Consider the following 144179-nt stretch of genomic DNA (forward strand, 5'->3'; position numbering starts at 1 on the left):
GTCATCTTGCTGTCTCAATGGGACCGTATAAGTAGAAAACCATGTACTACACTGTACACATAATTAAAACCATTTAAGTGAAACCCACTTGTGTTCACTGAAAAGATAGGCTGGCAAGCTGGCCTAAATTATCAGTGTTTCCATATACATGAATCTGTTTTGTACATGCAATGAGCAGCTGAAAGAAAAACATGATTGATATCTGGCAGGTGCTGAAAAGCAGCACTTGCTATAATTTAAATTAAGCACCATCATCGTTCACAGATTTATGTTGTTTTAAATGAACATAAAAGGGCTTCCAAGCTGTCAGCTAACACTAATCATTTTTAGTTCAGTCACTTCTTGTCATTTTGTACTTTCCCCGAGTTATGTCTTAGGTAGCAAAATATTTTTAAAAAATCTTTAAATAATTTACATGTTCTTTCTCTACTCACTTCTTCAAGTTCAGCAGCTACAAATGTGTTATGACAGAAGACTTTGAAAAAGTTTGTCAAAAGTGCAAGGGAAAGATGAACTAAGAGATCAAGAGGACCAAAAACCACACATACCTGATTTCAGACAGTAACTGCTTTCTGTGTTCCTACTGCAGAGATTCACTATTTCCATGTACTGAATTGTATTTTACTCGTCTCAGGGTTCTACCTCAGTCTGGCATCAAGTCTTGGTTATTTCACTTTGAGAGGTTCTCTTCATCTTCCTCCTCACTTTTTAAAAATCAAATTCTCAATATGTAACCCTGACTTTTAACGCACAGAAGTCTGCCTGCCTTTGCCTACTGAGTGCTGGGATTAAAGGTATTCATCATCCCTGGTCTTTCTTTCTTCCTTTTTTTGAAATAGGATATTGACATACAGGCTTTGTTTGCCCAGAACATACTATATAGACCACACTGGTCTTGAACTTAAGTGATCTTCCTACTTCTGACTAAAAAATGTTAGGATCATGGATATATGCCACCCTGCCTGACCTCTTCTCTTCTTTCTGTGTCATTTATCTCAAACCAGATTAGTAGCCTATTTCCAACTGTACTCTGTATTTTCCCTTATGCTCACCATCACTATTAACCTCTGTGAAGAGATCTTAACATATTACAAATTCTTTAATTAACTAATTATTTCTAATGAACAAATTAGAAATCTCTCCTCTTTCGAAACTCTTAATTGAAATACAATTTAGAAAGAAATGCTTAATTCCCAGGGCCTTTATGGATAGCCTACAAATGCTTTACCACTGAACTACATCCCCAACACTCAGTCTGTAAGCTTTTTATCATCATGAACCATTTGCTTTATCTCTGATTCAAGCAAATGCCATGATTTAGTATGCATCAATGAAAAACTAATGTGAACCAGGTATGCAAAATTCACTAGTAATCACAATTTTAGAAACTAAAGATAAAATTACACAACTCTATTTTTTAATTATCAAAATATCATGAAAAGCATATAGTAAAATCTTTTTACTTATTTATTTATTATATATACAATGTTCTGTCTGCATGTATGCCTGCAGGCCGGAAGAGGGCACCAGATCTCATTATAGATGGTTGTGAGTCACCATGTGGTTGCTGGGAATTGAACTCAGGACCTCTGGAAGAGCAGTCAGTGCTCTTAACCTCTGAGCCATCTCTCCAGCCCCCAAAATCTTTTTACTTTAAAAAATTGTTTTGTTTGCATTTATATGTGTTTACCACATTCATGCCTGGTGCCCATGGAGGCATGTGTTGGATAGGGTCTCACAAGGCCTCACACTTGGCTGAGTAACTATTTGCAATTGGTAGAGGGAGCATTAGTTTTCTTTGTATGTGGCCCTGCCATGTTCCATTGTAGGTAAGAGTCCACAAAGCTGAGAGGAAAAATTGGTTGGGTGAGCTACAGGAGTTGGGGAGGAGGAAGAAGAGATGGATTTGATGAAAACACATTGTTTTCATGTATGAAAATCTCAAACGATAAGTTTTTTAAATGCAAACATCATCAATTATTGAGAAGAATGAAATGATGAAAACAGTATTCAACAAAGTTTATCCCAAAAGAGCAAACTAGACTAAAATTTGGTCACAGTCCTTAAGTACATGCAGTCCTCAAATAATCCTTGTGTGGAAAACACAACCTACCACAAAAAAAGTTTTACCCTTTATATCCCTCTATTTCCTCTTCTGTTAAACAGGAAGTTCAAGCCATATTACCAATGACAATGGCACCTTTAGGATTTTATTACCATGCAATGAGCCACACAAAAAGTGAATGAAAGAAAAAGGAGAAGAGGCCACGAATTTTAAAGAGCGCATGAAGGGTATTTGGAGGGAAGGGATAAACAATGCAATTATATTATAACCTCAAAATAAAAGAAATAATTATAAATGTCACGAGGGAAATATTATGATTGGTACTGTTCTACAGAAGAAGAAATGGTGTGTCAGGGAGGAAGTGACAGAATTTGAATCCCTTAACCCTGTCTGTAACAGAAGTTTCCAAAATAAAATCCCATTTGTAGCAGGAGAAGGTTTCACCTTAAAAGAGGTAAAATCAGTCAGGTGTGGTGGTGCATATATCACTTAGAAAAGTGGACCTAGGAGAATGGAGGTCTGCCTCGATTACATAGTGAGTTTGAGACCAGCTTGGGCTACATGAGACTATCATTTAAAAGAGGGGGGTGGGGCATAAAATCAGATTAGAATAGGACATTTCTAGGCACCAAGGCATCAGATGAAAATGCTGTCATTGTACTCTGGACTGACTGTAGGCAACCTGATTGTTTTGAGACACTGTGGTGACATATCACGAGCAAAGGTTGGTTGTTGTTGTTGTTTTTTTTTTTTTTTTTTTTTTTTTTTTTTTTTTTTTTTTTTTTTTTTTTTTTTTTTTTAGACAGGGTTTCTCTGTGGAGCCCTGGCTGTCCTGGAAGTAGCTCTGTAGACCCGGCTGACCTCGAATTTAAAGGCAGACCAAAGGTTTTAAGAATGAAATAAAATGGACTTTGAATCACAGAGCAACTAGTTTCAGGTAGTATGATGTGATCAGGTTACAGAATCTCTCCGAGCCTCCACTGCCACATCCAGTGAGTAGATATGACTGGTGTAACTTTTGAGTGTGGGGGTTTTCTGTTTGTTTGGTTGGTTGGTTAGTTGGTTTTTCGAGGCAGGGTTTCTCTGTGGCTTTGGAGCCTGTCCTGGAACTCTCTCTGTAAACCAGGCTGGCCTCGAACTCACAGAGATCTGCCTGCCTCTGCCTCCCGAATGCTGGGATTAAAGACCACCACCCGGCTGTGTGTATGAGGTTATTGGGGAGGGGAGGTGAGACGGGGCCTTTGCCCGTAATGGTGCCTTCATGGACCCTGTAGTCGCCAGATCTGGTGACTCACAGTGGACGGCAGCTGGAAGCTTGCTCCTCCCTCCCTCCCTTCCTCCCATCAGGTCTGCAGCTACACCACAGCCCGCAGGTGTCCCTCTTTCCAGTCTGTCCGGCCTTGCCACTGTGTTTAAAAATAGAGGTGGCGCCTGTTCGTTCGCCGCCGCAGGGGAAGACGAAAGGCAAAGTCCCGCCGCCCCTCCCCCCATGGCTATGGCTTCTTGGTGGTGTCTTGTGGGAGTGCGCGCGATGGGTGTTGTCGCGGAGGGATCCTTTCTCCGCCTCCCAGGGTCCATTACTCCGCCCTTGTCCGGATACCTAGCTATCAAGTTCTGGGGTATAGGTTTAAAGATGGGGGTGGGAGTTGGGGGGCTCCCTTCTGTCCCCTGGGTCACGGGGGTGGTGGTGGTGGAAGGTGTAGGGTTCCTGGGGAGTGCCTCAGTCCTCACCTGCAGGCTCCCCCGGACTCCCATCCCCTCTGAGGACCGCCTTCCCCTAGGCTTGCCGCGGTCAGGCCCGGGCGAAAAAGGAATACAAATAAAAAAATAAAAAATAATAGTAACTCGACATCTTGAAGCCGTGAAGTTTAAATAAGCTATTATGGGAAGCTGCCAATGTAGAAGACAAAACATCAATTTTAGAGCCAGATTGATACAGCTTCAAATTTAGATGAGCAATTTACTAGCTGTGTGACTGTTGGTGTGATATTTTCCCTTCCTGAATACTGTTTATTTTTTAGGCTTTATCTTAATCGTGTGTGTGTGTGTGTGTGTGTGTGTGTGTGTGTGTGTGTGTGTGTGTGTGTGTGTGTGTAAGTCTGTGTGGGGGTCTGAATATGAGAATGCAGGTGCCCTGAGGCCAGACGTGTCAAATCTTCCTGGAGCCTCCTGGAGCCGGAATTACAGACTGCAGTGAGCCACTTGACAGACAGGCAGGGAACTAAACTCAGGGCCTACTCATTCTTGTGTCTCTGAACTGCTGAGTCATCTCTCTAGCCCCAATACTGGTTTCTTTATAATGTGCAAAAACGTGAGAAATAATACAGTCCATTCTCTTGATAAACATTTGTTAAATGCTAAGCACTGTACTCCATTTTCAGGTGAAAAGCTAAATAATCATTGTTCTTAAGCATTTTATATCCAGCTGAGCTGTGGATTAATTCCAGGCCTTAATCCCAGGAATTGGGAAGCAGAGGCAGAATTAGATCTTTGTGAGTTTGGGGCCAGCCTGGTCTACAGAGTGAGTTCTAGGACAGCCAGGTCTGTCACACAGAGAAACTCCCATCTTGAGAAAAAAAAAAAAAGAATCTTATATCCAGTGTCAGTGCCATATGCCTGAAATCCCAGCAACTGATAGGCTGAGGCAAGAGGGTTGATAAAAAGTTTGAGTCTAACGAGGGCTACTGAATAAGTTCTAGGCTCACCTTAGCTACAGGATGAGACTCTTTCTCAAAGAAGAAGAGAGGGAGAAAGAGGAGAGAGGGAGGTAGAAAAGGAGACTTACATTTTTCTACTGTGAGATAACAGACACAGACATTCGTGCAAGTACTATGCTACAACAGGAGACGAAAGGATAATGTAATGTAATGTGATTGATAATGTAATGTGAGGGCAACGCTGAAAAGTGGGCGCAGGGAACCAGGAGACTCAAGGTGGATATTTTAGGCATCATTTGAAAAGTGGATTAAAGTAGGTTAAAAATGCTAAATGATGTATAGATTGTTAGTACTGGCCTGCCCTTGGGGTTCCCCTAAGAGCACCACCTGTGCACATTCACTATGTTCCCTTTTGCCTCTCCTCTCTCTCTCTCCCACCTGTGCACATTCACTATGTTCCCTTTTGCCTCTCCTCTCTCTCTCTCCCACCTGTGCACATTCACTATGTTCCCTTTTGCCTCTCCTCTCTCTCTCTCCCACCTGTGCACATTCACTATGTTCCCTTTTGTCTCTCCTCTCTCTCTCCCTCCCTCCTTCTCTCTGTTTCTTTCTCTGCTTCTCTGTCCCAGCACGCCCCCACCCCCCCTGCTCCTGTCCCCAGAGGCCAGTCTCCTTCCTCTCCTACCCCTTTCATGTTCCATTTCCCCTAATTAAAAAAAAAAAACTCTCCACATGAACTCTGTTGCATGGCGTCTTTCTCTGGAGTGGTACTTTTTAAATTACAACATTGGTTCTCTAACTGGGAAAGGCTCTCCTGGCATTTCCTCCTGCCTGAAGGCATGCTGGGACCCTGGAACCCAGTCCACATAAGACAGCCTTGCTTATCAGTATCTCTGGGTCCCTCCATCCAAAACCCATCCAAAATGGTGAGTCATTCCCTCTTCCCTACCTCTGGCTATTTCCCAAGTGAGGACTCATTTCTGGAGAGTGGTTTTTCATCTTTTGGCCTTATTGAACCCTGGTGCCATGCAACTACAGCTCAGTCAAGGGATCAAAGCCCTTGGTCCTCTCCCTTTGCATGAGGATTCTCTGGGCAGCCTGTGCCTGTCTTGTTCCTCAGACCCCGGGTCCTTTGGCCCCCACCCCTTGATTGACTGAATCACCACGTGGCTTGTTACTTTCTCTCAATACTTGCTTGGAAAAAAAAAAACATTGGATTTCATTTTGCCTCACTCATGGAGAATAAGGCTACCAAAAATCCACTTCCTGGCAGTTTATACCTTGATATTTTATGGGACCTTTGCAACATTCTGCCAGTGATCCTGATAGATGGAAGGAGGTATCACCCTTTCACCCTTCTGCTTTCCCCCTCCCCCAATAAACCTTTTACATTAACTCTGTTTGCATGCAGAATGTTTGCTTAGTGACACAACTCACCAAAAGGTAATCACTTCACCCTGGGACCCTACCCACGTGCTCCACCCTCAATAGATCTGCTCTTTTCCACCTGCAACAAATCTGCTTTCTCTTTCAAACTGGTGGCTTTGCCTTCCACTCAATATTGGCAATTGGGTCCTGGATGTGAGGCTTCATTTCTCCAGCACAGTCTTCTCACTTTCTGGCTTTTCTTGAAGTCCTGGTACAAGGCAACTTTATGTCCCTCGGGCTGGGAGCCCTTGCTCTCCCCGCCCCGCCCCCTTTGCATGCTGACTTACTGGGCTACCTGTGTCTGTTTCAAAATCCATCCTCTGCAAATTCCTGCAATGCTAGGAATTGCAGACCCGTGGGTCTTACTTCTCTGCCTCACTCATGGGATCTGTGTCATCATCTATACCTCCTTGCTCCCATTGGGATTTTTTTTGAGACCCACTGATTAGCTATTGTTTCAGGACAACCAGCTGTTGGCCACAGAGCTGGAGGCACAAGACTATCAAACACATCTGGGTGATGCTGTGGGGATGGGAAAGGATCAGACACTTTAAGCCCTAGGGAGTGGACTTGGATCCACCTCAAACAGCATTTTGCCAGGTCCAGGTGGCACCTGATGGTTCCACAGAGCCTGGGCAGTGAGGTGAAACATCTATCTACTCGAGGATCTGGCCAGCACCCCACCTTTCCAAGATCCCCCAAAGATGAACAATACCCTCCAAGTCAGCAAGAAGTAGTCTTGAGAATACAGTGTCCTCATCCCAGCCTCACCTACTACCCCTTTTCTAACTCCTCACCTTTTTATAATAAATAAAAAGGTGAGGAATTACAAAGCTGTAATTTAAAAAGTGTCAGGAAAGAAAGACCCCCCATGAGACAGAGGTCACATGGAGGGGCTTTTTATTAAGGGAACGTGAATAGGAAACGGAGAATGAAGAGGGGAGAGACTGGCCTCTGGTGGCAGGAGCAGCAGAAGAGAAGAGAGTGTGTGTGTGTGTGTGTGTGTGTGTGTGTGTGTGTGTGTGTGTGTGTGTGCGAGAGAGAGAGAGAGAGAGAGAGAGAGAGACAGACAGACAGACAGACAGACAGACAGACAGACAGACAGACACAGAGAGGCAGGCAGAAAAGCAGAGAGAAAGAGAGACAGAGGCAGAGACAGAGACAGAGACAGGCAGAGAAGCAGAGAGAGAATGGGACAGAGAGACAGGCAGAGAAGCAGAGAAAAAGAGGAACAGACACAGAGAGATGGGAGTTGGGCAGGGCCTTTTTAAAAGGGAACATACTGAATGTGCACAGGTGCTGCTCTTAGTGGTTGCAGCTGAGGAGGTATCCTGCCAGAATGCTAAGGGAAGTCCAGTATCGATGCCTGAATGCTAACAGATGATATTTCATTTTTGTTTGCTTTCTTTACTGTGGTGCTTGGAATTGAAACTAGGGCCTAGCACATGCTAAGCAGCAGTCTACCAGTGAGCTATATCCATAGTCCTCTTTTTACTTATCAAGGCAGGAGTTTACCACTCCACCCAAGCTAGATTTGAACTTATTTTGTAGGCTCCTCAGTCCTTGAAATTGAAATCCTCCTGTCTCAGCCTTTGAAGCAGCTGGGATCACACGTCTGGGACACCATGTCCAACTGAGATTTAGAATTTCTCAAATTCTTGGACTTGATCAATCAATCCTCCAGCCTCAACTTCTCAACTGCCTGAGAATCCTGAGCAGGGGCATGTGCTACCACACCTAGCTATTTTATACAAGTATAACACATACAGAAAGGTACAGAGGGAAAAATACACATTTGAATGTATTGTCACAGATTACAAATGTATAAAACACTATGAAGTCCTCAACAGCACCCAAGATGTTTCCCCAGTACCCACCCTCATTACTATTCCTTTCTTCTCCAAAGGCTAGCACCATCTTCACCTTTCAAAAGAGTGGCCAGGAACTCAGAGATGGCTCAGTGGTTAAAAGCATGTGTTGCTCTTCCCAAGGACCTAGGCTCGATTCCCAGCACTTATATGTGGGCTCATAACTGTCTGTAACTCCAGTTGTGGGCACTGGGCACAAACGTGGTGCACAGACATATGTGCAGGCAAACACCCATAGATGCACAACACTAAAATAAAAGTAAGAAAGATAATAAGAAAAACCACAGAAAATAAATGCCATGGTTTTGCTCCTATGTGGAACTTCAATTTAAAATCACATAGACACATAATTACATATGTAATTTTAAAATTACAGAATTTTAATTTTAGTTTCTCTCTCTCTCTCTCTCTCTCTCTCTCTGTGTGTGTGTGTGTGTGTGTGTGTGTGTGTGTGTGTGTCTGTCTGTCTGTCTGTCTGTCTCTTTGTAGGTAACAAAGCTGGTAAGGACATCATGAGAGGGAAGGATTAGGTGAGAGTGAAAAATATACAATAGGAAACACAAGTTGCCCTGACTAGGAGAGGAAGGACGTCAGCATCAGTGGTGGAAGGAGTCAGAGGAAGGAAGAGAGCGAAAACGCAGTAAAAGCCATGGCACTGCATATGCAGAAGTCATAATGGAACCCAGTCTTTTATATGCTAACTTAGAAAATTATTTTTTTAAAAAAGCAGAGACTACTTGTGCATATCCTTGAAACTAACATATTACACATGGAATTGTACACCACATACTCTACTTATCTATTTTGTTCCCATTCTAATTGTGAGATTAATCCATGTGGTCATTTGCATTCTCCTAGGCATAATATGTGGCTGTTCTGAAGATGACTGTTTTGTAACTTTGCCTGGGTAGATGTGAACAAAGCAGGGTGACAACAGACTGTAAATATTCCAAGTCCAGGTTGATAAACCAAGGAATTTATTGGGCTTACTTCTGAAACAACTGCATCGAAGAAAAGTCCCACTGTAGCACGGGTGACAATCTCCCCAAAGGCTAAGAATCCAATATTAAGATATGAATGTCAGTGGCAAGGGGCTTCGGCATGCGGAGCCGGAGGGGGTGGGGACGTGGAGAGATGGTTCGCGCTGGCCGCTGGGGCAGATGAGACCCTGTTGCGCCGGGGATGTGGGCCAGATGGAGGAGAACTTGCCCGAACGCCACAGGAGTGTGACGGGGCTGAACGAGCTGGTTTGGCCAAGCTGCACTCGCTGCTCACCTGCTGGCTCCGAGTCAGCTTTGGGCCGTGGAACTGGATCTGGCCGCACTGCCTTCGCTCCGCCTCCACCGCGGTCCTAGCGCCGCTCGGCAGGCAGCGTCTGGCTCCGCAAGCCCCTGGCGGTACGCAGAAACCTGAGTCATCATCCTCACAGTCACGCGGACCCAGGCCAGCTGCCACCCACCCTCGACCGCGCTGGCGCGTGGGCCGCTGATCCGTGAACAAGCTGCCAGTGCACATGGATCTGGTGATCACCAAGATTAGGTGCAGCAGCCCAGCTTCTCAGACATCGAGAGCCTCGTGGTGTGGATATCTGTGGGAGATCTCCTACATTAGCTTGTACGACCATCAAGGTATTTTCAAGAGAAATAATTTCAGATTGAAAGATGAAATTTTAAAACAACAGCAGAAACTTTTGGGTCTAGATCGTTCCAGATACCACAGTTTGAAAATAGTAACGACAAAGATGATCAAATTTTAAATTGTCCTTCAGCTCTGAAGATGGAAAAGCAGGTATTGTGAGAGCTGCCCAGGACTTCTGCCAGTCAGTAGCTCAGCAGCAGAAGACCCACAGATTTGGATGTAGATCTGCTAGATGGCTTACTTTAGTTCACATGGTTTCCCTGATGCTGATTTAGTGTTGAAGTTTGGCCCTGCGGACATTAGGCTTTCTTCCCTAGCAAACCAGATTGAGTGAGATGGTCTCTTTGCCTTCTCACCTAAATAAACATTAGCTGTGAGGACTTTTTCTCTTCCGCCCTTCGTCAGTATGCAGCTTGTGAACAGCGTCTGGGAAAGTAGCTGCTCCTGGTTGCATACTATGATTTCAGGCTTTTGGAGAAAAGGACCCAATTGCCTGCGATGTTCACAAAGTACATACAAAACCTTGTGCACACCTAGTTTATACTCCTCATAATTTATCAGGAAACACAAAAAGTGTCTTACTTGAGAGTGGATCAGTGTGTGTGTATGTGTGTGTGTGTGTGTGTGTGTGTGTGTGTGTATGGAAATAAATTTATAAATGGGGCACATTGGAGAATGGAGTACAGCTTTATTCATCAACCAATAAGAGAAACATATATTCACAGCATACAAAAGGAACTCCCCCATCATAGACCTACAGTTGAAGCAAGTAGGCCATGTCTTAGGAACTGAGAATTCAGATGGAAAGGCTTCAGTTTTTATGGAGAGTGGCGGGGATGGCTAGAGAGAGCTGGTGTAGTTGTTTGTGGTGGTGGGGATCATTTTTGTTCAGTCTTTCTTAGTAACCAAACTTTAATTTTTAAGAATATTATATTGATTTATTAGTGAAAGTATTCTCATTGTGAGGGACAATCGAAGATTCTGGATTGTTCACATGTTGAAAATTTGCTCACCTGCGGTGCAAAGGCAGCCACCTCAGTTTTTCGTCCATTTCATTTCTGCATTAAATAGTGGGACTTGAGAGTGCTAGTCTGGTGTCTGGTCTAGGTTGTAAAGATCATTTGAAAAAAAAAAAAAACATCTTACAGCATTGAAGTACAGAATACAAAATATTTAAATTTTGAATTAGGCGGTTGCAAACCAAAAAAGTGAATAAATGATAATCTTAAAGATGGAAAATTTCCTAAGAGGACAATTTTGATTTCCTTGTGTGACGAGTAGTATGCTATATAGTACCCAAACCATTTTTTAAAAAAAATACAGTGGTTTTTTAAATATTTGTTTATTTTATGTATATGGATGTTTTGTTTTTCAGAAGAGGGCACCAACTCTCTTTACGGATGGTTGTGAGCCACTATGTAGTTGCTGGGGATTGAACTCAGGACCTCTGGAAGAACTGTCAGTGGTCTTAACCGCTGAGCCATCTCTCTGGTCCCCAAACCATTTTTGTAAAAATGTTTTCATTAGCTTTGTATTTAAAATAAACATTTGAGAGAAGTTAATCAAGGCAGCTTTTTTCCCTCAGAAGTAACCTGCTCCTCTGAGTGTTCCTATAAATCTCAACGATGGCTTTGCATAATGATTAAGTAGGATGGAGGCCTGTATTACCAAAGTCTTTGAGCATAGTTTAAGTTGATCTTCTGTGTTCTCTTGTGTTCTAGAGAACTGCACTGTGTCTGACAGAACTGAGTTCTTGATAATGTTTAATGTTTTTCCACTGATAATCTTTGGATGAAAACCATTCTTTATATTTGATGGAGAGTTTTCAGAAAACTTTTATTAAAAAGTATACAAAAGTAGTGCATATTTAGAATTGAGCAGTTTAAATGCTAGGCCTCTGAAAAATAGCAAAGAATCTGAGTTTGGAAAGTATGTCTGGAGTTGCTTGTCAGACTCTGAAGAATATTTGTTTCAACTTTGGATTACAAACCCCATTTATGATTTTTAAAATATACTTGAAATAAAATGATTAAAATGAAGAATAGATATGCATATCTTCACGGATAGTCAATGTTGTTAAACAATATTGCACATCGTTCACCCCAACTGGATCTGTGCTATTTTTAAGCTATGTAAATTATTGCTTGCTTTTTTTGAGACAAGGTCTCATTAGTGGAACCAGTAATTATCCCTAGTGCATGAACTGACTTTTGAAGCCCATTGCCTGTGGAGGGATACCTTGCTCAGCCTGGATTCATGGGGAGGGCCTTGTTCCTGCCCCAAATGTTATGACAGACTTTGATGATCACCCATGGGAGGCTCCACCTTCTAAGAGGAGTAGATGGGGGTGAGGTGTCTTGAGGATAGGGGGAGTGGGAGGACAGGAGGGGGAACTGGGAATGGAATGTAAAATAAGATTGTTTTAAATATAAAAAAATTTTAAAAGGCAGATTTTGAACTCACAGACATCTGTTTGTCTCTGTCTCCTGAGTGCTGGGATTGAAGGCCTGCGCCATTACACTAGGGCTTTTCTTTTCTTTCTTTCTTTTTTTTTTTTTTTTGAAATAATTCCACAAAGTAGATACTTTAAAAACTCTGTATATTTTAGATTCCACCCATATTTTCCTTTTGGAACTTGCCACTATGCTTATTTTCCACATTTTTGAATGTATTTAACATACAATTAAGTACATAACTCTTTTGTTTAAGAGAAAAAAAACAATTTTTTCCAAACAAGCAGACAGGATTTTTCACATGTTAATAAAAAAGAATCAAGATCAGATTAGAAAGAAGTGATGACTAAAAAGTATGCTGCACATAAGCTTATAGAAATGGTCCATCTACTGCCCTCACCCACCCCCATAATCAAAAACTGCTCCAATGCAAGGACATATATCCATCAAAATGCTTGCCCTTAAAATGTCAAAATCGCTGGGGGCATTGGTGGCCTTTAATCCCAGCACTCGGGAGGCAGAGGCTGGTGGATCTCTGTGAGTTCAAGGCCAACCTGGTCTCCAGAGCTAGTGCCAGGATAAGCTCCAAAGCTACACAGAGAAACCCTGTCTGGAAAAAAAAAAGTCAAAATCCCGGAAGGTTCAGTTTACAAATACATTATCAACTGTATTGTTAGAATGAAATTAGTTCAATAAACATTAAAACATCAAACAGCATCAATACCATAGGTTGAGGTAAATATACTGTTATTTAAAATAATGTATAATTACTCATTGGGATAGAAATAAACTCTAGCTCCCAGCAAAATTATTTAAAATAACTGTTTGACAGAAAAGGCACTGTTCCCACTGACAGGTCTGTGGCTAAATGTCCCAGCAGTGGGTCACAAGGAAAATATCAAGACACATCTTTAAAATGTTCAACCTGCACCATGATGCTAAATACTACAAATCTTGCCAGTGCGAGCCAGCCAATGGCAGCGTTTTGGTATTCTGACTAACCTTACCTGTCCCAATCAAATCAAAACGAGTCTCTTATCGAGCACCAGATGAAGTGCATCTGTTCTGAAAAAGCAATGGCATTTACAGATGCTACAATTGACAATAAAGCTACCCAGGAAATACAGCAGCAAATACTCCAGTAAGAGTGCACTATTCCACATGGAACCACAAGTAACTCTTTTCTCTAGTCCCCGAAATTTCTGGAAGACTAGAGATTTAACGAGTGCATGAATACATGGGGTCAGTAAGAATCTCTAAACAGGATAATGTTCATATTTGAAATTACCAAGATAATTTGACACAGAGAAATCCAACAACACATAAATTTTTTAGGCATACAGAACTAAGATGTTAGTAAAACTTTTGTGTTTATCCCACAAAACAGCTTGGGAACTTGAGGTGCAAATGAAATAGACTTGGTTTGGGAAGCTGCTTGAAGTTAGTTCATACCACTCTCTCCCTGTTTCCTGCTCCTTTCCTTAGGACTACCTGGCTTAAAATATTTGGTAATTCAGTGCAGAAAATTAAGGTCACAGACAAAGTACAAGAACTTTTAATACACCATTAATACTAATGATTAAAAATTATTGCATAGTCTTATGCATTTACCTTAAAACATTTTCTGAAAGTAAACCAGTTATATAAAAGACAAACAACCCTTTTAAAACACGGATCACTACCTGGATCTTCTCTCCTTTTTTGTCTTTTCAGTACTTTTGTCCATTGTTTTCTCATTGTCTCCCCTGCACTTTGGGCAGTACCACTTCCCCTTTGGTTTGTAGGTGAATGAAATACATGCAAAGTGAAACCATTCAATGGGACACTGTTCATTGTCACAGCCTATCATTTCCTCCATAAGACAGAAGGTTGGTTCATTGGGATCTATTGCAAACTCAACAGGAGAGGCTTCCCTTTCCTGCTAGGCCTTAGAGCGTTTCTTTTTTTTCTTAGCGGATTTGGACTTCTTTTCTTTTGGTGGCTGATCATCACAGTCTTCAATTTTATTTGTCATGTGATATAAATCACAGCTCTCACTGGTTCGCTGTCTTCGAGGTTTTCTAGAAAATCTGTCTCGGGTTGACTAGAATCCATCTTTTGTCTGAGGCTCGGTCGCTTTCAGCAGGATCTTGGAAACACTGTGCGTGCAGCTCCATTTGTCTTGCCCGATTTTCCACCAATTGGAGCATTTGCGTGACAATCTGAATTTTTTTCATTTCCCAATTTGTAGCTATTGATTAACGCTCTCTGCAGATGTTGCTGTAGGCGTTTTTTTTTTTTTTTTCTGGTTTGAATCCTCTTCTTTCTTATATTTCTGGTTGTGAGCCTAGCCTTTAACGGCTGAGCCATCTCTCCAGCCCTCTTTCTTAGATTTTTTTTCATAAACATCAGTTTCCTTTAAAGTTTCTTGGTATTTGTTGTCCAGCTCCCGCAGCACCGGCACGTTCCTCTGCATGCCGTGGGGCAGCGACTCCACACACTCCAGGTAGTCCTGCACGTAGCAAGTGAGCAGCCGGCTCCGCTCTCCGGTCAGTACTGCTGCCGCTGCTGCTGCCCTAACATCCTGCCGCCGCTGCCGCCGCTCCTCGCCGCCGCTCGCCGCCGCCGCGCTCGCCGCCGCCTCGCCGCCGCTCCTCGCCGCCGCTCCTCGCCGCCGCTCGCCGCCGCTCTCCTCGCCGCCGCTCGCCTCGCTCGCCGCCGCTCGCCGCCGCCGCTCCTCGCCGCTGCTCGCCTCTCCTCGCCCCGCCGCCGCCGCCGCTCCTCGCCGCTGCTCGCCGCCTCTCCTCGCCGCCGCCGCGCCGCCGCTCCTCGCCGCTGCTCCGCCGCCGCTCCTCGCCACCGCCGCCGCTCCTCGCCACCGCCGCCGCTGCTCTGCCGCTGCTCCTTGCCGCTGCTTCCGCATCCAGCAGCCACACAGGCAACAGCCACGGTCGCCGCTCCTCCGCTCGGCAGCCTGGCGCCGCGGGGACACGGTTGCCGCTCGAGACAGCACCGCAGACGCCCGCGATCTCCACTTCCCCAAGAAGAAGCCCTCTTTCGCCGCCCCCGCGTTAACAAGCCCAAGGGTGAGGCGAGACCCGGGCTCCGTCCGCCCCCTGGGAGAGAGCAGCCGGGAGAGAGCAGCCGGGTTGCCCTGGCTTCCCAGCGCGGTGACACTGGCTGTCTCTCCCAGCTCCCCCCCCCCGCCCCCCCAAAAAACAACCAGGGCTGCCTGTTCGCCCAGATCCCCGTGACAAGTCCCTCGCTGCCCTCAATCCTCAAGTAACCAAATCTTAAACTGTAATTTTCTTCCTTTTTAGTAGTGCTAAGGATTGAAGCCAGGGCCTTGCATATGCTAGGCAAACACTCATTCGTTCTTCTTCAGTGTCGGATATCCTTCTGGAATTCTATTTTTTTCTTCCTTAAATGTGTTATTTAGAAATTTATTTAGCAAGAGTATCTTGTAGTAATCTCTATTTTTGATTGTGAAAATGCTTTTTATTTTGTTCTCATCATTAAAATTTCAAACCCAATCAAGAAAACATCAGCTTTAACAAATTATTTACATGAATCTAATTTTTATTATATTTTAGTGTATAAAACAATGGACTTAATTTTGCCATTTCCTTTTTTAAATTTACTAACGTTTTTTTTATTTTTGGGTGTTTTGCCCCCTCGATATTTATGTTAGAAATACAAACTCTTGAGGCTGGAGAGATGCATACCTAGGTAGTTAAGAGTGATGGCTGCTTTTCCAGAAGACCCAAGTTCAGTTCTGAGCACAGCATAGGGTGGCTTACAATCACTTGTAGCTCCAACTCCAGGGGAATGCAACAGCTTTTTCTGACCTCTTTGGGCACCTTCACATGTGTGTCAGACACCACATATACACATATGAATTTTTACATCTTTAAAAAATATTCTTTAAAAATTTAATGATCATCACGATACCATTACTACACCAGAAAAACTAATAGTTCTTTAATATTTAAGATCATTGAATGTCTACCCAGTCATTGTGTACAAATGCTAATTGCTTAAAACACAACACAACACACACCCCAAAAATATGAATCTCATAAAAACGTATACTTCTTTCACCATTGGAAAAAGTAATCATTTTATATTAGTGCCAACATTGACAACTGATGGCTACTGGGAGAGGGAGAGTCAATTTTCTTCAGGGATAAGCACCCTGAGAGGCTACCCAGGCTCCAAAAGATAGTCCTACAAGCATGCAAAAACAGGCAGCATTAAGTAGATTCTGATTTTTTTTAATTTATTGTTTTTATTTACAGGAGAAGTTGAAAGAAAAAATAAGGATTTTTCTTTTTCTCTTCTATGGGTTCTAAAAAAGAACACATGAAATTGAAAAGGAAAAGTGGTGGGGCATATATGGGAAAATTAGAGGGAAGGGAATGGATGGGTAGATTTTATCAAAGCACATTATATGCAAGTATGAAATTATCAAACAAACATTAAAATGGATATGTTAATGCATGCCTATAATACAAATATATAGGAAGTAGAGATAGGAAGAGCAGAATTTCAAGGTTACCCTCAGCTATATAGTGAATTTGAAGCAAGCCTGAGATACATGAGATGTGTCAAACAGACACAAAAGAAAAAGACTCCAACAACATATATAATATAGAACAAGCAGAGAATTTTAAACTGTGGATAAGCTAGGTCTGGCACAGGCTGGCAACATCAGACACTCAGGAAGCTAAAGGCAGAAGGACTGCAAATCCAAGAGCTAACTAAATATTTTTAAGAAATATTATCCAGCTGTTGGTGGCACATGCCTTTCATCCTACCTCTCAGGAGGCAAAGGCAGCAGACCTTTATGATTTTCAGCCAGCCTTGTCTACAAAATGAGTTTCAGTGAAACCCTGTCTTGAAAAACCAAAGAAAAAAGTAAATATATGCATTAACATAGGGAAAATACATTATTTATTTGAATTTTTAGCTGAAAAAATATTTCTTTCAGAAATGAAGGAAATCAGTTTGTCTATGTCTGGTTACACCTTTTTTTGTTATACGTATTATAGCATCAATCTTAATTTTCCTAGCTTTTTTAATGACTGTATTTCCAGAGGGGGAGAAATATGTTGAGGTCCGTCCCCTCTGGGTTATTCTCATAGTAAATGCTGAAAAGGCAACTTTGTGAATGCACATGAAATAAACTGAATTAACACTGATGGACAAACTTGATCAAGGATGAGTCACCAAGAAAACCGACTAATCACAAATTAATGCCAACATTATGAGAACATTCTGCCCTTGCCCGGCACATAGCCAGCTGTAAATTATAAGTTAATATGTTCATTCTTGCCATAAGCAATAATTTTTATGATATTTTATGTTCCGTTTATCATGCCTTTCTATATGTTTTGCCACATTAATAAAATACAAACATAAAATAACAGAGTACTTTGCATAAATTTTGAAAAATATTTTTACCAAGAAAACTAGTGGAGACTGTCAATGACATGTTTATTACTTTATCTTGTGATGACTAGGACTTAGAACCTGATTAGGTAACATTATTATAATCTGAATACTTTAGAAAGAAACAGAGATCTAAAAAGTAAACCTGTTGATGGCTTTAAAAATACTTCCCCCAAACAAGGGAAAATAGTGACAGCACTCAGATTATCAAAGCCATAATTAATATCAAATCACTATCATTTTTCAGACATTCGAGACACGGTTGTGGATGAAGAAGGAAAAAAGTGAAGACAGGAAAAGAAGCCTAACTGTAAGGCAGAATGGCATAAAAGGTAAATAAACAAAGCAAATGTTTTAGTAGAAAAAAACACATCCTCAGGTAAGTTAGGGTTGCCTGATAATGAACTAGACAAGAACTTCAGAAGTCACTTTATGTGAGCTATGGCCAGACCAGAATGAAGTCTTCACTGATTTTTAAAAATATGACCAAAATGACAGCATGGAAAGGTTTTCCTGTTAATGAAATGTGTCTCTTGTGAGACTCTGAAAATGAGTGCAAAAGTCAGACTGTGTGTTTTTGTTTACCACTTGTCCACTGGAGCTTAACATGATGCCTAGCAATTAGTAGGGAATCCACAAGCATTGCTCAATAAATGAACAAGGAAGCAACATCTGTTTGCCCTTGGAGAATGAGAAAGATCTAACAGAAAGTTGTTTCAGTTCTGTTCCATAAATGATGTATCAGTTACCTACTGCCAAATAACAAATTACCCCCCACCCATTCAGCACAACTTATTATATTATAACGGAGTCCTGGGAACCACATATGCTGAGATGGGTACTCTGTCTCAGGTCTTCTCACAAGATTGCCATCATCTCAAGGCCTCACGGGCAAGGATCCATTTTGTAGCTTACTCACCTGACTGCTTTTTCCACAAGATATTGCCACATGTCTCCTTCAGCTCTCTGTCATGTAGTCTTCTCCCCAGGGTATCACAAAGCATAGGAGATTGCTTTGTCACTAAGCAATGGAGAGGATGGGCCAAAGTGCTATCCATAACAGAATAAGGGATTCAACCGTTGTGTTTTTTCTCCCATAATCTAATCACAGAAGTCACAGCCAAAAAGGGATGACTTTAGCTGTTTTGTTTGTTTGGGGATATAGGGTCCTATGTTCTCTCTATGCCTGTTATAGCAATATTTGCAAGGCCCAAGAAATGAAAACAGTTTAACTGTCTCTTAATGAATGAATCAAGACAATGTAGTATACATATGTGATAGGGTACTATATAGCCATAAAAGAATGACATCCTGTCATTTGTAGCAACATATATACAGAACACTACATCAAATGAAATAGATCAGGCACAGAAAGACAATATGGGATCTAATGTTTACCAGGATGATTGTTACTAGAAAGGAGAGAGTTGGAGGCAGGGAATGCCAAAGGTTGATCAAAGAACAACTTTTAATTAGATAAGAATAAATTCTGGCTAGGCAGTAGTGGCAAATGCCTTTAATCCCAGCACTCAGGCAACAGAGGAAGGTGGATCGCTGAGTTTGAGGCCAGCCTGATATAAAGAGTGAGTTCCAGGACAGTCAGGGCTACAAAGAGAAACCTTGTCTAAAAAAAAAATTAAAAAAAATTAAAAAGCCAAAAATCAAAAGAGAATAAATTCTGGTATTTTATTGCTCAGTAGGATGACTATAGATAATAATGTACATTTTAGAAAGGAAGGTGAAAAAGGACTTTGAATGTATTCACGATAAGGAAATAGTTAATTCATACATATTCACCCTAATTTAAATATTTAATAATATATACAGGTATCAAACCATTACAATCTATTCCATAAATATGTACAATTTTATGTGTTAGTTAAAAGTAAGTTTCAGGCTTCGGGGCGGTCGCCGCCAGTGGGCCGCAGATGAGGAGGAGGCGGCGGCCGCGGTGTCAGAAAAGGCGGCGACAGCGGGGATAAGGAGCCTGGAAACGCAAGCGGGAATGGTAGATGGTTTGGGCCCGCCGGGCCGCCGTCGTTTCCAGAAAGGGTTTGACTGGAGGAACCTCTGGAGCAGCTGTTGGCTGGCTCCTGTAACTGATGGCATGTTGAAGTACATGGGCCAGAAGCAACGAGGGCATCTGATCCAGAGGGGGCCACTCTAGAGGCCAGGCCACCACCACCATGGGCCAGTTTGTCACCAAGTGCAAGAATCCTTCATCAACCTTGGGCAGCAAGAATGGAGACTGGCACCCTAGCAGCGAGTCACACAGCAGGCGGGGAGCTGGCCACCGGGAGGAACAGGTGCCACCTTGACGCAAACCAGCTGGGGATATCCTTGTCAATGGGACCAAGAAAGCAGAGGCTACCACTGAGGCCTGCCAGCTGCCAACATCTTCTGGAGATGCTGGGAGGGAGTCCAAGACCAATGCTGAGGAGTCTTCCTTGCAGAGGTTGGAAGAACTGTTCAGGCGTTACAAGGACGAGCGGGAGGATGCAATCTTGGAGGAAGGCATGGAGCGCTTTTGCAATGACCTGTGTGTTGATCCTACGGAATTTCGAGTGCTGCTCTTGGCCTGGAAGTTCCAGGCTGCTACCATGTGCAAATTCACCAGGAAGGAGTTTTTTGGTGGCTGTAAAGCAATAAGTGCAGATAGCATTGATGGGATTTGTGCACGGTTCCCTAGCCTCTTAATAGAAGCCAAACAAGAAGAGAAATTCAAGGATCTCTACCGGTTTACATTTCAGTTTGGCCTGGACTCTGAAGAAGGGCAGCGGTCACTGCATCGTGAAATAGCCATTGCCCTATGGAAACTAGTATTTACCCAGAACAATCCTCCTGTATTGGACCAATGGCTAAATTTACTAACAGAGAACCCTTCGGGAATCAAGGGCATCTCCCGGGACACTTGGAACATGTTTCTTAACTTCACTCAGGTGATTGGCCTCGACCTCAGCAACTACAGTGAAGATGAGCCCTGGCCGAGTCTCTTTGATACCTTTGTGGAGTGGGAAATGGAAAGAAGGAAAAGAGAAGCAGAAGGGAGAGGTGCACTCAGCTCAGGGCCCGAGGGCTTGTGTCCAGAGGAGCAGCACTGAGGATCTGCCTGCTGCCCTGCAGCCAAGCGAGGAATTGGACCTTTCTGGAAATTACTGAAGATCCGGATATTTTCTACTTTACACCTTTCTCTGCCTTGTATTTGAAAGGGCTCTAAAATGCTGTATCATGTTTTAGGCACTTTCTTCATTTTTTTTTTGGTTATTTTGGTTATTTCTTTTTGGGGGGGGTGGGAAATCCCCCCAAATATTTGAACCTGGCTACATGTTGTGTACCTTTTTTTTTTGAAGCCTTCAGATAGAATAAGCCTGCCATTTCTTGCACAAATTTATTAGATTTGTTTTGTTTTTGTGGGGGAGGGTGTAGGCCCAAGTGGGGAAATGGGACTGTTAGGTTGAATTAACATTACAAAATGATACAGGGCCAGATCTCAGTTTTGCATATTATTTTTCAGGGCAGGTCTGTACTGTGTGTAGTGCTGTTTACATGGCTAAATTTAGGTTGTAATGATTATTTTAAAAATTTACACAGATATGAATAGCAGTGTTAACTGTTAGCCATATTGCATTAATTTCCAGACAGTTTGGAGCTCTTGGAGAGCCAGGGCCAAGGCCAGTCAAGAGCATTTGCAGTCTGACACACCACCCCATCCCTTTAAGGTAATTTATCCAAAGCCCTTACCTCCATTACTTTTTGCTCATTCCTTCTTTGACCCATTGCATTTTATGTTTAATTTACCCATCACCATGCTGTACCTGTCGGTCAAGTGAGCAATTTTGTTTTGTTAGAACACATTGTACTGAAAGCCACTTAGGCGTTGAATGCAGAGAAAACAGTTCTACCTCAGTTTTGCTGAAGTAGACTTCGATAGTTTTCTTTGATGTTTTTGTATTTTCATGTCATAAGAGGAAATACTTTTTTTTTCTTTTTCATTTGCCTTGGAGCCAAAGTTTCTGTTCCAGATGGTAAGAAAAGTGTACCTGCCTGCCAGCTGACCTAAAAGAAAGCTATGGCGTGGAACTCTGCTTCAAACTGTTTTTTTCTTTAAGTTTTTGTTGAGTATCATCAGCTTACTTGTCTGGCAAGTGCAGAAGCCTGAGGCTGGCCTGAACTCTGCCAAACAAATTATCCAAGTGTATTGAATCATTAAATGTGTGGCCCCTCCCTCTTTGCTGCGCCCATGTTGTCACTTAACCCCTAGGAGTTATTTATTATCTTTTTGTTAATGTCAAGCTCATTTGGGGTAATGTGATGACTTTTTAGGTTTACATGACCCTCTTTTCCTTCCCTTATCCCCAGATATGTATATGTACATATATAAGATATGTATATATTTTACCCTTATAATATATATATACACATATATGTATCTATATTCCTTTATTTGTCTGCTAAAACTGGCCATAAAAGAGGGAGCTGCCTTTGATCTGTAGTTTAAGAAAATGCCAGGGAGTGTCATAAATGGAAGCTTTTGTATTATGAATGTGGACTTTTTGACTAAAACGAACTTGAATGAATTTGCTTGTAGGAAGGAGAAACCAGTTCTCTAGACTCCACATGTTCACTCTGCAAGGCCAGCTTTGGTCAAGCTGCCACCAGGGCCTGAGGAGCTGACTCTGTCCTACCTAGTTCCACTAGAGGACCCTTTTGGTAATTTCCCATTAAAAAATATCCTCAAAAAGTTGTACTGCAAGGTGGGTGGCAGGAGCTTGTACAGTTCAGCTGCCAACACTTCGGAACAGATTTAAAAGGGAATGTTTTAATAAAAGTTACAAAAAAAGTAAGTTTCAGTTAAGCCTGGGGATGGGATGTAGCTCATTTGGTAGAGTACTTGTATAGCATGCATGAGGTCCTGAGTTTAATAAGCCCAGCATATCAGAAAAATAGCATTTAGGAGGTAGGAGCAGGAGATCAAGACCAGCTGTGGCTTTCTCAAAAATAAAGCAAAACAAAATATGGTGTTCAAAGCCAGAAAATGTTTGAATAACAAAGTAAACAACATAGTACTTAATCACAACCCAAAGTATTAAAGGAACCAGAAGCTAGGGAGATGGCTCAGTGGGTAAAGTGTTTTCTGGGTGAGCATTAAGACCTGAGTTCAGCATGTTCCTAGTCATTCTGACTGCTTTTCCGTTTACCACATTGAGATATTACTAGAATGTTAGTAAGGCATTTGTGTTGAGTTTTCAAGACAGGGATTCTCTGTGTAACATTCAGTTCTGCCTGTCCTGGAATTTGCTTTGTAGACCATACTGTCTTCAAACTCACTGAAATTGTCCTTCCTCTGCCTCCCAAATGCTGGGATTAAAGGCATGCACCCCCCATCAGTGGCAGTCATTGATATTGAGTAAGATAGGAATTTGATATTTTACCAGAATGCTGAGAATGAATTCAGAGAGGTTAGTCTTATCCTCACAATTCTGTGACTGCTGATCTGAGTGTGAGTAATTATTTTGTTCTGCAACAAAATAATTCCTATTTTGGGACAATTGGTTTGACAGAGTCTGGATGACTATCTCTGTACTAGTTTCTTTGACATGTGAGTGTCCTTGAGATTTTCTGTTTGTATATCAGTTACTCCTGCCATTGTAAGACTTGCCGTTGAATTTTTGCATATCTCCTTATATACAACAAGTAGATTGATTTGCTCCTGCAATTGTAAAAAAAAAAACTCTAAATATTCAAGTTATGGTAAATTTTAAAACTGATATAACATGATGTTAAACATTCTAATTCATTGGCATAATTTAGCTAACACTGAAATAGATGCAAGATGATTGTTGATAAAGTATTATGTTTTACTTCAAACCAGAACATACTTTTATTGTACTTCAATTTTGGTTTATTTAGTAAAAATACCTAGATAAAATGTATGTGTTAAAGTTTTTCTTTTATGTTCACATTTGGGTAGGTTAGAAACAAGGGGCTATTATTTCAAAAAAATAAAAGTAGAATTTGTGTAGTATAGAGCATAATTTTATTGAATTAATGTGCCTGTCCTTTCGATGAGTACTTTCTGTGTACCATAATCACTATGGAATTTTTTTTCTTTTTTCTTTTATATGGTAGTCATAGTTAAATGTTTGTCAGAGAAGCTTATGTTAACCTGCATAACTGAAAATTTCTTTGTCATGATGGATTCCGGAAAAACATCACTTTGTTATCTAGGATAGAATATTCTTTTACATTGATCTACATGTAATAGAATAATGGAACATATTAATTTAATCTTACAGAGATTGCATTTCAAAATCATTAAATTACTAAGATGATTTTCATTGCTTGTCCAGGAATTTCTAGACTTGTTTTTATGACAAGTTGAAAAGGATTTAATAGATGAGAGGGTACCATTTTTAGAGTGTCCTATGTGATGCATTTCACATGGCTTGACCCCATTAAAAAGGTATTAGGTATGATTTGTGGATGAATCAGATGCAAAAGAATATTTTTGCCTTCATGATAGTAGAGATTTCTATGAACATAAATCACCCCCATGAGTTTTTTAGCATTTTAAAAAGTATTCTTATAGAGCCCACCCCCCACAAGCACAATGTACTAGTGTGTCATTGTGTACCTAAAAGATCCAACAGGGTAGAAATTTAATGGGCAATTTCTGTTCAACTTTTATGATTTTTGATTGTGTTTTATGTATAAATGCAGAGTTCTTTGTATCACAAAAATCCCCATGTATAAAAATAGGATTGGACAGAAAAATCAGCGTGAATCAATGAAATATAACATCAAGTAATTTTTAGTTATTTTGTCCATATTAGTCCCCAAATACCATTTTTAATCCAAAGCCATGTGGCATTCTATATTTGTATATATCAAATTATTTTTCATTAATATTTGTATCACATGTTTATAAATAACATTTATATGGGTTTTGATATGTTATAAATAAAATGTATAATTTCTGTTTTTTTTTAAAAAAAGACCTGAGTTCAGGTTCCCAGTGCCCACAGAAAAGTTGGGTCTGGTAACATATGCATGTAATACTATCACTGGAGAAGGCAGAAATAGGCAAATTCCTGGAGCTTGCTGGCCAGTTGTTCTAGCTATAATACTGTGCTCAGGGTTCAGTGAAAGGCTCTGCCTCTAAAAATAAGGTGGATCCCAGTACTGAGGAAGCAGAGACAAGCAGATCTCTGTGTTTGAGGCCAGCCTGGTCTACATAGGGGATTCCAGGTCAATTAGGGTTACACGGTGAGTCACTCAAAATATATAAAACAAGTTGGAAACAAACCCAGCATCCACTTCTAGCATCGACACGTGAATGCATTAACATGTGTATCTCAGACATATGAACACACATGCATATCACACACACATACACACACACACTGGGAAGGGGAGGAAGCAGTATTTTCTAACAGATCTATACATGATTCTGGTATTCAGAGGAAGAGGAAAATATTATTCTAGTTCTCAAATTGAAATATTCCTCAGAATCATCTAAATGGCTTATTAACATACAGATTATTGGGCTGGGGATGTAGTTCAACTGGGAGAACACCAGCCTATCATGGAGCAGAACAAGGGTTCGATTCCCAACACCAGATTAAAAGGGAAAAGCTTGCTGAACCCCACTCCAAGAATTTATTACTCAATAGGTTTGGAACAAAGCCTGAGAATTTGCATCTCTTACAAGTTTTTAAGTGATTCTGATTTTGCCAGTGCATTTACTTGTGTGTGTGGGTGTATCTTAGTGTGGAGGTATGTACATATGTATTTACATGCCTGTGAAGAGGACAGAAGTTGATGTTGAGCATCTTCCTCAATCACTCTCTACCTTATTTTCTGAAGACAGAATCTGCAATTCATTGATTCAGTTAGACTGTTTGGCCAGAAAATCCCCAGGGTCCAGTTGTCTTTCCCTCCCAGTTGTGGGATTACAGTTCTGTACAGTTGAGCTGTTTTTTTTCTTAAATTTCATTTTAGAAGACTGAATTTAAATCCTCACAAGTGCATGACAAGCACTTTACTGTGCTACCCTTTTAACCGCAACAATTGGTTCCTATAGTAGAATCTTGTGTTCTAGGCAGACAAAAAGTGACCACCATACAAAAACAAAAAACCCTCAAATATGCAGAGGAGCCTGAGAATAAAGCTTTTGGGGCCAACTATTCCAAAGAAGGTAAATTTATAAGAAAAACTTTGGGCTGAGGGTTTAAAAAGGCACTTTGACTTTTGGATTCTGAACTTGCTATCTGTATGTCACTAAACAGTTTGCAGCAGATAATACCTTTCAACTTAGTTGTAAATTCTCATTTTTTTTACAATGGGAGGGAGAAAAAGGACTGTGCTGTATCCACAGCTGTTCACTGGACAAAGAGCACCAGCATCACACAAGAGCTTTTGACCCGAGTGGAGGGGACCAACACCTAAGATGTCTGCTTCAATGAACTGACAGAGCATGAAACACTCTCACAAACATCTGTTTATATATCCAGGGGAAAGGCTACATTCAGCCTTAAAAAGAGAAGCCTCTCCTTGAAGTGAATGAAGGTAAAGGCAAAGACTCATGGCTGCACAACATGCTGAGAATAAAGGACTGTTGAGAACTCAGACAAAACATTGATACCACTTTCTTAAAGCTCAGTAAACACTGTGAGAGGAGGAGGAATCTAAGAGCTGGAGGATGGGGGAGGGGAGCTGCAAAATACCATTCTCTAAGTGGGATACATACATGAGAACCACAAACTCACAGTAGCTGAGCATCTGGCACAGGGTCCACAAAACTTGGACCCTCCTAATGGTCAGCTATGAAGGTAGAAGGGACACGCTGCTGATCTCTTGGCAAACAATAGAGTCTGGGAGGAGGGGAGAAGCATGCTATCAAATTGTGTACCAACTTGGAGTCCAGAAGGCTCTGATGGATGGTTGGCTCTAAACTCAGGATTACACAGACAGTCCTGATTAAACTTTTCAGGAGACACAAAACAGCAAAACAAAATAAATAATAAATAGGGAAAAGAGATTTATAGAGGGGTGCTGGTAAGACCCAGAGGAAAATGGGAGAATGTGGGAGTGGGAAGAGGGACCAAAAATAGAATGTACATGTATGAGGTATGAAAGTGTAAACCAGCCCTAAACCTACTGGCAACTTCAAGGCTGGCTACCATTATTGCTGTAATAAGCCTCCTGGGAATTATGATACACTACTTAAGTTTGCAAACCACCACAGTGAATGACCTACAAAATCCCTGTAAACTCTCAAGTTGTATCATTTAACTGGTAATGATACAGTCTTGATATCAAAATATAAAGAAAATCCAAGCAACTCAAAAACGTATTTTAAGAGTTCTTAAACACAAGGAGGAAAAGCTGAAAACCTCTTTTTCCTTATATCTTCCACATGATCCTAATCTGTACTACTTGGGCTAATTTTGACTAAGGAGATTTTATTCTGTGTGTGTGATGTGCATACATGTCTGTGTATGGGTACAAGTGTAAATGAGTGTACTTGTGAGTGCATGTATGAAGGCACTCACACGTGTCTTCCTTGAGTGCTCTCTACTTCCTCTACTGAGTCAGGCTTTCTTGCTGAACTCACTGGGTCCAGCTAGTCTAGTGAGCCAACTTGCTCCACAGATCCCATCTCCCATCTTGGCTTCCCAAGTGTTAGGATTACCGGCAGCTGCTAAGCTGATAAAACTTGTATGGCTTTCACCTGGGCTCTGGAGATCTGTTATGGTCCTTAAGCTTTCATGCCAAGCACTTTATCCACTGGTCCATTTCCTCAGCCCATGAAAAGAAAACTCTTGGATACAGAGGCACATTGAAAAGCAAAGACAAACTTCAAGTTACTGTGAACTATTATTCCCTTCCTCCAACCTGGGAAGTTGAATCAGTCTAGGACTTAAAACAACATATGGAGGAAAACAACTGGGAATTTGTTTCTATATAAAAGCAGTAGATATCGTACTTCAGTACACATGGGGCTCAAGGTCTGGGGAAGTAGCTCAGTTGCTAGAGTGCTTGCCTAGCATGCACGAAGTTCTGGGTTCCATTCCTATCCCTGCATAAAACAGGTGTGTTGGTGCATGACGGTAATCCGCATCCTCAGGAGGTGAGGTGGAGGCAGGAAGATCGGAAGCTCAAGGGCAATGTTCATTCCGTCAAACCCAGTCTTGAATAGTGAGAGAAAAAGGTGAGAGAGGACAGATGCCAAGATACCACCAGAACTCCTCAAGCAATAATAAGAAAAGTAATCATTTTATATTAGTGTCAACAACATGCAGAATTATTTTTGAAATAAGTAACAATAATGGTTATGGTTTTTATTGCAAATAAATATAATGCTTGACATTAGGAAGTATTTTTAAAGATATGATTACATACATATGAGTATATATATATATATATGTATATATATATATACATATAATGCATATACACAGATGTAACAGACATACATGAATTCAGTCACCCAGATTTTGCTTTTATAGCATTAGAGGAGCTGTTTTCAACCTGTAGGTCTCAACCCTTTCACAGTGGTTACCTGAGACCATCAAAAAAACACAGAGATTTACATCACAGCTCCTAACAATAGCAAAATCACAGTTATGAAGTAGCAAAAAAATAATTTTATAGTTAGGGGTCACCACAACATGAGGAACTGCATTAAAGGGTCGAAGTATTAGGAAGGTTAAGAACTACTGCTTTAGAGGGTAGAATGATTGCATCAGTGAAGGCAAGGCTAAAACAAATAACTGGCTGGGATGACAGGGCTGAAATAGGTGTGACTATGTGGGGATTAATTGTTCTGTTTTTATCTACTTGAAGTTTTTTTTTTTAATTTTTTAAAAGATTTTATTATACTGTGATCTGCCTGCATGTGTGCTTGCTGCCAGAAGAGGACATCAGATCTCATTACAGATGCTTGTGAGCCATGACATGGTTGCTGGGAATTGAACTCAGGACCTCTGGGAGACCAGCCAGTGCTTTTAATCTCTAAGCCATCTCTAAGCCATCTTTCCAGTTCAACTTGAAGATTTTTTTTTATAGTAAAAAGTTGAGATCACATAAACCCAGTCATCTGATAATTTTGAGATAAAAGAATATATAGTGATTATAACATCCTAGTGAATGTCATGCTAAAAACATCACTACTCTTTATAAAGTGAGTGACATTGGACCTAAATCTAGTAAGTGGCAGCCTATAACCAAGAAACCCAGATAATACAACATTCCACTTACCATGAGATGCAAATTAATAGAAGAGGGTAGAATATTGTCAGGATCAAGAAGCAGTGACTCTATTAGAATCTATTACAACAATTAATAAAGAAACACTTATTCTGTAACTTATTACTTCTTTATATTTATAAAAATAGATTTATTAAATTAAAATGTAATTATATCTTTCTCCCTCCTCTCTCCATCTCCCATGTCTGACCCCACTCCTCCCTCCCAGATTCATGGCTTCTTCTTTAAACAGTGTTGTTACATATACTTATACACAAATCAACATATAATGCATCCTGTTGAGTCTGGTCAGTGTTGCCTTTATGTGTATGTGTCCAGGGCTCAGCAGTCAGTATTAGATTGTCTTTTAAATGTCTGTACTTGGTTCTGTGTCCTAACCACTGTCATTTACAGATTTATGTCCAAGGAAGAACTCAGAGAAAACTGCATGACAGTCTCTTTGTAACAATAAAACTAAGAAATCGTGGGGCCAAGGGTACACCGTGAGTAAGAGCACTGGTTTAATATGTTCTAGAGCTCATGTTCAAACCTTACCGCAAAAACCAATCAACCATAGTTAAATGAAACGGTATCAGAGGAATTCTTCTACTAAATCATCAGCTTCCCAACTGTAGCAGTGGTTTTAATGAAACAAAAAACAAAATGCATTTCACTTTCCCTCTCACACCAATCGTTATCACCTTTGTGGGCAGCAGTTCTTAGGCACTAATTATTGTTAAGTGGTAGAATGAGAATGACCACTAGAAAAATCTCTGTAGCAGCACTCTCCATAAGAATTCTCTGTGATTGTGGAACATTTAATTTTTTTTCTGGACAGGGTTTCTCTGTATAGCCCTGGCTGTACTGGAACTCACTCTGTAGACCCGGCTGTCCTTGAACTCAAAGAGATCTGCCTGCCTCTGTCACCCAAATGCTTGGATTAAAGGCATGTACCACCATCCCCAACATTGTGGAACATTTTTTAGTTTCTGTGTTTTCCCAAACAAAAATTAGCATAAAGCCACTCGTGCCTATTGGGAACTGAAGTATTGCTGCTTGACTAAAGGACAAATTTTGAACTTTAGTTAATTTCAATTCATTTACACAGTCACCTATGTCTAGTAACTACCATAAGGACTGTAAAGTTATGGAGTACCTTAGAAAAAGAAACACACACACACATACTGGTTTTACTTAGTATCTAACATTTATTAAAAATGAAAGACTACATAGACAGCATGACTAAGACTGCCTTTTTCATTAAAGAAGCTTAATTAATCTACCTTTGACTAATAAATGAATATAGTTACTAACACAAAACATTCTGACAATAAGTCTATGCCAATCTGTGAAATTAAGAAAAAAGCTAAGATTTTTTCCAAAAAAGAAAAGAATCATAGAAGTCCCTCTAGTGGCAAGAAATAATATTGTTGATTAAAAACAGAAAACAAACCACAAAACCTACACACAGAAAACAAAAACAGAAACAAATCAGAATGGCATATGAATCTATACATACAACTGATCGTAGACATTTTTTCCGGAAACTTAACTTTAAAAGATTCTACAACAATATATAAAGAAAATAGATAGTTTCTGTCAACAACAACAACAACGAAAAATCGACCTACTTTTCACTTAGTGTGTGAATGATAATCTCTCTAGAAATCTGATCTCTTCAGAAAAAAAATGGTTTGCTCCTGACTTTTTGGAGACTGGGACTCTCACAAAATAAGTTTATGGACTCTAATAAAACGATGAACAACGGTAAGGACAATTCTCTGTTAGTGGCAAATGTTCAGGGATGGGTCTTTGAGAGGAGCTGATTTAGAGTATAAAGTGGTAAGTTAGCAGCAGTGGGATTTTTAACAGAAGATAGAACGATTACCACAAGTCTTACTGAACAAAATGACTCCTTTCATTCTGATATTGGGTTCAAAAGACAATTCTGCCACATGGCCAGCTTCAGTTACAATCATACTCGCTTAGACATAACGGCTAAAATATATTCATGTGCAAGAAGGAACTCAAAAGAGAACCCAAATATGTTCTAACTATTGTTATCCCCTTACATGGCTTTGAGAAAAGCAAACAGGTTCTATATACACTGTAGTAAGTACAGAACATTGTATATACAAAAGTGCATTAATATAGAATATACTTTGCAGGAATACAGAAAAAGTCCTGGTTAACAATCTGATATTGTATTTAAGACTACTTGAAGATTCTCCAAACAGTCAACTTCCTACTTTGGTTATGATATTGATGCTACACGACTAATTTTTGACAAGTGGGGGGGAGTCCCACAATTTGCAACTCTTAATGATCTGTGAAATGTTTTAATGTACTTGTGTTTATCGTTAACTTTTTTTTGGTAAGAGTCCTATTAAATTGCCAACACAAAGATTTATGGATAATACTTTTTATCTAAACTAGAGTACTCCAACAGGAAATTAAATTCACCCACTACAGGAAGAGACAGTATCAGCTCCATACTCTAAAAGCCGAGAAACCTCAATGTAAACCCAAGAGGTCAGCTTCAGTTTAAGGACAAGCAACTTCCCAGAACAAGCCATGGCTGTTCTGAACAATTCAGCATCTTAAGTGTGTACCTGTCATCTGTACACATTAATTCTACAATTACCTTGACATAGTCAAAACAGATATGCATTAATTAAGCAATTCTTCCCTTTTCTACCCCATCCATCACCACAAAAAAGAACACAGATTTCCACAGGTTCCATTTACCACAATGATGTAACAGAAGAAACATGACAATAAAGAAAAACTACTACTACATATTGAAATCAGCAAAGACCACACTGTTTTTTTTTTCCAAGTTTGGCATGAGTGTCAAATTAAAATGCAATTTTTGCCATTGTCTGGTCTAGGTTAAAACACCAATAACCTCAATTCAGAAAATCATTGGGCAGGGAGCCACAAAAAAATTCAGTACTTAAGAAATGGAAATTTAATTGTAGTGAGCCAACTTAATTGTAGTGAGCCAACTTGGATCTTGAACTATGCCATTCAATTGCTTCACTCTTAATGTCCAGTTAGAGAAATTGTCAGAGTTCCTTCTAAGCCTCATAGAGAATGTACATGATTTTTCAAAGACCAAATTTAAATATTATAAGAATTGTGTTCCAAATACTTTCCTGACAGAAATGCCTAAGTCAAAGTACCTGAGAGGCTTCTTACACATTTAATAATGTTCAATTTTAAGATAAAATTTATCTCATTTCATCAAGTTTAAATCTACTGCAGTTACCATACTAGATTTTTTACTCAAATATGGATTTCCTAATAGACCCTTTCAAGATGGAATTCATCTCTAACTTAAATATGTTGAATGTCAGTGCATTCAACACCCACCTTACTATTGAACACAAAAGAACTATACTATCAGCTAAGCCAAACTGATTTCACCCTCCATCAATTCCAAAGAAGAATTCTTGAAGACAGTGCTAAGAGGTAATTTGTTAAAGGAGAGATAGGGTACCCTGACAAATACACAAATGAATACAAAGAATCCCTAAAACTAACAGAAGAAACACCAAGCTATATGATCTTGGTTCTAGTGTTTTTGTCTAGACCCTAAAAATTCTGTTCTATGATAAATGTGACCTAGTTTTAAAAAGTATACTCCCAAGACCTGTCTAGGAACCCAAACACCAGGGAAGCTAAGGGGAAAGAATCACAAGTCCCAGACCAGCCTGGACAACACAACAAGTTCAAGGCTAGCCTGAAGTATACAGGGAGACTGTCTCAGAAAAAAGGAAATAAAAAGTATCCTGGCCTCAGACTTTTTTTCCAGTGGAAAAAAATAATACATTAACCAAAAACTTTACATGAATGCAAGGCTCTTCAATAATCTGGTGGATCAAAACTAATTTTAGGCAAATGAGTCTAAGATCTGAAGGTTTTTATTTCATTTTATATTCTATTACTACTGATTGGTAAGTTTTGTTTACTAATATCCAAACACCATGAGCATTATATGAACCAAATTATAACATTCTAATTTTGAGTTTAGAAAAGCCTGATAGTGATGAAAATTACAAAGTTCACCACCTTTAAGGCACATGAGGCTACAGAGAAGCCATGGAAAAAGTCTGCTAAGAGAACAAAAACAAACAAGACTTCTATAGAGTTTATGTAATAACATTTTTGGCTTAAATATGAAGATATACAATAAATTTTACATTTTTAAAGCTCATCAGAATCTGGATACCTTTATACAATAATTTCTTATATTTTTTCCTTTTAAGGGAATTTACCACTTTTAAAAGATAAAAAATGAGATGTCTATGCACACTATAGGTCACTATTTATAAGTTGGCTTCTAGGATTTGATTCAGCAATATCTAACTTACCCCAAAACAGAGGAACTCAACAAAACTGCCACTATCTACCAAAGAATGAAGAAAAAGTATTACTTTACTCTAAGTTCTTGGTAAGACAGAATGAACTAGCCCTTTACAACCTACTACATTCTAGGACACTGCCTTCCTTTAATCATTTGCAAAACTGTATAAAAATACATGCCATTTTGCTTAAGTCATTGCTCACACTTTTAAAAGCTGTAATAAGGACTGACATACTCCTCCAAGATCTCTAATAAAAAGTCTCTGGATAAATCTGTGAAGAGGAGACTTACTCCACTGTCAGTTTTGCACCAATACGGGAGAAAATGTCTGGACTTCTCATGCATTCACTTATTTATCCATACATATTTATAATCTACTTTGATCATATTTACCCACCATCATTTGTCCCCCCTTTCCTTCTTCACTAGAGCCTTTCCTCTTCTCAAATAGCACCCCCTTCCAATCACATGGGATGCATTTTTAAAAAAAGATTTATTTATTTATTCTGTATATAAATTCTGTCTCCATGTGTTTCTGCAGGCCAGAAGAGGGCACCAGTTCTCGTTATGGATGGCTGTGAGCCACCAGCTGGTTGCTGGGAATTGAACTCAGGACCTCTGGAAGAGCACGAGACGCATTTTATTAAATCTAGATTCCAAATGTAAAAGAAAACCACAATGTTTGTCTGAGTCTGGTTTGCTTTGTTTAGCATGATGATCTCTATCTAGTTCCATCCATTTTCTTGCAGATGACATAATTCCAGTCTTCTTTATGGCTGAATACAACTATATTCTGTGCATATGTCACATTTTCTTTATTCATCTGCTATTGGAAACACTACTGTGATAAACATGGAAATACAAGTATTCCTGTCATATACTGAGTTCACTTATTTTGAGAATATACCCAGGTATCTGGGTAGCTGGATGACAATTAGTTCCACTTCTAGTTTTATAAAAAAAACTTCCATACTGATTTATACTGGTACACTCAGTTTATATTATTAGCAGCAGTATATACAGATTCCTTCCCACCCCCTATTCTTAACAATATTTGCTTTTGGTTTCCTTGATGCTAGCCATTGTGACTGGAGTAAGATAGAATCTTAACAGTTTTGATTTGCATGTCCCTGGTTTTCCTTTAAATTGACTGATTAAGTAGGCTTTCCAGTGAAAAGGAAAAAAGGTAACTGACTTGAGTTTGTTTTTAATATGCCTCACAGAGATACGAGATTTAATAAATTACCATCTATTTCAACAATTCTCTCTGAAATTATCTACATAACATCCTAACAGATAACAGATTAACACATTAACAAAGACAGAAGAGACTTTTGCCTTTTTGTTGTTGTTTCTATTTTTGGAGGGATAGAGATTTTAATCTCTATCTCTTAGATCATAAACAAGTCCAGTAGTTCCATTTTTTTCTTTTAAATCAAAGTAGTATTTTTGATCTCCTCCAAATAAACTTTATATTCTGGTTCTAAGGTACAGAATGAATCTGTACTTACATAAAATTTCAGGACACATCTCTATAAATACTCAAATCTTTATAGACATTAAAAATCTGCCAATGGCACTTTGGTAAGCTTATTCAATAGTGACTTCAGTTAAATCTAAGTTAAGAAGACTACATAATTTGGGGAAGCATAGAGGAATTGGTCTTAAATTATATCCTGAACTAGTTTTGGATTTTCTTCTACAGAGCATCAACAAATTGTGTGACAGAAAAAAAACGTTGCTCTGTATCTCAATGCTACCCATATTCCTTGGAGAACAGGAAGAGCATGCGGATAGTTCCTCTGTGGGATTTTGCTATCGCTTAGAGAAGGCAGAGAGTTTTGATGTATTTGCTTCTCTTCCTTGTTCTATTTCTGTGTTTGGAAGGGAAAACAAAAGTATACCTTTCATCAAGTATTCTGGGGTCTGACCTCGGGATCTCTTTGGTCCCTCTAAACCAGACTGGAGTACCAAAGGAGGTAGGAGGAAAATCAGAAATACTACTTGAACTGAAAGCACACTTCGTCATGCTTTTACTTTAGTAGCATTTTAAATTCTGACCTTAGTAGGCATTCAAAAGTTACAGCCAGACCACAGACCTCAGCAACGCTGCAAGTTACTAATTTTTACTCTCAGTTTCAATTCTTTAGCCTTCAAAGAAGCAAAATAAAATAAAAATTTTCAATGTATACAAAATATTAGTAGCACTATGTAGCCCAAGCTAGCTTTGAACTTACAATCCCCACTTCAGCTTCCTGAATACTAGGATTAATGGCATGTACCATCATATCAGGATTAAATTTTCACTTTTAATTTAGTAAAATTTAAGCCTTTATACCAACTGAGCGTGAAGGAAATTAAGTTGCTAATCTTTTTGAAGAACTAAAGTTAAATACTGTTGAAAACCTATTAACCTCTGAACTCCATAGTCTTTCCAAAATATTGATTACACAATCAGTTTGCCTTCTAAATGCTATGATAAAATGAAAGTCAGAAAGCAAGTTGATTGTCAGTAGTCCCAGTTTCTGTTTTCTCAAGCTCATGTGAATGCTCAAAGACATATAGAAGAAAAGGAATCAGACTATTTCTAAGTTCATGATAATGAATTCTTCGAAAACATTCAGGAAACTCCATGATTTCATATTTAGACTTCAAGTCCTATTGGGAACCCACAAAGGTGTTTTCTATACTCCACTGCTTTGTTTACTCAAAGCAGTTTCTGAAGTTTGGTAGAACGCTAAGCAGTCTCTGTCACTTAATTTGGAACATGAACCTGTTCCCATGCCTATAAGCTGTTAAACCAAATATATAAAATTGAAGATGTGCTGCATTGAAAGTTTTTTTGATAGAGAGAAACAGATAAATTATCTAGCCTGGAGATTATCTGACAGCCTAACATGTAAGGATGCAATGGGTAAGTTTGATTGGTACCAATGCTTAGTTGGAATCTCCATTTGAAAATTAATCATCAGCACAGCACTAAGTCTAAAATTTTGCTAGTGTAGCATTATTTTTTCAGTAGTTATTACTTCCAGAAATGATTCTCACTTGACAGAAAGTATAGAAAGAAAAAAAAAACACATCTAATTTGAAAAGATTAGGGCCTTTTCTTATACCTTTGCATTAATACTTAATGAAAACGGAACTAAACCTAATGAAGGCACTATTGTAAACAGCAATGCATACCTTATGTGCACCCTCACCTCAAAAAAGATTTGCCCCTAGCTACTAATAATTGGCCCTTTTGAAAAAGTAAACTAAGAAATCTTATCATTAAGAAGGGAACTGAATTACAGACCCTACGCATATAGTGATAAAATAAACTACTTGTCATTAGTAGTTTGAAATCCCCCCAATTGTATATGTACTAGTCTTTGAAAAGCTCAGTTAATCATCATAAAGTTAAAATAGTTAAGACATTTACCAGTGGTTCTTAAATCAGAATATGCATGAGAATAACCTGGCGTTGGTTAAAACACAGTGCTGCCCCAAATCCATATTGCCTGTGGGTCTGCAAAGGGGCTCAAATGCAATTATAACATCTTTTCAGGTGATGCTGAAGCTTCAGGTACTAGAACTATGTCTGAGAACCACTGGCCTAAATTATGAATGGTAGGTACATCAGCACAGCCCTAACCAAACTTTTGGTCAAGATGCATGTAAACCAATGAGGACAGAATAATGCTTAGAAAGGATGCCGATAAATCCACCCTATTACATTAAAACATCAACATCTGCTTCATGGTCTTCCTCAGTCACTTTCAATGACAGCACCTCTTCATTAAGGAAGAGCCCACTGAGCCTCTCCTTCCGGGCCTGCCTCTGCTCCTTCAGCTGCCTCTTTCGGAAGGCCTTCTGCTGTAACTTTCGCTGCTTGGATCGCTTCTGTCAAAGTGAAAAAGTGTAAAGTCAGTAAGGTTTAGACGTTGCTATAGGCAGCTCAGGGTTTTATGGCTCAAATTCCCTATTTTCTAAATTTTAGGAGTTGTTCAAGTTTCTCTGCAGAGTGATTCTTACACCAATAAATAATCCTTTGGCTTAGATATAAAAAAAATAAGATTCTACTTTTATGACATTTGACTAGTAACTCTTTGGCTAGCAAGGGTTGATACTTGATCATTTAGGCTAGGTATGAATAATAAAATACTGTGAAGAATTCCATTTTTAAAAATCAAATTAAGGTATACTGGTATCAACACAGGGAAAATAAAATACTAGAGCACAAAACTGAATATAAAATGCAGAAAACATTGCCAAATCCCTAATGCTTATGCTTTCAAGGTACATTTTACATCAGAGTACTAACAACCTTCCAATGGTTATGAAACAATCACACCTTCCTAATATCAGACAAATGCTATCTTTAAAAGGCTGTAGGAACCCAGTGGATACTTCAGCCTCATCACTGGTAAACTAGTACCAAGAGAATCACCACATATCCAGTGAAATCCCTTGGTAACCATCAAAGTTGGCCGTTTTTTCTACTTTGACAAAAACAGACCAAAACAAACAAATAAAACAATACAAAATGGGGAAGGAGTCACTGTATATCTTCTGATCACCACCACTGGGTTTCCAAAGAGTTAAAGAGATTCTCTTTTCATCTTTAAATTGGCTCTAGTCTGTGCCACTGCAAGGAACCATTCATACGCCCATGCTGAGCCACACAGCCATTCCGTGTGCACTTCTACTGTCTTTCACAAGTGCCCAACAAGTTTCAACAATGAAAAATAAAGCTAGATTACGAAAAGCGTTATTATAATTTTTAATTAGTCAAGGTACGGTTAAGGTTAAAATATCAAGGAAATAATGAAAACACACACATGACACACACACACACACACACACACCACACACACACACACACACACACACACACACGCACACACTCGTACTAAAGACGTACAAAACAGTTTTAGGAGCTAATGGACAGCAACATTAGCAACATAGTGAGAGCCGCTCAGTAGTGAGTTGCAATCTTGAGAATTAGCTATTATTTTCTTCGTTCTGATTATTTCTTACTGAAAATGAACATAAGAATCAGAGAAGATTGCAAAGTGGCATGGCTGTGGGTTAAGAGTATTTGAAAGCACTCGGTCTAGACTGCTTTCCTCAAAGGCAGAACATTCTGCTTCTTCAATCAAAACCAAAAGCCACAGGCATCCAGACAGTGGAGCAATTGTTTAGTTTGCAAGAGATTGAAATGAAAGCGTACTAATGTTAATATTGAGAGGGAAAGTTTTGTATTGATTAGACATTTTACTTTTGAATCCCGAATCCGCTCTGCTGCACTTGCAGACAGGTTGCTGTCACTGTGTGCTCGACTCATGTTGGCACTGGAGTTTGAAGCAGAGTTTCCAACACTGGACCCACTGCTGCTTGCAGAACTGACCATGCTGGCACTGCTGCTGCTGGCGCTGGCACTGGCACCGCTCACTCCACTGGTGCTTGCACAGCTAAAGTTGCTTCTCTTCCAGGCCTCCCTTGTAGGCCGCTGACGAGGGCTATGCTCCTTGATATAGTTTCTGACCTTAGGACACATGGACAAGCACTGGTAAGTAGCGAACCTTGATATTCCACCCTCAAGATGCCTGAGGAAAAAAATCATAGCATGTTTAACCTGAAAGACGCCCAAAGTGCTTCAGATGTATAAAAGAGCTGGAATAGAAGGTCATAAGAAATATCTAAGCATAGAAATAATTACCAAATCAGGTGCATTAATTCTAGCACTTAGAAGGCTAAGGCGGGAGGGTTGCAACTAGTTTCTGCCCAGCTTGAGCTTCATATTACATTCTAGGCCAGTCTGGACTATAAATTGAAACGGTTTCCAAACAATAATCAAGAGAGGGGCAGGAGAGGAATAGCACCAAGGAAAGGAAGGGGAGACGAAAGGAGGGGAAGGGGGACCAAAAGTCTAGCAAACACATAGACCTATATTTTTAAAATATAAAAATTACTTAGCAAATCCTATTGGCCTTCAGAATTTGAATTTTAAGAAAACACAGAAACAGAAACAACAAAATAAAGAAAAGATGTGGTTATACATTTTAAAAGATTTCCACTAAAGATGAGTTAAGTATATTAAGGATTCCATTTCTGACTAGTATGCATTTCCCCCTATATTTTAGTGAGGGGGACAATGGTATCTGATTTTAAATGCAACACATCAACTTACCATACTAGAGAAACTAGCTGAAATGTGGAAAAAAATATTCCCTGTTGTGAGAAATGAGACATTTTTCACCAATACTAAATGCAAGACACCAGAAATGGAGAAGTAGGGACCTTTCTAATAAAGCATACACCAGAGAAAAAGTACAGAAAATCGTTATTTGGAAGGGATCGGTCCTTAAATTTCACTCTGCACAGGCTGTTATTTCACCAGACTACTCAAACCCTTGGTACAGATGCCTGCCCACTTGCAACTCTTGTTAAGTAGGACTTGGAGGTTTCAGTTTTTGTTTTGGCTTTGAGGCATTCAGGATCTCATGTATTCCCAGGCTGGCCTTGAAGTCCTTAACTAATCAAGGATGACCCTGAACTTCTGATCCTCCTAGCACTACATGCCAAATGCTAGGATTACAGGCACGGGCCACTACTCCAGGTTTTAATTAGTATTTTGAGTGGGACAATTCCTCTGTTGTAAATGGAGATAGCACAAATCTGTAATTTAGTCCAAACATCCTTTAAGTGGTGAAATAAATTAAGACCTATATATAACTAAAAGCAGGTTCTATTATCTTCACTGACCAGAAAGGTATTACTATGTGAGACACAGAAAATATCTTAAAACCATATGGTCTCAGGTTGGAGAGATGGCTCAGGGTTTAAGAGCAACGGCTGCTCTTCCAGAGGTCCTGAGTTCAATTCCTAGCAACCACATGGTAGCTCATATCCATCTGTAATGAGATCTGGTGCCCTCTTCTGGAATGCAGGCATACATGCAGACAGAACACTGTATACACAATAAATCTTTAAAAAAAAAACTTAAAAAAATCATATGCTCTCAAATATTACTGTCATTTTTTTTCTTTTTCTTTGCAGTACTAGGGAGTGAATTCAGGGCTCTGTGCATGTTATACTCCACCACTGAGCTACAACTCTTAGCTCAGCATGAATTTTTTTTCGAATGTGGTATCTCACAGCAGTGATTCTGGCCTTGATAGTATATGAGTATGCATATGATTACATACACCTACATTTTATAAGATGGTGGCATCTTCAGTAGATAAACAATCTATATTTATTTACATACCTGCTTTAGTTTTTCATCTGTGAGACAGTTAAGTTCAATAATGAACTCACTGTCAGTAGGGGAGATCTGCGCAGAAGGATCAATGATTTTAATAATATCAAGTTGCTCCCGAAGACCCATCTCAGTACTGACTTTACGGCTCAGATACTCAATGTATTCCACCTATGTGAAGAAAAATTACAACAAACAATATCAATATTATTTGACCTTTACTATGTGATTTATGACACGTTTTAGGCATTAGAAGAATTATTTTGTCCAAGGCTCCAATAAAGAACCAACCACTGCCTGAATAAAAAAGCTGATTATTTCTTAGGATCATTGCTAAGATATCGTAAATTCATTTGTTTCCTGGAAAAAAGTTAATACTCAATTTCAGACTTTTTTTTGAGACAGGGTTTCTCTGTGTAGACCTAGTTGTCCTGGCACTTGCTCTTGTAGGCTGGCCTCTAACTCACAGAGATCCATCTGCCTCTGCCTCTCAAGTGCTGGGACTAAAGGCATGTACCATCACTGCCCAGCAATTTGAAACTTAATAAGCAATTCATATAATTAATTCAATGGCTACAAAGAGGTAATTAAAGGAGGTTTCACCTCCTCTCTACAAATAAGTTTCTTTCCACATACACTTTTAATTAAGAATGTCAACATATTTATTTACCTGCTCATCATTTGTCATCGCACTCCAAGCAAGTTCATCTAGATTCCGGTGCTTGTTTTTCTTTTTAGGCAGCAGGCAAGGTGAACTTGGAATACTGGGTATGACATCAGAAAGTACATCACTTCCACTGGCAATGTCACTGCCTGGTAACTTTAGAAAAGTAAGAAGTACAGTGCTTAAGAAAAGTAAAAAAATGAAGGGTACATTTTAAATATGGTAACACATTTTATAGATCAATTAAAAGTTACTTCAGCCAGGCACGGTTGGTTACACATCCCTGTAATCCCTATACTCAGGAAGTGGAGAGGGGACGATCAATAGTCTAAGGATAGCCAGAGCTAAATAGCCAGTCTCAGGTCACTCTAGGGTATAGAAGATCATGTGGCCAAAACAAAATAAAATTTACTTCAATACAAGACAAAGGGTAAATATACAATCAGTATTTCTCAGGTAGATTAATATTGAACCACACATATTTTATACAAAAAGACCAATGTCAGAATATTCTTTGAAGATATCTCATGAAAATTCACTTTCCAAACCATAAATAAGAATTACTAAAATGCTAATTTAAGTTTCAATAGTCACTAAAGTTTTTCATTTATGGCCACAATATTGTCAGAGCCTATAAAACATGAGTCAGCAGTACCAAGCTATTAACAGGAGATCTGATCCATCTGCCTGCCACTAACTGGCTTTATTCAAGACACATAATTCCGTGAATTCTTCTCCTTGAGTGCACAGTAACAGCATAAGAACCACTAAATCGACGGGCGTTGGTGGCACAAGCCTTTAATCCCAGCACCTGGGGGGCAGAGGCAGGCAGATGTCTGTGAGTTCGAGATCAGCCTGGTCTACAAGAGCTAGTTCCAGGACAGCCTCCAAAGCCACACAGAAACTCTGTCTCCAAAAAACCAAAAAAAAAAAAAACCACTAAAGGAATTTAAAATATGCTGTTGATATAAAGCAAAAACTCAAGAACAGAAACATTAGAAAATAAAAAAAATAGAAGACAATGTGTAGACAAAGGAGAAATAAAAAACTAAACCCAAAACACAGAAAACTCAAATAAAATCCATTTAAATCAAGACCAATATCAACAATCTGGAAAAAAATATACAGAAGTTAAAATATTGTGGCAACTGAGACTGGGGACAACTTAAAATTTACACTCTATAGAAATGACACTACTGAATTTGATATTGGTAATGGAATAAAAAGTATTCTAAGATGTGAATTAATAACTATTATGGTGACCAAATTAAAACCAATTATTTCTTGATGTGAAATAAGACTAAACTAACTTAGGAATCATTTTTCTCAGTTTAGAATCTTGTATTCATTCTTTAAATGCATCGTAGTTGCTAACATTAGATGTGGTGAAAAGGGTGTTTTATGTGGGAACTCTGTGTAATCACAGATATGTTTGTCTGTATTGGAGATAAAGAAGTGTGTGTGTTGGTTAAAAAAAACAATATACTGCCTCTGAAGAGTGGGTTAAATAGTTTTATTATTTATACTTGATAAATGAAAACTAAGCAGTGAGTATATAATTTGATATATTTGAACATGTACATAAACCCATGAAATCAAAACATGTCATATCAATGTGATTAGCACATAAATATCCTGTAACATTTAGTATCTTTAATATACTAATCAAAAAATAGGTAAACGTTTTTGCTTTCTTAGCAATTCTAAAAAAAAATTATTTTCCTGATTACAAAGCTACATCAGCTTTACTGGTTTTGGGGTTTCTAGATTTTGCAACTATATTTGACTCTAGATGATTTCTAAGCCTTGAAATTTTCCAAACAAGCAGTGCTTTAGAAATAAAAAACATTACTGCTTTCATATGTATTGAAATTCTAATACATATATGGCACTATGATAGATATAGGGGATTCAGCAGAGTGGAAATCATGTTCATACTCAGGAAGGTAACACAACACCACCCATATACAATTGCACAATGCAGCACATGATGGATGCAAAAACAGAGACAGACAGATCCTTGGGGATCACTGGCCAGTCAGAGTAGCTTAAGGTCAATTTGAGACAGTATCGCAAAAGATGTAGATGGTGATCCTGAGATTGGCCTCTGAAATCTACACATATACACACTCACTCTCTCTCTCTCTCTCTCTCTCTCTCTCTCTCTCTCTCTCTCTCTCTCTCTCTCTCTCTGTCTCTCTCTCTGTCTCTCTCTCTCTGTCTCTCTCTCTGTCTCTCTCTCTCTCTCTGTCTCTCTCTCTCTCTCTCTCTCCCCCCCTTTGGCTGGAGAAACAGCTCTGCTTGGTTATTAAAGGTACTTGCTGCTCTTGCAGAGGACCCAGATTCGATTCCCAGCACCCACGTGGTGGTTCACAACCATCTGTAACTCCAGTTCCAGGAAATTCGATCCCTTCTGACTTCCACAGGCATCAGGCGAGCACGTGGTGCACAGACTTACATGCAGACAAAACACTAATAAACACCAATTAAATAAATCTAAAATTTTTTTTAAAATACCTATCCTTTCAAAATTTAGGAAATTTTTTCTTTTAATCTTTGGAGACTATCTGTTTGGGGTCAGACTACATGATAAGCACTTAAATTTTCATCTTTGGTTTTGTCTAGTGTGGGAGATAAGCAGGTATAGAAAAGTATTGAATAGTAATTTGGTCATTATTTAGGGAGAAGTTTAAACAGCCTAGAATACAAAACATAGTTCTACTGCTCACTAGAGGTAAGATCTTGTGTAACTTATTTATTTGATGGCTGATTATTCTTTTGAGACTGGATCTCAAGCTGTATGTCAGGCTACATGGAGTTCTCAATATGTAGACCAGACTGCCTTGTTCCTCCTGCTTCAGCCTCCCAAGTATGGCAATACAGGGGTATGGTATTATACCTGCTCATTTTGTGTGGTTTAGTTAATCTACTTTGAGTTAGACTCTTCAACAAAAAATGGCTGATACCAGGAACTTCAAAGGAGACTCAGAAGTGTACTTAGAAAACACAGGTGACACTTGGTAAAATGTATTTTCTTTTTCCATCCCTTGCCATGGTTGCTGAGCACTAAAATGGTAGTAAAAGCTCTTATAGAATGTGTCCTATGTTGCTAAATTGATTGGCTATATTTTACAAAGTGATGTTTAATGACATGAGATGGACAGAAAAAGTCATTTGGGAAAGACAAATAATTTAGTAAAACCACAGATGGCAAAAACACAGGGCGAGGAAAGAAACCCAAAACGACATACATAAAAAAGAAGGGACTGGAGAGATGGCTCAGCGGTTAATAGCACAGACTGCTCTTCCAGATGTCCTGAGTTCAATTCCCAGCAACCACATGGTGGCTCACAATCATCCGTTACAAGATCTGGTGCCCTCTTCTGGTGTGCAGATATACAAGGGAGCAGAATGTTGTATACATAATAAATAAATAAAGTCTTTTTTTTAAAAAAAAGAAGAAGCCAGGTGTGGCATAGCCCACCTTTAATCTCAGCACTTGGGAGGCAGAGGCAGAGGCAGAGGCAGACGGATCTCTGTGAGTTCAAGGCCAGTCTGGTCTACAGAGTGAGTTCCAGGACAGCCAAGACTATGTAAAGAGACTATCTGGAAATGAATAAAACATTCTTAAAAAAAGAAAGGAGGAAGGAAAACTAGTGCAGAGGATGTGAACAACAGTAGCACTAGAAGCACTCCCATGGCATGCAAGTGAAGATACAAAACATTTCCCAAGTGACAGTATCCTGATGAAACAAAACGGATGGAAGAAAGATTGTGACTACACAAGAAGCTTTTGCTGTGACTTTGCCTATACTCTAATCAGCACGAACAGGAAAGAAAACAGATGGGTGTGGAATTTTTGAAGACAAACTATAATGTATAAATTGTTTAGGAACCTTCATTGCTCTCTGCATAATGGCTGCCTTGAGAGTCTGCATCCAGGACTTACCCACCACAAGGGACTCCACCCTCAAACTATAAAAGTAAAGTCTTCCTTGAGAAAAAAAGAACAATTTGATAGTTAATTGGTTAACAAAGAGCTCAATATTCAGACCAGAGGAAACTATTTCATTATCATATAACCTACCCAGGATGGTACACTCATCAAAGACTTCAAGTGTTAACAATTCTAGCTTAACACACTTATTCTAACAAGGGGGAAAATGGTACCCAAAGAGACTCATAGTACCAGTGACCAAATCCAAAGTAGGATACAACCTCAGTGCATTCAAATATGCCAGGCAACCTGGCCTTTATTGTAGTATGAAATAAGAAAATGATTTAATGTGGGATATGGATAACAGGGAAATGGCCGGTATGCAAATACACTTTGGATAGAAAACAGTCATTATTCAGTATGCTATAAGATACATCACAGAGGCTCATGTACTTTTTCATGGAAAGACTATATTTGCAAGTGACAGCACTGATCAAGGACTCAGCATCTCAGATAATGAATTACTATGAAAGGATAAAGTCATTAAAGTGGAAATGTCAAGTAGTCAATTGGACATATGGGACTAGAGTAGCAGTTGTATAGCAGAATTAATTGTATGGACGCTTGTGTATATTTATTAGGCCAGAAATTTCCCACTTTATAAATGATAAAGTATTTTAGAAGAAAAAATGGTTAATGAGCCCTATCCTATATTTTATAGACCATATTCAGTATATTTATACCAACTATATTCAGTATATTTATACCATAATCAGTAGCCATGGCACATGGAGGGAATTAAATCAAACCTCTGTCATACTTTCTGCAAGCTGCAGCAGAATTCTATGAGTAACCCCATTTCTATTTGTAATTTCAGATTGCCCCTATAGGTTTAATGTGTGACAGCAGTGTTCACTCATTGCATCCTCTAAGCTTTCCTGCTCAACAACAGAAGTTGTTTCTCAAAGTATGACTACTTGAATGTAATTTTTCAAAGAACCTGTGAATCATTTATATTAACTACAGCAGAACCGAAACAGCTTTTAACCACAACAGAGTTAATATGATTTTTAAACTGTAACTAAAAAAGATTTTCACTGTTAATCCTAACATACAATTTGTAATCATCATCTTGTATACTTTACCTATTATTTTGAGATCTCATAATGATAAGGAAGCATTTTAAATTTCTTAGTATTCTTAAAAAGTTAGATATCCATGGGAACAGAGTTCCTATACTCCAATTATAAGAAATGGCCAAAAAAGTCAATAAAATAATGCTAATGATATCCTGCTATACTCATAGATCAGAGCCAAACCCAATCATTATCAGAGAGGCTTTATCCAGCAACTGAGGGGAGCAGATGCAGAAACCCACAGCCAACATTAGGTGGAACTTGGGGAACCCTGCAGAAAAGTGGAGAGAAAGGATTGTAGGAGTCAGAGGGGTTGAGGACACTAGGAGAACACTGGCCACAGTATTATCAACTAAGCATTGCTCATAGGGGATCACAGATGAGGCAGAAATCACACTGCTAGCATGTATGGGTCTGAGCTAGGTCCTATGCATATATGTTATGGTTATATTCCTGGGAGTTCTTGTGAGACTCTTAACAGTGGAAGCAGGTGCTATCCCTGACTCTTTTGCCTGCTTGTGGGGTCCTTTCCCCCCTACTGGGTTGCCTCCTCTTGCCTTGAAGTGAGAGTGTGTGCCTAGTCTTATTGCATCTTGTTATGCCATGTTTGGCTGATGTCTCTGGGAGGACCACTCTTTTTCTAAAGGGAAACATAGCAGCAGTGGATGTGGGGGAGAGGAGAGTTGTGGAGAGGGGAACTGGGAGGAGGAACTGGAGGGAGTGGAAACAGCAGGCAGATGTAATGTATGAAAAGATTTTTTTAAAAGTGGGAAATCTGGCTGGAGGGATGGCTCAGCAATTAAGAGTCCTTGTGCTATTCCAAGTGGATCTCTGGAAAAAGAAATAGTAGCTACTCTAAAAGGCAAGACTTCAATGTTTGGATGAAGCAGCATCTTAGCATTTGCAGTGGCACTGAATCATTTTGCTTTACTGGTAATTTTCTTTGCTTGCAATCCTTCAATTATTAAATTAATAAGTAAGTTAGGAAACACTCTTCTTTTGGAGAATATTTTACAATATTTTCTCATTTGATACATAGAACTTTTCATGATCTACATAACTGTAGATGGAAGGTTCTGTACCACCTAGTCCCACAGCCATTTAGTCCCAAATAAATACACAGAGCTTTACATTAATTGTAAACTGTTTGGTCTATTGCTCAGGCTTCTTATTGGCTAGCTCTCTCTTAATTACTATCCCATTTTTATTAATCGGTGTATCTCCACATGGTTTTGTTTTATCCCCAAAATCTAAATAATCTTAATAAAGGGCAACAACACTAGTTGGGCATAGGGGTACAAGTCTTAAATCCCAGCACTTGGGAGTCAGAGGCAGGTATATTTAGTCCAAAGGCAGCTTGATCTACATAAGAGAGGCAAGCCAGGGCTCCATAGAGACCTTGTCTGAAAAAACAAAAACAAAAACAAAAGAACAACAACAACAACCTGGGAGAACATACACTTCCCAATTTCAAAACATGCTACAAAACCACAGTGTTGTATAAGCATAAGAACAGACACTGGCATTAAGGCAATCGAATTTTGAGTTCAAAAATAAAGCCATTTGCAACAGCATGCGAAGACTATCCAATGAGAAATACACTAGAGTTTTTAGCAAATGATGCTGGATTAAAAGAAAAACCTAGAAACAACGTCCACAGTGATGAATTTGTATAAACTGAGAATAGAAGAGAAATTCTTTTGTATCACACAGGGCATTTACTGAAAAATTACACTAACACTACACTCAGTGGAAAAGATTAAAAGCTTTCCCTTTCTACCAGGAAACAACGCTTTCCCCAGTTACACTTTTTTTGAGGTGTGGGAGGAACATATGAAAAAAAAATCAAAGTATATCAAATGCCTACATGTAAAAACTAGGTTTCTAAAACTCTAAGAAGGAACAGGTAATCTTCATGATCTTGGGTAAAACCATTTTTTAATACAGCATCATAAGCACAATAAAGAAAAACACATGCATAGGACCTTATCTAAATTAAAAATCATTTGCTGTACATGATAGAAGCCTGAAAGATTAGCACTGAGTCAGGAGGGCCCTGCAATGAAGGCTAGCCTCTGCTAGGTAGCAAGATCCTGTCTAAAGAAATTTTATCAAATGATATTATTACAGTAAAATACACTTTAAGTGAAAACACAATCTACAAATGGGGAAATTTCATAAATTATATATCTAGTAAGAAAATTATATATCTAGTAAGAAAAAAACATAGAAAAAGGGTTTACAATTAATGAGACAATATTAAAAATGGGCAAAGGATTTCCAAAGGTGTTTCTTTAAAGACGGTATAAAAATGATGTAAGTAATAAAAAGATGGTCAACAGAAATTTAAAATAAAATCACAATATGACACCACTTCACACTCACTATGATGGCGGAAATAAAAAAGAGGAACATCAATATAGACCAAGATGGAGAAACTGATATTAGCCACAGAAAGGAATAAAATACTTTTACATGCTACAATAGGGTTCAACCTTGAAAACAGCAAAATAGACCAGCTTGACACAACAGCCACATATAATTGTGTAAGTCCTGTTATTTAAAAAAAAAAAAAAAGAAAGGCAAATCAAAGGTCAGCTTAGAGGGTAAAGGAACTTACACTCCAGCCTCATAACCCAGGTTTGATCTCTGGAATGCACATAGTGGAAGGAAAGAACTCTGCTTTCTTCCACGTGTACTTGTTTTGGTGCGTGCGTGTGTACACACACACTAAAAATAATAAAAAGAAACATTTTAGAGATAAATCTATAGAATAGATTGGTGTTTGCCAGATGACAAAGGCAGAGAGAAAGTGAAGCTCTGTGCTTAACAGGTATACATTTCTTTTGTGTGTGTGTGTGTGTGGGGTGGTTACAGAAATACCAAACAATGCTGATGCCTACAGAACATTGTGAGTATATTAAAGAGCATAAAATTGTTGTTTTTAAATTATTTAAATGGTGAATTCTGTCATTTTTAAAGGTAAAATAATAAACTTTTATTTGAAGTATATTTGCACCTCTATGTGGAACACAAGCTGAAATAACACAAAAACAAAAATGGGGGTGGTGAATTATTTTTTCTCTTTAAAACCTCTTCAGTGTATATATAGTGTAAAACCTGTTCAGTGTATATATAGACATATATACACATATGTTTACACATGTAAAGAAAACTTAGTTCACATATATAAACAAAAATGAGGCCAACTAAAAAACATAACGGATACAGCTCTGAAAAAGAATGAGATACTCCATTATCTGAAAAAAATCATACAAATATTGAATGAAATATTTGTATATGAACACACATACTATGCATATATTAATATACACCTGTACCTGTAAAAGCTCTTCACAGTGGTAACCAGAAGAGTTTTTGAGACTTAATTTATACCTCCCTGTCTTATTTGATAGTTTAATAAAAATAGTTTTATCTCAAATAATATTTGAACCCCTTTTAAAACTACAAGCTCATGTATTCAGATGACTTTTAAAATAGCAGGGATTTAAGCTGGGCGTTGGTGGCGCACGCCTTTAGTCCCAGCACTCAGGAGGCAGAGGCAGGCGGATCTCTGTGAGTTCGAGACCAGCCTGGTCTACAGAGCAAGTGTCAGGACAGCATCCAAAGCCACAGAGAAACCCTGTCTCGAAAAACCAAAAAAAAAAACCAAAAAAAACAAAAAAAACAAAAAAACCCACATAGCAGGGATTCAAGTTTATCTGTTGAATTAAACATGCAGTATATGCAAGGGATACTTTTTAAATGTTTTTTTACAATCATAAAATGGATGCTCCAATAAAGCAACATATATTTTCTGATATATCACACTCACTATAATGCAGTAGTTTTAAACAACTTGCCACAAAGACATTTACATATTACATATGCTACAAGAAGAAAAAAATTATTGTGGATAGAAAAACATCTATACACAAAAAGAATATAAAATGATAAGCTACAGTATATTTCTGATAAGAGAACCAAAAATTACAAGCCTATGATAAAATGGTTTATCATATTTTATATCTAACATAATCTGACACGTGTCTTCTAAGCACATAAATGCTATCAATTATGAAGTAGGGAGAAACACATTTCCAAAGTAAAGCCTGAGCATGTTCCAGGCCAGCCAATGCTACACACACAAACCCTGTCTCAAAAAAACAAACCAACAAAAAATTACCTGCCACTCAAATTCACTATCTGACCAATCCCAGTAAGTGCTGATAGAAGAGGAGACATCGCTGCAGACACTTCCCTCGGGGAATAGGTCGAAAGAAGTGAAGTCTTGATCATCTAACAGGGAATAGCAATCATCTTGATCTCCAACAGAAACTGATGAAAACAGCTCCTCGCTACATTCTGAGCTGGCGACACTTGTTCCACAAGAAGTGAGGTTCCACCTGCAAAAGAAGAGAAATTACATCAGGAATCCCAGAACCCACACAATTTGAAGACATCAACAAAACCCACTTATGATATTTGTGAAATATGTCTTTTGCAGTATGATGGTACTGTAATTATTTTTTTAAAGCCTTTACCCTTTAAAGAAATATACTAAGGGCTGGAGAGATGGCTCAGTTACTGTGAGGATTATAAGACAACCCATACAGAAAACTTAACACATACAAATAAAAAGCCAGTAAATATATGGCAGTTACTACTACTATTAAAGAAAGAGGTGAGTCACTTCAGGCCAGATAAAAAAGAAGACAGAGTAGACAGTGCTCAAGTGCCTCTTAAATTATTCTTTTTTTAGTTTTATGAAACAGGGCTTCTCTATGTCCTGGAATTCACTCTGTAGACCATGCTGGCTTCGAACTCAGAGATCGCCTCTGCCTCCTGAGTGCTGGGATTAAAGGCTTGCACTAACACCGCCCTCTTAAATGATCTCTCTCTCTCTCTCTCTCTCTCTCTCTCTCTCTCTCTCTCTCTCTCTCTCTTTCTCTCTCTCTCTCTCTGTGTGTGTGTGTGTGTGTGTGTGTCGGGGTACCCACAGAGGGCAGAAGACGCCATCAGACACCTGGAGCTACAGTTACAGGCCACTGTGATCCACCTGAGCGAACTGACAGGGGTGATGGGAACTGACCTCAGTTTCTCTGGAGAACAACAAGTTCTCTTAACCACGGAGCATTTCTCTGGCCCTTTGAATAACTTTTACTAATGTTATATAGACTCACTATAACAATATTGAAATAAGAAAAGAGGGAAGAAGATTAACATATTCAGTCCACTATCTGGCAAGACCTACTAGTTAGCTTCCTGGTACTTTCCCACATTTCTGCATGTATTTTAGTACCCTGCTTTCACTTACCACTCACTATATAGTAAATATTTTAAGTAAAAGATACATATACACATATCTTATCTGACAAGTTTGGTACTACATGTGTTTTAACATTTCAAATGTTTCTTCAATGTTTGGAATTTTTTGTGTGTATACATGTAAAGATATGTTGGAGATGAGACCCAACATAATATAAACCCATTATGTGGGGCTGCTCTTCCCAGAGGATCAGCTTTGATTGCCAACACCCAAACGGCTGCAGTTCACAATCATCTGTAACTGCTTCCAAGAGATCCAGCACTCTGGCCTTTGCAGGTATACGTGACTCTCAAACACCCACACACATAAAAATAATTTATTTTTAACATGAACCCTATACATATAACCTGAAGGCAATCCTATACACTATGTATTTATTATGTTTAGTGTGTGTTTATGCACAAACGCACACACATGCAAATGACATGATGTGTGTGTATTTTAGTTAGAGGACAACTTGCAGGAGTTTTCTCCTTCTACCATGTGGGTCCCTGGGACAGAACGCGGGTCATCAGTCTTGGCTGGTGTAAATACCTCTACATATACAGCATTTTTTCCAAGATAAGATTTTCCTGTGTAGCCCTAAGTCAGAGATCCACTTGCCTCTGCCTCCCAACTGCTGGGTTAAAGATATGTGTCACTACCACCCAGTGGAATATTAAGTACTTTTAATGTCTACATCCTATTATATGAAGTCAGAATGGAATTTTCTACTTGAGTGGTAATGGTGGTATTCAAAGGAGTTCTAGACTAGGGATTATTTTTCATAAATTATGTTAAACCTGTTTATTGTATGAAAGTATTTCAATGTCAGATAGTAGTCAAATGAACTGAATACATCATGATTTATGTATTATCTCAATAATAAATATGTATGCTGTTTCCATTTTTTATAATACTGCAACAAGCCGTGTGTGTGTGTGTGTGTGTGTGTGTGTGTGTAAGAGAGAGAGAGACAGAGACAGAGACAGAGAAGAGACAGAGACACAGAGAGAGATTGTGTGGCAGTAGTACAAGTAATTGAACCTAGAGATTTACACAGGCCAACAAACATTCGATAACTGAGTTATATCCCTGGCTGCCTTTTGATATTTTTATTTTAAAGATGGGTTTCACTAAGTTGCACAGACTGGAAAAGAACTCACTCTGTAGCCCAGAAAGGTCTTGAGCTTAAAATGTATCTGCCTCAGCTTTCCCAATAGCTGGGATTACAGTTCTGTACCATCAACCCAGCTGAAATTAGCTTTTTTTATTTATAATTAATTATTTGGCCAAAGAAAATTTCTCCTAGGATAGGCTACTTGAAAGGTAACTACTGAATCAAAGAATATGTACAATTCTAAGGTTCATGGTACATTTAAGCAAAAAGGTTTCTGAAATGGGTAAGACAGTTCAGAGAGTAAAGGAAGTCTAATGACCAGAGTTCCATCCTTGGAATCCATATAAAGGTGGAAGGAGAGAACTAAGAACAGAAAGGTGTCCTGTGACCTCATCTGGCAAGATATTGTGGTGTGTGCCTTTAATCCCAGCACTCGGGTTCAAGTCTAGCCTGGTCTACATATCAAGTTCCAGGCCAGACAAGACTACATACTGACACCGTGCTTCACAAAAACAAAGAAAAAATATATCAGTTATTTCTCTGTTATTTGTGTTAATGCTTCATTACTGCTTTTATGAGTATTTCAGACATCCAAAGATATAACATTTTGTCACTAGTGTATGTTATATATCTTGCAATATACAGATCTTTTTCTTTTGTAAATTTCCACTAGTTTTATATTATTACTCATTAAGATCAGACATAATCGTAAGTTGCCTTGACAGGAGCATAGGCAATTAATCCTTAAAATAATAACTAGTATTTTCAATACAAGTAAGCTCCTGGAATAATGACTTCCTGAAGTAAAGTCTATTATTAGGCTGTTCCTCATCCTTCATTAAATTCAGCTTTACTTGAATTATATAATTTTGAAAAATTCCTAATCTGTTCTGTATGACTTGGCAAAATTTAGGCAATAAAAACTGGATGGTATCTTTTCCTCTGAGATGAAGGTAAAATATTATAAAGCACTGAAACACAAACACTTATCTAATTTAGTTCAATAAATAAAAAGCAGATGTCAATAAACTTTCATAAATATAAAATTCACCTAAGAATTCTAGAACATTTTCATTTTGCGGTTTTGTATATATTTGCATGTATGGGGGAGGGATATATATGTACATGTGTGTGTTTAGACCAGAAGACAACCTTGTGTCAATTTTCAGGGACTGTGTACTTTTTGATTTGAGACAGGGTCTTGCTGGCTAGAACTCACCAAGTAGGCTAGGCTGGCTGGCCAGTAAGCCTCGGGGACCTGCCTGTACTTGTAGATTACAAGTACAGGATACTGCACCAAGTTTTGAGTTCTGAGGTTTGAATTCAGCAAATCTTTACTGACTGAGCCATTTCCCTGGAACCTAAAGCATTTTCTTCTTCTTGGTTTTTTTTTTTTTTTTTTTTTTTTGGTTTTTCGAGACAAGGTTTCTCTGTGTAGCTTTTGGAACCTGTCCTGGCACTCCCTCTGGAGACCAGGCTGGCCTCGAACTCAGAGCTCCACCTGCCTCTGCCTTCCAGGTGCTGGGATCAAAGGCGTGCGCCACCAATGCCAAACCTCTAAAGCATTTTTTAATCTTATTTAGTTTTATCTTATGGCTACTAGGTAGATAATATCCTCATTAAAAAATAATAATGCTGGGGGAACAGCTCAGTTGGTAAGGTTCCTGTAGTGCTAAATATGAGGACCTGCGTTTTAGCTCCAGCACCCACGTAAGGAAGACTGGAACGCCGGGCATTGGTGGCACACGCCTTTAGTCCCAGCACCTGGGAGGCAGAAGCAGGTGAATCTCTGTGAGTTGGAAGCCGGCCTGGTCTATGGAGCGAGTTCCAGGACAGCCTCCAAAGCAATATAGAGAAACCCCGTCTCGAAACCCCACCCCACGCCCACAAAAAAAGAAAAAGAAAGACTGGCACAGCAATGTGAGCATGAAATTCCAGTGATGGGATGATACAGATAAGAGGATACTGTCTTGCTGGGCAGCTGGTCTAGCCAAATCAGTGAGTTCTAGGTTCAATGAGAGATCCTATTTCAAGAAATAAAGAAAATAATAAATTAGGAGCTGGAGAGATGGCTCACTGGTTGCTCCTACAGAAGACTGCAGCTCATGTCTCAGCATCCACATGGAGGCTCAGAACCATCTGTGAACTCTGACACCCTCTTGTGGACACCATGAGCACTGCATGTATGTGGTGCACAGACATGCATGTAGACAAAATACATAAAAGAAATAAAAATTTAAAGTTGTCATTTAAAAAATAAGCTGGAGAGTGATTGAGAAAGACACCTGACATCAACCCTTGTACAAATGAACACATATACACATTGATAAACAAGTACACACATATGCACTGATAATAATAAACAACCCAACAGAATAAACCAAATTATCAGGTCCCACAATAAAAGCTCTAAATAACAATCAAAATTCTGTCCCAGGTGCAGCAATATAGTGAGAAAACTATTTTTCCTTGTCTTCAAATCCCATGTAACTCCATACCACTCCCTACCTTTGTTCATTCACCTATTCAACAATTGTTAGTAACACGTACGTAAGTGCCAAATACTACCTTCAGTGGTGGGGGAAGCTGCTACTAGTTGTTTTTAATTAGAATTGCCTTTCAACTTGCAAAAATCCTGTGGAAACAGGTTTGCCTCCTTGAGCAATAATGACATTCTTCACAAAAAGCCCATCACACTTAACAATCCGACATGTCAATCACTGAAGAGAGTCAGGATGTTGCTTGCTTTTGTCCTCTTTCTATGTTCCTCAGGGTTTCAGACTTGTGAGTTTATAGCAAGACTCTGGATTCTCTCAGGCACTGATGCCTTTTTTTTAAAGATTTTATTTATTATGTATACAACATTCTGCTTCCATGTATATCTGTACACCAGAAGAAGGCACCAGATCTCATAACGGATGGTTGTGAACCACCATGTGGTTGCCGGGAATTGAACTCAGGACCTCTGGAAGAGCAGTCAGTGCTCTTAAGCTCTGAGCCATCTCTCCAGCCCCCACTGATGCCTTTTTTATCAGTAGCAAGTGAAAAGGATTCAGAGCTAAAACAAATAATTGGCAAAACAGAAAAATAGTACCTTTCCCTGTGAAAGATTTTTAAATTCTACATATGTAAATCTAATCTAATTTACAAATATAACTCTTTGCCTGGTGGTGGTGGCGAAAGCATTTAATCCCAGTGTTGGGGAGGCAGAGGCAGGAAGATCTCAGTGAGTTCAAGGCCAGCCTGGTCTACAGAGCGAGTTCCAGGACAGGCTCCAAAGCTACACAGAGAAACCTTATCTTGAACGCCCCCCCCAAAAAACAAATATAACTCTTCTTATATTTAAGCAATGCAGAACAACAAAGTAATATTTATCCATTTCTGGCAGATGGTACTATGTGAACAAGAGGTTTATAATTTCCCTTCTACTCCCTTCCCCAAATAGAAACTTGAAAAATAAAAGATGCATTTCAAATATGTACAAATAATATTATTTTATTGGCTATTTTTTTTGTTTTTTGTTTTTTTCAAGACAGGATTTCTCTGTGTAGCTCTGGCTGTCCTGGAACTCACTCTATAGACCAGGCTGGCCTTGAACTCAGAGATCCATCTACCTGCCTCTACTTCCCCAGTGCTTGGATTAAAGGTGTGCACTTGGATTAAAGGTGGCAAATAGTATTATTTTAAAAATATAAAGTAAATGCCCCCAAAACATGAAGAATAACTGCTATATCTCAATAATGGTTTCTTCAAACTATGTATTGAAAATGAGAGTACTGGGCTGGGGAGATGATAGAGTTAAAGCACTTGCCACAAAAGTCCAAGGACCAGAATTGGAATCTCAGAACCCATGAGAATATTTAGGGTCCCTACCCTAAAGTATTGTCCACCTATAATTCTAGCATTCTGAAGACTGAGATAGGGAATCCTCAGGACAAGCTGATTAGACAAACTAGCTGAATGGGCAACCCCTGGCTTCAGTTGAGAGATCCTGCCTGAATGAACAACATGGAGAGCAGACAAAAACAACTGTCAACATTACTTGAGCCTATACACACACACATGTACTCACATACATGAACACACACACATCATACACAGGAGAAAAAAACAGGAAAGTACACAACATAATTATAATAAATGGCTCACAAATTAAACTATATATAGGACATATAATTTAATTTGTGAATCACACACACACATATGTATATGTATATGTATATGTATATGGGGAGAGAGAGAGGGTGCATACCTAATCTTGCCTTATTACGTAAAAAGGTTGAGCATGCTTATTCTAAAAATCCAGAATTTACAGTGTCCCTCAAATCCAAAAGTTTTTGCAGGCCAGTTTTATACCATGAGTAGAAAATTCCACCCCAATCTCACATGATGGAATATAGTTAAAATAAAGGTGTAGTAAAAATTATATAAAATTTGCTTCAAACTATGTCTGCAGTATACATTCGAAACCTAAACTTAGTATTTAGACTTTGTTCACATCTCTAACATATCTCATTATGTATGTCAATACTGCAACACACATATACATACACCCCTCTCAGAAACACATCAGATTCCAAGTATTTCAGATAAGCAGTCCTCAATCTGTATTTGTACATAGAAAACAACATGAAAAGAAACAAAGTGTTGACTATGTTCTCTCTAAGAAAATAGATATGAGCTGTCAATTTTCTATGAGCTTTTTGCAATAAAAAATTAAATAAGATTCTTTTAGACTGTTCAGATGGTTTTGAACTCTCAATGAATCTCCAGTGTCTGTTCAGCATGTAATCTATCAAACTTATGAGACTTTATACTTTTAAATTACTGATTTTTATTTGTATGTGTGTTTTCCCGGCATGTATGTGTGTGTACCATGTGCATGCCTGGTGCCCATGGAGATCAGAAGAGGGTGTTGGATCCCTTGGAAACGGAGTTACAGATGGTTGTCAGCTGCCATGTGGGGATTCGGGATGAAACCCTGGTCCTGTAGGAGAGCAGCCAGTGTTCTTAACTACTGAGCTATCTCTCCAGCCCCAGCCCTTACATTTTAGTCCGCTCAGGCTGCCAAACACTCAAATTCTAACTTAACATTACTCTCAAAGGAGACTTTCTACAAAACTTTAAGAGAAAAATGTTGAAAAAAGTCCCAATATTTATGGTGTTTCACTTTTTAAAATTAAGCTTGTTGTTCAAATTTTAGGGTTTTTTTGTTTTTTTGTTTTGTTTTGATTTAAGAGAAAAGCCAATAGCATTTCTTCCAAAGGCTATACTAGAGTACATACGGACTAAAGACTTGGCTATTTTGGTAAGTAGTCATTTAAATGCTAAAATTAAACTGGTTGCTTTTGCTTGTGCCTGTGATTCCAGTACGCAGCAAGCCACAGCGGGGAAGAATATTATATGAGTTTGAGCCTAGCCTGGGCTACAAAGCAAATTCAAGAAGACCCTAGGCTACAGGGTGTTCCAGGCCAGCTTGGGCTACAGTGCAAAACACTATGTTAAAAATAAAATTAGAAAAATTTCAAACTTAAGGAAAGAGCTAGGCTCTTTTCTGAGGGGAAGAATGGGGGTAAATATGGGGGAGAGGGAAGAAACTGGGGAATGGAAGGCGGGAAACTGCAGTTGGGATGTAATATATGAGGGAAGAATTAAACAACTAGGCATGGTGCAGGCCTGTAAACCTAGCACTCAGGAAGTAGAGGCAGGAGGAGCAACACAAGTCCCAGGCCAGCTTGGTGTTCATAGTGAGTTAAAAAACAAAAACCAGGGAGCTGGGCGGTAGTGGCGCATGCCTTTAATCCCAGCAACGGGAGGCAGAGGCAGGCGGATCTCTGTGAGTTCAAGGTCAGCCTGGTCTCCAGAGCGAGTTTCAGGACAGCCTGCAAAGCCACACAGAGAAACCCTGTCTCGAAAAAAACAAAATAAAACAAAAAATTGGAAGAGAAAGATGGCAGCGCCGAGCCTCCCCCGCGCCGCTGTATGGGCAGGTGGGTCTTGGAGCCTTCAGTGATGTGTATTAGCCTTCAGAGGCCATATTCCTGCTACTAGATGCGCTCTAGGTGGCCAAGCTAGCTGGAGTGGAAATATGCCTTGAAGTGGGAGCTGGGTCTGGTATGGTATCTGCATTTCTGACCTCCATTACAGGGCCTCGGGCCTTGTGCAGGTGCACTGACATCAACCCCTTGATGTCTGTACCCTGGAGACAGCGCTCTGTAACAGAGTCCACATTCAGCCAGTAATTACAGATTTGGTCCAAGGCTTGCTGCCCAGAATGAAGGGGAAAGTTCATCTGATGGTGTTTAACCCCTCACCCCATGTGGAGTGACTCCTCCTGAAGAGGTAGGAAGTCACAGAATAGAAACAGCTTGGGCTGCTGGCAGAAACGGTCGGGAAGTCATGAACAGGTTCTTCCCTATGGCTTCAGAATGTCTCTCCCCAAGAGGGCTCTACTAAGTTACCATAAATCAATCTACAAGAAATTTTTAAAATACTGAAGACAAAAGGTCTGCAAGGGACCATAGCACTTTTCAGGCAAGCAGGCCAAGAACTTCTATCAGTCCTCAGGTTCAGCAAGTCCTAGTGTCCCAAGAGCCACCAAAGTATGCAAGAACTGCCTGAAGCTGAGTGCTGAGCTCAGTAGGTTTGAGACTGATGCTATTTTTTGGCCAAACAATTTTATCAGAAATTTGTCACAAAGAAAAAGGTGGAGTCCAGGTGGTGGTGGCAGCAGCGCACGATTTTAGTCCCAGAGATGAGTTCAAGACCAGCCTGGTCTACAGACTGTGTTCCGAGGACAGCCAGAGCAACACAGAGAAACCCTGTCTCAATAAAAGGAAAGGTGAGGCTAGATCAACAGCTAAGAGTGCTGGATGCTCATACAGAGGGTTGGGGTCCAACTTTCAGTAGCCACATGGTGGCTCACAGTCACCCATAACTCCAGTCCCAATGGGTCATGCCCTTTTCTGACCTCCATCATACCAGACACACACTTAGTAAACATACATAATGTACAACACCCATATGCAGAAAACAAAATAAACCTTAAAAAAAAAGATGGCTGGGCAGTGGTGGCACAACTGTAATCCCAACACTCGGGAGGCAGAGGCAGTTAGATTTCTGTGAGTTCAAGGCCAGTCTGGTCTACAAGAGCTAGTTCCAGGACAGACTCCACAGCCACAAAGAAACCCTGTCTCAAAAAAAAAAAAAAAGAAAAAAGGAAGAAAGAAAAAAAGAAAGAAAAACATGTTAAGCTGGGCCATGTTGTTTTCAGAGACTCAAGTATGTGGGTATATTTGTGCAAGTACATGTGTATATTCTATTTATAATTTACACTTTGTTATATTTATATATGAAAGGATGTTTGATTTAGCATTGGCTATAATAGCAAAGTAATATGATCACCCTAAATGTCCATCAGAAAGGATACTAGTTAAAATAAATCTCAGCTATCCATTCTACTAAACATACAGCCATGAAACCAGTCAGTGGAGACCCCCGAGCCAGAGGTTCCATGGTGACTAGTTACAACTGAGTGCAAAGAAGGGGCAGATGAATTTTATCCCATGCATGCTATTTTGAAAAGTCACCTATGGCAAAGTATTGATGTGTGCACATAACAAAGGCTTGGGAGGTAAGCTGCAGGAATAAAAGAACTTTCACTCATAGAACAAAAACACAACAAAACATGAGGCTATCAAGATGGGATAAAGTGCCTGACACACAAGACTGATAAACCTCCAGTTCCATGTCTACGTGGGAAAACTGCAGCTGGTTTAAAAGACATAAACTGGAGATGGGGATGTAGCTCAGTGGTAAAGTGCATTTCCTAGCTATCGTTATACCCTACAGTGAAAATAGAAAAAGAAGATAGAAAACACATAGTGAGAATTTTTTGTGTACTAAGTGGTGACTAAATACGTAGTTAAAAAATCTTACAGCTGATCTGGGCCTGGCCTTGGTGGTACACAGTTGTAATGCCAACTGCTAAGGAGATGATGTATAAAGGGGAAAATCTTTATGGTTAGCCTGGATAAGTCAGCAAGATCCTGTAAGATCAACATAAAAATATGGCAAAGAATATACAATTGGAGTAGAGCATTTGCTTAGCATGCATGAGGCTCTAGAACAATCTCCTGTTCTGCAGGAACCAACTAATCACCCAACTAAGTCACTGATATATTCAGTAGCTCATTTCACATCCTGCCAGAAAAGTACACAAAACTCAGGTATTGTCCTCACCCACACACTTTTCACAACGGTTTATGTCGATGAAAGATGAAGAGAGTTTTATTATCCTCTTCCATCTCATATTTGAGATATAGGAATTACCAATATTCTTAGGAAGGAAGCAAGAGATAGAAAAGTAGGTAAATGAAACCTCTTTTTACAATGAATGAACTTCACCAAAAAAAAAAGTCTTAAACATGCATTTATAACACTGACATTTTATTTATAAATCTCATTTTTGACTTATTAAAATGTATTCTACTCTTCTAAAATTCTAGACAAACTGTTGTAATTTAAGAAAAGCAGCATGAGGGAAAAGATACCACGCAACAGGATTCAAGCAGAAGGTTTTTTTTTTTTTTTTTATTAGGGAAGGGGAGAAGAAAGGCCTCCGAGTACAGGAGCAGCAGGAGAGGAAGGGGGGCAACAGACAGACAGAGATGGATGGATGGATGGATGGAGGGAGGGAGGGAGGGAGGGACAGACAAACAGACAAGGATGGGAGGTGGACAGAGCCCTTTTAAAAGTGAACAGAGTGAATATGCACAGGGGGTGCTTTTAGTGGCTGCAGCTGAGAGAGCATATCCTATCAGAATCCCAAGGACAGGCCTGCACAGATGCCCGAATACTAACACAAACCCAATTACATCATGAAATGTAGTCACAGGAAAAGGTAAATGTTTCTGAGATGGAGCTGAGAAACTTAACCCAGACCTGTTTCAAACTCCTGGGTCAAGTGATTCTCCTATTTTGGCATCTCAAGTAATGCAGATCATTTGTGTATACCATTGCAACTATCCAGACAGTGAGTTCCTTAACAAAGGCATTTACTTGTGATGGAATTTACTTTCCCCCAAATCCAGACTGCTGGTATGGCAACCTATGTCACAGATGAGATCCAACCTTAGAGACCATTAGTACTAGTGCTCTGACTTCCTGGGTTAATGACATTGTAGATACAGCCTAGTATCTCATAAATGAGAAGGCACAAACTGTCATCATCACAAGGCTCTTATCAAGGGCATTATTTAAATAGTCTGGCCATTTTCTTATCTGGTAGCAAACAGGAAGCAAAATAAAGATAGACCAAATATCTAACCATTGACAAACTTTCTAAGTGCAATAAACTTTATTTTATAATGACTAAATTTTAAGTCGAATTTTCATGCTCAAATATTTGTATCTGCTCTATGGACTATGGCATGACTTGGCAAATGATGTAGAAAAAAAAAGATGCATAGATTCCAAAATAAAAGAACTCCCCAGCCGGGCGTTGGTGGCACACACCTTTAATCCCAGCACTCGGGAGACAGAAGCAGGCGGATCTCTGTGAGTTCAAGGCCAGCCTGGTTTCCAGAGAGAGTGCCAGGATAGGCTCCAAAGCTACACAGAGAAACCCTGTCTCGAACCCCCCCCCAAAAAAACCCCAACAATAATAAGGCAGTCTAGAGCAAAAATCCATTGTACATATATTACCAACTCCTTTCTCACCCACTTTCTGATGAAAAATACATATAGCTGGATTCCTGCTTACTGTTCCAAGCCTTGGGAAAAGTTGGGTTGAAAGGGGACATTAGAAATGAAACAGTCAATGCAAATTTGGTGGCTCTTGCTTCAATCTAGTACTCGGGAGACCAGGACAGAACTGTTTCAAGATCCAGCCCAGTGTGGGTTACACAGTGAGTTCCAGCCCAGCCTAGACTACTGCATGAAACCCTATCTGAAATAAACAAAAATAACTAAGTAAATAAGCAGACAGGAAGTAGGAGAAATGATGCTTGACTTCAGAAAACTGAACCTTAATAGGAGCCTCCCTCTCCTTTCCACCCTGACTGACCTACTCTGGAAAACAGTCTTGAGTTTAAGAGTCTTTAAGGGGTGATAACAGAGGAGAACAAGTTGTAAAAGAAAAACAAAACAAAGGCCGGGAAGTGGTGGCGCACGCCTTTACTCCCAGCACTCAGGAGGCAGGAGGATCTCTGTGAGTTCGAGACCAGCCTGGTCTACAAGAGCTAGTTCCAGGACAGCCTCCAAAGCCACAGAGAAACACTGTCTCAAAAAACCAAAAAAAACCCAAAAAAAAACAAACAAAAGAAGAAGAAGAAGAAGAAGAAGAAGAAGAAGAAGAAGAAGAAGAAGAAGAAGAAGAAGAAGAAGAAGAAAAACAAAACAAAAAAATCCTTGAATGCTGGGAACAGAATTTGTGTCTTCTTCCAGAGAAGGACTTTCTTTTCTTTTCCTTCCCTCCTTCCTGGTTTTTCAAGACAGGGTTTCTCATTGTAAGAGCCCTGGCTGTCCATGCTCTTAACCACTGAGGTATCTCTCCAGCCCCTCACCTCTCTCTCACGCCATCCCTTACTGTAATCACCAGATTTGGGCAGTGATTATCCTCAATCAATCACCAGAGATTGCAAACTCTGAAATTATTTAAATTTACTGGGTTTGTAACTTTGTTTAGTGCTTCAAACATTAAGTGCCTTAAACACAATTAATTTTGTTTCCCATGCATGTAAGTTGTGTGACCATTGATACCATTAGATCCTTTAGTTCTTTTTTTTTTCATTTTGCTTTTTTTTTTCTGAGACATGGTTTCTCTGTGTACCAGTCTGGGCTATCCTAGAACTCACTCTGGAGACCAGGCTGGCCTCAAACTCCCGAGTGCTGGGATTAAAGGAGTACACCACAGCGCCCTGCAGTCCTTTAGTTCTAATCCAAGCTTCATCACTGGCTCCAAAGGAGTAGTCTATGACTGAAAGGATCTGACTAGGAATTATGAACTTCACACTTGGTCTTTCTCTCTTGGCCTCAGTTTCTTCAGTATGCAATGAAGACTTAGAATTTTTGTAAAAAAAACTCACTGTTTTAAAATGTGTTGTGCTGGTATTCTAAATGATTATTTTGCTATAATATTGTTTCCCAAGACTGTAAATTTACCTTTTTTGTTTTGTATTTTTGTTGCTTTTTTGAAATTTACCTTTTAAAATCTCATTATATATGTAAATGCATGAGTTACACAGTAAAGATTAGATTGATTGAAGGATTGGAGGGGAATATGTGAAAAATATGGATGGCTGTAACCAAACACACAAAGCAAACCCGGACCAGAAACCAGAACTGCATTGCTTATCTCTATTATCCACCCATACATAGGTGGATTATTTCCCTCATCTCTCATCCACACTCTGCCAGCCTTTGTGTGCATGTGCATTGTGTGTATAAAGTTGAGGGGCTAGAAACATGGCTCCAAGGTTAAGAGTATGTACTGGTCTTGCAGCAGACCCAAATTCTGTTCCCAGCATCCACATACAGGCTGTTCACAACCACCTGTAACTCCAGTTCCATGGAGTCTGATGTCTCTGGTCTCCATAGACACCTGCACTCACATTCATATGCCCCCCACACACACACTTTTTAAAATCAACCATTTTTAAACGTTGAGGCCAAGTTGAAAACCCCTTTCAAATTGCCCAAACTAGATATAACACTTAAATGTTTGCATGTGCAGAACACTGCCTTCCAATAAAATAATTTAGATGAACCCTCTGAAGAAATTATTTGTACAAATCAGCCCATCCTATACTTGCTCTATTTCCCTTACCAGGGATGCAAACCACGTGGTATATTTTAGGAATGAATCTTACAGAGTTTACATTTTGGGCTAGCCAAGGATAGGTGTTCATAAAGGAGAGAAAAAAATTAACTAGCTTTTAGGTATAGTTCAGTAGGCAGAATGATTGTCTAGCATGCATGAGGTTCTGGTATCAATCCACAGTGCTTCAAAATTACAACTTTGAACTGATTAAAATACAGTAAGCTTAGTTGGACATCACAAATATTCGTAATCCCAGAAATTATGAGACAGAGGTGGGGTTCAGAAGTTCAAGGTCATCCTCACTGCATGACCGGTTTTACTGATAGACTAAGTAAGCTACATGAGATCCTGATTTCAAAGCAATAAGGGGGCATGGGAGGGAGACTCATTTTCTAGTGCTCTGGTACAATTTTGTTTAGGGCGAGGTTAAAAATTGTGAAAGAGGAGGTCCGAGCATTAAAAGTGCTTTCTTTCATAAAATCCACCAATCGATTTTGGGCTCTCTCGTATCTACTCAATAGTGTACCGGAAATGAAAGGGGTTAAACTTTTGCAGATAAATCTAAAAATCAAGAGTTAGGGTTTAGGATTCTCAGCGGACAGATGGGGGCGGGGGATCACGAAGAGGTAAAGGAGACGATCTGATCTGGAAGGGAGGAATCGCTAGAATCCAAAGAGGAAAGGGGGAGAAGAAAGAAGGCATGGGGTAACCAGTCTTGGAAAAAATCAGAGGGCAGGGGGTGAAACTGGGAGGAGCTGGTAAGAGCTTTGGTCAAAGGAAGATGGGGGAGGGGGCAGCTCGCTGCTCAGCCCAGCACGAGGGACCAGGAGCACACGGCAGGAGCGCTAGCCGGCGTCCTCCGGCCGCCTGCGGGGATGCGGGAAGTCCGCCCCTGCTCTGGGAAGAGCTCCTTTACCTGTTGGTGTGAAAACGATGGAGCGGATCCGTGCGATGGCAGGAGGAGAGCTGGCAGCCGAAGTCGCTGATGTCCAGGCAGCCGGGTTCCTCGCTGGGGCAGGTGCCCACCCCACGAGGGGGTCCTAGGAGCGGGAAGGGTTCCTCTGGGGTTAGAAACTTCTCATAGGAAGTGGTGGCCGATGTCTCGTCCGACATGGTGGGAGATGGGCCGGCTTGGACTCGCGGGCTGGAGATGGGCTACTCTGGCGCTCGCCCCTTCCCCCACGCTAACCTGTCCGCGGTGGCCGCCGCCCCCGGGTGTGCCCACCACCACAGCTGCCCGAGGAGTGACGGGCTCTGCACAAAGGTCGTTGGAAGCCTCAGGGACCCAGCGGTCACCCAGTCAGCTTCTCTGAAACCTCGGAAGCCGCCGCCGCTGCCGGGCCCAGGGAGTCACTGCGGCGCCGCCGCCCGGCTTGGCCGCCCCGCCCACTGCGCTCGCCGCCCGCTGCGGCTTCGGTCCGCCCCGCGGCCGCCGCCAGCTACAGGGCGGCTGGGAGCCGCTGCCCTTGCCCCCTGCCGGAGTGGAGGAGGAACTGAATGTAGGTGGCTGAAGCCCAGGGCGACCTGGCTGGCCTCGTGCTCTACGTGATCCGGGATTCGGGGATGCTTGAAGGGCCCATGCCTCAGCCAACCTCCTCCTTGTGCTTCCCACTAGCACTCAAGAACCGAATGAGGGCCAAATACAACTGTAGCCCTTAGGACTAGGGACTTAGCCAAGGTCACACCGAGGGAGTATGAGAAAAACGAGTCCCAGGTGCCCTTGAACACCAGCACGCTGGACCACACTGTCTCGATGAGCTCTTGCAGTATGTGTGCCTGGCCAAAGCAATGAGCTGTAAGGGAGATAGGCCATAGAGAGAGGGGGAAAAATACCCCCTCGCTTTTAAGTCACCTCACTCCAAAAACCCTGAAACAGCCCCTAGGCTACTGAGAGCTGCTAGACAGTAATGTTCTTTTGTGTTCTGTGCTTTCTTTCCTTTGTGTACTCTGGAATGTCCTGCCAGTCTCCTCTGCTAATCCTTAAATCCCCAGCTCAAGGGCTATCTTCTCAGCGAAGCCTTCTCTACTTCCCAAAGGAGACTTAATATACTAGTCCTGCTGTTATGTCCTGCAGCCATGCTTCCGTTCATATTATGCAGCTTAACTCGTTGGACTTAAATCAACTTACAAGGTATCACATGGTGCGCCTTTTCGTAGCACTTCATTTTTATCTGTGTTCTAGACAAGTGATTCCAAACCTTAGAGGCAAGGTTTTTGTCTTAATATTCAGCTTCTTAAATGCCCCTTTAAAACGTATATACACATCCTTGGTTATCCCTGGGGGGGGGGATCTGATTAATCCTGATTACAGGATCCCTAAAAATAGGAAAATTGGAAACTCAAGTTCTTTACATAAAAGGATAAGGTATTTATATACACACTACACACATTTTCCAACAGACTTTAAATCTAGAATGTATAAATGCTATAGAAAGTTACCGTAGGGGCTGGAGAGATGGCTCAGAGGTTAAGAGTGCTGGCTGCTCTTCTAGAGGTTGTGAGTTCAATTCCCAGTAACCACATGGTGGCTCACAACCATCTATTATGAGATCTGGTGCCCTATTCTGGTGTGCAGATATACATGGAAGCAGAATGTTGTATACATAATAAATAAATAAAATCTTAAAAAAGAAAGTTACTGTAATTTGCTTGAAGGATAACAAAAATCTGCATGTTTAAAACACATGTGTGTATCACTGGATGATGGGACGTGAAGCTAGGGCCTTGAGCATGCCTCACAACCATTCAACTACAGAGCAACAACCCTTTCCCCTACTGATATTCCCCTCGCCAAAGTGATCAAATCCAAGTATGTGGATTTCAGAGATGTGGATAGCCACATCTATGTCCTGGATGCAGGTACTCACATACGAAATGTTTTATTTAGATTGTAAGAAAATGTATTGCATTGAGAATGTAGGTTTCAAAATTATCATCCCTTAAGATCTAATTGGATTGACCAATTTTAAAACTGTGCAAACGATGGTGTCTTGCATATAGTCAGTCCCCAATGCACCAATTCACAGAGGTCTGTCTGGGACTTAGTGAGGCTTATACAAAGGAAGGTTTGCAGTATTTTGACAATAAGTGCTGGGAACCTGGAGTCCTCACATGATCCCTTATGCAGCATTCTGGGGCCCAGGAGCATACTCTGTCCAATAACTAGTATGTTTACATTTCCCAGGAAAGTTTTATTTCAGCAAATATCATGAGCCATATTAACTTCTTAAAAAATCTTGTACTTGGTTTCTAAGTTTACTTTCATATTGAATTTACATAAGAAGCCCAGCGTGCAGCTAGGCAATTTTTGTTCTTCAGTTCCTCCCGTGTACTGTAGATTTTGCCTAAATTAAAGAAAATGTTAGCCAGGCGTTGGTGATGCATGCCTTTAATCCCAGCACTTGGGAGTCAGAGACAGGTGGATTTCTGTGAGTTCGAGGCCAGCCTGGTCTACAGAGTGAGTGCCAGGATAAGCTCCAAAGCTACACAGAGAAACCCTGTCTGGGAAAAAACAGAAAATAAAGAAATTATCAATAACTCAGGTGTAAGTCAGGCATATGACTAATGGTTACAGTCACTGCATTCAGGAGACCGAGGCAGGATGATTGCCACAAGTTTAAGTCCAGCCTGGCTGCACTGTAGGGCCCTGTATATAAAATAAAAGAACATGGAGTAATCATTCCATGTCTTCAAGGTGTCACAGTGATGTGTCAACTTCTCATCTAGGGCTATTTGAACCTCTATGTTCTGAGTATTGTTTAAATCTGCATGTCAGATTTCTTTGTACTTCTTACTGTATGACAATTTGTTGGAACATTAGAAGGAACAGTGGGTATGATGGGAAATCACACATCTAAAACTGCAAAACAGACAAATTTTTGTGATGACCATGATAGAAGTTATAGCTAAGGATGGTGCTCAAAGCAAGGGAACATGGTCCACACACAGACAGAAGTCAGCAGAAATAGCTATGTGATAATTGTGCAAACTGTCCAAAGTAAGGTGTAGTCTCAGGGGTCAAAGTACCACCTTTCAATTTACTTACTTACTTTTCTTTTCTTTATTCCTTTTTTTGCATAGACACAGTCTCCCTCAAGAAGCAACCTCATATCCTGACGTGACTATTCTGAACCAAGGCCTTTTCAATTTCATGACCTTCTAGGGCAAGAACTTTCTTCTTCTTCTTCTTCTTCTTCTTCTTCTTCTTCTTCTTCTTCTTCTTCTTCTTCTTCTTCTCCTCCTCCTCCTCCTCCTCCTCCTCCTCCTCCTCCTCTTTCTCCTCCTCCTTTTCCTCCTCCTCTTCCTTCTTCTTTTGAGGTTTTCAAGACAGGGTTTCTCCATAGCCCTGGCTGTCCTGGCAGTCACTCTGCAGACCAGGATGGTCTTGAATGGCAAGAAATTAGTCTTGAGTGCTATCTTAAGTTAATATAAACAACTCCCAAAAACCTGGTAACTCTAGGCAATAAAAGTTTATTTTCATGCAGTTCTGGAGGCTGAAAGTCTGAGGTCTGGGAAGGCCATACTCATTCAAAATTTGCTAGGAGGAGAAATGGTTCCTTGTCTCTTTTAGTTTCTGGTGGCTGCACATACTTTCTGGCACTTGTGACTTCATCTTTACATTGCATCTTAGTCTTCCTAACATTTTTCTTTGTGCATATGTGTCAGATCTGACTCTCGTCTATAACACACTGTTGCAAGGCTTCAGGGATAACTGTGTAATTCAGTATAAAGTCCTCCAGTCAAAATCCTTAACGGAATCTACTATTTTTTCATCTACAGTAATATCCACAGGTTCCACATACTAAGAAGTAGATCTGTCTTTTAAGAGAGCTGCTATTCTACCTTCCACAGAGAATGGCTTAAATCACTTGCTATTCTCTGAACCATAACATGTAGAGCTTGTCTACTTATGAGTTCTCTTGTAAGGTATGAAATTACAAGGGCTGCAGAGACAAGGAATGAGTCCACAATTTTGAAAAAGGGTTCAGGGTTTCAGGTATTTTGTTGTTAATGTGGTTTGAACTCAGTGCTTTGCACATTCTAGGCAAGTGTTCTGCCATTGAACTACATCCTTAGGCCAGGTTTCAGTCACTGAATCAGAGATTCCTCCTTCATTTGCAGCATCCTGCATTACCCATTTCTTTTAAAAAATATTTATTTATGTATATGAGTGACCTATCTCCATGCACACCAGAAGAAGGCACCAGATCTCATAACGGATGGTTGTGAGCCACCTTGTGATTACTGGGAATTGAACTAGGGACCTCTGGAAGAGCAGCCAGTGCTCTTAACCACTGAGCCATTTCTCCAGCCTCAGTTGTCGTTGTTTTTTTTTTTTTCTTATAAAACAAATGGTATCAAACTAATGATTTCAGAGACAAGTTCAATGATAAAGATAATTTAACATGCTTTGACAGATTAACTATAAGGACAATAATTGGTTAATTTCCAATGAAGACTTGATAGGCAGAGGCAGGATGATTAGCTACATATGCAGTTTTAGGCCAGCCTAGTCTGTGACACCTTGGCTCAAAACAAAACAAGTTAAGCTGGAGCTGGCTCAAGCTAAAATGGCTCTCTAGGAGGTGCACTCAGCCAGAGAAGCTTTTCTCCATCAAATGAAGAGGATGGCCCTTGAGTAGCTGGAGTGGCTGCAAGAACTCAGACTGCAGCTCTGGAGGAGGAAGGTGGTGTTAAAAACATTGCTGTAACCAGTTAGTGGGAGATTTTCCTTTACATGAAAATAAAGCGAAATGGACTGTGGTGAAGTGATAACTATTCCAAACCCTGTTTAGAAAACGTTGGGTACGAGCGGTACAATCATCTGGTGTGGTCTTGTGAAGGAAGCACATGCTGTAAAACAGTGAAAACTGCTGGTTCCTAATTTCAGTGTCTCATTATAAACATATAAAAAAGAAAAATGAAGACCTGTTGTGCTCATGCAGATTGCTGGATCTATTTCTCTCTTTGTTAATTTACTATTATTTACAAAAGAATTTTAGGGCTAATGTAAAAGATGGCTTATATTTTAAATGTTATTAAAATTATGTACTTAAATCTAAAAAAAACAATGATAGCATTTTATTATAATCTCAAAAAAGCAAAACTAAAATAAAAAGTAAACCTCCCTCCTCTTGATTTTTGGTGTTAGGTATTGTACTTGGGGACCTGCATATGCTATGCTAGCCTTCTACTGTGGAGCTATAAACTCCTACCCCTTGCTTTTATATTTTTAAAAAGTTTTCAATGTGGGTGACAATTATGTGACTTGATCTATTGGGGAGGGATCCTCTGGAACTGGCACCAGGACCTATCCCAGGGACATAAGCTGGCTTTTTGAAGCCCATTCCCTATGCTGGGATGCTTTGCTCAGCCTTGGTACGGCAGGCAGGGTGGGGGGCGGGGGGAGGGGGGTTGGTCCTTGGAATTACAGACTTTGTTGACTCCCCATGGGAGGCCTTACCCCCACTGAGGAGTGGATGGGATGGGAGGGGAGGCAGGGGGCGGGAGAAGGGGAGGGAGTGGGAACTAGGGTTGGTATATAAAATGAAAAATATTTTTTAATAAAAATATTTAAAAACTTTGAGACAGTCTTGCTAATTAAGTTGTATTGGCTGGCCTTAAATTCCCTATTTATTCGTGGTAAGCCACAAACTCATATTTTCTTGCCTCTGCTTCCCAAGTTTGTGGCATAGAATATAACATTTGCAAATGCATGAACCTTAGAATAGAAAATATGAAAAAATACAATTACATGCTATGCCACAGGTATATAAATATATAGGAAAATGCATTTTGAGAGGCTACCAATAACATCAACTAAAGAAATTTAGTTATTCTCCAGCAGGTACAAAAAATATTTATTTCAGTCAAATATCCTAAATTTGCTATGGATGCCTAACTGAAAACCACTGACCTAAAAAGTACTAGATTAAAATGAATAAAATACTATGACCAAGTACATATTTACTAATAGTTAAAACTGAAATTATGATAATAACACTCTGTTGTGTTTGCCTTTTGTCACCAGGCAAAGCACCACCAGAACTCAGAGAAACTGTGATATCACTAGTTACCTCCTACAAGAACAGTTTCTGAAAATTGTATAGCATTTTATACATATTTAGCATGGACCGTGCTGGCCCTTTCTTGACGTTCTCTTCTGATTGGTCAGCACTTGCTATGCCATCATCTACAGGAACAAGTGAATATAATTGTTTCCAGCACCTCTATTTTGTAAAATAAGATAATAAGTTTCTTATTCCCATCTATGAGCCTTGGGAAATAACAAAATGGTTAGTACACCATCTTGAATGGTGTTCCATTTACATTTAGAAATCAGCCTTAGCCAGAAAAAAAAAAAGCTTGTCAGGAAACTTGAGCAATTAGGATAGTTAGTGATGGGAAACAAGTGTTTGGCTCTTACTGGAAAGTAACAGAAAACAGTTAAAACACATGGTTTTATTATGATCAAACCATATATCTTTCATAAAGGAGAAAACTATTAGAACTACTACAGGAAGGCTTGCAAAAATCCCAACATTCCAAATAAGTACAGTTTTTTAATTTGACTGTATTTTCTTCTTATGAAAGTTGTTTATTTCAGTTACCAAAACTAAAAGAAATCTTTTCACAATTTAATTTTTGGAGGGCATGAGAATGAGTATATTTTTATGAACAACAAAACATTTAAATTAATTAAAATAAGTTACAGTATAATAAAAATGTAAATAAATAAACAAACTAATTAAGAGAGGTAATACCAAAAGGAATATTTCCAAATATACTCAGAAATGGGTTTTCAGCTAAGGCTGGGTCCTTTATATAGATGAGTTATTAGGGAGGATAATCCCAATGAAAATTATTGTCTTAGGTCTTTTATTATAGGGCAAAATTGGTTTTTGATTAGTTGAGATTGATGTGGGTAACTATACAAAGTCCATGTAATATACATGTTGGGGAAAAGGTGAATAAGAAGTCAGATATCATGAAATTTTCATGGTTGTAAATGTATATTTTAAAAATCTGATAATTTTATCCCGTATTTTCAGTCTTAGCATTAGTCCTACCCAATATGCATACACATTTATAATATTGTCACTGATGTTCATAATGAGGGTTGGTATGTCTTATGAATAATAATTGATTTGTTAAATTAGCACTGAAACAAAACTACTGGCGACTGTTTTTTTTTTTTTTTTTTTGGTTGTATACCAGGCTGGCCTCAAACTCACAGATATCTGCCTGCCTCTGCCTCCTGATTGCTGTTTGACACCAATGCCCAGGGGCAAATGGTTTTTAATCAGTACACAGGATCTTCTTACAGGAAGGGGAAGAGAAACTCCTCTATGGAATGAAATTTCCCAGAGAAAGGAGCAATTGGAGTTATCAGCTACTTAGCTGTTGGAGTGGGGCCCTCATACTTTAAAAAGAACCTAAACTGGCCATCAGCAGCATATGTTCCCTACAATGTAAAATGGTCACACATATTACAACACAGGGACAGTTCTTAAGAATCATACCTACAACATACTACAGAACATGAATATAACATGCATTATATATGGGTTTGTTTCAAAAGGTAGGTCATGATTAAAAGTAGAGACCCTTTAGTGCATCTCCTTTTCCAACATACCATTTAGGGACAGCTTCTCTGCTCACTTACCCATTTTTCTAAGCAGCGGCACCTGGTACAGAACTCTGTGATAATGGCAAGTTGTCCAGAAGGAAAATAACTGGGTTGGTTAGGGAAATTAAAGGGAGCTGTAATCTGGAGTAGGGTTTTGGGATGGAAGGTGAACAGAGCACTCACCAGTCTCCTCACTTTCTGTGTTTCCACTGGCTAGTGAGACATCTTCCTCTGCATGTCTTCCTGCTGCCAACACTTTGCATTTGAAACAGGATTTCCCCATCCCTTTTCTTGGATTCTGTAACTAGACTTCTGCCGAACTGACCTTTCCAGTTTGACAATAGCTAGAAACAAGGAGAAAGCTGTGTGAAAAGGCCTCTCATGCTATTCCTGTTCCTTACCTACCTAAAATCAGCCACTTTAACGCAGAGTCTTGAAGCTTGATATGTGCGATATTGTTGGATGTTGCCATATTTACCTGTAATTCAAACTCACTTTCCTGGGTGTGTAGGCAAATAGGCCCTGAAATGTCAAAATAGGGTGAAGAGCAGGAACTATAAAATTACTACAAGGATGGGGACCAGGTAGTATATCTCAGTCACCTTCAATACATGGGGATTTATCTTCTCCCTTCACATGCCATAATTACCAATCCTTCCCTAAGAAGCACTTTGGAGTGTCTGAGGGAATTGGGAATGAGCGTGAGTGGAAGGATAAGAAAATCCTGGGAACTGGGAACTCTGGCAAAATTCATCAAATCTTTTTGTTTTAATCCTGGAAAAACAGAACTCCCTGCGTTTTCAGGGATGAGCCAACAATATATGAAACTACAGACTGATATATAGAAATTTCTACCACATTGGCTGGAGACAGGAGAGTTTATTACACTGCTATACAAGCATCATGGTCTTACTATATGGTCCACAAAAGTAAAGTGAGGCGAGGATCTTGTACTTTTATCCCAATAGCCGGAGGTAAAATAGGCAGTATTGAGATCTGCATGGCCTCAAGGAAGTTGGTAGGTGAGCTGTTGGTGAACATTGTTATTTTACTTCTACCCTAGTTGACCAGCTTTCAGGAGATAGATGGTTCTTTATTAGTGGCTATCCTTGTGTTCAAAAGAGAAACTAGGTGCTTGACTTGTATGTATACTGATACAATTCATCTCTCCGTGTATGTGTGTGTGTGTGTGTGGGGGGGGGGAGTTAAAAGACTTTACGGCCATTTTTATTGATGACATTTATTAAGTGTGTGCACCCCCCACATGTTCCACCTTATTACCTTAAGACAGGGTGGTCTCTCACCGAATCTGGATGTCATGGTTACAGATTTACTGGGTTTTTACATGAAAGCTGGGGATTTGAACTCAGATCCCCATGCTTTCTTGCAGTAAACTGTCTTACTGATCCATTTCTCCAGCCACACCTGAGTTTATTTGTACTAAAGGATAGGCCCAATCATTCTTCATTAGTCACAATTGGCAGGACATTCACTTTGCTGCTAGCAGACTGAAATGAATTTTCAAGCCTGCTGTTTCAAAAATCAAGAAGATTAGATGGCAATGTAACTTAGTGGGAGAACATTAGCCTACGATTCCTGAAGTCATGGAATCAATTTCCAACAGGGAAAAAAAGAAACAGACAAAATCCCCACAAAACAAGTTCAAAAGGAGAGCAATGGACAGCATATTTAAACTATCACCAAAGTGTTATTGTGCGGCTTAAGCAATAATCGCTTTTGCACTGCCATGCTGTCTGCTCTATAAATCCTCCAATAGCCATTATTATCCTTAGTATTCCTGGGCAACAGGAGTTAAGTAAGACTGTAATTCCATCAGTTTCAAGAATTATAATTGCCTGGTTCTAGAGAGATGGCTCATCGGTTAAGAGTTCTTGTTGCTCTTGCAGAGGGCCCATGTTTGGTTCACAGCACCCACATGGTGGCTCACAACCATCTTTACTGTCCTTTTCTGGTCTCTGTGGTCACTAGGCACATATGTGGCACACATGCATACATGCAAGCATACATACACAGAAAATAAAATGAGCATTTGTTTTTTAAATTATGGGTCTGGAAAGATGTCTTAGTGCTTAAGAGTGCTGCCTGTTCTTCCAGAGGACCCGAGTTGGATTCCCAATATCCACAAGCTGGCTCACAACCCTCTATAACTTTAGTTCAGGAGATTCAGCATGCTCTTCTGTCCTCTGTGGCCAAGACACTCGCGTGGTACATAGACAAAAATGCAAGCAAGAGATCTACACACACAAAATAATTTTAAAAAATTATATCTACTTTGATATACTACTGCTTAACTTTGTGCTACCAAGTGTTTCTCTTTGCACTAGCACACTAACAGTAGGTACTGCTAGTATATTCATTCTACAGAAAAACAAGGCAATTGAACACCTTAATTTGCCCAAGACACCATGGTTAATGGTGGGTGAGTGAAGATTCCAATCCAGAAACTGCTGTTCAAGGAAACCCCTATGGGCCAGCGAGATGGCTCAGCGGGCGAGAGCCTGAAGACTTTGGTTCAATCCCTAGATCCCACAAGTTAGTAGCCAAGAATCAATTCCTGAAGTGTCTTCTGACATCCACATGAGCGCGCCCTGGCACACTTGCCCACAAACACAATAAATAGCCCCTGCACTTAAGGCATGCAGTTGAAATCACACACGAATGACAAAGATGGGAACGAGAGGGCAGAGTTGTAGGGTCAAGGTGAACATCTCAGAAATGGCACACTGAGAGACAGATTAGTCCAGCAGTTTAAATGAGGCACGATAAACTATCCCACAAGAAAATGAATTTCAACTTCAGAATGATTGATAACTTTGTGAATCAACCACAACAAATGAGAAAGGGGCAGACTAGTCATTTTATACGCTTCAGCATTAAAGATGCCCAGCTGCAACAATGAGCTGGCCCGCCAACGCCTTTGAGAGTCAAACCCTAGCTGGAGATTGGACCAGGCTGGGGATGCCGGCAGATCGCTCGGCCGGATGGTGTCCTGCGTGGCACCGGAAGGATGCCGTGAGTTTCTCAGGGCCTGTGACCTTCGCAAAGGACTCTGGAACCCCGGCCGCTGCCGCTGCCTCTGCCGCTGCCGCTGCTCCCGGAGGCCGCAGTTCTGTGCCGGTCGGCGTCAGGGAAGAGGACAAGGCGGGATGTCGCGGCGCGTCCTTTTGGTTCAAGGCTAGAAACCTACAATCATAAGAAACGAAACAAGGGGGGAACAGAAGTGGGGGGGGGGGGCGATAAGAGACTGAACGAACTCGCGGCGACTTTTGATGACGCCACACCGGGTGTATCGCTGTTTCCGGTGTGCTGATCTCGGTGTTTTTTGTTTGTTTAGATTGTTTACGGTTAGCGACCAGCGGGATGAAAGGATGGACGCTGAAAGATAAAGGGAAGCAAAGATCTCGGGAAGAAAGTGTTGCTGGCCCGGACTCACAAACCTATGTCACGTTTGTATGAAATGATCTGGGCCCTTGGTTTCATATTTATTCGGCCTCTGGTGGGATGGTTGTTTTGTGGTACAAGTTATCAAAAGCTGTCTCTGGTGCATTCTGTGCCTTCCCTATCGGCTGTTTGCAGGGGGAAAAATTAGGCTTTATTTATGCACTTTACATCCTGAAGTTGTCATTTACTTTTGAATGTGAGCAATTACAGCACAAAGAGTTAGGGACCTGGAAACTGCCTTAGGGGAAGGATTGGCAGATTGCTTTCTTGGACCGCTTTCAAATCGTTTGGACGGAAAATAAAGCAAAACTTGACTCCAGGCATTTTTTTCCCTAGGTGCTTTAGCTCCCCGTGCATCTGCTTGGCGGGACTGGCGAGTGGAGGAGGTTAGTACTACTTAAGGCCCAAAGTGGTTTGTTGCTGGTGAGAGAATTTGCAGCACTCTGAGCATTTGAAATTCTTCTGTGCTGTTGTTTATTTAGTAAGCCAAGTCAGTTGACAGCGTGAAAATCCTGTACTCATCAAAACCTTAAGCAAACTTTATGATTCTGAGCGGTCCAACCTGCTGCTTAATCAACGAGAGAACTAGAGTGTAGGAAGTAATCAAAGTTACTGCTTCTTAAATTTCTCTGAGCATCCTGAGCATTTATCTGGGGGACTTGTTAAAACACAGACTGATGAGCTTCGCTAATAGAGTCCTTTTATCAGATTTTGTGGGATGTTTTCCAGAATGTAAATTGTTAACAATTTCCAGGAAAAAGCATGGACAGAGGAACACCCTTGGAGAGTTGAGTTAACATTCCTATCCAGTCTATGTCTTACATGTGTATCAGCATAGCTATTAATGTAGCCTAAGACATTTCTAGACCACAACTTTATGCCACAATGCCAGACATTTGAACACAGCCTGGAACAGAGCTCACATGTGAACTTGAAAGTGTTACTGGAAGGCAAATTACCAAGTAGTGTTCCTGCTGACTTGGGTCAGAATGCTCCCTCATAGTAACAAAAATATTATTTACTATTTTATTAAAGCAGAGGAAAGACTTTCTCAGTCTATCTCCGCCTTGCCCTTAGCAGTCTTACTGATTAGAGAAAAAAAATGAAGCAAATATCAGGAAATATGTGTCTGTAGTTTGAGCTATGGGCTCAGGTTACTAGAACTGGGAACTAGGTCTTCCTCCATGTAACAAGTACCAGGTACTAGCATGGTCTTAATAATAAAAATCCAAAGACAGATATTGGGGTTAAAGCTGAAGATCAGAGAAGCAAAGTGCCAGCCACTAGAGAGTTCTCACCTCTATCAATGCTCAGATCAAAGGGGCGATCCTGTCCTCAGACTGCATATCCAGACTGCATCTGTCTCCACCAGACCTTAGATTGTACTGAGCTCCTGTCTCCTCCCGCCTTATATTCCTCCCTAGTGCTGGGATTAAAGGTGTGGGATCCCAAGTGCTGAGATCACCATTTTTGTGGGTTCTGTTTTTCTTTTAGACTGGATCAATCTCGTGTAGTTCAGGGTGACCTTGAATTAATAGAGATCCTCTGTTTTCTGAGTGCTGGGATTAAAGGTGAGTACCACAACTGCCTGGCCACTATGGCTAAGTAGTGTGGCTAGCTTTGCACTCTGATCTTCAGGCAAAATTTATTTGTTAGATCATAAACAAATTATCACCACAGTTACTTTTGTTACTTTGGGGCTCAAATCTAAATATCTTTATACACAATGTCATGCCATTTTCTTCCTTCTTGTCTAGTTGTTTTACAGTTGGAGGTCTTATATTTGATTTTAACAAACCGAATGGCTTTGTGTTGTCAAAAGTATTGGCCGAGCATGTAGTGTTTAAACCTCTAATCCTGTCACTTGGGAGTATTAGGCAAAAAGGTGACTGTGGGTTTGAGGGCAGGCAGGGATGCATGTTGACATCCTACGTAAAAATAAAACAAACAAAAGTACAAGCATAATGGAACAGTGGGGATTCTATACCAGGAACTAAGATTATAAAACGTCTCTGCTGCTTAGGTATATGATGAAAGTTAAAGAGGTACAGCGTCAGGATTAGCATGATGAACATAGTACATTGAAATCAAGGGTTGGGGGCTGGAGAGATGGCTCAGCATTTAAGAGCACTGACTGTTCTTCTAGTAGGTCCTGAGTTCAATTCCCAGCAACCACATGGTGGCTCACAACCACCTTGAATGAGCTCTGGTGCCCTCTGCTGGCGTGCAGGCAGAAGACATAATAAATAAATAAAATCTTAAAAAAAAAAGAAATCAAGGGTTGATTCAACAACTAAAATGGGTCGCAATATACAAAAGAGGGAAATGAATTCCCACTTTGGAATGAATGATGAGTGTACCTTAGCCCAGCGGTGGTACACTTCTTTAATCCCAGCACTCAGGAGGCAGAGGCAGGCAGATCTCTGTGAGTTTAACGACAGCCTGGTCTACAAGAGAGAGTTCCAGGACAGATAGGGCTGTTACACAGAGAAACCTTGTCTGGGAAAAAAAGAGTATACCTCAAACTCTTTGATTTGGGAAAATGTTAACGAATGAGAAGGGGGTAGGCTAGGCATTTTTTATGTTTTAGCATAAGAGTGCTTATGTTTTAGCATAAGAATGCTTGGGTGGAAGAACCTGTTGGCTTGCCCAGGAACTCCACAGGGTCAAGCCAGTGATGAAGTCTCATGAGGAAGCATATTGCTATTTCTGGTGTTGATAAAATTGGAGCATCTTCCAGTTATTATTGGTGAGTGGCTGGCAGAATCTAAGGGAGGTCAGAAGTGGACAGACTAAGGGAAGATAAGGTCAGTAAGAAAGATATTGCTAGCCAGAACACACATATCTGTTGTGTCTGGACAGAATGAATTTAGTACCTTGGTTTCCATTTCTGATGCTGGTAGGCAGGTTGATTAGTGTTTTAAAAAAAGTACCCAGTGACAGACTAGCTACTTTTGTGAGCACTGCCTTAGAAGCTCTGGATAAGCAAAAGGATAGCACTTTATTTTTGCCCTTTGCAGCCTACCAGTTGCCATCTGCTTTGCAACACAGACACTTATAAAAATAATGGTTTGGAAACTAATCCATATTGTGTCAGGAAACCTTATCCTGAATCACTGGCTGCCCTGTAGGAGTCTGGGACAGGAACTTTGGTGTGGTGCATAAACATACTTTGGGAATAAAATAAGGTCAAGCTTTCTTTCATGCATGTTTTTGATAAATTTAGGTTCCTGTGCACCAACTTGTCCCGAAACAGCTTAATCCTGGTCAGACTATTTGCCAATGGAATAGCAGGATTCCTGTAAAAGAATTTATCTTACTTGATGATAGATACAGTTTCCCACTCCGTATAGAGCCCAGAATCTCTAGTTAGGGCAGCAATGCAGGAACTCGGGGATGGGATTAACTCTCATGAACATTTGAAATTCACATTTCCCCCAGCCAACTCGAACTCGGAACTGTGAATTGTGTACCTGCCCCTAAACTCTAAACACATTTTTAATTACTTTGAATAATCCAATCTGCTGCTTTGTTCACCAGAGAAACTACTCTAAGTTCAGACAGTCAAAGTTAGTGCTCAAATTCCTCTGTGCCTCCAAACCAGCAAAAGGACTGGTTAGCACAAAGAGTATGGAGTTGGTCAGTTGTGGGGTGGGCACCTGAATGTGAATCTGAAATAAATTCCCTGGAGATGCCACTACTGTTCTCCTGATACCTAATACTTAGCTGAAATTAGGGAACCTGAAAGTGTTACTGGAGCCCACAGCCATAAGGCCTGGCTTGGATGTGAATGGTCTTCCACATGAATATAAATAAATAAATAAATAAATAAATAAATAAATAAATAAACACACACACACACACACACACACACACACACACACACACACACACACACGAATTTTAAAAGGTTGTATTTTTATTTTAAAAGTATATATATTGGTATTTGCTCTGTATGTGTGTGACATGTTTGCAGGTGCCTAAAAAAGGCCAGAAGAGGGTTTGGATTCCTTGGAGCTGAAGTTACAGGCGGTTGTGAGCCACCTGATGTGGGTACTGATGTGTCTTCTGGAAGAGCAGCAACTGCTGAGCCATTTCTCCAGCTCCAGTGAATCTCAATGTACCTATAGTTTTGGCAGGATCTGGGGAACCAGAAATTGTCATTTTGTCTCCCCATATTCCTTACTGGTGTTAAAAGAGAAAAGAAAGTTCAAGAAAACAGGCACTGTGGATCAAGCTGTGGATTCACTAATCAGAACTAGGAAATTAGTGTTGCTTCAGGTGCTGGGGAACAGGACTATTGACTGGGGTTCATTTGTACTCCATGACATTTCCTTCAGTAATCTCGATTCGTAGCTCCCTTTACACAAGACTTCTGTATGAAAGGATAGATATGAATGATAGCATACTAGAGAGGAAAGCAAATATGTCTTGTTTTCACATTTGGTACTTTAGTTACACTATTTTCTTGTACATTGAAAAATTACGTATGTATATGGAGGCACAATATTATATGTGTGCAATATGGAATGATGAAATCAAGAGAACTAACTTACCTGACAGCTAAAATACTGGTGTTTTCTGCTGTGAACATTTGAAATGTTTCCTTAGAGATTTTGAAACATATGGCAGCCTGTTGTTAATAGTAGTCCCCATCCATTGCAGTAATCTCAAAAAGTCCCTCCTCCCATCTAATTGAAAATTCAACTCACTTTACCATCTCTCCATTCTCTATACCTTCCAGGTACATCATTCAACTCTGCCACCATGAATTTGATTGACTTAGATTCCTACAACATGTGAGAAGATAGAGAATTGTTCCTGTGCAGGACTAGCTGATTTCACGTCATACATGTTTCATCTGTGCTGTTGCAAATGAAAGAATTTATTTTCTTGGGTATGGCAGGGTAAGTGCATGTGTGTGAGAATGTATCTGCCCACACATGTTTTAATGTAGGCACATGTGCACTGCATGCTTTTGTGTGATGGTTTCCTCCAATTGAAACATTCTGTGCAGGAGGCATCAGGAAGTCTTGTGAGCAGACATATATTTGGGAGAACAAAACTGGAAGGTTCTTGAGGGTCTCACTAGCATTTAGAAAAAGAAGCAAACAACTGCTGGGTTTGGAGACTGGAAAAAACAAGTTCAGAGGAAAGAGCATCTCCCACTATCAAGTTCAGAGGAAAGAACATCTCACACTATCGAGCTACCTGCAAGCTGAAAAGAGCTCCAAGGTTACTTGCAGTCTTTGTGAACATCACCCATGCTGAGGTGGGCTTTGGTGATGCAGCTGCTTTTGAGTTCTCCCTGCTTCTTGTGAGTCACCCCTTAGCCATACTCCTGTTAGTAACTCCAGTAAAAACTTACTGGTTCACCAAGTCACACCTTAGTGCAGTCATTACTTTAGACTGTTGGAGGTTTCCCTTTCTGAGGTGAACAGATGTGTGTTTCATTTATTGTCTCCCAGACAAATGTCTGGCTGGAGGACAGACAATCTTCCACATCATTCTTTTTTCTCTCTCAGATTTTTTATTTAAATTAGAAACAAGCTTGTTTTACATGTCAATCTCAGTTCCCTCTCCCTCCCCTCCTCCCCTGCCCCCCACAGACCCCTATCCCATCCCCTTTCTGCTCTCCAGGGAGAGTGAGGCCTTCCACGGCAGATCTTCAAAGTCTGCCATTTGGAGCAGGACCTAGACCACATCATTCTTTAGGCTATATATACATTTTTTTCTTTAGTTAGGGTCCCTCATTGGCCTGGAACCTCTCATGTAGGCATAAACCCTAGGAATCTGCCTGTCTCTATCTCCCTAGCCCTGTGCCAACATTTTAAATATAGACTTACTTGTTTTATTTTATGTGTATGAATGTTCTGCTCACATGGTTAGCTGTGCACTGTAGGTATGCCTGGAGGTCAGGGAGGAGGGTTTCTATCCCCCTGGAACTGGAGTTAACAGACAGTTGTGAGCCACCATGCAGGTGCAGAACAAACACAGCATTTCGTTCGTGTGTGTGTGTGTGTGTGTGTGTGTGTGTGTGTGTGTGTGTGTGTGTGTGTGTGTGTGTGTGTCCACCTGTCCACTCTAGAGGTAGTGGGACCTAGGAGAATAGATCAGGTAAATGAAGCAGAGTAAAGTCTCGTGCAGTAATCAGCTTTATTCAGAGCATCAAAAGGATTTATACTCTGAGGGTGAATAAAAATTACTTGAGCAAAGTTCTCATAAGTTCAGGCTGTATACAATCACAAAGACAAGCTGCACATGGCAAAATCATGTTTTTCCATAGACGGCAGCAAACAATGGGTAATACAAAGTAAACTCATTTCTATATGCTACACCTGGGAGGAACATGAAACCACATTCCAAGAACAATTCCACATTTTGAAGGAACTGAGATCACAAGACTCTTTTGTTCTTGAAGTGTTCATATAAATACTCAGAATTCTCCTCACATGGCTCCATTCCTGGATTGTGTTCAGACTGTACACACACACATACACACACATACACACACACACACACACACACACACACACACACACACACACAGAGAGAGAGAGAGAGAGAGAGAGAAAGACAGAGGTCAGAGATTGATTTGGGGTATCTTCAATGTCATATTTTTCTGATACAGAATCACACGATGAATGAAGAGCTCATGATTTACTTAGTCTGGCTGGCCAGCACCTGCTGGGGCTTCTGTTGTCCAGCCTCCCCAGAGGTGGGATTATAGGTTACCTCTCCAGGAGTTTTTATGTGTATTTGGGAGGTTGAATTCAGAGCATCTTGTTTAGGGGACAAGTACTTTACAGATTGAGACTTTCCCACTGTCCCCTGGGTTCTGAGGATAGCATTAAGGTCCTTGTTCTCGAAAGGCAAGTATTTTATAGACTTTATCACTTTAGCAACTGAGCTGGTGTAGCCTAATTGACAAACTCCAGGCCAAAGAGAGACTCTGTTTCAAAGGATGTGTATGGCCTTCTTGAGGATAGTACTGGGGTTCCCTTGTATCCTCAGATAGTGGTACACATGTTCACTCTTGTGCACATGAACACCCCTCGACCCCCACACATTGCAAAAATTACGGCACCTACTTCTGATGGATCACTACAGCCTGTAACCCAAGCTCCAGAGGATCTAATCACTCTCTCTTGAAAGACTTTAAAATGTTTCTTGTTTATTTTTATGTGTGTTGGTAGTTTGCCTGCATATATGTCTGTGCACCACCACTTGTATACAATGTTCATTGGGGTCAGAAAAAGGTGTCTGATACATGGGAGCATGAATTACAGATTGTGTGAGCCACCAGAAGTGGATGCGGGGAATCTAACCCATATCCTCTGGAAGAGCAGCCAGTGCTCTTAACTACTGGGCCATCTCTTCAGCCTCAGCATTGTTTTTTTTTTAAAGTTAAGTTATTGAGTATTATGCTGAGCATGGTGGTATGCAATTTCAGCACTTAGGAGGCGGTCACAGGTTAGGAGTTCAAGGACAGCCTACCCTATGTACCATTTTTTTTTTGTTTACCCCTCTGTAAAACAGCAAAATAACAAACAAAAACCCCAAGCTCTTGAGATTCTTCTTGCTATGGCCTGACCATTGGAGAGGCTCCTGACTTTGTATTGAAAACTTTAGAAGGCCAGCTTCTAAAATCTTTGCTGAGTTCCAAAAAAAGAAGCCACAAATAAGGAAGGAACTAAAATCTGAGGGAAAAAAGAATCTACTTACAACATGATCTTTCTATCCTTGTCTCTTTATTATTCTTCCAGCTACAAAATGTTTCCAGTTATATATCATTACCTCCAGCAATTTTCCAGCACCAGTGGTGTTCTGGGGCTTGGATTCTTTTGCACTGTAAAAGACAGATAAGAATCTTTACATAGGGGGAGTCCCAGCTGTTAGCTCAAGGTAAGAGTGGCTAGTGAATGTCCTGTGAATTCCTTAAGAGGGAAGAAGGTTAATTAAGAGATTGAATCATCAGGGAATTCTAGAAAGAGAGATTAGTGTGCTGTGCTACATTTTTAAGTGGTCAGGTAAAAAGCTAAAAGTTTTTATTTAGTAAAAATCACGAGTAAGGCAACGATTGTCTCTTAACTCAGCAGTCACTTTTCTCCCAGCGAGCATAGGGAGCATGGGATAACCAAACAACCTAGTAAACAACAGGAATGCTGGCAATCAGCTTTTGGTACCTGTCTGCACATTTTGTTATGGTTTCCTGCTAGGAGAAGCTTCTTAGCACCAATTGCTTAAGGCTGTTAAGTATAAGTTTAATTTGCCCAAGAAATGGAACTTGGCCCTTCCAAAGCTCTGGCCTCAGTGGCAGCACAGGCCTTCAGGAAAGATTACTTTTCCCCGAGCAAATGGGCTGATTACATTTGTCATTATCTTCTCAGGGGAAACAGGAAGGAACAGTAAGTCTCTGAGCTAAAGATCTTGGGTAATAAAACAAGAAGTTTGAGAATCTGTTAGTGCAGTGTTAGTTTAGGTTATTCATCTCTATCTGCCAGTGAGGTGAAGCTAGGGCATGCTTATTTTTTCTATCCATCTAGGCAGCTATGAATCAAAAGCTTTGGGTGTGTAGTAATTCTATGTCCTTGGATATCTGGAAATGTCTTGGATGGGATGCTTTTGCTTGGGCCCTAAACACTGACCAAATGCCTGTCAATAAGGATAATTGCAGGAAGGCAGATCTCTGCAATTAGACAGGAAGGGGGGATAAGGACCTGATAGTGGGAAACAGGTCTCACACATAGCTAAGGAATGTAATCAGTAAACTAAGACCTGCTATTGGAAAACAGGTTTCACACATAGCTAGGGAGTGTAATCAGTAAACTCCAAATGCATGGGAGTAATTGTTCCCAGTAAATGATCAGGTAGTGCCTAACTGTGGGAACTAAATCCCAAGTTTGTTGCAAAATGGAATAAGCTACAGGAAGAATCTACAGCAAGAAACAGCCGCTTTCATTCATAAGACTGCAACACCAAATACGACCTTCGTATTTGTTTAAAAATTTCCACGCAGAGGCCCTGGCTTTAGTGGGTCATCTCAGGAAATGATGGCTGTATAACTACTGTGTGATCTTGTGGCTTATAGCAACTATGATAGGAATTGTGTTTTATTATTCCCATTTACATCCTTATGCTTGTCATTTCATATCAAATAGGGATAATTAGAGCACAAAGAGTAAGAATAAATATGTTATTTATCATTTGGATGTCAATTCTTTTGTTCTACCCAGACCCCAATCTTGGTAAACAAGGAGAGTGACCTCAAGGACTGACCCCTGGCATTTTCTACTTAACAGCAGTGAGCATCTGTGACAGGTGGAAGCATCAGTTCTTGGGTACCTAGAACACTAACCCTACAAGTGCTACAGTTCTGATGTGATAAAAAAAGGTGGCATTTTTGTTTCCAGCTGGCATGAAAGCATTCAAATAAGCATATGTATCGGATTCCTCAGTCTTTAAAAAAAATAAATAGGTTTGTGGTCCTCACTGGCCTTCCTCAGAATCTATTGCAGTTCTTTGGAGGCCCAGCAAATTGGTATTCCTTAACTTGTAACTGAGGCCCAGGTTACAGTTTTTGATTCAGGGTCTGATGCCTTTGGTCACAAGTTTGTTTGCCCATCTTCCTCCCTTCCTCCCTTCCTTCCCTTCCTCCCTTCCTTCCCTCCTTCCCTTCCTTCCCTCCTTCCCTTCCTTCCCTCCTTCCCTCCTTCCCTCCTTCCTCCTTCCTTCCCTCCCTCCCTCCCTCCCTCCCTCCTCCCTCCCTCCCCTCCCTCCTCCCTCTTTCTTTCTTTCTTTCTTTCTTTCTTTCTTTCTTTCTTTCTTTCTTTCTTTCTGTTTTTTGAGACAGGGTTTCTCTTTAGCTTTAGAGCCTGTCCTGGAACTCACTCTATAGACCAGGCTGGCCTCGAACTCACAGAGAACCACCTGCCTCTGCCTGCTGAGTGCCGGAACTAAAGATGTGCACCACCACCACCTAGCTTTAAGTTTTTCACAGCCCTTTGGAGCGCTCCTGGTGAGTAGAATCTGCATGTTCTCTTTTCTGGCTTCTTACGGCTTTTGTGCTTCTTCAGCATCAACTTTCCACCCTGTCTTGTCTCTCATACTGCAGCCTTACTTCTTGCCCTGGCCACTGTGGAACTCTTCAGCAGCTTCATATTCTACTGGCAACAGTTAGCCATCTTTCTTGGCCTGACAACTTCGTCCTGGATGCCCTTGTCCATCACTCTCTGCTGCTGCTTTGTGTTATCAACTCAGCCAGCACTACTAAATGTGGGTAAGAAAAGACCTCTTGAGAAAAGTTGTTTATTGGGCCTGATATTATAACACCACAAGAAAGCATAGGAGAATTTGTCTAATCCAACTCAGTAAGTGGGCTCCAGCAACCTGTTTACACAGCTAGAGCCACTGAGGCGTGTGTTTTGGAACATTAATAGCCTTATAACATAGTAACAGTGACAGAAGTTCCCTTCCTTGAACATCAAGGGAAGTGCACTCTCTCTGGTCTAGGTAGAAGCAGTTTCAGGGTCATCTAAGTTTCACCAAGGCTTGTGATAGCGAAACAACTGATAGAGTTTCAGATAACCCTGTGTACATTCAGGATTCTTATTGATCTCAGATATATTTTGTGTAAGAAAACCTACTGTGGGCCACCAGACTACATTGGCGAAGAAGTCTGGCATAAGTTCCTTGAAGTAGGGCTGGAGAGATGACTCAGAGGTTAAGAGCACTGACTGTTCTTCCAGAGGTCCTGAGTTCAATTCCCAGCAACCGCATGGTGGCTCACAACCACCTTGAATGAGAGTGCCCTCTGCTGGCTTGAGGGCAGAAGACTGTATAGACTGTATACATAATAAATAAATAAAATCTTAAAAAAAAAGATGTGCTTTGTTCCACTACAAATCATATCTTTTAAAAAAAAGTTCCTTGAAGTAGTGATCCAACAGGCTTTAAAAACAGAATAAAGACAAAAATATCCTGCTGGAAATTTTCCTCCAGACCTTGGATATTCCTAGTTTGGTCCCTTGTGCAGCCACTTGGTAGAATTGAGCACCGTGCAAGCACAAACCAGTCTTTTGTTTGTTTGGTTAGTTGAGAGTGTTTCCCATACAATGGAAACATCGAAGTTAGGGAATCTGCCTTACCCAGCTACAAGGTGCAGCCTATGATCTTGAGTTAGGTCAACACAATGCAGAAATTTGCTGGTCTGAATATTTGACATATTTGTGCGCACTTTCATTTTGCAAAGAACTCATTTCATACCAAGGAATTGTGCACATACCATAAAATTTTAATCCTTATGAATTATGCAGCCTTCTGCTTTATAAGCCAGAAAATCAGTGCCATTGCCAAGTAATGTAAGTGAGTGATTCTCAAACTTCTCCAAGATTTTGAATCAGCCGCAAAGCTAGTTAAAGCATAGGACACTGGGTCCCCTACAAAGAGAAATGCTAATACTACTGAGCTTAGGATCACACTAAGAGATGTTATGTAAACCAGTCTGACCTAAGTGAACCTTAATGTCTAACCAAAGCCCCTGGCTGTAATGCTTTGGCTTTGGTCAGAATGCTCTGCTTCATTATCAAAATAAAAAAAAAAAAACTTATTTGTGCGTGCGTGCGTGCGTGCGTGCGTGTGTGTGTTTGTGTGTGTGTAGGAGAATGCACACATGTGGGTATTCACAATTTGTGTGTTACCACAGGGAAAGTGTGGTGGTCAGAAGACAAACTTTAGGAGCCCAGTTCTTGTTATAAGTTAAAAAGCAGACAATAGAGAAAGGCACCATGTGACAGAGCTCACATGGTGGGTTTTTTTTTTAATTAGGGGAAAAGCAATGGGAAAAGGAGGGGGAGGGAGACCAGTCTCTCAGGACAGGAGCAGCAGAAAGGAAAAGAGAGGCAGATAGAGGGAGTGGGGAGACAGAGAGACAGGCAGAGAGGCCCTTCAGGCCCGGAGGGAAGCAGAGAGGGACCAGAGAGAGAGGGGGAGACCAGAGAGAGACAGACAGACAGAGAGAGAGAGAGAGAGAGAGAGAGAGAGAGAGAGAGAGAGAGAGAGCACAAACAAAGATGGGAAGTGGGCAAGGCTCTTTAAAAGGGAACATAGTGACTGTGCACAGGTGGCACTCTTAGTGGCTGTAGTTGAGGCCATATCCTGTCAGAACCCCAAGGGCAGTCCAGTACAGATGCCTAAATACTAACAGTCCTGCCTTTAAAAGAAACAAACAAAAACCTTCTTTTGGGCTGGAAAGATGGCTTAGCAATTAAGAGTACTTAATGCTCTTGCAAAAGACCTGAGTGTGATTCTCAGCATTTGAATGGTGGCTTAACCATCTGAAACTATAGTTCCAAAGAATCTGATGTTCTATTCTGGCATCTTTGGGCACTGGGAATGCAAATGGTATAGAAACATACATTTAAATTTAATGTATGTGGTCATTTTGCCTGCATGTATATTTATACACCATGTGCATGCCTGGAAATCCAGAAGAGGACATTGGATCACCTGGGATTGGAATTAACAACTGTTTGCAAGTCACCATGTGGATGCTTATGGGTCCTTCACAAGAGCAGCTGGTGCACATAATCTCTGAACCATCTCTCTAGCTCTCTTCTTCTACCTTTATGTAGATATGGGACTAGGCTATTTTTCAGGCCATTAATGGATTTTTTTAAAAATGAAACTGAGTACATTTAGAGTTGTATCCAAAATTGGGGAGTGAAAAATTCTCAGTATTTTTGGCCTTGCAAATATCAGTTTTACAACTCATAGAAGAGATTATATGCACCTGCAGATTTAGGTGTAGACTAGGAGGAACGGAGGCAGGGGGACACAGAATTTGAGCTACTAACAGTCTGGGAAGTCACCTTTTTCCTTAGGACTTCTTCTCAGGTAAAGGAAGTTCTTTGATTATGACACAAATAATGAATATGAATATGAAGCAAAGTAAGTGAGCTTATTTGCCAAGTGTGTAGATAGAAAGGCATAGGGAAAAGACAGTATATAATCCTGAGACGCATGTGGGCTTCTCAAGTGAAAGTTGCTCTTATGTGTCTTTAAAATGACTATCTTTATTTTTTAGTTTGTTTGTTCTTGGTATTTATATGCCTTTACTCCTTAGCAAATGAGCCCAACATAAAGCCTTCACATATACACAATAAATGTCTTCAGCAATGGGGCCTTGCTGTCAGTGGGATTCCCATGGGACCCCTTTGGCCAACAACTCAGTTAGATATAACACAGTCCTAGTACTACAAGCCTTCATTGGGTAACAAGAGATGGGATCTGTCTCCCCTATTATTTGCCAATTTCATTCAGATCACTTTCAATATATATATATTGTGTATTTATACATACATACATACATACATACATATGTATTTTAGTGAGTTTCTACTGTATTAGGTTTCCATACCACCCCTCAAATGCCCCTTAATTTTAGTTATTTCTCTCTCTATTCCCTCACACAACTCCCTCTCCCTTCCCCCTCTCTACATGCTCCTCCCATTGTAAATGGCCTTTCCATCCATATCTATGTTATTTACCTTTCCTAATGAGATCTAACGCTTCCCTCTAGTCCCTCACTCTATACCTACCTTCTTTGGCTCTAGGGATTGTAGCTTGGTTATCATTGACTTAACAGCTCAATATCCACATGTACGTGAATACATAACCATATTTATCTTTCTAGGTCTGGTATATTTCACTTAGAATGATTATTTCGAGTTCCATCCATCTGCCTGAAAATTTGATGTCATTTTTATTTTTTATTTTATTTTTTATTCTTTTATTCAAATTAGGAACAAGCTTGTTTCAGATGTCAATCCCTTCTCCCTCTCCCGCGCCCCCCCCCAACATCCCACCTGCCCCTAGCCATCCCCCTTCCACTCCCCAGGCAGGGTAAGGCCCTCAAAAGGGGCTCCCCAAAGTCTACCACATCTTGATGTCATTTTTTAAAAAATGACTTAGCAATACTCCATTGTGTAAATGTACCACATTTTCTTTATTGATTTTTCTGTTGAGGGATATCTGGGTTGTTTCTAATTTCTGCCTATTATAAACAGAGCAATAATGAACATGGTTGAGCAAGTGTTGTGGTAGAATGAAGCATCCTTTGGGTATATGCCTAAGAGTGGTATAGCTGGATCTTTTTTTAAATTTTATTTATTTATTATGTATACAACATTTTGCTTCCATGTATATCTGCACACCAGAAGAGGGCACCAAGTCTCATAATGGATGGTTGTGAGCCACCATGTGGTTGCTGGGAATTGAACTCAGAACCTTTGGAAGAGTAGTTAGTGCTCTTAACCTCTGAGCCATCTCTCCAGCCCGGTATAGCTGGATCTTGAGGTAAATTGATTCCCATAATCTTCTCGAGGAACTGCCACTTTGATTTCCATGGTGTCTTATGAATTTGCACTCCCGCCAGCAATGTATGAGTGTTTCTCTTAATCCACATCCTCTCCAGCATGAGCTGTCACTTGTTTTGTTGATCTTAGCCATCCTGACAGGTGTAACATGAAATCTCAAGGTAGTTTTGATTTGTATTTTCCTGATGACTGTTGAACATTTCTTTAAGTATTTCTCAACCATTTGTGTTTCTTCTTTTGAGAATTCTGTTTACATCTGTACCCCATTTTTAATTAGGTTATTTATTTTCTTGATATCTAGTTTCTTGTATTTGTATATTTTGGATATTATTACTCTATTGAATGTGGAGTTGGTAAATTTTTTTCCCTATTTTTTAGGCTGCTGCTTTGTCCCATTGACAGTGTTCTGTTGCCTTACAGAAGCTTCTCAGTTTCATGAAGTCCCATTTATTAATTGTTGATTTTAGTGCCTGCACTATCAGTGTTCTGTTCAGAAAATCTCTTCCTGTTTCAGTGAGTTCAAGGCTGTTCCCCACTTTCTCTTTTATCAGGTTTAGTGTATCTGGGCTTATGTTGAGGTCTTTGATCCACTTGGAGTTGAGTTTTGTACAGGGTGATAAATATGATTCTACTACATGCAGCCGTAATTCTTTTAAAAAGCAATTTTATGTGTATGGGTATTTTGTCTATATCTATGTCTGTATACCTTGTGGTGTGCTTGGTTTATTCCCCTGGCAGCTGAAACAGGGAGTCAGCTCCCCTATAACTGAAGTTACAGACAGGACAGTTGTAATCCACCATGTGGGTACTAGGCCTCTGGAAGATCAACAAGTGCTTTTAACTACTGAGTCATCTCTTCAGCCCCTTCTTTGCCATTTCATGTCCCTGGAATTTCCCATGGCTTTTTATACTGTTGTAGACTCAGGTTACCAAACAGGCTTTCTCCTGGTGCGAAGCAGGAGGATTCTTGCTGTGGATAATTTCACTGACAAGTCTGGCATTTTTGGGGATTCCTTACTGAAGGACATCTCTGTGGATGCTTAGGCACATTGCCAGTGGTGAGATCTGAGTGAAATTAGCACAGAGACAAAGGCAGATGGATTTTGTTGCTCACTGCATAAAAAACTTTTCATTTACTTCTATTTGTATCTCCATGAATGTTAACACGTATGTTAATGATGTTCAAAGTGATGTTATGTTACATGTACATAATGTGGAATTGTCAACTTAGGCAGTGAGATTCATCCCAGATACTTGATTATGCCACTGAAAACTATTCAGGATGAGCTTTAGGGAAGCATGTTAGGGAGCTTATGAAGTAGGGATATTAAGTAGCATACACTGCACATTTAATATGGGCATTAAGGGCGGTTATATACATAAGACATGGTTGTGAGCATCTCAGGATGGAGAGGTACACTGTTTTTATTAGCATATATTAATTCTATAGATCAGTGGGTCTCATGACATTTTCATATATAATACACAACCTATTTCCATATTACCACCTAGTAACCTCTCTTGTCTCCTTCCTCTTCCCCTGGGACTCTTATCACCAGATAGATGTACATGGTTTTGTGTCTTTTAGACTTCTCAGGGGATATAATTTATAATGGGTTAAAGGATTAAGCAACATTAAAAAGTTAGGCTTGCCAGGTGGTGGTGGAGCACGCCTTTAGTCCCAGAACTCGGTAGGCAGAGGAGGAAGGCAGATCTCTGTGAGTTCTAGACCAGCCTGGTCTACAAGAGTTCCAGGACAGTCTCCAAAGCCACAGAGAAACCCTGTCTCGAAAAACCAAAAAAAAAAAAAAAAAAGGTAGGCTTAAAATTACATAAGAAAAAGTGAGAGCTGGTTTACTTATACTTATTTTACTTAAATAACTTCCTTTTCTAAATGTAATTGTTAAGGTGCTTTATCAGTTGTAGTGTTCAGGATTCACAGTGACAAAGGCTAATATAGATAAATTCAAGATCACAGACATTAAAGCTTTGAGTAAACAGTTCATTTGTTTTTACCAACATCATTTAAGATGTCTTTGGGTAAAGGGGCATTATTTTTGCAGGTAACTTAAATTTCCTCAGTTGTGTTGAAGTTTCTTATTCTTGGATTCTGGGGTGAGGTGCTTCTTCCCTTGTTAGATAACTCCACTTTTTCTGTGATTTTAAACTTCTCTCAGAATGATTCAGTCAAGCAAATTAATATAACCATTACCTTACACACTTAGTTTATCTGATATGAACATTAGAAATATACTCATAGTAATTTACAAAGTCCAATAACCTCTTATTACCATAGTTATCATGCTGATGAGAGATCTAAAAATTCATTCCCCTAGGGCTGGAGAGATAGCTCAGCAGCTTAGAGAACTGGCTGCTCTTACAGAATTGAACTCAGGTTCAATTCCCAGCATCCACAAGGCAGTTCACAACTGTCTGTAATTCCATTCGAAAGAAATCCAATGCTCTCTTCTGGCCTTTGCGGGCACCAGGTACACATGGGCTGCACAGATGTACAGGTAGTCAAACACCCATACACACTCAAAAATAAAAATAAAAATGATTTAAAAAAATCATCACTCCTAAATGACACTTTTCATATTTTAACCATCTCTCCACTCCCCCTAACTTCCAGTTCCCAGTCCCCACCACTCTTATTTTCTGTCTGTCACTGTAACGGATTTAGATTACACAAAGGTGAGAACATGAAGTACTTGCATTTCTCTAAAAGCCTTGCTTCATGTAGGAGGTATCTGTAAATGTTGTACTTTGTGTCAACTCCTTTTTCCTTGGAGAAAAGAGTCCCACTGTGTAGTCCTGAATGACTTGAAATTGGCTATGGAGACAGGTTTGTCTCATAACTCATAGTTGGCCTTCTGCCTCCCAAGTACTGGGATTAAAGTCCTGTACACCCACACCCAGCTCTGTCCCAGCTCTAGAAGCACAGACCCGAGTCCAAAACAAGTAGAAGGTTTTACACCACTGTATTTCAGTCAGTGGGAAACCAAACAAGTAAGACGCTGAATTAATAAAAAGAGTGGACTAAAATCAACAAGGTGGAAAGTGTTTTCTCTAAGATAGACTAGTAGAGAAGGTTTTTATTTTTGTTCTCGCTGAGTGGTCTTTTTTGGTCCAGAGACTACAGAATGAACAGAAGTGGACAGTTGTGGGACTATTGGAAGGGGAAGTTACCCAGTGTATTCATTTTGGATAATCAGACCTGCTTTTATCACAAAATCTTTGAAGCATTTCTTCATTTCCTTAACTGAGTATGTTGGTTAAGATCAGAGATTTGTGGAGTCTAAGTAGAAAATAAAGTAATATTAATATTGGCAAACCATTGTGTGGATAACCAAGTTTATTATTATAGTGCAAAGAGCAAGCCTGTGAGGAAGTCCCAATGTTTTGACAAGGAGGTGGGCACAGGAGGTCTAGCTGACTTTAAACTACCACCAAAACATAAACAAGAACTGGGAGGAGGATATGTAACAATCACCAAAATGTTATTAGGGATTACATGAAAACTGAATGTATAAGCACTGTGCTATCATCTACAACTCCTTATTTAGCTGCTATCATTTATTATTTACTCCAACAGTAAATTCTGTGAAAAGATAATACTGTCAATTTCATAAATAATAATTTCTAGTTCAGCACATTGCTTTTTCCATTAGTGCATTGGAGTGTATTGCTAGTATGTCTACACTCCAGAAGAGGAAGCAATGGACTAGCATGCTTCAGCTTTTTGCTCAAGATGTCATGGTTTAGACATGGTTTAAAAAAATGAGTGAAATGTCCAACCTAGAAATTATGGTTTCAAAAAGGCCCTGTGCTTCAGGCATGCAGGGAGAATTGGTTCTGAGATACAAAAATGACAGAGAATAGAAATTTACAGATTCAACATGACCACATCAAAAATGACACATTGGTAATAAGAATTGGTCCAGCATCTTAAATGAATCACAATAAACTGTTCATGTAAGAAAATTAATTCTCACATCAGAATGATCGAAAAGCTTCCAGATCAACCTTGAACACAAGTTGGTGGTAGTGTGTGTGTGTGGTGAGGTTTCAAAAGACGAAAAAGGGGCAGGCCCAGCATTTTGGTTTAGCATAAAAGATGCCAGGGTGCAAGAACGAGTTGGCTCACTAACGCCCAGGAGCTCCCAGGGACAAACTTAAGAGTTTCTGAGGTGGTTGGAGAAGCGGGAGGTGGCTCCTTCAAGTTGTGTCTGAAGCATACTTCTAATTTGTGGCGAGCTTCTCTGAAGCCGTCGGAGAGGGGTCGGGGTTGGTGAGGCCAGTGCCATCGCTGCTGCGTCCAACTAAGGACCGGTAGGGAGGGGAGGCAAATTGAGGAGGACCATAAGAGGAGGAAGTAAGAGCCGGGTCTAACTCGGTGACTATTGATGATGCTCCCTCAGTACTATTACTGTTACTGTTTCCGGTGCTTGGATACGGAGCATCTTTAAGGTTTTTTTTTTTTTTTTTTTGTTTTTTTTTTTTTTTTTTTTTTTTTGTGGGAGGAGGACAGCGAACTGGTGTAAGGAATGTGAGCTGCTGGGGAAGGTTGTTGTCGGCCAGAATCTAAACTCCTGGGATCTCACTGGGATGAATTTCGTGCATGGTCTTAGGCCTTTTGTTTCAGACCCCGGCTACTACTGGTGGAAAGTGTTTTTTTGTTTGTTTGTTTGTTTGTTTGTTTGTTTGTTTTTTCCTTAGTATCACTTTTTGTGGCTCTTTATTCTTTGGTCTGCTAGTTGCCATCAGATTTGGAGCTTAGGCACAAACAAAGTTTAGAAGATGAAGTGATCTGTTTTCTGTTAGAAAACAACCTACCACAAAAAAAGGAGAAAGACCGACCTACTGCAGACACCAAGCTGCTCTGGGAATGGGTTTGAGTGGAGCTTTAAGATACTTTAAGGAGGATTTGGGGAGTTAGCTTGTTACTAAAATAATACGCCTTCACAGTGAGAAATCACTCTGCCCACTTAGAGAGTAATAAAGGGAAAGTCTGGCTAGCTGTTGTTAATGCCCAAAGAACAGCAGACCTTCAATAGAAGACTTTATTAACTTTTGTACAACTTAGGCTTATTTGCTTTACATTCTGTGTAATCTTTAGATTTCTTTTATGTCCAGGACCCAGGTTACATTTTGAACTGTGTAAGATGAGGAGACTGCAAGTCTGGCCACTTAGAAAGATTTATATAGCACAGATGCTGCCAGAATTGTTTTTAAGTACAGTAGTGTTGTTCTGTACTTTTTGAATAGTAGTTTTTGAATAGTTGTTATTCAGGTTCATCTTGCCCACCTGGCTGAGTTATGCTTTTCCTGTTAAGAGCACAGGGCACCTAATTACAACCCAGGACTTAATGGTTTTTGTGACCCTGTCCTGCCCCCTCAAGATGCCTGTTGGGACCATGTTTTTTTTTGGGGGGTGGACCTAATGTCTGATCAATCCTGGTGAACAGAAATGTACGCCCTACTATGGTAACTTTGCTTATTTCAAACAGGCCTGGTTAGCGCACTACTTTGTGGTGTTTTGGAGGCAGCACTCCCTTAGACAAGTTCTACTTCATGTGACTTTAATGTCTCCCGAGCAAATCTATTACTAAGTACTTTATAACATCAATTCTGTCACTTTGAATTTCTTCCACCTGAGCCTTAGGGGATAAGAATTATGGGTGGGCAAACATGAGGGCTCTCATTCAAATCCCTAACACCCACATAAAAGGCTGGAAGTGATATCCCAGACAGGACGATCCATGGGACTTGTTGCCAGCCAGCCTAGCAACAGGTTCAGTGAGTCACTCCATTTAAAGCAAATTTTGTCCATAGTGGTGAGCAGGACATCCAAAATTCCCTGGCCTCCATGTCCAGGCGCTGTCTTCCACACACATACACACAGAGTTTCGTTTGTTTTTAAGATTTATTTATTTATTATTTATACATCGTTCTGCCTGCATGTACACCTGCATGCTAGAAGAGGGCACCAGATCTCATAATGGGACTCAGGACCTCTGGAAGAGCAGCCAGTGCTCTTAACCACTGAGCCATCTCTCCAGCCCCACAGAGAGTTTAAAAGGAATGTTTTAAAGATAAGCCCTTTATTGGGAGGCTGATGTAGGAGGGAGTCGCAAGAGTGGGAGATCATCCTTTGTTTCATAGTGAGTACTAGCCAGGGCTCCATAGTAAGACCCTGTCTCAAACACACACACACGCACACACGCACGTGTGAAGATGGAAGGATAGGAAGCTCGAGGGAAAGAAGGAGGAAGCTTTGGAGGGTAAAATGCACAAAATATCCTCCTGGCATGTTTCTTCCTGGGGTTGTCTCCAGATGCCACTTGTTGGAGGACTAAGTACCACTTAAGGCCTAAAGTAGTTAGTTGGTGGTCATATCATTTTCCCATGCAACAGTGGGACCATCTTTGAGAATGAGTCTTAACCCAGGGCAAATGCTCCATTTAGCTATGGAGCCTGTGATTTCACATGAGGACATTGATGCAGGGCTCACCACCTCACAAGTCAGAATACATGTAATACTTCTCTGTGCTAATTATTTGGTGTTGCAAGCTTAATTCCCATCAGGGAAACTGTGCACTTACCAGCAAGCAATCTTCTAGTGATTTGGAATCACCTAAACCTGCTGAGTTAACCAGAGAAGCAACCTGATAGCAGACAACCTAAAGGAGTGGTTCTCAAACTTCTGTGTGTCTGAATCATCTGGATGAGTTATTAAAATACAGATTGAGGGAGGCAGAGGTAGGCGGATCTCTGTGAGTTTGAGGCCAGTCTACAAGAGCTAGTTCCAGGACAGCCTCCAAAGCCACAGAGAAACCCTGTCTCAAAAAAACAAAATAAAAAACACAAATTGAAGTTCTTAGAAAAAGTCTGAACCCTTGTTAAAGATTCTACAAGGCTGATTGATTGCTTTTTGGAGAGTTAGAGTGGTGCAGATGTGGAGCCAAATTTTCCTGGACTATTTGGCCTCTTATTGTTTGTTTTGGTTTTGGTTTTTGAGACAGGGTCTCTCTGTGTAGCTCTAGCTGTCCTGGAACTCACTGCAGACCAGGCTGGCCTCGAACTTATAGAGATCCATCTGCCTCAGCCTCCTGAATTCTGGTATTAAAGGTGTGCGCCACCATGCCCTGTTTTTAGCCTCTTTAGTAGCCATTTATTGTCCATGTCTGTTTTAGGCCTAACAGCTTCATTAATTTTAGGTAAATCCTTTTAGGATTTCCTAACAGACCATTAGCTTCCACCAATTCAAAGGCTAATAATGTCATCACATAGCATCTGAGGCATATGATAGATTTTTCCACCTTACTTTAGCCTGTCTACCTGAAAATTACCTTGATCTGTGACTTTGATTTGTTTTATCATTAAAATAACTTTGTAACCTATCATATTGGAACATGGTATTCAGGGCAACCTGAGCCAATGCTCCTGGGTCATGATCACTCAAACTTGACTCCAGAATAAACTGTCTCTTACTCCCCATGACACAAGTGTTGTACTTTTGCATTGACACTGGTTTCTATCCATGGAGTTACTTCTTGTTGTCCTGTGATGGGCCCTGAATTTAAGTTGCAAATACCATAGGTTACTATGTTGGCTCATGGGCTATAATTAGACGGTCTAAGTAAAAATGACATAAGACAAATTTTTGTTTGTTGTTTGTTTTTAGACAGGGTTTCTCTGTGTAACAGCTCTGGCTGTCCTGGAACTTGATTTGTAGACCAAGCTGGTTTCAAACTCACAGAGATCCACCTGCCTCTGCCTCACTTGTGCTGGAATTAAAGGCGTGTGGCACCACTGCCCAGCTGATGTAAGAAAACTAAGCTAGAAGGCTGGGGATGTAGCTCTCCGTTGGTAGAGATCTTGCTTAGCATGCATGAAGCCCTGAGTATTCCCATTCCCAGAACTGTGTAAATGGAAGGTACTCAGAAGGTGGAGGCAAGGAGGGGCTGCACAGGACCCTGTCTCAGAAAACAATAAAAGACTGAATGTGTGCCCACATTAAGAAGTAAAGAAAGGGTTGTAGGCTGGTATTCCTTTACTCTATGTCTAAAATACACATATGAGTGAGTACATACCACATTTGTCTTTTTGTGATTGGGTTACCTCACTCAGAATGGTTGCTTCTAGTTCCATCCATTTTCCTGCAAATTTCAAGATTCCATTGTTTTTTTTTTTTCCACTGAGTAGTACTCCATTGTGTAAATGTACCACATTTTCTCTATCCATTCTTCAGTTGAGGGGCATCTAGGCTGCTTCCAGGTTCTGTCTATTACAAATAGTGCTGCTATGAACACAGTTGAACAGATGTCCTTGTTGTATGAATGTGCTTCTTTTGGGTACATGCCTAAGAGTGGAATTGCTGGATCTTGTGGTAGACTGATTCCCATTTTCCTGAGGAGTCGCCATACTGATTTCCAAAGTGGCTGTACAAGTTGGCACCCCCACCAGCAGTGGTGAGAAGGTTCCCCTTTCTCCACATCCTCTCCAGCATAAACTGTCATTGGTGTTTTTTATTTTAGCCATTCTGGCCAGTGTAAGATGGTATCTCAGAGTTGTTTTGATTTGCATTTCCCTGATGGCTAAGGATGTTGAACACTTTCTTATGTGTCTTTCAGCCATTTTAGATTCCTCTATTGAGAATTCTCTATTTAGTTGTGTATACCAGTTTTTAATTGGATTGTTTGGTGTTTTGGAAACTCGATTCTTGAGTTCTTTGTATATTTTGGAGATTAGCCTTCTGTCAGATGTCCACAATGCCAGAGAAGCTGGTAAACAAGGAGAACCCTAAGAGAGACATACATGGTCCCCTGGAGAAGGGAAAAGGGACAAGATCTCTTGAGCAAATTGGGAGCATGGGGGAGGGGGAAGGGAGCCAGGAGAATTCGAAGGGGAGAAGAGGAGGGGTGAGGAGGACATGAGGGAGCAGAAAGCTGGAGTTGGGGGAAGAATAGAAGAAAACAAGAAAGGAGATACCATAATAGAGGGAGACATTTTAGGTTTACAGAGAAATCAGGCACTAGGGAAATGTCTGGAGATCTACAACGATAACACCAAATAACAATCTAAGCAACAGAGGAGAGGCTACCTTAAATGCCCTCTCCTGATAATGAGATTGATGACTGACTTATATGCCATCCTATAGCCTTCATCCAGCAGCTGGTGGAAGTAGAAGCAGACACCCACAGCTAAACACTGAACTGAACTGGAATCCAGTTGTAGAGAAGAACAAGTGATAGGCAAAGGGGTCCCAGACCAGGCTGGTGAAACCCACAGAAACATCTGACCTGAACAACGGGGAGCTCTTGGTCCCCAGACTGGTATCTGGGAAACCAGCATGGAACTGATCCAGACCCCAGGAACATGGGTGTCAGTGAGGAGACCTTGGAAATCTATGGGGCCTCTTGTAGTAAATCAGTACTTATCCTTAGCATAGGTGTGGACTTTGGGAGCACAATCCACATACAGGGATACTCCCTGAGCCACCCTATCCCAAAGGATATGACAGACTCTGAAGACCCTCCTGGAAGGCTTCACCCTCCCTGGGGAGCAGAAAGGGTATGTGATAGGTAGGGTGTTAGTGGGTGACAGGGGAGGAGGGGAGGCAGAGGGAACTGGGATTGACATGTAAAACAATCTTGTTTCTAATTCAAATAAAAAAAGAAGTAAAGAAAGGGGCTGGAGAGATGTCTCAGCAGTTAAGAGCACTAGTTGCTCTAGAAGAGGACTAAATATGATTCCCAGCTCCCACATAATGCCCCACAACCACCTGTAACTCCAGTTCCGGTGGATCTGATCTCCTCTTCTGACCTTCTCCAGGCACACATATTGTGCACAGACATGCATGTACACACAACACTTATACACATACAAATGACTACACAAATCAATCTCGAAAATGAAAATATGTAGAAAAATGAAGATATTTACAGGTTTTTTAAAAACTAAAAATACAGGGTGTAGAAAACTCACCTGTCTTTCTCTGGCATACACATGGCAGTTTTACAGCATCTCTGGATTTAGCTTTGTATCAAGTTACTGGTCCTGGGAAGTTGCATTTTCTCCTGGCACCAGCGTCCAGGGATCTTGAAGTTAGCCTTTTTCACTCTAGCATGGAATTTCATGGAGAATGCCAATTCCTGGGGCATTTTGCAACATTGCATTTGTAAGAAAGGCTAGGTGTATCCTCAGTGGTCGGCTCTGAACTAAATCATAGGTATTTAATCAAATAGGTTTTTTTGTTTGCTTGCTTGTTTGCTTTTATTTATTTTTTTACATACTGCATAAAAATATCTTGTTGATTTTAGTTGTGTTATTTTATCCGCAAACCACACACACACAGCTATTGGTCGGAAAGTGTCATTTGGATTTCTGCATGCAAATCTGAATAATAAATTAAGGTAATTAATGTGACAGTCACCTGGAATACAGTTCTATGGTGGGAACATTTGTGGTGTACTGCCAGCAATTTTTTTGTTTGTTTCTGTTTTTTTTTAAAGATTTTATTTATTTATTGTGTATACAGTGCTCTGCCTGCATGTCTGCCTGCAGGCCAGAAGGGGGCACCAGATCTTATTACAGATATTTGTGAGCCACCATGTAGTTTCTGGGAATTGAACTCAGGACCTCTGGAAGATCAGTTAGTGGTTTTAACCTCTGGGCCATCTTTCCTGCCTGCTGCTAGCAATTTTGAAATGCATAATATGTTGTTAAGTATTGTTCCTATGCTAAGCAATAGGTCTCAAAACTTATTCCTCTTATATGTCTGTCTTCCCACATTTTGACTACCATCTTCCTATTTTTTATCACTCTCCAGCAGAGGCCTTTGGTTTTTGTTTGCTTGCTTTTATGTAATTTTTATAAATAAATGTCACCACCATTCTTCATCTGTTTCCAAGAACATGATAGTAGATTCCTAATATATTATGTAGTATTTGTTGCTCTGCTTTTAAAGGTGTGTGTGTGTGTGTGTGTGTGTGTGTGTGTGTGTGTGTGTGTGTGTGTGTTGTGCATGTGTGTGATGTATGCAGATGCATACAAACGCCAGGAGTGGGTATTAGATCCCCTGGAGCTGGAGTTATAGGTGGTTGTGAGCCACCTGATGTGGATGTTAGGGACTGAACTCTGGTCCTCTAAAGAGCAGCAAGTGCTATTAACTACTGAGGCACCTCTCCCAACCCACTGTCTGTTGTTCTTTAAAGGCCTGTCACATTTCATGCCGGCTTTCATCTGTATTGTTAAAAGGGAAAGAACTTTTTATAAGGAAAAAGTGTTTCATCCTGTAGATGTGCCCCATTTTATCTGTCTGTTAGTGGCCACTAAAGTTGGCTAATGTGGTAGCCAATGAGTATGGGGATGTATGTATCTCTTCCATATACTGATTTCAAAAATGTTTAAAAGATTTTATTTATTTATTATGTATACAACATTCTGCTTCCATGTATATCTGCACACCAGAAGAGGGCACCAGATCTCATAACGGATGGTTGTGAGCCACCATGTGGTTACTGGGAATTGAACTCAGGACCTCTGGAAGAGCAGTTGGTGCTCTTAACCACTGAGCCATCTCTCCAGCCCCCTGATTTCAAATTTGAGTGTAGAAAAAGTGGGGTGGGGGTGCAGTCAGTGGTAGAACACTTACCGAACAGTAGAGGTCCTTGATGAGACAAACTTTAAATTTGATGCATTATATGGTAGGTTTGAAGCATTGTGTGGTTCTTGTATTTGTAACTTTTAGCAAGTGCATGCAGTTTTCCATAATGAAACTACAAATTGATATTCTCACTAATAATACACGTTCACTAATAATCCACATCTTTCCCAATACTCAACTTTTTGTTTGCTAATTTATTTATTGTGTGTGTGTGTGTGTGTGTGTGTGTGTGTGTGTGTGTGTGTGTGTGTGTGTGTGTGTGTGCATGCATCGTTTGTGTCATAGCAGCCATATGGAAGTCAGAAGATGACATGCAGGAGTTGGTTCTCCCTTTCCACCATGTGGGTCGTGAGGACTGAACTCATGTTGTCAGGCTTGGTGGTAGATACCTTTACTCACTGAGCCATCTCAGCAGCCCTTTTTACATTACTGATAAAACTCAGGGTCTTGACATGCTGGCCAAGCACTCTGTCATTGTGCTACGGCTCTAGCCTCTCATCTTGTTTGATGATAACCATTCCAACGCATAGATGCAAACAAACAAATCTTCATTTGGGTGTGTAGTTTGCTATGATTGGAGAAATCATCCCTCTTTGGACCATATAAGCCAGCTTTTTGGTTCTCCTAATGACTCAGCTTGGAGATAGTCTCTTGACCTGCTTTTCCTGGTGTTATAACAGAGCTAATAAAAAGCATTCCCCAGGGGAGTATTTGTAGTCTGCTTATAATAACGTGGTGTTGTGGGATATCTGTACACTTTATGAAGATGTATTGCTGTTACTGGTGTAATAAAAAAAACTGAGCTGGAAATAGCTAGGCAGCACTTCTGGTAGAGAGAGAACTCTGAGAAGAAGAAAGGCAGATTCACCAGTCGGGCTCAAAGGAAGCAGGAAAGCCCGGCATGCAGTATGGAAGAGAGGTACAAGCAATGTGGCAGAATGTAGATTAAAAATAAGGGCTAATTAAGTTATAAGAACTAGTTAGGGGCTGGAGAGATGGCTCAGAGGTTAAGAGCACTGACTGCTCTTCCAGGGGTCCTGACTTCAATTCCCAGCAACCACATGGTGGCTCACAACCATCTGTAATGAGATCTGGTGCCCTCTTCTGGTGTGCAGATATACATGGAAGCAGAATGTTGTATACATAATAAATAAATAAAATCTTTAAAAAAAAAGAGAACTAGTTAGAAAAAAGCCAAAGCTATGGTCAAGCTTTCATACTTAATAAGAAGTCTTCATGTCATTATTTGTGAGCTGGTGGCCCAAAGAAAAATCTGACTGCAACGTGGGACTGCACTGGTAACAAGAAAGAAGCAGCAGAGCAGCAACTTCAGGAATAGCTGGTTAGAAGCTGCTGCTGTCAGTGTGCCAAGGTGGCCCGCTGCTTGATAGCTGAAGATGGAGGTCCATCAGGTGGTCAGGCCAAGTCACAAAGGTGGTACATGACAGCTAAAGGATGGTCAGCTTAAGATTTTAAAAAGGCAGGGAGGAGTGGGTTATGGGAGTGGGGAGGTTGGGGAGCTGAGGCTGAAGACGGCAGAAGGCGCTGGTTGTTAAAAGAGTTCCAGAGAGCTGTCAAGCCTCAGAAACTGTAAGCCTCAAACTGGAACACTGGCCAATGTGAGGGTCTGAGTAATGCCAATACATAGACCTGCTGAAAAACTGCAATGCAGGCTGCTGCCAAGGGCTGTGGAATTCCTTGCTTCCTAGGCAGAGTCTTGTCCTGATACCTCCTGTCTTTAACACTAGTCACACAGTCCCTAGCTAGGCCACCAGGGGGAGTGCTTCTCCTTGAAAAGGTGGTAAGGATCCTGAACCACCTAGTTCACTGCAAGTCAAAAATTCTCATGAGTTTGCTGTATCTCCTCACATAGACAGTCTGTGGAACTAGGTGTGCATTAGGCAGAACACTAGTGTCGAGAGGATAAATCAGTACCAGAGGAAAAGGGAGATCACTCATCATGGGAAGTCACGCATCATGTCACAGGCTGACACTTGTGACAACAAAAGGTCCACCCCTTAAAAAACTATCTTGGCTGACGCTACATCGTCAGAAGCCAGAGCAAGCACCTAGAATAACCGTGTGGTTTCTTCGGTGCATTTGTGGAGTATTCAAAAATAGCAATACTGGTATATAGCCTAGCAGGCATAAGGCATCAAGCTTTCCCTTAGGGCAAGCAAGGGAAGACAGGAGAAAAGGAGTTCAACAACTTCTAGTTAAAGAATCAATGGTCTTGCCATCAATTTCTTTGCATATCAAAGGGAAGTGAACATCAGAAGGAATAATTATTAGAATAATTATAAGAACTTACTATAACCTGGTGTGATACCTTCCTCCCCCCCATCACAGCACTCATGTGGCCGACAACAATAGGTTCATAAAGTCCAGAACAGCCAGGGGTACATAGCAAGTTCCAGGCCAGCCTGAACCAAATAGCAAGACCTCTAAAAAAAAAGGTAAGAAAACTACAAAAGCAAATCAGCATCAGCAGTGATAATTTTAACTGATTTTAATAATTAACCAGTGTCCCAGGGAGATATAGATCATTTATGGGGCAATTCTTCATAAGTCTATTGGCTACATGTATGTATGCCTTTCTTCAAGAATTATCTGTTACGGGCTATTCACTTTAAAATTGGGTCATTTGTTTTCCTTCAACTGAGTTCTTTATAGATTTTTAGCACCAGCCTCTTATTTGGTGTGTGGTTTGCAGACACTTCTTCCTGCCTGGACATTGTTGTCTCTTTACTTTGTTTTGGTTAAATCTTTCCCCCCAAAACAATTGTGGAAACCAGTGTCATGTTTTTCTCCAATGATATTTTAGGTCTCTTTTCTCAGTTATTGGTATTTTGTTTGCCTGTACTAAAATGGAATTGTTGGTGATGTCCTTGGGTATATGCTTGGATGATGGAACAAAGATCATCTTAAATTAAGCAAGGGAGTTTTCCTTCAGGGTTGCCTGTATCATACAAGTTTAAGATGACAAATTATCCATTTTCAATTAAAATCCCTTTCTGAGTTATATTCAAGTGGTAGTCATTTACAGTGGGACACTTCTTCCCTCTTGGGTTATCAACAAGATGAAAGGGGTGTTTCTAATTTCTGGCAAATTATGTAGAAAACTACATTTGTGACAGAATAATTGACAGAGAAAGATTAATTATAAGAAGGAAGAATAGAGAAGTGTGGTAGGCAATGTTTTTCCTACCTACAGAAAAACTCTCCTCTGAAGATATAGTCATTTATTTAATTCAAGGACATGGGCTCAGAAATGCAATTGCAGCTGATCTTTATTTGAAGTCTCCTTTCACAGATTTGCCTTAAACAGTTTCCTGGAAAGAGGCAGCCCACAGTTACACACACCCTTGAAACCCTCCCACCAACCTGAAAATGGCCAAGACACATTTCATTAATTATAGACTTCCATCGGCTCCTTGCCAAATCTCTCCCCAGACAGATTACAAAACAGATTAAACCCAGCTCTAAATGAAAAGATATAAACAAATAAGCCAAACAAAAAACAGCAACAACAACAAAAGAACAAATCCAGAACATCCAAACTGGCCTAGGTAGGTCTGTTCTGCCTATGTCTAGGGGGCCAGGAAGTTACTGAGGGTGAAGCCCTGCTTTAAGAGCTGACAACCTCCCAGGAAATGCAAGATTGGGAGTGAAAAAGTCCCTGTAGAAGAGCTCTGGAATTTGGCATTAGGGGAAAGACCTATACTTTCCTCTTCAGGTACCTGGAGGCCCCTGGGGCCTATGGCTAAATCTTCACTTGCATAGTTCCTGATTTTTGCTTTATCTTCTTTTAAAATTTTTAAGGTAACGTATTTAATTTAGGGGCTCATGCCTGTTAGGTAAATACTCTGTTATTGCCAAGTTATATCTCCAGCTGTGCTTTAATCTTTTCTGTAAGTTGTACCACTGCTAGGGACAAAGCAGAGAAATTGAGAATTTCTTTCTCCTCAGCTTTGACCAAAATTCTAAGTAAATTCATTTGCTTGTTTTGCATAGATTGTTTTTTTTTATTAAAATGAATTTGGGCCCAAAGCCAGGATTTATAGTTGAAGATCCATCAACTGGATGGACAATACCTTGGAGGTTTTAGAATTCAAGTGTGTGAAATAACCATGTTACAGGCCAGTCAGCAAGACAGGGAGGCAGGCAGGCAGGCACACACGCAGTGCACACAAACACACACACACACACACATACACATACACACACACACACACACACACACACACACACACACACACACACCCCTACCTGTTGAAAAGTGAGTGATTTCCCATGATGTCTGGTGCTGATTTCTTCTGTGTCCTCATCTTTTGCCTAGTACACACCTATTCCCATGGACCATCTGTGTGAAGAGATAAAAGAAACTTGTGGGAGGTTTTGATGTTGCAGCACTTTGTCCTAAAAGTGACTGTCATGTAGGAATGATTGAATCTTATGGAAACATATCTCTCAGGGATATGTGAGTAACCTGTGAGGATGGAATGTTAGGAAGGTTAGGGGCAAGGGACCAGAGGAGAGAGGAGAACAAGGAGAAATGGTTCCTTCGTGATGATGGCAAGACGGTTAAGAAACAGCAGAGAAGATGGCTAATAAAGAAATGACTCTAATTCTACAACATGGAACTGAGAGCTCTCTAAAGATTTGTGAAGACATTTAGCTTTTCAATTTTCTTTGCTCACTGCTTATTCACTAGAAGTATATTTACTAGAACTTAGGAGGGGGTGTTTGCTTACTTTTTAATCATTATTTGAGAAGAAATACTATGATAATACTTCCAATAGCAGGTGTGGAAATTTCATTCTCTTAATGTGTTAATGTGGTAGAATTCAGATTGTGTGTGTGTGTGTGTGTGTGTTGGATATGAGATCTTTCAGTGTAGCCCAGGCTGGCCTGAACGCACTGAATTCCTGCTTCTTCCTCCCCAGTGCTGGACTTATAGGCATGTGCCACCACATTGGACCTCAGTTCCCTTTTAAATTATTTTATAATTTGTATATACCAATAGCTTTTGTTGGTGCTTGTCGTGACCCAGCATGTCTCAGCCTTCATCCATGAGGTTCTGCCTGAGTGGGGGTATATGGACCTGGAAGCTCCTAGCAACCCATCGGCGATAAAGACCAAACACAGGCATCTTGTCATCTTTAGAGAGCTCTCAGTTCCATGTTGTAGAATTAGAGTCATTTCTTTATTAGCCATCTTCTCTGCTGTTTCTTAACCGTCTTGCCATCATCACGAAGGAACCATTTCTCCTTATTCTCCTCTCTCCTCTGGTCCCTTGCCCCTAACCTTCCTAACATTCCATCCTCACTGGTTACTCACACACCTCTGATCTCCCTGCCTAGGTGCAGGCCTATTCAGATGCTTAGGCGCATAGAGATGCAAATTAGGAGGCAAATTACCCCGAGGCCATGGTAAACTATAGTAGCCTTACTGGCATTAACAATACATTAGTGGCCCGGAGCTTTCTGGTGTTCCTGTTTAGTGAAACCAAAGGCTGGATCTCAAAATATTCCATAGCGGAAATATTTTGGTCCCTCCACAGGTGCTTCATTATTTCTGATAATAAGAATAGATACCTAGTACTGTTGTTGGAATTGTTAATGAGCACTCAAAGATATCAGTTAGAGAGTTCCACTACCAATTGATGTGGTGATGAGGGGCCACACGTTTCTCTTGTTTCATTCATTGTAAAAGTCCGTATCAGTTTCTGACTTACAGAGATTTACACTTGTACTTCTTCTTTTCCAGGTAGATATTCAGTGGTGTCAGCATCTAGTTTCCACAGCTTATAAAGTTTTCAAGACTGACCAGGAGATGGAAGTATTGGACTAAGGAATGGTAAAAGGCCACAAAGATCAGTGGGTTTATTTTTTCTTGATTATTAGATAATTTCAATATTTTCCAGAACATTGAAAATGTTGATTTCAGCACTTTTGCTAATATTGTGACTGCTGAATGTGTGTGCTTATGTGTGTGTGTGTGCACGTGCATGCTGAAGATTGACCCAGTTCATAGTACTTGCTTGGCAAATGCTTCATTACCAACATACATCTCCAAGTCAGTCACTGCTGTTCAGAGAGGGTTATTCTGTCATTCAGAAGGTCTTTGTGCATACGTTTTATCCTATTTAGGGTGCAATCAAACTCTGTAAGCCACAATAATCTTGCCATGTATAGATATTTGAGTCAGAACAGCAGTCAGAATTTAAAAATCATAAAAAATGCACAGTACGGTTTCTTCTTGTGTCTTCTTCAGAATTCTTAGAGCTGAGACTGAACCGTGTTCATGAGCAAGCTATTGGATGAGTATCCTTGTCACTTAGTGAGACCATGTCGGTTTTGCTCCTAACAGACAATTTCTTTGTCCATGGACATGGAAGTATAGCTGAGTCATTCCACAAACTCCACAAATAAACAATTTCAACCCTCAATTATAATTACCATTTTTTATCCCCAAGAAACTCTGTAAAATATGAGTAAGAATATGATTAACTTTAAATGCCTCACTTAACATTTCACTCAAAGGCTTTGTGTCCTTCTAGAATTTTCTAAGGACAGCTAGAGTTCTTAGAACAAAATGCATAGAGCAACTCAATGAAATAATGCCAAGTAGCCACCAGGTGGCGAAATTGCATATGGATTTAAGCAGCACAGGCCAAGAAGTGCGTCATTCCTGCCTAGAGGCCATGTTTGCATCTGTATCAAGTTTTCTGTTCTGGCTACAAACGTTCAAGTGGTGATTTTATTTCTTTTTACTCCATTGGTTTTAGAACACTTCCGTTCCTGTCCAAGGCTGCTTTGGGAGCCACAAGGTGCTGCTCCGGCTGTGACATTACCAGGTAGAAGAGATAAATGATGCACAGGATGCTTCTAGCTCATCAGCAGTTGAGATTCCAGTTCCCACACCACTGATCATCCCTGGATTGGCCACCATAGGGCTGGATGTAAAGGATGAGGAGAAAAGCAATGTTAACATGTTTTTGAGGAATCAGATATTGTTATCAAAATATGATGTTATAATTTTTTTTTGTTTTTTTGAGACAGGGTTTCCCTGTGGCTTTGGAGGCTGTCCTGGAACTATCTCTTGTAGACCAGGCTGATCTCGAACTCACAGAGATCCACCTGCCTCTGCATCCCTAGTGCTGAGATTAAAGTGCGTGCGCCACCAACTCCTGGCTCAAAAATATAATATTATAATTTAACTTAATTGGTTACAGATTTTAAGAAGCCATAGTCATCCTGAAGGATTTCTGTCTAATGTTCCTATAATGCTCTATAAGTATATCTGTCACAAGCCTTATGTTACTAATATGTTTTATGCATCTATCCTCTGATTTAAAGCCAAGAAGCATTTCATCTTTAACATTGCATTTCTTATACATAGCATAATTACTGGTACATAGTAGGAAGCAGTGTCCTTTTGTCTAACTTGGCAGTGGGAACCAGTGAAATTTTTATAGCATGGCTGTGCCATTATAAGGTTTTCACTGGAGGTAGAGAAAGGTTGTTAGTTGTTTTGGAAACATGGAAGAGTGGGAGTAGGGAAAAATCTATTGCAGAGTTCACACTAGAGACGATGAAGGTTAGAACTAGGGTGATAACAGAAAAAACCAAATGGAGAGTTACTGAGGAGGCAAGTTGGCACAATTTGGGAATCTATGTGGAGAATGAGGAGCTTCAGGCTTGGGTAATAGTGGTGCCCCTTGAAGATTCAGAGCAAAACAGGGAAGCAGGTTTGAGGTAGGGGAGATCAATTCAGTTTTGACCATGATAAGGTTGAGGTGACTGCTAGAGATTTGCCATCAAGATTTGGGAGATCAAAACTTAAGAGAGAAGTCAGGAGTGAAAATAAGAATCCCAAATACAGCAGGTCATTGGTGGCACACCCCTTTAATCCCAGCACTCGGGAGGCAGAGGCAGGCTGATCTCTGTGAGTTCGAGGCCAGCCTGGTCTCCAGAGCGAGTGCCAGGATAGGCTCCAAAGCTACACAGAGAAACCCTGTCTCAAACAAAACAAAACAAAAAAAGAAATACATAGTTGGGGCTTAAAATTGGATGCTATCATTTGCAGACAGAATATATAGTAAAACTTTAAGAAACTCTTGCATTTATGAAGTAATTGAAAAATGAGAAGCCCAAGAAGAAGGGAGAAAAGGAATACCCATAGAGATTAGAGGAAAACCAAGACAGTGTGGTGTCATTGCAGCCAAAGGAGGAGAGGGTTTGGGAAGGACTGATCAGGAGCACATGGCACTTTATACTCCGCTAGGGAGGTGATGGTAAGGAAAAGTTCCATGTGGCGGAGATGTGCAGTGTTGTGACAGGAGGTAAACCCAGCAAGGCTAGTTCAGTTCTTGTATTGGCTGGTTTATGTTGTCAACTTGACACAAGCTAGAGTCACTGGAGAGGAGGAAGCCTCAATTGAGAAAATGCTTCCGTAAGAATAGGCTATAGAGCCAGGCGTTGGTGGTGCACGCCTTTAATCCCAGCACTTGGGAGGCAGAGGCAGGCGGATGTCTATGAGTTCAAAACCAGCCTGATCTACAGAGCAAGTTCCAGGACAGGCTCCAAAGCTACAGAGAAACCCTGTCTTGAAAAACCAAAAAAAAAGGCTATAGGCAAGTCTATAAGGTATCCATTGTGGGTAAAGCCAACCTTGGGCAGGTCCTGGGTTCTATAAGAAAGCAGGCTGAGCAAGCCATGGTGAGCAAGCCAGTAAGCAGCACCCCTTTGTGGTCTCTGCATCAGCTCCTGCCTCCAGGTTCCTGCCCTGTGTGAGTTCCTGTCCTGACTTCCTTCGATTACGAACAGCAATGTGGAAGTGTAACCCAAATAACCCTTTCCTCCTCAACTTGCTTTTTGGTCATGGTGTTTTGTTGCAGCAATGTCAACCCTAAGATAGTCCTGATCCAAAAGGATGGTTATCAGGCCAAGGACTCTGAGCTACATTTTGTAGATGATGGAGAGTCATCAGCAGTTTTCAGATAGGAATGACTTGGTCAGAACAAGGTTTACAAAGGTCAGGCTGGGGACAGCATAGGGAATCCTATGGAGGATTGGGACTTGAGACAGAGCCCATCAAAATGAAGTGAAGGAGCACTTTGGTTGTGGGGGAAGGTACCACTTCTGAAGATCCTTAGCAGATAACATTGGTAAGCCCTAAAAGCAATAGAAACACTCAGTGAGCCATATAGTAAGCATTATTAATAACCACATTGACTTACCTTGTTCTTACAACAAACCTATGAGATAGATAAGCATCATTAATGTCATTTTGTGCATGATAAAACAGAACATAGAGATAAAGACATTTGATGAACAGACTTAATTACTAATTGGAAGAACCTATATTCCAAACTGGTTGTTTGGCTAGCCATCACCTCCCTTCAAAACATTAAACCTATGGCTTTCCACAAGCACTCTACTACTGACCATATCTAAAAGATTTCACTAACTACTGAAGGCTGTCCTCAAACATAAGCAGGTCTTCAACTTGCTATCCTCCTGCCTCAGCCCTCCTAGTAGCTGGAATTATAGACCCATGCTCCTGGGCCTGGCTCTAACATCCATTCTTAAGGACTTACATTGCCACCTGTAACTATTTTGGTGTCCAAGGGCCATGCTGCCACCAGGGCCATGTTGATCTGAGTGGCCTGTGCTGCCACTGGGAGACATGATGACATCTGGGCCTGGGTTGCTGCTGGGGGCTATGCCTGGGTCTATGACCCTGCAACAGCCAGAGTCTGTGTTGTCTATGGCTTTAGTAACCACTAAAGAAGGGATGGGTGCCTGGGGTCTGGTCAAACACCCGAGTCCATGTTGGTCTTCTAGGGTCACACTTCCACTGGGGCCATGGCAATCTGGATGACCCATGCTACCATCCAGGGCCGTGGTGACAACCAAGCCTCGGCTGTGATGAGGGCCATGTCTGGGTCTGTAGACTTACCACACCTAAGGTCTGTGTTAATATCTGTGACTCCTGATACCACCAAAAGCCATGCAAATATCTGGGGTCTGGGCTGTCATCTGAAGCCAGGTAGATCTGAGGGTGCAGTGGGGCCATACAAATCTGAATGGTCTCCACTGCCACAACGTGCCATGGTGACATCCAGACCCAGGCTGCAGCTGAGGGCCATGTCTCAGTCCATGGCCCTATAGCTGCTGGGGTCTGTGTGGATGTCCGTGGCTCATGATAATATGGAAGGCCATGCTGGTGCCAGGGGTCTGGTTGGTGTCCAAGTGCTACACTGTCACTGGGGTCTTACCGATCAAAGTAGCCTGCACTGTTGCCTGGGACCAAGGTGACATCCAAGCCCAGACCATGTTGGCACCTGAGGCCCATGCCACCACCAGGGCCACACCAATCTGAGTGACCTACACTACCATCTGGGACCATGGTGTCATCCAGGCCAGGGATGCTGCTGAGGGCCCTGTCTGTGCCCATGGCCCTACTGCAGCCAGGGTCTGAGTTGATGTCCATGACACCAGATACCATTGAAGGCCATGCTGATGCTAGGAGTCTGGGCTGCCACCTGGGGCCATATTGGTGTCCAAGGGCTGCTCTGCTGCAGGGGCCATGCCAATCTGGCTGGCCTGCCCTGCAACCTGGGGCCATGGTAACAGCCAAGCCTGGGCTGCTGCCAGGGACCATGTTTGGGTCTGTGGTCCTGTCACACTCAGAGTCTGTGTGTGTAGCCCGTGGTGTCACCAAAGGTCACATGGATGCCCAAGGTCTAACCATATCCTGTGGCCATGGTGGTGTCTAGGACTGTGCTACTGCTGGGACCATGGCGTCATCTGGGCCAGGTCTACTGCTGGGGCTATGTCTGGGTCCATGGCCCAATAGCAACCATAGTCCGAAATGATATCCACGGCTCCTGATACGAAGGAAGACAATGCCAATGTCCGGGTTCTGGGCTACTATCTGTGGCCATGTTGGTGTCCACGGGCCTCACTGCTCCTGGGCCATGTGTGTTGTAATTTTTAAAAAGTGCTGTGAGAGAGAAAGACATCATGTGACAGAGTTCAGGCAGAGGGATGTTTTTCTTAGGGGGAAAGGATCATAAAAAGGGGAAAGGGGAGGGGGGAGACTGGCCTCCAGGGACAGGGGCAGCTGGACTGAGGAAAGAGAGGCAGAGACAGTGAGATTAAGAGAGAGAAACAGACAGGGAGAGAAAGAAAGAGACAGAAGGATAAGAGGTGGGCAGGGCCCTTTTAAAAGGGATCATAGTCAATAGGCACAGGTGGTGCTCTTAGGGGCAGCTGAGGGTGTATCCTGTCAGGACTCCAAGGGCAGTCCGGAACAAATGCCTAAATACTAGCAATGGCAATGTGAGTGGCCTGCATAGCCACATGGGGCTGAGCCCAGGCTGCTGCCTAGGGATATGTCTGAGTTCATGGCCCAACAGCAGCCAGGGTCTGGGCTGATGTCCATGGCTCATGTTAGTTGCCACAGGGGGTCATAGGAAGCATGCATGTTGAAATCTGAGGGCTATGCTGAGCCAGCCCTGCCCCTCACTGGTCTCAGGATAGCTGGCCCTACCCTTCATTAGACACTGCAGCAGGAGAGCTGGTTATGCACCTGCCACACACAATGGGAGAGCTGACCCAAGCATTTATGAGAGATGGCCCCACCTCTCACCACAGGCATGGGAGAGCTGGCCCTGATGGCATGAGCCTGGGAGAGCTGGCTCTGCCCCTCATCTAAGGGGGTGGTCCCAGTGATCCAGACCAACTATCTCGCCTACCACTTAGACTCACATCCTGTGCCTTGGGTTGACTCACCCTAACAGTTGCCCCATCTGTGACATGCTGCAATGCTTGAAGGGTCTGGTCCTGTGGAACAATAACCACAGGATGTCCATGACTCAGGGTAACAGCAGGATATCTGAAAGGAGTCTTGATGAGAGCCCAGTGATGATGAGTGTCAGAAGCCAGAGGCCTTGAACCAGACCAATGACTCATTGCAATGGCACTAATTGGGCATACTGCATGACGCACCAAAGCTCCTGGTGCCACTAGGATGAATGAAGAGGGTTGAAAAGATGGAGGAGTGAGGTGATTTTTTTGTGTGTTTTTTTATTTTAATTAATTTTCTTTTGTTTTTAATCACTGCAGGGATGAGGAGTGGATAGGGAGGGACTGGGAGGTGAGCAGGATTGGGGTTACATGATGTGAAATTTCCAAAGAATCAATGAAGAATTGTGTTTAAAAAGAAAAATCCTCGTCTGTGCTGGGTGATGGTGATGCATACCTTTAACCTCAGTGGCTGGGAGGCAGAGACAGACAGATCTTTGTCCTAGTCTACAGAGGGAGTTCTAGGACTGCTAGGGCTGTTGCACACAGATACCGTGTCTTAAAACAACAACAACAACAACAATGCACAAACAAAACAACAAAAAACAACTCTTGTCTGCTAATCTGGCATATTGATAATTTTGGAATCAATCTTTACTTTTCAATACAGGTCACATTTTTCTGTTCCTTGTATAAACCCAGTCATCCTGGCTTGTCTCATGAATATTGTAAAAGAATTTCTTCAATGGATACCATATGTCCCTATGAAGAGTGTTGATATTTGTTTTTCTTATGTTTTAGCAGGTAGTCAAGTGGATTGCAATCAGACCACATCCATAGCCCCTGTGAAAAACAAGTGGAATTGAATTTGGCTAGCTTTATCTGGGCTGTTTAGAGATGGTGCTACATCTGTATAATTCAAAGATCAGCAAGAAATAGGGGTTGTTTATATGTAGAATTTGGGCTAGCAGGCTCCCTTCCTTCCAGAATTTTACCCTCCACACTTTCTAGCTGATATGAAAACCTTGAACTCTGTTCTCTGATCTTCAAGCCAGTAAGGTTCCATTTAAGCCACCAATCAAGAACATGACTTAGGGCTGTGTGTGGCTAGAAGTATGTGGATCTCATCTAGCTTGCACCTGTTCTTTGAAATGGCAGTTTTCTTTCAGTTTCTTACTGCTTCGGGTTACTTGTCAATACTTATATGTAGCTTTTAAAGCATATTTTTCTCCAGAGTGTAGAGGTCTTTTATCTGACCAAAGGTCAGTTTCACAGGTGCTACTTGGGCACCTAAGTGGAAATCAAAACTTGTGTGTGCTATGTTACACAACCTGTGGCACATATTGCATGAATATTCTGGGGTGCAGCAAAAATGTATACCTAGGATCCACATGTTTGATTTAGATGATGTGACAGGGTTTATAAGCATGTAAGATAAAAGTGATGATACTTTCAATTGGCATGCTTGGAGGAATGAGAAGTTTGATAGTTGCCCATTTGGGGATTCTCATTCATTCAAATAGCCTGACAGGTAGAGTTCTACTGTGAGCAACTCGAGTACTTCTCCCTCAAGGAGCTTCAAGGATCAAGTATCCTAATATCTATGAATTTTAAAAACCAGTGTTAAACTTGTAGTAAACTCTAGTTTTTATGCAGCCTGTAGGTCAGATGGACAGAGCAAGACTTCCACACAACCCTCTGCCAGACCTGATGTCTGTGACATAAAGGAGTGGATTAATAGACAAGCTGTTTAAAAGCTTAAATCAGGGTGAGTGACACAATGCATATAGGGGAAGGGCAGTGGTAGTGAAGGCCTTTAATCCTAGCACTTGTGAAGCAGAGGCAGGTGGATCTCTGAGTTTTAGGCCAGCCTGGTCTACAAAGTAAGTTCCAGGACATTAGTGTTGTTACACAGAGAAACCCTGTCTTGAAAAAAAAGAATGATACCCAAATTTGTCCTCTGGGAACCAAGACATATGATAAATATAGGATTAAGAAGATAAGGAAAGGTTGTGTATAAATGTCGAGGAGATTTTCAACCCATTAGTGTTCAGAACGTTCTAATTCTATAAAAGTAAGCATTGTATAGCATATGTCATCTAACAGCAAAAGGTTTTTCATCTCACATTTGTAGTTTGAGTTCAGTGGCAGGGAGCACAACCATTTTGTTATGGTTACAGGAGTTCATAGGAGTGGTAAACTGTACCATGTAGGCCCTACTAACCATTCTCCCCAGTAGCCATCCGACTGTGTGGTCCCTTGCTCTCAAATTTGGTGGGTCATCTAAGTAGTTTTAATTGAAAGTATTATGGAATTGATACTGCCTGACTTCATGAAATTTACATGTAAGTGTAGCCCACATCCCTCATCAAAGAGCTTTTAGCTAGGTGTCATGGCACATTTCTTTAATCCCAGTACTTTAGAGGCAATGGCAGGTGGATCTCTATTAGACTAAGCCAACCTGAGCTACATATTTAATTCCAGGCCAGCTAGCAGTACATAGTGAGACCCTGTCTACACACACACACACACACACACAAAAAAAGAAGCTTATTTTACAACAAATAGAGACAAATATGGAGATAGATACACAACTGGTCAGAATGCAAAGAATAAGTGACCCAATGGGGTACCCAACTCTAGTTGACACATCTGGAATGGGACCCTATACCTAAGATCAGGGAAATCACAGAAGAGGAGGTGGGAAGATTGTTAGAACCATAGGTCCAGGCTACCTGTTGTTATATAGTATCCCATACACATATATACATAACAGAGGAAAATGTATCCATGAACTCTCAGCAATATGTTTGCCTGAACAAAGCCACTATGAATAGGGGATATTACACCTATCCCTCCCCTAGATCACAAGCTACAAGTGGCCAATAGCAGCTGCTGAGATTGGGTGAATCAGTTGCCTCTAGGGATGAGCTTTCACAGAGGTTGTCCAAACCCTAGTGGTCAATCCTAAACACATATACATAAAAACAAAGCTAAATGTACTTAGGTTATATAAACATGTGCATACACACATACAGATGAATATACACGTAATGATAGTAATTAAAGGAGAGGCCGTGAATTAGGGAAGGGGAACAGAAGGGGAAGAAGGAGGAGGGGGAATGATGATATATGCAGTATTCACGTACAAAATGATATAAAACACTTACAAAACAGTATGCTGTAAGATGCCTTGCAACTTTTGCTTTGGCCTTTTGATGCCAAGAACAACCATGTAAGTCCAACTATCTTGCTAATCAGGACACGTGGAGGAGCCCTGAGATGATGTGGAAAAGAGAGCACCCCAGCTAAGCCCAGATTTCCAGGTCTGAATAGGCATTTGAATGAACCCCTCTGAGTTCCTCCAGACCTATTAGCGAACCAGTTGGGTACCATAGAGTGGCACCCTAGATAGGAAGCCGACTTATTTTACAGTAAGTCTCCTCCAAATTCTTCACCTACACAATCATGAGTACAATAAGATAGTTATTGTTTTAAGACCCAACTTAGGGAGTGATTTATTCTATAACAATGTATAACGAGGACATTGGATGTTACAGTACTGAGAGCATAAGGCAATAACCTGATAGCAGCTGGAAGGTCACATACAACTAAGGGAGTATTTTTTCTTTAGTTTTTCTTCTTTTTACTCTTCTCTCATATGTTATATCCTGAGCGCAGTTTCCCCTCCCTCCACTGTGCCCCATCCCCCCATACCTCTCCTCTGCCCCAGATCTACACTTTCTCCATTTCCCTTCAGAAAAGAGCAGGTCTCTCAGGGATATCAACTGAACATGGCATACCCATTGCTGGTGAGAGTACTTTCCTAAATAGAAGTTTGGCATGATGTATTTATTTACATCCTTATTTTTATTTTAATGTATAGTTGTTTTGCCTCCATGTGTATCTATATACCACATGCATGCCTGGTGCCCGCAGAGACCAAAAAAGGTGTTAAGTCCTGTAGTACTAGAGTTACAGATATTTGTGAACCATCATGTGGGTGCTAGGAATTGAATCTGGGTCCTCTGGAAGAGAAGAGGGTGCTTTTAACTGTTGAGCCATCTCCCCATCCCCAAAAGGGACTTTTTATAATGATGATAGATACTTGGGAATGTGTACATGTTAATAAGGAACTTCTCTTTAATGATGGTAGGTGCTTGGAAATGTGTATATGTTAATAGGGAAAAGCTAGGAGAAAGAGGAATAGAGATGTCGAAGAGGGAGGAGAGAGGTGATGTGCACACCAGAAAGATATGTTGTATCTTATGGAGACTGTATATGTATTAGATAAGTTGCATTCCGGTATGAGCTGTAATGTTATTGGCTATGAATTTGGAAGTAGCGAATCAACAATCATGTACTTCTAGAAAAAGAAAGAAGAAAGTTGCCAACCTATGCATGAGGCTTCTCAGAAAAGTGATTAAAAAAAGGGTTTTTTGGGGGTGTGTGTGGAGTGTGTATGTGTTTGTGGGGGGGGCAGAGGTCAAATTGGGTGATTTCCTGGACACTATCTGTCTGACTTAGTTACTGCTCTATTTCTATGAAGAGGCACCATGAGTAAGGCAACTAGTAAAATAAATCATTTAATTGGAGACTTGCTTACAGTTTGAGAGGGTGAATTCATAACCACCGTGGTAGGGAGCATGCCAGCCAGCAGGCAGGCATGGCACTGGAGCAGTACCTGAGAGTTTACAGATTATCCACAAGAATCAGGGAGAGACTGGGCTTGCCATGGCTTTTGAAACCTCAAAGCCCATCCCAGTGACACACTTCCTCCAACAAGGCCACACTTCCTAATCCTTCCCAAAGCCGTTCACCAACTGTGGACCAAGCATTTGAATATATAAGCCTGTGGGGGCCATTCTCATTCAAACTATTATACTCTCCATCTCATTTTTTTAGACAGGAGGCTGTCAGTGAACCTGTAGCTCCCAATTGGGATCCAGTGATCTCCTATCTCTGCCTGCATAGAGATCTGATATTACAAGCACATCCCACTGTACTGGTTATTTTATGTTGGTCCCAGGGAGCTCAGACTACAGCATTCACTTTACTGACTGAACTATATCACTCTGGCCTCTATGCAGTTCTAATTTGCATTTCGGATTGCTAAGGCTATTGAACTTTTAAGTTAATTCATTTTAAAATGTATTGGTTAATTTCTTTGTGCATTTGTGTACTATGTGTCAGTGAGTTTGTGTATGCATGCATTTGTATATGGAGGTCAGAGGCTAACTTAGGAGAATCAGTTTTCTTCTAACAGGCTGGGCCTGGGGATTGAACTCAGATCATTAGGTTTGGCAGCAAGTGCCTTTCTTTACCTGCTGAGCCATCTTGCTAGCCCCTTAATTTAGTTTTTTTAATATTAATGTATAAACTAACAGTTTCATTAGAGCAATCTAGAAACAACTTGTTTTTTTAAATGTTCTCTGCCCAGTCACATCCCTTATCCCCCTCTTGTACCCTACCACTTTTAGTATTCCATTTTTAACTCTGATTCATCATGAATTCTATTAGTGTCCTCATCTTCCTTCCCTCAAACCTATTTTTCTCATCAATGGTGTCATTTTAAAGTGCCACTATTATATATTATTTGTGCATAATAATGTGTCTCATTAACATTTTCATGCATGTACATAATGTACATTGATCATATTTACTGCTCCCCTCTTTTGTCCCACTCTCATTCCTACTAATCATGTTCCTACTCCAACTGCTCTTCTGTTTTTAACTCTCATGTATCATGTATTCTATTATCCTGCTCATCATCCTTCCCTCAAACCTCTTTCATATTTCATACATGACTCAATGAGTTTCATTAGGGTTGTTTATAGGGATATTGGCAAGAGATTGTTTACTGGAACATGGGTACCTTGTCAGTGGCTACATAACTAAAAAAAAAAAATCTCCCCCTCTTCTATCAACATTAACTACATATAAATCCTCGGGGAGTGTTAGAGTCATGGTCCTGCTTCTAGTTTCATGACCTATACCCATAGCCCCACAAAAATGTTACTTTCTTCTTTTGGTTACTGTCTGGTCAAGTCATTTGCCCTATATTTCTCGAGAGTTTAATTTTTGGAGTTCTTTGTAGATTCTAAAAAAAAAAAACAGTCTTCTTTTGTATGTATAGCAGACAACAATTTTTCCCTCATCCTGTAGGCTGTCTCTGTTGAGTTTTTCCTTTGTTGTACAAAAGCTTTGTAATTTCATGATGTCTCACTTGGAAATTCCTGGGAATATTTATGGTGATACTTGAATCTCTTTCAAAAAGTCCTTGCCTATACCTATATCTAACAAAAAGCAAAACATACCACAGAACAATAAATGCATTTATTACATGAGCTCTAGCGATGATTTATCTGCCTTTCTGGCCTTTGCTCTGTCTTAGCTACTCCTTGCCCTGTACTACATAACCATTCGCTCTATCACACTGAGCCAGGCTTGATGCACATAGGCAGGAAGCTTACCATGCTGGAATTTATGGGTATCTCTTGCAATGTGTCTCCTGTGTTTTCCTGTAGCAGCTTCATAATTTGAACGAAGCTGAATTAATTTTTATTCAGAGTGAGAGTCAGGAATCTAGTTTCCTTATTTAATTTATAGTTTCCCCAGCAATATTTGCCTGTGTTTTGCTCTTTTGTTGAAAATCAAGTGGTCATAGCTGCATAAGTTTATTTACAGACCCCCTCTTCTAGTCCATGTCTGTTGTGCTGTTTTTGTTACTGTGATCTTGTAGCACAATTTGAAATTAGAAAGTGGGATATTCTAGCAATGTTCTTTCTGCTCAAGAGACTCTGTGTGCAAGCATAATGCTTTAAATACCAATATGTTGTTATATATTTGACTTTCAAATATATTCTCCAAGTCTGTAGCTTAGGGTTTTGTTCTGAGTCTTTTATAGAACAAAGAATTACTTTTGTTTAATTCTAGTTTAAAAGTTCACATGCGTTATATGGCCTCATTCCGCCCATGTCCAGAGAACTTGAGTGAAGCTGAATTCAAAAGTAATGACCAAAAAATTTATGTACTAATTTGTTCAGCAGAAGGAATTTCCAGGCAGGATAGCATTGAGGTTGGAATACCATTATAGTGAGAAGGAGCAACAAGTGAAACAGAAAGGAAAAATATACAGTTTGACAAGGATAAGAGCCTAAATCAAGAATGGTTCCTCGCTCCAGAATGGATGCAGAGGAAAATGTTTTCCCAGGGTCAACATTCAAAGACACACAAGGCCCACTAAAACCAAGATCTTATAGAACCAGGCTATATCTCAAACTGGAAGTAGAATTCAACATAATCATTCACTGGGGTCCTGCTTTTGCAGGCATCCAAGAAGCAAGTGTGAGTGAGTCATGAAGACTTGCTCCAGGGTTCCAGAAATCACCTGAATCCTGGCATTGTGTGGCTTGATTGGGTTCCCTGGAAAGAGACCCAGAGAAGCCGTTGCACAGAGCTTGGAAGGTGAGAGACCAGGACGTTGGAAATTCTAGGACTGTGCTCGTCCACTGAGAAAAGCTTGCAAGCACAAAGTGGATCAAGCCCAAGATAAAAGTCATCTGTGCTGTAGGTGACAGAACTGGAGTGCTGGTGCTGCCCAAATTTAGGGCTCAGACAATTGCATCATGAGCTCCACATGCTAGACATGGAGCTATAGGATTAGGTGTTTGTTCTGCTGGGGGTTTTGTTTTGTTTTGTTTTAATCCAATCTTTCCTTGCTGCTCTCCCATTTTTCCCCTTTGGGATAGGGATGTTTATTTCTTTGTTATTGTATATTAGACATGTTCGACTTGTATTTTGATTTCATAGGTGCTCAAAACTAAGAGGTGAGCTTGAGTCTTGGAAGAGAATTTGAATTTTTGAGCAGAAATGGAACTGTTAAAGACTATGGGAGCTTTTAGAGATAGACCAAATGCATTCTGAGATGAGCATGAGACGTTAGCCATCAGGGCAGAACATTAAGGTGCTGTGTTTGGTTGCCAGGTTGGCAGGAGGTGGAATCATAATGATTAATTTGTGTTTCCAATTTAGTGGGATATAGAGTTGCCTAGGAGACAGCTCTGTGCTTGTGAGCAAGTGCAATTTACCTTAGAAGGGAACATTTGCCTTAAATAAAGGTTACAGTATCCTGTGAGCTGGTGTTCCAGACAGTAAGAAGGGGAAACTGAGAGGAGCACTGGCATTCATTTGTTTATGTTTCCTTCTTCCATTTACCGAGTATCAGTGGGTGTATTTCTGTTTGTCTGTTTAATGGTTCTCTGTTCATTTCTAGTTTCTGTTTTATGCAACCCCAGAAGCACAATCTCAATAGATACCATCTATATAATAAATTTTAATATCTAATAGAGTGATCATCACTAGTTTATTCATTCAAATGTGTTTTGGCTATTCTCATTTCTTTACTTTTCCTTATGTGTTGTAGAATGAGCTTGACTGTATCTGAGAAACCTCATAAGATTTTGGTAGTAATTACATTAAACTATATATACTTACATAATTATATAGAGATCATTTTGAGAAATTACACCTTTACTATGTTAACTGCTCTCTGTTTTTTTTTTTTTTTTTCGAGACAGGGTTTCTCTGTGTAGCTTTGGAGCCTATCCTGGCACTCACTCTGGAGACCAGGCTGGCCTCGAACTCACAGAGATCCACCTGCATGCTGCCTCCCGAGTGCTGGGATTAAAGGTGTGCACCACCAACACCCGACGTTAACTGCTCTCTTTTGAGACATATTCTGACTGTGTACTTTGGACAGTCTTCTGATGTGCTGTGTAACCCAGGGTGACCTTGAGTTTATATCTGAGTTCTGGAATTACAGGTGTGTGGCACCATATTACACAAAAGAAGGGTACAAGTGTGGCATCTTTGCTGTCATTTTGTATCTGTCTCCTTTACTTTGAGTTACTGAGTATTCTAATCAATGAACAATATATGTCACTCCTTTAAAAATAATCATTGCTTATTTACTTTCATCAAGGCTTTTATAAGAATGGTTATAGTTAGAAAAGTCTGAGTAACCTCATCTCAGGATAGAGCAGAAATGCTGCTTGGTCTGTGGATGCTGCAGCCCTCCCTTTGCTCATTTGTGATGATAACTCACTCACAAGGTCATTGTGATGATTTAAAGAGACAATACCTCTGACATGTTTACCCTTAACTTTTTACCCATACTTCCTTGTTGGGCTCTTGAGTCCTCATCTGTGAACCCATATGCAATAACAGAGCAATGCTTAAAAACAACTTGTGAAGACCAAATATTAGAATTTAAATAAAAATATCAAGCAGAATAGAGATATCATAAGCTGTGCCTCTTATTAGTATTCTAATGCAGTAAAAAGATGATGTATATGTTTCAGTGAGGAGAACTGTTGATAAATTCAAGTAGCTAGTCCAAAGAGCCATAGCCCAGAACAGATAATACAATCTTGCTGTATGTTTGAGATAATAAGGTGTTTTCAGTGTTGTCAGGGTCACAGTCTGGGCCCTGGCAACACTAATGAGCTAGGCTCAGCTACCCACCATCAGTAGGCCAATTAAAGAGACAAGTGATAGTGAAAATCAGAGTAAAGAGACTTGATGTGGTCATATTGAGAAGAGGAATGAATAAAGACACTTGCTGGGTGTGGTGGTGCACACTTTTAATTCCAGCAGAGACAGGTTAATCTCTGTGAGTTTGAGGCTAGATTGGTCTGCATGTGAGTTCCAGGACAACCAGGTAAGATCCTCTCTCAGAAAGACTGAGGAAGTACAGTTAACTCCAAGTCCATTTTCTGGGTACTAACCTCAGGTAAGCCTTAAATAAAGGACAATTGAGTGCGGAGCTAAGCAGTTCTGGACAAGGTGTCTCCGCTTTAATCTTTCTGCAAGGTGCTTTGCTAGGTTGTCAGAACTGTGCTCAATTTCACAGGAGAAAAGTTCCTCCTCTGGCTGACTCCAGTCTTCAACCTGTTCCTCCCCCCAACTTGAGATTCCTAAGCAAATTCTAGGTCACTTGGGCTCCTCACCTCAGTAGTTGGATAATCAAAATGAGGGAGACAGGTCTCATCTTTGCTCTTACGAGGACTATTACTAATCCATTCTACCACAGTAGAAAGAATAAAGGAAAATAGCAATACCATGTGATATTCATGGCCCAACTACTATGGGAAAAGAGTAAGAATATGTATGTCTTGTGTTATAAGGAGCCCACTGAAGAAGAAAAACACTCAGTTTATAGCCAATTGAAGATCTTTATTCCAGCACTCTGGGATAACACTAAGGTACTCGGGACCCAGGAGTAGCACTGACCATTTAGAGCAAGGGGCTTGTAAAGGCAAAACCCACACCCTGGTATCTCAGTTTGCACTTGCAGAGGGAGGTTTTTCGAAAGGAAGCAGTTGAATGGAAACTAAGATAAGCAGGTACCTGGATGGGGATGCACAAGCACACGGTTTAACAGAAGCGAAGTTATCAGCGTGTCTTGATCCTGGCTTACTTTAACAGAGATGGATAATTTTCCATGGGATTTGCCATCAAGGAGATAAAATTCTATTCAATCCTAAAATAACCTCAGTAACAATACAAGATGGAAAAAAATCTCTGCACTACCTTGTCCCATCACATGTGATTTTTAAAAGCAGATTTGGAAGAATATGCACCCAATGAAACTACTGGGCAGCTGGAAACTTACACATTTACTTTTCTCCTTTCTGTGATTGCAAGTTGTTTCTTTTTCATATAGTACTTATTTCATAAATAATATTAAAGAAATGGTTTTTAGAGGGAAAAATTAAAAAGTTAGCAACGTACACAAAAAATATTGACATAATTTTCCCTGATATTTCTCTTGCATCAAGTCTCATGCAAGTTAGGAAATGAGGAAGAAGCCTAAATGTGAAGCAGTACCATCTATGTATGCCATGCCAAGGGCTGCCTCCCTCTCCACGTTGCTGTGACAGGTGATACAGATTTTACCTGCTGAAACATAAAACAAAAAACAAATCTGCCGGGCGGTGGTGGTGCATGCCTTTAAGTACAGCACTCAGGAATCAGAGGCAGGCAGATCTCTGTGAGTTTGAAACCAGCCTGGTCTACAACAGCGAGTTCCAGGACAGCCCAAAGCCACAGAGAAACCCTGTCTCAAAAAAAAAAAAAAAACCCACAAAAAATCTTTAGCTGTCTTGTGCACACCACACATTCCATAATGTGTTAATATAGATATATGTATGTTACATTTAAAAGTAGGTGTGTTTTTAGAACAAGGGGAACAAACACCAATGAAAATGAATGGCCCAGGTGATCCAACATCTCGGAGTTCCTCTGTTGCAGTTTCCTCAGAGGTCTGCATCCACAACAGTTTCAAGGATTCTGGCTGAGATTACCCAGCCTCACAGACTATTCCAGTCAGGACTTCAGCTAAGTCTTGCACTTTCCCATTGCATAGAGACTAGACAACAAATGATACAGCTACCTCTCCCACCATTATTCCAATTTTCATAGGGTCCCCAAGGACCCCAGACAACAGAAAGCACTCTAGGAAACACAACTCCCATATCCCCAAGAGGTGGGATGGGTGGTTTTTTGGTTATTCAGTGGGTTATGGATGTTTATCATAATTTATGGGAGGGTTTTTCACAAATTGTTATTGATAATAGTTAGAAAAAGTTAAACAAAGGAGATTAGATTCAGGGATCTCTTTCTGAAGGAAAAGGGGGATATAATATAGAAATTATGGGAGTATACTTTTGAACAACCATTAGTTTCAAATACTTTATGTTGGTATGGATTTTTGTATGTTGATACAAATTTAAGGTTATTTTTATTAAAACATGCTCTGTATATTTTTCTAATCTTGTTTAAGGTATTGCACCTGTTTAAAAAAATGTAATGTAAAGTTCTAGTCCTTAAAAGCTGTTATTACAAACTTCTTAGGATAACTAAGAAATACAAGTTAGTAGTCATCTATAACAATGAAACTTGTACTGATATTAGGTATGTTTTCAATGTTAAACAGATATATTTTAAATATCTTCAAAGACCTACAGAATATGGCATTTAAAATATTTTAATATCATAAGACTTTCATGACAGGAAGACATGTCTGTGCTTGGCAGCATCCATCTACTTCAGAGAAGATGATGTCTGTCAAAGAACCTCCATAGGGATTTTGATGTCTTTGTGACAGAAGTTAACCACTGGGCAAGAAACCACAATTGCTTTAACTGCTGATAATATGCTGTCCAAGTTGGACGAACAGGATGCAAAAAAAGGTGACTGCTGAACTTTGTCAAGACAAGACAAGGTAGAACAGTCCTTCAACAATTCCTGCTTCACAGAAAAGACTGTCAGATATTCTAGACCTATAGGCTGAAGATGAATGCCCCATCATTACAGAGGAACCTTGGGTGACTGTTCAGGAAGCCAGCTATTTTAGTCATTTCTTATAGTTTTGAAAGTTGTTTTCAATGCACTCCCTGTTTACTAAGGTAATATATTATTCTGAGGTCTTTGATGGAATTGAAGAGTAGATTGTCATAGTTATAGTTTTTCTTAGTTCTGATAGAAAGTAAATTAGATACTTTGGACTCACCAAGATATGATAAATAATGGAGTATTTTCTCTGAAATTGCCAAATGTAAATGGATTGAACATTGTAAATAATTCTTACCTGATAATTGTTCTTATTTTATATAGTTTTACTGTGTTAAAGTTAAATCCTTGCCTTTTTATTTAGACAAAAGGGAGAAATGTTGTGTAATAATCTTTTTGTACACTGTAAAGATGCCTAGGTAGCTTCTGATTGGTTTAATAAAAAGCTAAATGGTGATTAGCTAGGCAGGAGGACCAGACAGAGAGAACTCTGGGAAAAAGGGCGGAGTTGCCAGCGGATGAGAGGGGACAGACATACAAGTAAAAAGGTAAAAGCCATGAGTCATGTGGCAACACAAAGATGAATAGAAATGGGTTAATTTAAGTTATAAGAGCTAGTTAGAAACAAGCCTTAACTATCAGCTGAGCTTTTATAATTAATAATTAGTCTCCATGTTATGATTTGGGAGCTGGCAGACGAGACAGAAACATCTGCCTACACACATTTGTTAAAATGTTACTTTAAAGACTATGAAATTACTTCCACATTGGAATATGGATTTGAGGGCACCTAAATCCCCCTTTCAAGGCCATAGTGATTCAAAGTTGGCTCCTAATAAGCTATCTATTCCTGTTTGAGTTGAGAACTGTATTTTTTCAACACACGAACACCATATAATATATTTCATCCATGGTTCATAGCTCATACTTCCTTCCCCATTGTAAAGGAACACAACTGTACACAGGATATAGTTATTGATGATATATTTATAAATGAGAACAGCTCACATGAAAAGCCGATACCCAGATTGGCACTCCCAGAAGTCCAATCTCAGCCACACCCTGAGACCTGACCAGAAAGGACACAGAAAGAGGCTCTTTTATCCCACTTTCTACATACCTGTGCCCACACGTGGTTATCACTACAGATATGTGGGATTTCTCCCTACACCCCATACCATGCCTAGAAAAGTAAAATGTCTCATTTCCAAATTGGCTCATAGAAGCACCAGTCTTTCCCTGACTTTCTGTCTTGAATCAGGTCATGAAGAAACTCTGAGATTACCATTTACCTATAGTAAGTCATAAAACTCTCTTCATTCCAAAGGGATCCATGCTGCTCAGAGAAGCCAAGAGGAATCTGAACAGGGCAGGCATTGCTGTGGTTTCTCAACAGGGTAGACTATTCATCCCTGAAATACTAATTAGACATGTAATAGTGAAATGCAGAGAGATATTTATTCAATGTGATCATATTGGGAAGAGGAACAGATATTTCCAAGTCTATATCTCTTGGGTATCCAGAAGAGCTTTAGTTTTAAATAAGAGGACTGGGGCAAGGAGCAAGAGATGTGCATAAATAAGCAGGTATCCTCTGAGTGTGACCTAGTTGTCCATATTGCCTCAGCTATGTTTCTGCAGAGTAGTCTGAAGAAGTCCTTATTGCTGTAATTGCTTGAGAGACTCAATGTGGTTCACTGGAATTGGTTATTTCTGTACTAGTGTGCAGCTGTGCTATCAGAGAGTTGCCTTTGTCTAAGGGGATATTTCTCCTGTGAGGCTCTGCTTTTCCTAGAACCCACGGTGACTGTAGGATTGGACACTGACTCATCTCTCTGCATTTAGCCTTCAAGAGGGGTGAATGCATGGAAGCACTCCTTGAGTGACTAACATGGCTATGTGCAGAGGTTAACAGGTAACTGAAAGGAAAAGGGGACAGACACAAAATGAAGGCAGAAATGCCAGCTTTTCTCCTCTTGGAATCTTCCTGTTAAATAAGGTATATATTTTTCTATTTTATTATTTAAAATTATTTTGAGACTGTTGCCAGGCTGTAGTGGAATTCTCTATGTAGATCAGGCTGGCCTTGAACTCAAAGAGATCTGCCTGTCTCTGCCTCCCGAGTACTGGGATAAAAGCATGTCCCACTACACTCATTTGGGACATATTTCTTTCTTTTTTTTACTGAACACCACAATTTTATTTTTTAACCACTCTCATATACCTTAACCAAAAGGGGAACGTGGTATCGAGTATACAGAGCAAAGAGACTTTTCTTCCTCAATTCTCCAAGGATTCGGTAACCACACCTCAAATTCAACTTCTCATTACCTGGACATGAAGGTCAGGAATAACCACACCTCAGACCAGGTCTGTTGTTATTTAGAATAAGACAGACAAGGCTAAGATAGGATATCCTACTCTATCCACAACTTTGACCTTTAGGTCTTATGACTTCCTGGGGACAGTATTGAAATCTCTGCTCTTGAGCCAAGATGGGGTGCAGCCATCTTTATGGGCAGCAACAGTGCAACATGTTTCTCTCATTTATCAGCCTTTGTCAAAAGGCAGTTGTGAGTAAAGAGAGGATGTGGGGGCTCAATTCTTTGCCTGCCTGACATCCAAATTGGTTACCTGAGTTTTTAAATTTTCTTCTATTTCCTGTGATGATGTCATGGCTGGTCTGGAACTCCTGGGTATAAGGTAGCCTACTTTACCGACTCAGCCTCTGGGGTAGCTGAGATTGTTGGATCATGGTGACAGGTACCCCACTACCCAATTTTAAAGTGTACTTGCAGAGAAAAGATGACACTTGTTATATACTTGTTAGGATTAGGGATTGATTTCTTCCCAACATTTTAGAGATCTTCCCTGTATATTAATTAGTGTGCATTTATCTTACATCTACCTTTGCTGCTGTTCAAAGCTGCCCTTGCAACTTCTTTTGTCAGCCTGAAAATATTCCCCAAATTGAAATATTTTAAAAACCTTTAAGGCTATTGCTTGCTAAGCTCTAGTGACTAAGGGCAGATATCAAAGATGATACAGTTTTCATTAGTTCTGTTTTTGTGTGTAGTTTTTGTATAGGGACATATTTCTGGAATAAAGGAAAATTCAGTGTGAAATGAAGTGAAATTGAAATTATCAGCTTTGCATCATTTTTGGTGAAATGAAAATGCACACACTTTCAGGTTTGTGTATTTAAAAAGATGGAGAAGGAAGACAAGAAAATGCGTTAGAGTAGGTTTTCAAATCAGTGATCTATACTGAATCTCCCAGGCAACTACAATGAAAAGGACAGGAATGGTGGCTACTTTCTGAGCAAAACGATGGCTGCATGAAGTTTAAACCTGAGGAACTCACCTAAAAACATAGCATAAGACTGAGAAAAGGTGAGCAGCTAAAGCAGAAATGATCTTAAAATCTGGGATCCAGGATAGATTTGAGAGTGATAGAGAAGAGGAAAAAGCTATAAACCTGAAAGAGGGTTGAGGCTCCTGTAGCTTTGGAGGCCTGAGCGACTTATGCAGGAAGAGGCAGCAGAGGGCACCCTTTAGCTTCTGAGATGTAGAAGTGAATGCGAGAAGCCCAGAATTATTCCAGGAGAATGTAATAAATGGGCCCCTTGAACCTTTGTCTCTGGCAAGTCCTCAGCCAAAGGATCCCAGGAACACAAGCCCTTCTACTCTCCTGCTCTAGAAGGTTAAGGAGGCAGAGGCTTTAGGCTAACATGAAGTGCTGGGAGCAGGGAGGTGGTAATGGGCAGAGCATAAAAGGTAACCCCCACCTCCATGAAATGAGCTTGGCTTCAGCAAAGGGGGTGCAAATGATATGGTAGGGATGGCAGAGGACCAGAGGCCAGGCCCGAGCAGAAGCCAAGTGGTGACTCTATCAGAAGCACTCTAAGGCAAGTTGTGAGTGCAGCATCCCAGAGAAGCCTGCATAGGTCGCATGTGGCACCTGTCTTCTACTCCTCCTTACTCAGGGCCTCAGCCTGAACTCCCATTGTCCCTATCGAGTGGGCCGTATAGCCTACTAGCATAACCAGAGTCTCAACCACAGACCACAGTGTCCTGGCTTCTGTGTGAAACTTGCTGTCTACAATTGTTGCTAGACTTCCTGTTTCTGCCTGCCTTCTATCCTGATCAGTATGTACTCTCTTCATCCTTGTTTCTACCTGGCCAGATGTATGCTTCCTTTCCCTGATGTGCCAGCTGCCACTGCTGCACACTTTGTCTAGGACCTGTACAAACCCTATTATGTTAGGGTAAAATGATTCAGGTCTAGGCTGCAGAGATATCTCAGCAGTTAAGAGCACTTTATGCCCTTAAAGACCTAGATTTAGTTTCTAGTACCTACCCCTTAGAGACTCCAGTTCCAGGCGATCGGACACCCTCTTCTGGCCTCTCTATGTTCATAATACATGTAGGCAAAATGTCATATACTTAAAATAAAAATAAATCTTTTCCAGATGCTTCAGATCCTTGGATCAGCATTCATTCCACTCTGCTGTCAGCCTTGTATGAAATCATTCTCCATTAGTCTCCTTAGTACAAAGGCTAATGTACCCATAAGGGAGGTGCTCAAAGACAGATATCAGAGGTCATCTTCAGACTCTGATCTCAGGCCAAAAGGTGAGGCAGAAACAGGGACGACACCTCCTTGGCCCATGGTCAAATTTCACAAGACACATTTGAGGCCATTGACACATTTAACTATTTGGTGCAGATGGCTCTATGAACTAGGAGGCAGGCCAGTTATAAGAGGCTTTGAAGAGCTATTTAGCTCATCTCAAGTCCCCTTCTTTCCTTTAAATAAAACACCCCTACTATAGCTGTTAACAATTAGTTTCAGTTTTTATCTTCCCCGGAGATAGTACGCATGACATTAAATTAGATGCTTATATATTTATTTATTTAGGAGTCCACAATATATACTGCTTGATGAAAAAATACATATAGAACAGCACTTATATTGGATCACTTTTATCTCTACATACATATCTAGGCACACAGGTACAGGGAAATATGCAGAAGAACATTCACCAAAGGGCTGACAATGATTGCATCAGGGTGAGAATTTCAGGTAATGCATACTGAGGGTTTTTTTTTTAATTTCATTTGGAAGGTTCAAAGAGATACCACTTCATGAACAGATTTAAATCACCAGAGAAAGACGCACAGAGGAACAACCATTAAGCAGTCAGAGGGAATAAGCAAGGAATGATGTGGGGGGCATCCCTCTCCTTTATGTGGTATACAAGTCTGCCTTTTCTTTCCCAAAGAAGAATGGTTTTTAAATGAATTCCTTCCGAAGCCCACCCCATCCTCATTTCCTCCAGAAACAGCTTCTGGAGAGGGTTACACATTGATCTGGGGCTGAGCCTCACAGCTTAGTATGGTGCAGAGGGCTTTGATCTCTCCATATGAGTCAGCTCCTGCAGAGTGACTATCAGATTCTCAAAAACCTGGCCCTTGTTGCTCGTGTTGTCACAGGTTTCTTTTGCATGGCCCTCCTCACCACAGTGGGGGCAGCGGATTGGGTACTTTCGCTTTCTGGTGCTACGAAGATCCCCAGGCCCATTATTCCTTTGCCCAGAACCACTGCTAGTGGAAGGAGACTCATCATCAAAATTGTCGGGGCCTTCAATAGTTATCATTTCATCCTGTGTAATGGCTCTGCCTCTGAGGGATGCGGCACTTGGGGATGGCAGTGGGGGGTCCTCAGGTTCCACCAGGATTACATCTTCATCTGAGTCATCCTGGGAATCATCTATCTCTATTACATTGCAGTCATTGCTGCCGATCACTATAGGCAGGGAGCCCTGAAATACTACAGGGCTGGCGGCCCTCTCCATTATTGTCTCAGATCTTCTGGGCCGCTTATGTTGAAGAAAAGTGTCATCCCACTCTTCTTCCTCCCTTACCATCCTGATTAACTCCAGAAAGTCAGGAAGGCTTTCCTGCTCATCATATGCATGCATTTGGAGAAGGCCCTTAAGCTTGATGCGCAGGTCCCTACTGAGCTCAGCCCCTACAAGGAGCTGGTGCATGCGAATCCTGTTTGCCTCTCTCTCAGCAAGGACCCCTGCCTGGATAGCATTCTGCAGCTGCACCTCTAAACGGATCATATACAGGGAAGGTTTCTCTCCATGTGCCTGCAGCGTGTTTAAAAATTTACCATGTACTGTCACACTGCTCTCAGACTCCCCAAAGACCAGTTTCATTGCCCTCAGAAATTCTGCCACATTTAGATTGGGATTGGCAGCCTGGAGCAAACGCATGACCTCCCGGGCAGGGCCCCTAAGGGTTCTCATCAGGCGTCTGACCTTTTCCTCCTCAGACATGTGCCAGTCTGGTAGGACCTCCTGGACTTGGCTTAGCCAATTCTCAAAGGTTTCTTCCCCCTGGGCCAGCTCTGCCCTCCCAGAGAACAACTTCATGTTTCTATCTGCAATGTTGGCTATCAAAGGACCAAGACTCCTCCCCAGGGCCCTCAGCATGGAATGGGCCAAAGGCAGAAAAGCTGGATTCTGCCTTCGGCTGTTACCCATCCGAGCAAGGATGCTAGCCATGTCTGACAGTTGGATGTCTGAATGCAAGATGCTTGGGCTTTCTGCGAACAAAATCAGTCCAATCAGCAGAAACCTCCAAAGAAACGTTCCTGGGCAGTGTCTTCCTTGTGTTTGGGTAGGAACTGTAAAATAAAATAAAAAAAGTTAAAAAACACAGTGGCCTTGGAAAGAAGCTTCTAATCACATTTTCTACGGCCTTTTATATTTGCCCACTGCCATAAAACCACTCAGCAGGAAACGAGCACTTAACAACCCTATGGAACGATAAGATTTCTCTGTACTAGTGAGGTCTTCGTCACAGTCACATTTACTCCATTCTCATTGTACCCTACCTGGCTCGCTGCCTATTCTCTAGGAAAGGCAGCAACTGTTGCTTGGAATTGTAGCTGTAATAGCCTTTGGAGCCCATACCAGGCTCTCAAAATAGAGGACAATAGAGTAAGGCCTTAAAGATATTAGGTCACAAAATCTTTGATTCTTACCGGAGCTCGGAAACTGGCCTTCAGCTTTACTAAACCCAGTCTCTGCAACAGGTGCTTTCTGTGAGAATTCTGGTCCTGGGTAGGGTTGATCTCTGTCCACAGGCTTCTCAGATCCGGGTACTCCGAACCTCTAGTTTAGACTGCGCCACAGCAAAGGGAAGGGAAGAGAAGACGTCAGAAGCATTCTCTTCGTCCCTTTGCTGGCTCCATTGTTGCCAGGAGGAAAAAGCCTACCTTCAGAATAAAAGCCAAAGGGGTCCACCCCTCCCCCAATAAGCTTCACCCGGGAAACCAGCGGCCTACCAGCTCCGCAATCAGCCACACAGAATTCAAGTTTGCAATCGCCTTTGATGGGCTGCCATGGAGAAAAAGAAGAGAAATTGGATACCCTCCCACCCCCGTATCTATCCACGAAGAAATGACAGAAAAGGGACTTGAGGACAGACAGATTGAAAAAATTTTTCCTCTGCCCTTGGCTACCTTCCTGAGGGTGGGGGTGGGGCTGGGAATGGGTGGGGGTGGGTGGGGTGGGGTTGGGGGTGGGGGTGGGGATGTTTCCTCTCCATTCCAGACAAATCTACCCTTAGGTAGCATCCAAGTGAAGCTCACCTCCCCCCACCATGTAGCCCGACCATTAGGTTGTTCACTACCTTGCCTTGAAGTTACCAGTTCTGAAGCCCCAAATTGTAAGGTTTCATTCCCCCATCTCCGCGTTAAATGATTTCACCTCCCTTTCTTTACCTAGACTCCGTAGATGGACAGCGGTGGATGATCAGTCGTCACGAACAGCTGTCGTCTCTTAGGCCCTGCAGGGAAAGGATGGCGCCTCAGCCGCTGAGCTGTCTAGGCAACCCAATAGAGCTGGGCTGCCCAGTCAGGGGTAGCGCAGTCGCCGCAGCGGTTTCCAAGGCAGTAGCAGCTGCCCCCGCCCTCCAGTTCAGCTTGCAGAGCAGCAGCGGCTGCTTTTAGCCTCTGCCCATTGAGACAAAAGAGCGTGACGAGAGGGGTGGCGTGGCCAATCAGCGGTGTACGGGGGCGGCCTTCCCGCAAAGCCTGGGCCAGGATGCTAATGTCTGCAAGAGGGGGGAACCTGCTGGAGGGGGCTGCGGCAGTCTGGCGCGGGAGCGGGCGCGGCATCAAGTGCAGCTCGGACTCACGGACCTGGCCCATTTACATTTCACTCGTGAGTTTGCAGCTTCCCCTCTCTTCTCTTCTTCCTATCGCCTTCCGCCTTGGCTCTCCTCTACTGCTTTGCGACCAGATGCCTTAAACACGAGGTGGGACCGAAAGCAAGCGAACAATGAGAGTTCTTCACCTTTGTGTATAGGGGGGAAGGGGGAGCATTTGCTGAGCGCTTTCTGTGTGCCAGCGCGCTTGCACGGACATCCCATTTATTCTTCTCACCAGTCTTGTGATAAAGCATAGCAGTGTGCCCATTTAACACAGAGGCGGATGTAAGCACCTAGGCAGTATGGGTAGGAAGCACAAAATTAACAGCTCACACTCCAGCCCTGGCGTCTAACCTCAAAGGTATTCCTTTTAAACAACCCTCTCTAGTGTCAGATTAAGGGTTAGTAGAGAGAAGCCAAAATGAGGATGAGAGGACCAGTTTAGGGCTACATAAAAATTAATGAACAGCTGTGTGCAACTTACTGATGAGAAAACCGAGCCACCATGAGCTTGCGCATCTTGTCCTGTATCATGCAGCAAATAAGCCAATAGCATCGGATTTTACACCCTGGTCTGTTGTTCTCTCGATGCCAGCATTCTCCTCTGTGTTGATGCTGGTCTGCCCAGAGAGAGCATTTTCACTCTTACATACATACCCACAAACTATCTCAGCAGCTTTGCTAAGGTGATGGTTGTGCCGAGGAAGGGGAGTGGGGAAACACCGAAAAGAAGAGGAAGGCGACCATCATGATACACATTATACCGTTTCTGCTCACCTTTTTACATGAAAATAAACCACCTGTTTATAAAAAATATTAGCATTTCTCTAGGACCCCAAAGGAAATCAGACTCAGAAACGACTTGCCTAAAATGACAGGGTGAAGCCAGAGCTTTCAATCCAGAATTCATGCTACAAACTAAAGTATGGGTCCTCAGCTGGCTATCACAGAATGATTTTTTGAGGGCTTGTTAGAAATGCACATTCCCAGGCTCCAGCTCTGGGGATTTGGCTTTACTGGGACAGGGGATGAAAAATATCATTTGTATTTTACCTGTTGCTATAATTGATTCTGGATTGTAGAGAATCTGTGAACCACTGTTCTAAACAACACACCATGCTGAAGGCTATCAGAAAATGGGTCTGCCATTTAAATGTATGTCCACATACAGTTTGTCATGAAACCTAATCCCAGAGCAGAAGTTTCCTACCTTCAGTCCTTGAAATTGCATGCAAAGGATTTGAACACTTCTTTCTGATACCATTGCTCTGTGAATGGGCCCTGTGGCCCCCAAACAGTTAAGAACCGCTGCCCTGCAATCTTCAAAACATCTTCCTCTTTCAACACCTGCTTGAGGAAGAAGTGTTAGAAACAAAACACCATTTGACCTAACCCACACTAGAGCTCTCGGTGGCTGATAAAGCTCTTTCATTTCCTGGCTCAAGGATAGGTTGCTAGGCTGCCCTTCTGTGAGCTCTTCAAGGGACTTCTCCTTTGCTGGCTTTGGCATCACTGGCCCCAGAGAAGGAGCAACTCCATGGAAACGGCATGCAAGGCTGTCCAGAGCGAATGGACCGTGAAGGCAGAGGCTAGAAACCTGCTCCATTTCCCCTGCCTTTTGCTTCTTACACAGCAGGTATCACTTCTCTGTGTAGATGGTCGGTGGCTAGGAGACCCCCCAGGCAGGGTTTGCTCTCCACTCCTGGTGCTTGGAAACACTGGGACAGTTTGAAACCCTGCAATTGCTGTTGGCTTCATCTTCAATTTGCTAAGGTATTTCACATATTCCCGTCTGCCTTCTTATTTACAACTGCAATGGCTGCATAAGCAATCCACATTTGAAAGGAAGCACACCCTCTGTATGGTACAACCCTCCGTTTTAGTTCTTCTCTTGGGGATGGAACTGTGTTAAAGGTGGTGGAAGGTAGAGAGTGGTGGAGGCACATAGGAGGCAGGTGGCTCACCTTGCAGAGTTAGGGAGTGGGTCTCGGAGTATCTGGTGGGTTTTCTTCATACTTTTGCTTTTGTTTCTTTGTACCATGATGTTAGACCACAACCCCACAGCAGACACTTGTTCTATGTTTCCATTGGCTTCATCACCAAAGTAGACTTTATGTTGGGCCTGGTGGATAGAATCAAGGAACTAAGAATAGACCTGAGAATTCTGATTTTAAAAAAATGAAAAGAATGGATTGCGTATAGGTTCAGAGGTTGAAGCAAGAATGTTTTAGAGCAAAGATACAACCAAGGTCCATTGAGATACAGACCATCTCTTATCTCTGGTCACATGTGTGAGAGTGTGCACCAAAGGATGTTCTAATGGGGCCACATTTTCCAATTTTAACAAATGAACCTTAAAAGCTTGAGGGTTAGGAGGTAAAGCTTTCAGATGAAATAATAGGCTACTTTTGGCAGCAGACTTCCTCTGTGCCAGGAACTTTCCATCTGTTATCTCATTTAAACTTCTCGGCAGCCCTGCTGACACAGGCATTGAGTACCATTTTTCAGAGAAAATTGAGAGTTTCAAGGAGGCTAAGTAGGTTCTATAAGGCCATACTCCTTGGGAGTGGAAGCAGTGGGATGCTAGCCCAGGACTGCCAAACTCTAGAACCCATGAATACATCCCTTTTCCAGTTTGAGGGGAAAAGCACAAATGCATCTTGCAGGGATGGATATGCAGTTCAGTGGAAGACTATTTTCTTAGTATGAAAAAAACCTGATTTGATCCTTAATACTGAAAATAAAAAGGATAAAAGAAACCATCCTAATACAGCCATTGGAACATGTTAGCAATGTTGTCATAATTTGACCTTAGGTGCTGCCACATCCCCCCAAAATAATAAAGGAATTTAAAACAATAATAATGATAGTAAGGCTCAGATAGTTGAAGAGAATTAGTCAAGGTCATAAAACTAAAGGATGGCAGTGTTTTGTTCTCTACATCATACCTCAGTGGAGAAAATAAACATGGCCATCATTATGACTCCTTTCTGTTAGCCTCTGCTATGTCTGGTTTTTGTTTTGTTTTGTTTTGTTTGTTTTGTTTTGTTTTGTTTTGTTTTTCATTACCACCACCACGATGGGCTGTTCTGACTTCACAGAATATATATTCTTGAAGATCAGTCAGAACCAGATGAAGTGGCATGCAGTAATACATTCAGCATTCTTACAGGAGCCAGGGAAGGTATTTTTTCTACGGATGTGTATCCTAAATATAATGTTCTAGGAGAACCTCCCCCTGTCAACAGTAGTTTCTCTCCTTTGGATCTCTTCCTTAGCCTAAAACACCTGTTTCCACTTCTCCACCTAGGAAGAGGTGACTTATTTAAGAACTATATCACATTTTTTCCTGAGAAAATTTTTATTAACACATATTAATTGCACATTTCAGCACACTGGGAGGTCTTGAAAATTCCTATGAAGAGAGTGACTCCTGACTTTTGCAGATCTCTGGTGTTTGAGTGGGGTTCAGTGTAATGTTGCCTTATATGAACACAGCATGCATCAGTAGTATTGAACCATCTTTCTTATACCCCCTTACCTTCCAAATCCCTAATACTTGCTCTTTTACTTACAGGTCTACAATTGTTAAGTTTCCACATGTAAAAAGAGCATGTTGTGTTTGACTTCCTCTTCATGACTAATTTCAGTTAACATAGTAGCATCCTGTTCTTTCCATTTTTCTGCAGATGATAGGTTTCACTATTTGTGGCTGAATAATATTCCACTGTACTTGTCCACATAATTCATTTTAATTAATCATGCATTTGTTAATGGACACTTAGACTAATTATGTAATAATCATTGTGGATAGTGTGGCAACAAACTTGGACAATTAAGATGCCTCTTTTATAGGCCTATTTTATTTCTTCCAGGTATAGATCAGGAGTGGGATAGCTGAACAACTGGCTTTATATATTTTGACTTTTTTTTGAGGTGACTTCCAAATGGACTGATATCCATAGTTTCTATGCCAACTTATAGTCCCATAAACAGTGTATAATGGTTGTCTTTTCTCCACATCCTTGACAGCATTGTGTTTTCACTGGCCATGGGCAAAATAAATTGTTCTTGTCTTTCTTCTTTGACTGTGATTATTTTTATTTTGTTTTACAGTGTGGTTTAGTCCATTGCTGAACTGTCTACCCCACTAAACTCCCATGTCCTTGAAGACAGGCACCAAATCATATCCATCTTTAGCTCCATAGTGATTTAACAATGACATGAAAGATGATCAATATGTGTTTTTAACTGAGCAAAGGACTGGTTGGGAATTTCCCCAAATGAACAGATCAATGAGGACTGAGTCTCAGGATGACCACCCATGATACCCATCTTCACTAGACTAGCCTAGGAAGTCTTGGTTCCCATATGCTCATTTGATTAGGTTTTTAGCCACAGGAGGTAGATCATAGGGTTTAGATGATAACTGTACAAGGCAGGCTCCAAGCCCATTCTCCATCCCATACTTTGAAATTAATGTTAGGGTACCAGGTTCTCCTGGAGGATTATGTTGAGTCTTTGAATTCACAGAAGGAAGATATCTCCTGGCTCCCTTAGGAACAGTGGATATGTTCCAGCATGCCACTTCATCTGTTTCTAGATGGTTTTCAGGAAACTTGTGCTCTGTGAAGACAGACAATGAGGTTGGGAGTAATCTTTTTTTGATACTTTAAAAAATTAAAGTCAACATGTCATAGATTTTCAGTAGCTTTATGTCATTTTATGTTACTAATCTTTACAGCAGCCTTCTGTGTTATTGTTACCACTTTGTAGCAGAAGAATGTGAGACAGTGAAATTCCCGCCTTCCCCAGATCACACAGCCAAGAAAGTGATGGAGGTAGAATTCAGTTCTAGATATAGTTGTCCCCCAAAGTCTCTTCAAAGACAAATCTATGAGAAAAATATGAACTTTGTTCCTTGTGTAAAATGCAGACAATTAGATTTATAAGATGATGTATGAGATATTTAAGGTAAGGTGTCTCTAAATTACTACTGTTCAGTTTTAATCACTCAAAATTGTTTGCATAAATGGTGAAAGCAATAGATGGTACAAAAGTGAAACCTCATTACCTGCCAGAGGTATTTTTTTTAAAAATCTCCCATAGCCAAGCCCTTTCAAAAGAGTACAGATTTGGGGATGACTACAGAACAATTTTCTCTGCCTAATAATTTTATAGCTAAAGTAAAAGAGGCTCGAAGAGGCCATTTTATTTCTGAAGTTATACTAAATGCTAGTAACAGAAGCAGGGCTTACAATATGGTTGTGCCAAACCATTTCCCTTCTACTAATACCTTATGGGGTTAAGGAACAGATTTTTTTTGTGAGTAGGAACTGAAATGAGCTTGAGCTTGGCTTATAAGATGTGAAAACTCTTTATTTAATCACTTGTCCTTATTAAGGCCAAGGTAATATTTGAAAGGGAGAGCTGTGGAATGTTCCAGGCTCCTGTAGCTTTGGAGGCCTGAGCAACTTATGCAGGAAGAGGCAGCAGAGGGCACCCTTTAGCTTCTGAGATGTAGAAGTGAATGCGAGAAGCCCAGAATTATTCCAGGAGAATGTAATAAATGGGCCCCTTGAACCTTTGTCTCTGGCAAGTCCTCAGCCAAAGGATCCCAGGAACACAAGCCCTTCTACTCTCCTGCTCTAGAAGGTTAAGGAGGCAGAGGCTTTAGGCTAACATGAAGTGCTGGGAGCAGGGAGGTGGTAATGGGCAGAGCATAAAAGGTAACCCCCACCTCCATGAAATGAGCTTGGCTTCAGCAAAGGGGGTGCAAATGATATGGTAGGGATGGCAGAGGACCAGAGGCCAGGCCCGAGCAGAAGCCAAGTGGTGACTCTAGCAGAAGCACTCTAAGGCAAGTTGTGAGTGCAGCATCCCAGAGAAGCCTGCATAGGTCGCATGTGGCACCTGTCTTCTACTCCTCCTTACTCAGGGCCTCAGCCTGAACTCCCATTGTCCCTATCGAGTGGGCCGTATAGCCTACTAGCATAACCAGAGTCTCAACCACAGACCACAGTGTCCTGGCTTCTGTGTGAAACTTGCTGTCTACAATTGTTGCTAGACTTCCTGTTTCTGCCTGCCTTCTATCCTGATCAGTATGTACTCTCTTCATCCTTGTTTCTACCTGGCCAGATGTATGCTTCCTTTCCCTGATGTGCCAGCTGCCACTGCTGCACACTTTGTCTAGGACCTGTACAAACCTATCCTCCCTATCAACCTCCTCCTTCCCCACTCTTCTTTTCCTTCTTCTGTCCTTCCTGACACAGATTCACTTGTGGCTCAGGGGGGCTTTTGAAATTCAGATTCAAGTGATCCTACCTCATCCTTCCATATAGCTCAGACTATTTGTAAACTTTGATTGTAAAGTTCCTTCCATGTCTTGGCCCCCAAAATGCTTCTAATATTACTTCTCCATGTCTTAATATTTCTGACATGAGGTCTTATGTTTCCCTGGTTGACCTTGAACTTGATAAGTAGTTGGGGATGGTTTCAAACTCATCTTCCTGTCTTTACTTCCTAAATGATGGGTTACACACGTGCACCATCATGTACAGTTTATATAGTGATGGGGATCAAACACACACCTTCATGAACAGTAGGAAATCACTCTGTCAATTGAGCTACATCCCCTGAATATCACCGATGGGGATCATGACTGGTAAGGAGTGAGAAATAACCAGGCACACTGATAAACATCCTTCAGAGGCTAATATAAGCATTAGGATGGATTGGATGAACAGGGATTCTGGCAATTGGGAGCCAAGGAACACCACAGTTAAGGTAAGCTTAGCAGTTTACAGCCCTGCTCCTGGGAAAGGCTTCCCCAGTGTAACAGCTCTGCTCTGGCTAAGGAATAGTGGGCTTCCTCAGGGAAGTTGTTACAGTTCTCAGCTCTGGTAGCTAGAGTGTGTAACAACTCAACTTTGCTAGGGGAAAGTTTCCTGGAGTGAAAGTGTTAAAGCCCTGCTCCACTCCTCTGCTCTGGCTCCAGCGAAAAGTTGTTAATTCTCTCCTCTTCTGCTCCATTCTGGTGAAGGAAAGTCTCATCCAAATCTCATTCAAAAGTTTTATTGGAAGGGAGGAATCCAGGAGAGTGGCTGACTCTGCCAGGGTGGAATAGGAGAGCTGTACATCCACAAGCTGAACAGACAGGGAGGGGATGTGTCTGTTATACAGGGCTTCTTAGTGGGCGGAGTTTTTCTAGGGAGAAGATTTCCAGGGTTGGGATTGGTCAGGTTTCAATACCTGATCTCACACAGGCTAGATCTCCTGCTCAGGGATTGGTTAGTTTTCTGCACAGGTTTAGGTGTGTTGCTTTCACTAGTCCTTTTTAGCATTTGGGTCTAATTTTAGGACCAGGGTGTATTTCTTTCACTGGCTCTGATTCCATGGACAAAGTGTGTTTCTTTGGCACTAGTTTCAGGGTCAGGGTGCATTTTTTTGGCTCTTGTTGTAGGGCCAAAGTGTGTTTCTTTGGCTCTGCTAAGGGTGTGCTTCTTTGGCTGGCTCTTTTTCCCTACAGCTAAGACAGACACTAGTATAAAAGAAGTTCTCTAAGCATTGCAGGTCAGATGGCAAGGGATCCTGGCAGTCGGGAGCCTAGGAACACCACACAGTCACTGTAGTACAGCAGCTTCCAGCCCTGATGCAGGGAAAGGTTACCCCAAAGTAACAGCTCTGCTCCAGCAGGGGAGGGTTTCCCCAGCAAAGTGGTTACAGTTCTGCTCAGGTCCCTGGGAGTACAACTCTGCTCTTCTAGGAGATTGTTTCCCCAGCAAAAAGCATGAAAACGTTACACTTCTGCTCTTGTCCAGTGAAAATTGTTCCTTCTCTGTTCTGCTCCATTCAGGCAATAGATGGTCTAACCTCACCCAAACCCCACTCAAGAGATTCATTGGCAGGGGAGTATCTAGAAGGTGGCTGCCTCTGCTGGAGTGGAAGTCAGCAGAGTGGGATTGGTCAGATTTGATCCCTGAGCTTGGACAAACTCAGAGATTGGCTGGTTTCCTGCTCACTGATTGGTTGGTTTCGTGCTCAGGGATTGGTTGTTTCATTTGCTGAGTTTGGTGAGGTACAAAGTGTGTTTCTTTGACTCTGATTCCAGGGAGAAAGTGAGTTTCTTTGGCACTAGTTTCAGGGCCTGGGTGCATTCCTTTCACAGAGCCAAAGTGTGTTTCTTTGACTCCATCAGGGTGTGTTTCTTTGGCTGGCCCTTTTTCCCTACAGTTAAGACACACACTAATATAAAACATTCCCTAAGCATTCTAGCTCAGATGGCAAGGGATCCTGGCAGTTGGGAGCCCAGGAATTCCACACAGTCACTGTAAGTGCAGCAGCTTACAGACCTGCTTCTGGTAAAGGTTTTCCCAGTGTAACATAACAGCTCTGCTCTAGCAGGGGAGGGTTTTGCAAGAAAAGTGGTTACAGTTCTGCTCAGGCTTCAGGGAGTCTAGACATTAAACTCCACTATGAGAAGGTTTCCCCCAGCAAAAGCCTGAAAACATTACACTTCTGTTCTGGTCCACTGAAAGTTGTTCCTTCTCTGTTCTTCTCCATTCAGGCCATAGATAACCTCACCCAAACCCCATTCAAGAGATTTATTGGCAGGGGAGAATCCAGGAGGTGGCTGCCTCCTCCAGGGCAGAAAAGAACAGTGATTTTCAGGGTGGAAATTGGTCGATTTGAATTCCTGAGCTTGGAGAAGCTCAGAGATTGACTGGTTTCATGCTCAGAGGGAATGGTTGGTTTCCTGCTCACCCATTGGTTGGTTTTGTGCTCACTGATTGGTTGTTTTTTGTGCTGAGTTTGGTCTGGGACAGAGTGTGTTTCTTTGGCTCTGGTTTCAGCTCCAATGTTGGTTTCTTTCACTGTTCCTTTTTAGCCTTTGTCTCTAATTTTAGGACCAGGGTCTATTTGTTTCACTGGCTCTGATTCTAGGGACATGGTGTGTTTCTTTGGCACTAGTTTTGGGGCCAGAATGTATTTTTTTCTTTTGGCTCTGGTTGCAGAGCCAAAGTGTGTTTCTTTGACTTTTCTCAGGGTGTGTTTCTTTGGCTGGCCCTTTTCCCCTACAGCTAAGATTGACACTAATATAGAAAATTCTCTAAGCATTGCAGCTGAGATGGCAAGGGATCCTGGCAGTCGGGAGCTCAGGAATACCACACAGTCATTGTAAGCACAGCAGCTTCCAGCCCTGCTGCAGGGAAAGGTTTTCCCAATGTAACAGCTCTGCTGCATCAGGGGAGGGTTTC

At 40.9% G+C, this 144179-nt stretch overlaps 4 protein-coding genes and 3 pseudogenes across 22 annotated transcripts; 4 read left to right on the forward strand and 3 right to left on the reverse strand.

The window, feature by feature from the left end:
* The first annotated feature begins 3596 nt into the window (after positions 1 to 3596).
* LOC113837572 lies at positions 3597 to 11077 on the forward strand (annotated as a pseudogene).
* A 2564-nt stretch (positions 11078 to 13641) lies between these two features.
* On the reverse strand, positions 13642 to 14420 carry LOC113837571 (annotated as a pseudogene).
* Positions 14421 to 15061: 641 nt separating this feature from the next.
* Positions 15062 to 23877, forward strand: LOC113837579 (DCN1-like protein 3). The gene is given in 3 exon segments (XM_035449937.1): positions 15062 to 15174; positions 17787 to 17871; positions 19419 to 23877. A coding segment is annotated over 1 exon segment (915 nt). The 5' UTR covers positions 15062 to 15174; positions 17787 to 17871; positions 19419 to 19725; the 3' UTR covers positions 20641 to 23877.
* Positions 23878 to 29971: 6094 nt separating this feature from the next.
* Fam199x (family with sequence similarity 199, X-linked) lies at positions 29972 to 65768 on the reverse strand. The gene is made up of 6 exons (XM_027432037.2): positions 65307 to 65768; positions 50328 to 50547; positions 41075 to 41224; positions 40414 to 40575; positions 38422 to 38688; positions 29972 to 37043 (listed from the first exon to the last, which is right to left on the reverse strand). The coding sequence occupies exons 1-6, from the start codon at positions 65501 to 65503 to the stop codon at positions 36873 to 36875; spliced, it is 1167 nt and encodes a 388-aa protein (XP_027287838.1). The 5' UTR covers positions 65504 to 65768; the 3' UTR covers positions 29972 to 36872.
* On the forward strand, positions 58520 to 59152 carry LOC100755595 (annotated as a pseudogene).
* A 10238-nt stretch (positions 65769 to 76006) lies between the features above and the next one.
* LOC103159742 lies at positions 76007 to 110649 on the forward strand. 19 transcript variants are annotated; one of them, XR_004771406.1, is made up of 9 exons: positions 76139 to 76157; positions 76375 to 76490; positions 76818 to 76867; positions 81226 to 81388; positions 81499 to 81753; positions 86348 to 86499; positions 86596 to 86760; positions 108297 to 108386; positions 109318 to 110649. XR_004771406.1 is itself a non-coding variant. In XM_035449951.1 (6 exons), the coding sequence occupies exons 1-4, from the start codon at positions 76022 to 76024 to the stop codon at positions 81282 to 81284; spliced, it is 414 nt and encodes a 137-aa protein (XP_035305842.1). In that variant the 5' UTR covers positions 76007 to 76021; the 3' UTR covers positions 81285 to 81388; positions 108297 to 108406; positions 109318 to 110649. The 19 variants fall into 19 exon arrangements, 4 of the variants coding, with proteins under 4 accessions (XP_035305842.1, XP_035305841.1, XP_035305840.1 ...); XR_003488246.2 differs by lacking the exon at positions 76139 to 76157 and adding an exon at positions 77976 to 78052 and having other exon boundaries at positions 76270 to 76490; XR_004771408.1 differs by lacking the exon at positions 76139 to 76157 and adding an exon at positions 77976 to 78052 and having other exon boundaries at positions 76270 to 76486.
* A 21440-nt stretch (positions 110650 to 132089) lies between these two features.
* LOC100755888 (zinc finger CCHC domain-containing protein 18) lies at positions 132090 to 133271 on the reverse strand. The gene has a single exon (XM_035449858.1). It carries the CDS (start codon positions 133269 to 133271, stop codon positions 132090 to 132092), a length of 1182 nt encoding a protein of 393 aa, XP_035305749.1.
* Between the last annotated feature and the right edge of the window lie 10908 nt (positions 133272 to 144179).

The sequence above is a fragment of the Cricetulus griseus genome, chromosome X (genome assembly GCF_003668045.3).
Source record: "Cricetulus griseus strain 17A/GY chromosome X, alternate assembly CriGri-PICRH-1.0, whole genome shotgun sequence".
NCBI classification, from domain to species: domain Eukaryota; kingdom Metazoa; phylum Chordata; class Mammalia; order Rodentia; family Cricetidae; genus Cricetulus; species Cricetulus griseus.

Bases quoted from the DNA above. Each gene is read 5' to 3' on its own strand.
- Fam199x (XM_027432037.2), bottom strand. From the start codon at position 65,503: ATGTCGGACGAGACATCGGCCACCACTTCCTATGAGAAGTTTCTAACC. The intron at 38,689-40,413 runs GTATGTAAATAA...ATGTGTCCTAAG, and splicing joins CAGATGAAAAACTAAAGCAG to GTCAGAAACTATATCAAGGA. The intron at 37,044-38,421 runs GTAAAATGTCTA...TCACTTTGACAG, and splicing joins AGCGGATTCGGGATTCAAAA to AAGCGATCCAAGCAGCGAAA.
- LOC103159742 (XM_035449951.1), top strand. From the start codon at position 76,022: ATGGTGTCCTGCGTGGCACCGGAAGGATGCCGTGAGTTTCTCAGGGCC. The intron at 76,215-76,374 runs GCTAGAAACCTA...TTGTTTGTTTAG, and splicing joins GCGCGTCCTTTTGGTTCAAG to ATTGTTTACGGTTAGCGACC. The intron at 76,868-81,225 runs GTTAGTACTACT...TATACCTTCCAG, and splicing joins GGGACTGGCGAGTGGAGGAG to GTACATCATTCAACTCTGCC.
- LOC100755888 (XM_035449858.1), bottom strand. From the start codon at position 133,271: ATGGCTAGCATCCTTGCTCGGATGGGTAACAGCCGAAGGCAGAATCCA.